The 122,133-nt window shown below is 42.3% G+C and overlaps 2 protein-coding genes across 4 annotated transcripts; both read left to right on the plus strand.

Annotated features, from left to right (window-relative positions):
* Window positions 1-21,444: 21,444 nt before the first annotated feature.
* On the plus strand, window positions 21,445-93,182 carry GFOD1 (Gfo/Idh/MocA-like oxidoreductase domain containing 1). 2 transcript variants are annotated; one of them, XM_071451914.1, is made up of 2 exons: window positions 21,445-22,072; window positions 85,731-93,182. In XM_071451914.1, exons 1-2 carry the CDS (start codon window positions 21,820-21,822, stop codon window positions 86,648-86,650), a joined length of 1,173 nt encoding a protein of 390 aa, XP_071308015.1. In that variant the 5' UTR covers window positions 21,445-21,819; the 3' UTR covers window positions 86,651-93,182. The 2 variants fall into 2 exon arrangements, with proteins under 2 accessions (XP_071308015.1, XP_071308025.1); XM_071451924.1 differs by lacking the exon at window positions 21,445-22,072 and adding an exon at window positions 32,682-32,700.
* Window positions 93,183-103,572: 10,390 nt separating this feature from the next.
* Window positions 103,573-121,367, plus strand: TBC1D7 (TBC1 domain family member 7). 2 transcript variants are annotated; one of them, XM_071452000.1, is made up of 9 exons: window positions 103,573-103,753; window positions 105,057-105,263; window positions 105,745-105,868; window positions 106,538-106,618; window positions 109,413-109,600; window positions 111,213-111,350; window positions 112,965-113,110; window positions 120,188-120,317; window positions 121,109-121,367. In XM_071452000.1, exons 3-9 carry the CDS (start codon window positions 105,757-105,759, stop codon window positions 121,193-121,195), a joined length of 882 nt encoding a protein of 293 aa, XP_071308101.1. In that variant the 5' UTR covers window positions 103,573-103,753; window positions 105,057-105,263; window positions 105,745-105,756; the 3' UTR covers window positions 121,196-121,367. The 2 variants fall into 2 exon arrangements, with proteins under 2 accessions (XP_071308101.1, XP_071308108.1); XM_071452007.1 differs by having other exon boundaries at window positions 105,748-105,868.
* The last annotated feature ends 766 nt before the right edge of the window (window positions 121,368-122,133 follow it).

Consider the following 122,133-nt stretch of genomic DNA (forward strand, 5'->3'; position numbering starts at 1 on the left):
GAGGTAGAGCTGGAAGGAGAGAAGGGTGGGGGGGAAGGTGTTTTTAAGGGCTTGTTTTACTTCTTATTATCCTGATCTGATTTCGTTAATAATAAATTCACTTAATATCTCTAAGCTGAGCCTGTTTTGCCGACGATGGTAATTGATGAGAGCTCTCTCCTGTAGTGGGATAGAATATAAGAAAATAAAGATAGTGTAGAAAGTAATCTTACCCCTAAGGAGTTGCAGCTGGGCCAATTATCAAAGATTAGGAACAGGCCTGACTTTAACAGGCCACAGCTGTAACCAATGAGAAGAGGAGTGCTATACAAGAGTGGGGTGGCTGGCTGAGAACTGGAGTCAGTTGGCTGCTTTGTGAAGAAGAAAGAGTCAGTGCTCCGAGGAGCTGCCCATGAGAAACACCAAGAAGGTATGAAACTCTTGTGATAAGGAGACAACAGTATGGAATCCCTGCAATAAGATGTCAACACTCTCCCAGTCCTTATCTCAACTCATGAACCCTTTGTTAAATTTTCTCTTTACTGCAAAGGGGAGTGAGTGAGGACCTTTGGTGGATGCCTGGCATCTGGCCAGCATCAATCCCCAATGCCAGATTTGATCACATTTTAGATTTCGAGCTGAGTTGCTCTATGTACATTACCAAGACTGTGCCTGACTCCAAATGTTAACCCAGTGCAGCTAAAGTGAAATCTGGCTGGTGGGCAGAACGGGCTGGATTTGGAAATGAAGAGGGCAACTAATTTTTTCCCATTCCTGCTACCCTCCCTTAAGTTATTGCTGCCATTGTTTAGGTGGACAGGCCTCTTTCCCAAAGAAGCAGCAATGTGATAGCTTGCAGAGAACTCTAGTGTTCTCCAAACAGTTGTGTTTCCCTTATGTAGTCTCTCATATCTGTAGTTTGGTGTCTTTGGATGCCCAGACACATAACAAGGACTGCCCATGTGTGTAAGATTGTGCCCAGCTGGAGCCCTGCCAAGTAAAAAGCCAGGTAAAGGCCCCCCTCTCATGGAAACGTGGGAGGGGCCATGTGAGCTTGCACTCAAATGCCTGAGCAGGGCACTGAGTGATGGAGAGGAGGAGCTGCAGAGGCAAAGCTCAGTCCCCAAATGTAAGTCTCGTGGAGCACCCATTGATTCCTGCACACTGTGACTGAAAACCCACAATGGTGGGCAGTTGCTGCTCCAGAGGAAACATCAGCCCTAAAACCATCCCAGGGCAGCAATAGATGGGGGCTTGCTGGGTGAGTACCCCTGGACACCTTCATCGTGCTGCTTGCTGCTTGCCACCAACCCTGGTGTCACCCTGGCCGCTTCAGCCACCCCTGCTCAAGACAATGGATATCTTTGGTCCCTCTTCAGAGCAAACATTGTGGATTTAACCCCTCACAGGGAGGAGGTAGAGCTGACAGCAGCCTGTTCTCTCCAGAGTAATTGACCAAAACGAATTAAATGAATACACATCAATTAGCATTGCCATCTTCCTGAAACCAGCTGTTGTGTGACCTACCCATGGCTGGGATGTTCTCCATTTCCCTTGGGAAAATAGTGCCTTTCTCCTCCAGAGTGACCTGATGTGTTTATTAGGTGAGAGGAAGGGGATTATTTGAAGGAGGCCAGTGCTTAGGTTAAATCGCTCTGGTAGGCTACATAAAGAACTCTAAAGCACCCAGTCCTGAAGCAAAGTGAATTTCCTGCCGTGCTTCTGGCAGCAAACAGGTTGTTAAATGCTCCCGGGTATCACACCTGATTATTTTTGTCATCAGTGTGAATGTGCTTTGCTTGTGCAGTGTCGGAACCCAGGAAATTCCTCTGGCTGCCCTGGAGGACTCAAGCCCCTGCCCTCAGAGCCCAAGACCCCTGCGCCTTTGATTTAGCCCTTGGAAAAAACAATTACCAACCTTTATATGAAGGATTACAAGCCACGGCAGTTTAAGTAGAATGATACTGAATTTGTCACAGAGTCAAAAATAGATTTTTTGGGGTTTTTAGAATGGGGGTTCAGGGGGCAAGATGGAGTAATCTGGGCGTGTCCAGCCTTTCTCCTTCTTCTTGGCTTCCATCTTCTGCTGTGACGGTAGCACTTTTAGATTGGTTTAGAGTAGAAGCCCATAGTTGTTATAAATTATCAGATCGAGAGGCAAATTTATAGGAAAATTTAGCAATGATTTATTAAATTGTCAGCGAAATAGAATTTCGATTGGCAAAAGCACCCACCACAGCCAAGGGCAGCGTCAGACCCGGGATCGGTGCTGGGTGAACACACGGGTCTGACACCCGAATGTCGGAGTCTCCCCCTGTTCACCCCGGCTGCTTTGCGCAGCGAGTTCTTATATAATTTATTCCGCCTGAGGCAGAGATGACCGAAAGTTCCTTTGTGTCCCTTCACATGCAGAACCGGGGCCACACGTGTGCAGGGATAGAAAAAGTCCAGTCCAGGTGTCTAGATGTTGTCAGAGCACTCCGGAGAAGTCGGCATTCACATGTAACAGGGTGGCGCCGGTGATCACCGTAGTAGATGCAATCTTCGAGGTGCGAAATCATTCTTGAGTGGTCCTGGCATTCCAGGGAAGTCAGTGCTCAGGAAGGTTCCATTCTTACGTTAAAAGACCTGATATTATCTTAACGTAGTCTGGGAACTGGTTGAATAAGAATAAGACTCTGCTCCCGGCTGGGGTAGTCAAAAGACATAGCTTGGATCTTACAATATTTTATACATTAATAGCATGAATTATCTCTACCATATACTACACTGTCTAACATAGGTGATAGGTATTGGAAAGTAATTGTAAATATTGTACACCTAGTGTTTAGTATAAAAGGGTAACACCGCCCCGGGGGCAGGCAGAGTGCCTCTGTCTGTCCTACTGAGTGGATCTCGGCAGGATAGGAGAAAGAATTTTATAGATAAGATACAATAAACCTTGAGACCGAGAAATGAAGAGCTCTGACTCCTCCTTCGACCACCAGGCTGAGAAAAGAGACTTTCTAACGCATTTCGGGGTCACTCTGACCAGAGAGAGACCCCGAGAGTGCAGGGCAAGGATTTGTCCATCACCTGTGCAGTTGAAGGCAGCACAGGGGTGAGGCAGGGGAGAGCTGTGCACAGCCAGGAGGGGCTGATGGCTGGCTCCAGGCTGGGGCTGGCTGTGTCACACCCTCCAGGCTGGTGAGGGTGGCTGCCATGGGACACCTGACCCACGAGGGAGCAGCAGGTGGACCTCAGTGACTGCAGAGTGTGGCACCTGCTTGTGGTGCAGGTGGCTTCCTGTCCTGCCTGTGGGCTGGTCGCTGCCAGCTCCACTTGTGGCCTTGAAGTGTTTTGCCACTGTTCCTCGCAGGCAGCAAACCCACAATTTCATAAAAATGGCAGGAAGGGAGATAAGGGACAAAACCCACCCTGGCTGGTTCTCGGTAGAGACCTGCCCTGAAAAAGGAACCAGCTAAACCCAGCCAATCAAAATTGTGAAATTCTAAGTCCAGGCTAAGTTGCTTTTCAGTGTTTGCTGGGATGCTAGAGGGGAGGGGAACAAAGAGAGATCCTGGAGCTACCGCTGTCTGGCTCTCAGAGGAAAATACTGATCTAAGCTTATTCAATGTAGTTTGTATTTTCCCTAATGTGACTGTATTATATACACTATATTTTAAGAAAACATATCTCTGAGGAGAATTTAAAAAGCATTTACTTAACAAATCATGTTTGTTTCTCAAGTAAGTCTCTGATCTAAGGCAAGGAACCATACATATTTAAACTTGGAAGCTGTTTTTCTATGTATGATTAACATTGATTTCTAATGTATACGGTGTCACTTCTCCAGCTTGCTGCAATCTGCTTCATAACTTACAAGGGAAATTTCAGTGCTCTCTACTGGGCTGTGACAGAGACAAAGGAAATTTTAGAGGACAAATGAAGGATGCTTTTGAAAACCAGGGCTGTTAATTGGTACTCTGCTCTGTATTGATCTCATTCCTCTGCTCCTGAATTTGACTGAGATTCTGTAACCCCAGCTCAGGCAGATTGCCATTAAAGAGTTTTTTCCAGCAATATTAAACCCTCAGAGGTTCTCATATCCACCTTCTGAAACACCAGAGATGTCCATCCAACAGACTTGCTTTCATTCCATTCCCTGCCATAAAAACTTAGGAATTTGCCCATCCAGCTGATCTATTAAAAATTAGCCAGCATTCCCTGAAAAAACCCACCCATATGGCTTGCAAAGCATCACTTAGTCTTTTTGCACTGTTGTGCTTCATTCTGCAGAATTGCTGATGGTGTTGTAGCTTCAAGTTTCTCCACATTAATTGCAATGATATTTTTCAGTCTTTTCCTGCCAACTAAGCTGCTGGCTTTTTATCACACGTGTTCCAGAAAGAAGCAGAGGATTGCTGTCAGCTGGCTCCCATCTGTTTTGCCATGGAGGGAAGGGTGAGGTGCACAACACAGGACTTCTGCAACTGAAGAGAGAAAAAGTATGAGATACATGGGTTACATAAAAGTAAGGGGTATGTAGGAGCTTAAAACCCCACTAACCAAACCCAGGAGCCTCTTTTTATACAATATTGAATGGAGTAGAAATTGTTTCTATCCCTGGATTCACAGCTGGGCTGAGACTGACTCTAGACTTCCACCTTCCTGTGCCTCAAAGGTGAATCAGAGATAAAAATGCCGGACTCCTATATAAAGTGCTTTGGAACCTGCTGGTGAAAAACATCCTTTGTGGTGATGTGCCCTATGGGTACACAAAAATTATTTCTGTGGAATGAAAAGGCACTAATATATACGTAAGAAATAGGTGAAGTTGCAGTCAGAGATAAGTAAAGATCAACAGAGCTCCCCCTGTCTTGGCTGAAAAGAGGTACCACAGGCAGCCTGTTGGAGCCCAGCCTGTACACAGATGAGTTATGGATGCAGGGGGGTCTTTCGACAGGGACAGAGAAGCCTCTTGATATCCGCAGATAAAGGAAGATCCACGTTGACATCTGCAGATAAACATCTGCATGTCACATTTCTCCCTAGGAGATTCTGGGTATGCAAATGCCCACATGTGTGACAAAATGCCTCCTTGGGAGCCCCCCAGTTTCTGGAAGGCCATGGTTTTGTGTGCTGGGCACGTGCAGGGCACCAGCAAATTCTGAACCTGTGGTGATGCTGTGCCCACACGTGAAAGGCTGTGTTTACTGGGCATCCAGTGGATGCCTGGTCTGCCAGACAACCAAGAAGATTATCCTGGATAAAAGTAAAAGCCTAAAAATCAGATGTTGACTTGGCATAGTGTCCATGCAAAGGCAACAGAAGATACCTAGGCACCTTATCTGTGGTTCCTCTTCTCCTGCACTTGGCTCTTGGTGCCTTCTGGGCTCACTTCTCCCCAAAGAAAGTTTTGTTATGCGTGTATGAGTTGCCCACCTGAAAAAAACCCCACACTATTTTGTACTTCACAGTCAAGGGAAGAGCTGCATGGCTAAACCTCTGCTGGGGGTTTGGAAGACTTCTGGGCTTCATGAGCTGCTCCTCACATGGGTGGGCAGAAAGCATGGGCCATGGCTGTGTGGGCTCACAGCTGCCCCCAGGCAGGTAACCCAGCTCTCTCACAGCCCTTTGGCACCACTGCCAGGCCATCACCACTGCCACTCAACCTGCTCTTGAAGGGCATGAACCCTGGTCCCCCCTTTGCCTCTCAGGAGCCTCTGTCATGGCAGAGTTGGGTTTTGATTTTGGGGGTAAGGGAGGAGAGCAATTATGAAGTGTGAGGTTATCTCCATCTCCTTTGCATGGAAGTGCTGTGGGGAGCTCCTTGCAGATCAAAGGAAGAGGGGGGCTCACCAAAATACTCTGCAGTCCAGCTCACTGGCAGCAAACATTGAACAAGCCTCTTTCCAGGAGAGTTGCAGGGAGTCCAGCTTTGTTTGGAAGGAAGGTTTGACAAGACTTGTGTGATGGATAGTGTGGAAAGTTCCCAGGGAGCAATTAAAAAGGGGTAAGGCAGAGTCTTCTAGCATTTTTCCATTGCTATTTGGGTAACTGGAAGATCTACTTTTGAAACTCTGAAGCAACCATAAATTCCTGGAGAGAGACAAGATGCTCCAAACATTTTGTTCCTGACAAAAACTGTTCTAAGTTTTGCTCCCTGCAAACAAAAAGTGAGCAAATGCCAAACCAGTCATCCAAGTAACTGTACAGTTCAGTGCTTGTTTTGTGCTGTCTCTTTTGGGCACCTCTTCTAAGCAGAGGGGGTTTTTTTCAAATCCTGTTCTTTCCCTGTCTAGCTTGACATTTCTTTATAATATCTTCATATTCGCTTTGTAAGGCAACAAATTCTGCCTCTCTGTTCTATTTTGTCTCTCTCCTTCCCTTGTGTCTTCTGTGAAGAGCACAGAGAAATTTCTTCCACACATTAAGCAGATATTCCTGCACCAGTAATTTCTGTTTTGTCTCAGGCAATCCATCAATCCTGTGTGATTAAAAGGTAATGTCTGTATAAGGCTTGTATCTCTTTCTACTAAGATTTTTCTATACCAATATATTGAGCAAGGAAAAGTTCTTTCAGCCATTAATAGGAAATGAAGGTAAAAAATGTATCCATGTAAACCAGACTCCCAGAAGTCAGTTGAAGGAGCACTAAACGGTTACAGGCAGGAACCTGCCAGGATCACTGTTTTGCAATGCAAGCTGAAATTTGATTAATTTGGCAGCTTTTTGACTAGAAATCAGAAGAGAGTTTTGAGAGTCATGAGAAGAAATCAGGGAATTTTTTGCTTTTAAAGCTCTTTAAAACTCAGTGGTGCTTCTCCTCCCCTGGAGGTTTATGAGCATGCAGCAACTTCTGTATTTAATAAAGAAAGCAAGCACAGCAGAAAGACTGAAAATCTTTTCCAGGGGCAGTGGGGCCCAATCTTCATGTGATAACAGACCAGAAAATGTGGTCTCTGGAAATAAAGGCTTCAGCATCTTGGTTTGGAGGGTCCAAATCCACCATCATGTATCTTGCTTTATCCAGTGCTGAGGTCTAATTTAGAAGCACTCCACAATGTCAAGCATTGAACGTGGCCTGACTGACACCTCTGGAGATCTCCTTGACCTCCCTTGAGAGGGATCTCTCTGGAGGTTGGACAGCCTGCCCAGAATGAGTTTAAGTTCCCTCCAGTGGTAGGAAGGTAGCCAATGCATATGAACAATGTGGAAGAGAAGGTTGCATGGTATGAATAATCTACTTCCCCTGGTGGAAACAGGGTGGTTCTAATCAACATGTTACAAAAAAACAGAGAAATGTCTTTCTTGAAAATGATCAACGTATGCCATCTGTGTGACAAGTCTAACTCAAGAGCAGTAAATTGGGAGTCAGTCAGAAGTGTTACGGATGCCTTGGAAGCTTCTTTGTGTTAATGAAGGTTTCACTGGGAATTAAAGTTTTAAAACTGTGCTTTTCTACCAGGTGTGGGAATGCAAAATTAATGCAGATGCAGTAACCATGGCTCAGCGGAGAGGCTGTGGGCTGAAACTCAGAAGATCTGGTTTCTGTTTTGGGATGTGCTGATTGTGACATGGAAAAATACTTTATGCTAGATTTAGGAAAGTTTAATATTTTTGGCAGTCACAAATCCAGTTTTATCCTTCTGTGCTCCCAACCTTTCAGTGCAGTTAGTTTTCCAATTGTTGAATCTCCAGGGTCAAAGCTTTTTACCCTCCAGTCTGGAAGCTACTAACAGTCTGCAAGATATCAGAAGGCAATTTGTGGGAAGTGCCATAGTTTAAAAACAAAATTAAAATATTGCCAAAGGCATCATGAACAGTCAGAATGGGGAAAATACAAATACTGAACATCCTGGGTTGTATTTGGCTGTAAAAGAGAAGCTGCTGTGATAGTGTCTGCACAGAACAGCCTCTTGATTTGTTTCCTAAAAGATGTAAATTGCTCTGGGTTTGAGGAGCATCACTTTCAGAGCATGCCTTTGTCACCATCATGCCCAAACTTGTGTTTCTCAACCTGTTCTGCATTTGGAGTCAAAGTTCATCTCATCTCCTCTGACAGCAAATCTGAAGGTGACAGTGTGTTCCCTTTTATGCATGAACTCTGTAGTTAAGGCATTAGTTACAGTTGTAGAAGAACCAAATTCAAACCCCCCATCTGCCCTGAGGGAATGGGAAATCCCATCTCTGACCTTTTGAAAAGTTGTCCTTGCATTCAGGCTCCCAGCAGCTCTCAGCCTCTCCCTCCCCCTTCCTAGGGAGTATTTCCATCCCTCCTAAGCCAGGTATGACCTTGCAGCTCACAAGAGAAGGACCTTGCTTGTGAGGAGGTGGCCACACCCGAGGCTCAGTGTTTGCTCAAATTAAAAGCTCAGCATTTCAGTACTGTTTGCTAACAAGGCTCTAAAGAAAGGCTGAGCATGGAAATGGGGAGCCAAGGCATGAAGTGAACTGGGACAACCACTTATGGAGGTGATAAAGAAACATTCTTCACTCGGAGCCTTTATTGCAAGTGGAGAAAGCATATTTCCTCTATTTCAGTTTCTTCATTTCAGCTTGGTCAACAACTTGTTTATTAGAACTGAGGAATTAATTATAGTTTAAAAGATCTGTGAATTTATTTTTCCTACCCACCAGTCTCAACTGAGACATCAGGACTACTAGAGACCTACTCATTCCAGGCTGTTTAAGCACTAGTCAGCAGTTATTTCATAAGCATCAGTTTTCCTTGTATGATAATACAGTCAATTTTAAATACAAAACATGTTTTGACATTTTCTTCTTTCATATTCAAATCATTTGATATGGCTTTATTTGATAATGGAAAGCAATGCTGCCTTTTGGTATGTTATTACAGCCTAATTTCTATCCAAAGGCAATTCAGCATAACTATTAAGAAAAAAAACTTGAATTGCCTAGTAAGTACAAAATATAATTTACCCTATTCTAATACAATAAAAGGTAAACATGAAACATTTTAAATGTAAAAACATAAGCATTTGAATAAAAATGTCATTGGTTTCAGTATTTGAACATATATATATATATATCACATTTTGAGTTAGCAAAAAGTATGAAATACAAGAAACAAGAAACAAAGTACAAATAACAAAGAAACAAGTACAAATAACAAGAAAGTATGAAATACAGAAAAAGTCTTCAGGTGCTATGGAAGAAATCTCAGAGGATCACCAACTACTAAGCATCAACTGTTCTTTGGAAAAATGATGAAATACAAATTCAAAACAGGAACAAAACCTGATAACATTAGCTGAGTTCACTTGCTTTCTCCTTTAAGTGACAGTTAAAATAGATTGTTTAAGTCCCACACGCATGAATCACTCCACCCAAGCTCATTTTTCACAACAGGAGGCAGTGAGTTTTCGTGCCTCTGCGGTCGGGGAGGAGGAGGAGGAAGGTAGCAGGCTGCTAACCGTGTCACTGCTGGCTGCTGCTTTGCTTCCCCTCCTCTCCCTCCCAGCCCTCCCTCACAAACAGCTTCCAGAAAATGCACTTGTCTCACCTTGCTCTCTATTGCCTTTCCCAGGAGCAAGGCACTTGTGTTTTCCGCCTGGCCTTTCACCTCTCCAAACACAGATCTCCCTGCCCTTGTCCTGTTTATGCTTCCCGCAGATCTCTGGTGATGGAGAGGTACCTCTGGAACCAGCAGACCTGGTTCTGACCACAAATGCTTGAAGGAACCTGAGATTTCCATGGAGAGGTAAGTTGCAACAGGTCAGACTTGGACATGCAGGAAATTGGGACCTACTGCATCTGAAAGGAGAAAACCAGAGAGATGGGGTTTGGCATCCTGGGAAGTGAGGAGATGAAAAGTAAAGCAGCCTTGATACATTGGTTCACCCCAGGACAAGAGGCTGTTTACTATGCTGCTGTTTACCTGGGATTTATCCACCTCTTTCTTCCCTCCCTTCTGTCTGACTCTCAGAGTCACTCCATCATTGCACATCCTGCCCACATTTTGTACTAAACCAGCCCAGCCCAAATGCAGCACAACTCCCCTGGATGCCTGTGGGAGAGTTTCAAAATGCCACCAAACCACTCACTGCAATTATACCTCCTTCCAGGAATAGGAAGTGACCTCTGGGGCATTTCCAAGGGCAGCCACGTCCTTCTGCTGCTATGTTGTTGTGCATGCAGGTTACCAAATTCCCTATGTCAGCTGCTGCCTCTGAATTATTCCAAGGCTGTTTGCCATTCCTTTTGGGTTGTGTTGTTTTGTTTTGGTTTTGTGTTGTTTTTGTTTGTTTTTTAAAAAATAAACATTCTGAGTGTAGTGTGCTGGCAGCCATCAATATTCAGATCAAATACCACTGTGTGATGTGCTGCCTGGGGGATAAAGAGAAACAGGAGATGACATTGGGTGCTGCTAAAACTTGTTATCTACTGCTCAGCTCCACTGCAAGTCTGATGGCAGAGAACTGACTCAAGGCAGGTCTGTCTGCCTTGCCTTGACTGAAAGGCATAACTGCAGGATTCTAAAGCCTTGTGACCATGCATATTTTGGGAGTTTAATGCAGAGAAGAGCAGGATTTGCACCCACGTGAAACTGCTTTGAATCTAGGCTTAGGGCATTTTCTGTGAGAAAAGAGTTGATATTTCCTCCTCCTTAATTGTCATGAAAATGAGTCACAACTTAATTCTGGACCATTTTCTATGCCAGATGAACAGCACAGCGAGTCTTTGTTCAGATATCTGAAATGATAAAAACAATGCAAGGATGAGAACATCAAATTTCAGTGCTTAAATCACAGAGATTCTCCTTCCCTCAGTTGGTATCTGAAATGTCTGCATTTTTTCAAGTGTGAAATTAATGAAAGAAAATGTGAGCATCTCTCCTTTTGAGATAAGCATGATTTCATTGCAAGTGCTTCATGCATATTTTTGACTTGCCTTTGAGCCTTGCCCAATCATAAAGTTCACTACAATGGAAACTATTTCTCTGTGCAATCAAACCTGGTTAGGTCTAAAATCTGAGGGAAAAGGCTCTAACCTGGATTTCTAAAATGATTTGCAAATGTGATTAAAACCAGCCTAGCTTTTCATGGTAAATTATAAAAATTATGCATCTGACAGAGATATTAACCTGAGCTCTGCCAGTGATTGCATTGCTGTATTCAGCACTCTCCTTTGTCTTTTGTCAGAACAATAGGAGCACAGTCACACATTTGACAGTGTCCCACATAGGGTTTATGTGGGACACAGCCCAGTGTGTACTGCACTGGATTTGTGATTCCATACTGTCCTTAATAAAGCTGCCCTACTTTCCTTGTGTCTGTGATTTTCTAATATTAGAAGTGCTGAGTGCTATCATGTAGCCTTATTAATATTAAAAAAAAATATTCTCCTATTACTGAGAGATCTTCATTCATCCACTTTTGGTCATTTGTCCTGCACTGAAAGGTGTTGTGTCCTTAAGCATTAGAAGACATGTACACAGCTGGAACATTATCCTGTGCACTACAGGTGAGACATGGCACAACTGGAAGTTCCCTGCCATAGCCTTCACTTGGATGAGAAATGATGAAGTCCTTTCATGAGGGTTTATTTAATAAACCACAGTTGCTGCACCAGTTTCTAAAATGCTTAGTATCCATTTTATTCCTAATGATTAATGCTTGAAGCATGATGACGATATATATACTTATCTGAGGTATTAAAATACTTTTGAAGAAACATTCTTCTATTAAATAAAGTTCCTTTGAAGGATGTATTTTAATTGCAAGATGAAGATTAAGCCCTGCTTAAATATTAACAGGGAATTCTGGTGTGGAAATTTTATCTGTTTGTCTTGAATTGGGAGTCAGTCTTTAGCAGTTGTGATTTCAAAGACCATCTCAAAAGTATAACCTCATTAAAATAGGTGCCTGGTTGCCTGTCTCAGTTTGCAGATTTCATGAGAGTCACTCTCTCCTATTCATTTTGACGTTGGTGACTCAGGCCTGGATACCAGAAATCATTTAACCATTGTGATCATTTGGGCACACAAGGGCAGGACCTGTTCTGAACGAGACAGACACAGGGCAAGGCAGAAAGAGGAAGAGGAAGCAATTAAGCCTGATTTCAAGAAGGAAGTCTCCAGCTTCGAAAAAGCCAAGAAATACCTTTGGCTCTTACAAGAGAGAGAACAGAAAAGCCATCTGATGGTTTCTTTGTTATCAGGAAACCAGTGCTTCAAGTTTCTGATCCCCTGAAACACTTGACAGCGTGCTGTCCTCACCCCATTGTGGATGGGGACCCGAGGGACCCCAGGAATGGATAGGCTTTCCTCCCCTGACCAGCAGACATTGCTGCTTTCCTGAGAATGACAACACTCAGCTTCTTCACTGCAGACATTGCAAAGGTTCAGTATTTGCCTGGATTGAAGAAAGAACCTCCAGAAATAACACAAAATAATGGATTTACTATTGCAGATAAAGGAGAAATAGCAGAGAGCCAGGAGCCTAGAAACTGGACTAAATTTACCCTTTGTGTAATTAAACAAGACATGATTGACCATTATTGATTTAATGAAGCAAGGTCACAGAGCAGGTAATGCAGCCCAGCTTTCAACACAATAACATCAGTACATTTGGCAAATCTAAGGCCTGAAATTTAACAGTTTTACAGTCTTAAAGAGCATGATTTTAAGGGAGCAATAGCTGTGCAGAGGCACACCAATATCTGAAAATGTCTGAAAGCAAACTGCACTAATCTTGCTTGTGCTACAGTGCTAGCATGAACCTCGCTAATGGATTTTCTCTATTTTATTTTCTCAATGCATAAAAAAGAAAGTTAATGAATTTGCTTTTTTTTTTCAGATAAAAAATAATCCCAGTACCAATCCACAGATCTGATTCCTTGTGCCATAAATTGAAAATTGAAATGGAAACAAATGAGGAAGGCTGCCTAGGATCATACTTCAGGCTGTCAGGGAGCTCAGTAGATAATGCAGTAAATACCACTGCCTCAGTACATTTCCCTTGCTAGCAGGGAAAGAGAAGGCTGGCATTTCATTGTGTCCAGGAAGCCAACAAATCCAGACCTTTGGACAGATTATAGGAAAAATACAAGTTTCAGTACTGAATATCATTTATATATATATATGTAAAGACCAGCAGCAGGACACAAGCTTTCATTAGATGAGACCACTCTCCAGAGGCAATTAGCTGAGTTAATCTGTTTCCAAGAAAGAAATTGGGATTCAGTATCAGCACCTGGGATGTAATATCTTTCTATTAAGCACAGGACATGGGTTTGTTTCAGCAGGTAGACAGACATTCCTTCCTACTCTGCCTGAATAACAGAGCTTTTGTTAAACAGCAGCAGGTTTTCCATTGTGAAATGGAACTGATTTGCAGCACCCTGGAAGGCTGTACAAGTCTGCAGTATTTAGCATACCTGACAATTAAAAATTATTCATGCAACAGTTTAAAACCCATTCCATTGCTCTTTCCATTAAGCTTTCTTGCAAGTCACAATGAAATCCCAACTACTTTCTGAGACAGGACAGTTGAAGAGGGAGGCAACTGATTCCAGCATGGAGAAGTCTTGAGTTACACTCCTTGGTCACTTAGAGCACAAGAGCTCTTTATCCCGGTGTGTAGGAAATTGAGCAAGGCAGGATGGAAAATGGCCTGGCTGAGCACAGATCTGCTTCTCACACTGAGGAGTAAGAAAGAAATGCACAGGCAGTGGAAGCAGTGGCAGGTGACCTGGTGGAACAGTACAGGGATATGGTTTGGATGTGTAGGGATGGGGTCAGGAAAGCCAAGGCAAAGCTGGAACAGGATTTTGCAAGGGATGTGAAGAATAAGGAGAAGGGATTCAATAAGTACTTAGGTCAGAAAATAAAGGCTGAGAAGAGTGTGCCCCCCCCAGGAGCAAGTGGGGTGAGCTGCTGGCAAATGATATGGAGAAAGGTACTCAATGAATTCTTTACTTCAGCATTCACTGGCAGTCAGGCTTCCTGATCCTCTGGGTGGGTGTGGAGGAAGTGGAGTCCCTTCCACTATAAGCAAAGAGCAGATTCAGGATCACTTGATGAAGCTGAATAATCACAAGTCTGTGAGATTGGATGAAATGCATTCCAGGGTCCTGAGGGAACTGATTGCTGTCACTCTCCATCACATCTGAAAGGTCACAGCAGTCAGATGAAGTTCCTGGTAACTGGATAGAGGGAAAGATCACTCCAATTTTTAAAAAGGTGAGAAAGGAGGATCTAGAAAACAACAGAGTGGTGACCCTCACCCCTGTGCATTGGAAGATCAAGGAGTGGATTCTACCAGAAGACGTGCTAAGGCGTATGGTGTGGGTCCAGAGTATATTATAAAGATAATGAGAGGGCTGGAGCACCTCTCCTTGTCTTCAGACAAGACTCAGACAGCTGGAGCACCTCTCCTTGTCTTCAGACAAGACTCAGAGAGCTGGAGTTGATCAGCCTGGAGAAGAGAAGCTCCAGTGAGACCTCTTTGTGGCCTTCTGTTGCATTAAGGGGGTTTATAAAAAAGAGGGAGAGGGACTTTTTGCATGGGTAGATGGTGACAGCAAAAGGAGAAATGGTTTTTAATTTAAAGAGGGCAGGTTTAGATTAGGTATCAGGAAGAAATTCTTTACTATTAGGCTGGTGAAGCACTGGAACAGGAGGTTACCCAGGGAAGCTGTGGCTGCCCCATCCCTGGAAGTGTTTGAGGTTAAGTTGGATGGGGCTTTGAGCAACCTGATCTAGTGGAAGGTGTCTCTGCCCATGGTAGGGGTGTTGGAACTAGATGCCCTTTAAGGTGCCTTCCAAGCCAAACCATTTTATGATTCCATGACTTAAGGATAAAAGAGGGCTTTCTGAGAAACGGAACTCTTTCAAATCCCACCCTGCATGGCCAGTCTTAGACATCTAGAAATCACAACACATGCTTGCTTTCATCCACTCCTGCATAAGTTATAAAGTGATGATTCTCTGCTATTTTCATCCCAAAGTAACATCTCAGATGTCCTGCAAGCAATGTGCAATACAGTATTGCTAAAGTAGTAACCATTTTGGCTGCATATTACAGCTATTTGCACAGCACTTAACAAGTGTGATATGACAAAAACGACTGCTTAGGCTCCAAAGCGCTTTTCAGAATTAAGAATTTCTATATGACTCATTCCCACTGTTGTTTTTTCCCCAGTTAAATACTAATATGACAATCCCCTTCTCTGTGGATCTACTTACATAGTTCAACAACCACAGATTTGCTAAGGTGGCTTAGGCAGCTTTAGCTATTGCTGCCCAGTCCTTGGAATTTATCCAGGGTTTTTGGAGGCCTGCAAGAAGCCCAGGCAGGGCAGTAAACAGACCAGGCACATAAAGTTAAATTTCTTGTGGGCAGGAATCATGCCTCATCTGCAGGCCAGTACCTGGTGCTGTGCTCTAGGTCTGTCTCAGGAGTGGCTGGTTTGCTGAAGGTGTGTCAGGGATTTCATACGCAGCTACAAAGCATGCAACACATCTGATGATGCAGTGCTTGCACCTTTGCTGGCTCCTGCATCTGCCCATGTTTCTGTCAAGAGGGAATGACTGATGTGAGCTTTAAGCACCAATTACACCATCATGGATCCTGGCTCCACCCATGTTCTCACAGTCATATTTTCTGAAAAATCCCTTTGCCCAGGATTTTCTCCTGGGAAGCTGAGAAGCCTCAGAGAAAAAGGAAACTAAATTCTTATTTCATTTGCTTCTCCTGTGTTGTGCTCACATGGTGAATGTGTTTGGAGATTGCTTACCAACAGGTGGTTGTTTCATTGGTCTCGTGAATTGTTTTGACTCACTGGCCAATCAGGGTCAAGCTGTGTTGAGACTCTGGAACGAGTCACGAGTTTTTATTATTATCTATTTAGCCTTCTGTAAGTATCCTTTTGTATAGCTTAGTTTAGTATTATTTAATATAATATAGTATCATAAAATAATAAATTGGCCTTCTGAGAACATGGAGTCAGATTCATCATTCCTTCCTGCCACGGGGCACCCCACAAATATAATACCATGTAGCTGTGTGTCTACTCCCTGCTTTCATCAGGTGATCCCATGTACATCTCTGCCTATAGGTTCTCCACCTGCTTCCTCATGTTATTGAACTGTGATAGACAGGAGCTTAGGAAAGCCAGCCAGGCCAGAACTGTAAATGTGTACCAGCTAAGTGTCCCATTTTGGGTGCTTAGCTGTCCTCAAGCACCCAAAAATACCCAAAAGAGCACAACAGAGAACATTGCACTCATTTTCTCTGAGCCTTAATTTCTCCACGTGTGAAGTGAGAATACACTCTTTTCTTCATAGGATGTCACAGATCATCAAAGAGTTCAAATTATGCTTGTTTAGGTCCTGCTCTGTGTGTGAGGCACTTCCTGCCTTAGTGAACAGAGCAGCAATACATTCACAACTATCTTGTTATAATGATGTGGTTTCTTGAAGCTTTGGTGTCTTCCTCGCAGCCCAACCACACCTGGCATACACATCTTCTAAAGAAAGGCTCTGGAAAGTGGGAAGGAATAAATGTAAAAATCATACTAAAAAGGCTCAGAGACCCCAGGCATGGTCACAATTCTCACTGATCAGAACAGAAGAGGGCTGAATGTATTATGAACCCTTTGCTAGCAATGTGGTCTACTCTAGTTTTTTCTGTTGCATGTTAGACCATTTAATACTACAAATGTTAAAGCAATTTCTGCCTTCAGAACTCAGAGTGGGAACTTCTGTGGATTCTCAGTGGAAATGCATTCAAAGAGACACTAAAACAAACTTGCTCTTCACAAGAACAAACTCCTGTCAGCTTGGGAAACTGCCAGTTGTGTTGCATTAGATGTAAAAGAGGACTTGAGCAACTCATCTCAGACATCCTTTCTCATGTTGCACATTAAAGCTGTGGATGAGTCAGTACAGCTGAGTAGGAGAACCAGACAGGTTTGAATCACCACTTTTCCCCATCTCTGAAGCAATACTGTTTCCATGCAAATAATTTCAACCTCAGAGTAATAAAAGAAGCCCAGTAGTGGTGATCACTAACCTCATACCCCAGAAGGAATTGACTGTTTAATGAAAATTCACAGCTGTTTCATGTTTAAAGACACTGATCTATGTAAAAGGAAATGAGCTAATTAATGTTAAAATCCTGGAAATTGACAAGTATATGAAGAGACAGCAAGCTCTGTTTCAGGGTTTCTCTGAAGCTATGTCTTATTCAGCTCTTCCCTTTCTTGTTCAGATGGATGTATGAGAGGTTTGGGAAACACAGCTGAGAAATCTGACTGGATAAATGTTTAAAAACCTGAAAAAGAACAGATTCTTAAGTATAGAGCAGTAAAAAAGAAGCAGTGTGGGTTCCTGGTACTCCACCAGGTGGATCTTATATTTGTCTTGAGTTAGGCAGACTCTGGAGTTGAAAGCTCTGCAATACTTGGGAAGATATGTTCACACATTTGGAAAGTAAATTGAGAATGTTTATTGACTAAGTGATATCTGTATGTGTGAGTTCACTAACTTTCTGCATTTCACTTATGCTAAAAGATAATACTTATTTAATGCTTGATTGATTTTTATACCTTTTATTTATCCTCTTTCTGCTAGTAGTTTCAACCTTAAAGTACCTTAATAATAAAAAAAAAAACCTAAATACAAAAGCTAAATAAAATATTTGTTTAGGTAGTTAAGCAGAACAGTTTTGAGTTTTTGCAAACAGCTGTAGGAGAATTCTCTAAAAGTGCAATTGAGCTGGGATTTCTCACGAAAAGTTGATAATATACCTATTACAGCCATTGTACAGTATAGTGACCTGGAGCCACAAAACTCAGCTGAAATAAGTAAAAGAAATAGCATTATGACTGCCACATTTTATTAGTTTCCTGCAGGATTCATTACAGAACTTAGAAACAGAAAAAGGATGCATGAGACTTTCACGGTTTTGTTTCTTTTTCTGTGTGGAACTTTCTTCTAATAACTTACTTCTGTTTCCAGAAGAAAAATCAAGAATTGACAAATTCACTGTCTCTGTGTGAGAAATCTCTGGGAGTGTGTTTTCATTGAAGGAAGCTTTAGCAAACTTTAAGAACAAAATGCTGGCACTCTTGCCAAGATTGACATGTTTAGAAGAGTGAAGGTATGATATATGGAATACGAGAGGCTTTGTAGTTCAGTACACTCAACCCAGGGAGCCTTGGTTCTGGTTGGACAGAACCTTCAACGTGAGGCACTTAGTTGTGGTCTTAATCTTTTTTGTTTTGCGCACAAAAAGTCTTGCCCAGATTTCTGATTTCAAGTCAGAAGTAAGTGGCAGCATCAGTGGTGTGGATTTGAGCAAAGATTCTGCTTTCACTCATGTTTGCAGTTGCCTACAGCATAGTGAGGACATGGTCTGTATTCTGAAAGGCCAATTGTCCTTCACTGCCTTCCCTCAGTCCTTCTGGGTGCTCATGAGGACAGGCAAGCGTGGCAATATTTCACACAATTAATTGAGAAAGATTTGACCCTGCTCAATACAATCAGTCTGCAATATGGCCCCAAATGTCCCTGCAAAAAATGAGGGGGAACACGGGGCTGCTGCAGGTGTGATAATTCAGGTTCTCACAGGTTGACTTGGCTGCTGGAGTGCTGAGGGCTAGGTGCCATCTGCATCTACCCAGTTTAACACTTCAAAGTTATGTTAACTTAAATGGAGAAAAGAAATTAAAAATTAAATCAAGGAAAAATTCTTTCTAGGGAAATAGTGTGTGGGTGAGGATCCGTAGTGGTACAGAGTCCCCAGGCAGGTGCAAAGGAGAGCTGCTTTATTGCAAAAACCAGGCCTTTCTAAGCAGTCAGGCCTTTATCAGTTACATAGCTTTAAAGCATAACAAACATAATTCAACCAACCACCATATGATGTGAACACACAATGGTAATACAGCTTGTTTTTCTACCCCTACTTCAGCTGACTTTCTTTCCCATAGTCCTTTTCTACTTAGCCAAAGTAACTGGCCTGAGCCATGATTTTTCAAGGCCTTCCTTTTGTAAAGTTTTACTTATTGCTAACAACAGTGAACATAGCAGAATGTAATAATTTATTTGCCTAATGTAATAATTTCATTGCCTAGTCCTCAATTCCCAGTTTGAATGTGTTACTGAATATTTCCCAAAACAAGACCTTACATAGAACTACATAAAGTGCCTGGTGCCTGCCAAAATAAAAGATATATATTGACTAAATAGGCACATAGCATCTACTTCTCTTCAACCATCACATATTTAGCCTGTTCCTGTAGCCTAGCTACTTTTCCAGATTTTTTTATTATGCACAGACAAGTAATTAAGACAGATATTCCAAATTCTCATCCTGGGAACAATCCCTATCAGCAGGTTTGAATGTTGGATGGAGAGCCCAAAAGCAGTCTTTGTATTTTAAAGAAAGGTAATATCCCTGTCTTTCTCTGACAAATAGATCTGGATTGTATTTCAATTGTCAGAAGCCAAAGAGTATCCACCTCCTTCACTTCAGTGCTAATAGGGCATGGAAAGCAAAACATGTTTAACTTGCATCAAGCCTCTCAGTGTCTGCTTTTTGTAATAAAGAAGTGCTTGCTGTGAGATGGTGGCAGGAAAAAAAACCACCCCACCTCTTTACAGAGTATGAGAGAAGAGTGCTGCCTTCCAAGCCTAGTTTTTTTGAACATGTGTGGATTATATTTCCAACATTGTCCCTGGCACATTTCTAGGAGTCTCATATAGGAAAGATTTTTAATTTCTTTCATCTTACTTTCCTTTTCCCTTTACTTTCTTCTCATTCCTTCCTCCCTTTCCTTCCTTCCCCTTCTCTTCCTTTCTCCTAGGAATGGGTAAAGAAGACAATATGTGGAAAAAAGTCTTTATTCTTATCCTCTAATTGGAAGCAGGATATTCTGTAGTTTTTCTGTTAAAACAGTCAGATAGGCAGCGAGGTAACTGTGTGGCACTCACGGGAGCTGCTCTGCTCTCACCTGGCTGATCTGTGCGCAGAGCAGGGCAGAGATTCACCTCTGAGGGAACGAGGTCTGCACAGACCTGCGTGAGGCCAATGGCCCCACAGTCCTCTCCTGCTCCCAGGCCCACCTGGCAGCCTCCAGGTTGGCAGGAGGGTGGCTCTGGAGGCCCAGCATTCAGCCCAGACAGGGATGAGCAGGAGCTGGCACAGGGCACCATGCCAGTGGTGCTGGAAGCTTTCCTCTTCTGGAAAGAGCGTTTTTACAAGGGCATGTTGTCATAGGACAAGGGGCAATGGTTTTAAATTGAGAGAAGGTGGGTTTAGATTTGACATTAGGAAGAAATTGTGTACTATGGGAGAGATGAGGCACTGGAACAGGTTGCCCAGAGAAGTTGTGGCTGTCCCCTCTCTGGAGGTGTTCAAGGCCAGGTTGGACGGGGCTTTGAGCAACCTGAGGTAGTGGAAGCTATCCCTGCCCATGCCAGGGAGGCTGAACGAGATGCCCTTTAAGGTCTTTTCCAACTGAAGCCATTCTATGATTTTATGATTCTATGATTTGATGTGTTGCAAGCTTTGTACCTGCATATGAAATCCCTGACACACCTTCAGCAAACCTGGCATTCCTGAGACAGACCTAGAGTACAGCACCAAGTATTGGGTCTGCAGATGAGGCATGATTCCTGCCCACAAGAAATTTAACTTTATGTGCCTGGTCTGTTTACTGCCCTGCCTGGGCTTCTTGCAGGCCTCCAGAGACTCTGGACAAATGCTGTGGACTGTGCAACAGAAGCTAAAGCTTCCTAAGCTGCCTTAGCAAATTCATGGTTGTTGAGCTATGTAAGTAGACCCATGGAGAAGGGGATTGTCATATTGATGCTTTGCTAGGGAAAAAAAAAAGGAGAACCGATGCCCCAGTAAAGCTGAAGAGCCTTGATATTTCTAAGGGAAATTAATGAACAACAGTCCAGTGTGGGATGGGTGGTGGAGATATTGGCTGGGCATCCCGGGCGAGTGGATGTGGTGGGATGCACAGGTGATGGAGCTGGAATCCGACCCCGTGCACGGTACTTTTAGGGGTTCAGGGCAGCTCCCCTCGTGCTCTGGGACATCTCCGTTCTGGAGGACCGTCCCAGGAGGAGACAGACCACAGGGCGATGGGCACGACCAGCTCACACCAGTCTGCCGCTGTTGCTCTCCCAGCTCTCCTGTACCTTCACAGGGCCGTGACTCGGACGACTCCCCATCGCCACGACCTCTCAGAGGCTCTCCCGTGGGGGAAGAGGTGGGGGAAGGAGGGAAGTCTCCGGAGATGTCCCGATACCGACCCGCCAGGCGGACGGCAAGCCCCGGTGGTGCCGCGGAGCGCACCTGTGGGCGATGTCTGCACCGCGTCCCCGCAATCTCCGCATCCCGAGCCGCTATGCTCCGTTCCCGCCGCTGCCAGGGCGCGCCCGCGGCGCCCGTGCCGGCAGCGGGGCGGTGCCGGGGCGGGCGGCCGCCAATGGTGCGGCGGGGGCGGTGCGGGCGGTGCAGGAACACCCGGGAGGTGACAGCGACGCACCGCCCTCCCGGCGGCGAGCGGGCGCCGGCGAATATGGCAGAGGAGCGGCGCTGAGCCCGCGCCGCCGCCCGGGGAAGGGTGGTCGCCCCAGCGCGCCCCGCGTCCGCCGAAGGGAGCGCAGCGCCGGCGCCGCCGCGGGGCTCTATGTGATGGTGGGGGCATGGCGGGGCAGCCGGCGGCCGCGGCGCTGCTGAGGCGGGGGGCGGCTGGTCCCGGCCCCGGCGGCGGCAGCAGCAGCAGCAGCAGCGGTATCGAGCGGGGGCTGCCTCCCTCTCCCCGCTGAGAGAAGGAGGGAGCGCCTCGCCTCGCCGTGCCAGCCGCCTCGCCGCCGCCATGCTGCCCGGGGTGGGGGTGTTCGGCACCGGGCTGACGGCGCGGGTGATCGTGCCGCTGCTGAAGGCGGAGGGCTTCGCCGTGAAAGCGCTGTGGGGCCGCACGCCCGAGGAGGCGGAGGAGCTGGCCAAGGAGATGAGCGTCCCCTTTTACACCAGCCGCATCGACGAGGTGTTGCTGCACCAGGACGTCGACCTGGTCTGCGTCAACCTGCCGCCGCCGCTCACCCGGCAGGTCGCCGTCAAGACTCTGGGTGAGTGCGGGCGGCCGGGGGGCGACCCCGCCTCGGGCTCGGGCTCGGGATTCGCGCTCGCCTCGGGCTGAATGGAATTGAACCTCCCCCCTCAGCGCGGAGTTTTGCCTTCGCTTTACTCTTCAGCCCTCCTCCCCATGCCCCGTGTCTCCGGAGAGGGGCTGGCCGAGCCGCGGGTGCAGGCCTAGGACCGGCGGGGCGCGGGGGATGCCGCTGCGGCAGCCCGGTGTGACATCCCGTATCCCGGTCCTCGCCGGCGAGGTCCCTGGGCACCGGGGACCCGCCCCTCCGCGATGCTCGGGCAAGCCTATGCAGGGCCGGGCCTGAAACCTGAGGGTGCGGGAGGAGGGAGCAGGTGTCACCCGTGTCGCGGTAAAAAAGAGAAAGTCGCGGTAAAAGGGAGGAAATAACCATCCCGCCCGCCGGTTCCCATCGGCGCCTGGCCCGGGAGCGGGGATCCGGGATCCGAGCATCCTGCCCGCGCTGCTCGGGGGGCGCGGGTGTCCGCGCTGTCCCCGGGACCCAGCTGCGAGCCAGAGGAGGCAGGAAGCGGTGACAGCAGAGGAAGCGCTTAGCGAAGCTCACGTACAAAGGGAAGGAGGGACTGAAAAAGTAGGCATGCACTGTGATGAGCTGCTCTGGTTTCAGGCGTGCGAAAGCGGGCCGCATCTCGCTTTCTCCTGTGTGAGCGCAAGTCTGGGCTTTACTCTGTCAGCTTCGGGATCTCTGATCCTCGGACACTGGCTTTCCCATGGATTTAAGTGGAAGCACCCTCTGCAGTAAAGGAATTTTACTTTGTCCCCTCAAATATAGGTGACAAAAGGTGAAAATGAGAGGAAAAAGCTCAGAGGTATCGTTGCAGAGAGCATGGAGGTTTATGAGCTAGGGTGATTGCTATCACTCTCAGCCTCATCAATGTGTGTGGTGTGTTGTAGTGTTAAATTGCTACTAGCATACTCATTAGAATTAGTCACCATTCAAATGCTGCTAATATTGCAGCCAGCTAGTGTTTTCAACATTTGAAATTACGCAATTAAGGAAATTAAGTCAGTACCTAAAGAAAAAATCCTGCCTCAAGTACAGCGTAGGCATTTGTCTGGAATCTTTGCTCCGTGTTACTTTCTGTACTTGGAAATGCTTGTTCTTTAAGTCAGAACATTTGCTTTTATTTTATAATACTCTTGACTTTTTCCTGAGGATGCTACACTTGCACCAGAAGCCTGACTTGCTTGCCAGAATGATATGTGATTGAATTTGCAATGGAGAAGTACATATCCCACAAAACACATATAAAGGACAGTATAAAGTAACAAAGTTCCACGTTTGACACACATTAATTTGGAGACAATTGTGTCAGTTTTCCTGTGACACACTCTTCCTGCAGGTGTTGCTCATGGAAGTGTCCAGGCTTGCCTTGTGCTCTTAGAGGTAGAGTCCCATGAGATTTCAGGCAGACACAAGGCACCTGTTAGAAAAACAACATTTCTGAAATAATAAAGAGGCACAATTGGTATGCTTTCTCTCAGAGGGCCGGTCACATACCTAGCATAATAAAGGAATAATGCTTTGTCCTTATCTGAATATTTCCAGATTGAAGAAGAAAAATAAGTCTTTTCTCAAGCATGAGTTGAATTTATGAATGAATTCAATGAATTGATGAATTGATCAATTTTATATATAAAATTGATGAATTTATCAATTTTATTTATATTCTATGAATTGATGTAGCTGAGATGTTAATAGTACCTTGCTGATGCAATCTGCTGGCAACAGACCAGGGCAGGAAAAAAGGTGTTTTCTCCCTGTTTATTAGAACATCACCATTCTTGGTTCCCTTTCACCTCTAGTTAAAGGGGTTCCTCCCTTTCCCCAACAGGCATTATTTGTATGTTGTAGGGGTAATAAAGTTTCTGTAAAAATGCATGGAATGGTCATTAAACAGGAACTAAACAGGTTACAGGATGATAATGTGCAACATCTGATAATTTTTTTAATAGTGTTTTACTTAAAAAGATTATTACAGAAATATGTCTTGGACTACAAGTAACTCCTCTCACAGTTTTCTCAGAGGTAAATTTTCTTAATTTTTTTTAAATACTGACATTGGATCTATAACAATGAAAGTTCTTGTATGTTCTTATAGGTGTGAACAGGGAGCCAGAGCAGCAGCTCCCAAACTGCTGAGAGGAATATCTCTCTGCTGGCAGCTCTGTCTCCTGGTTCTGCTTGCCCTTCATGGCTTGGGAACTGCTGTGCCCTGGAGTGATTATTTTGCTTTAATCAATGGATTTTCTGGTTTGTGGGAGAGACTGCAATTAAATGGGAGGTTCAGAAATCTCTGGTAAACAGGGGCAGTGTTGTATAGACTGAGGAAAGCAAACGATGGAAAAACATTCCTTACTCTTGAAATTTCACACAAAAAATATTATGTAGCAGCTAGTGATAGGAATAGATGGGGATACCAGAGGCTTTGCAGATGGAGATTTCAGGAGGTCTAAACATGATGTCCTGCATTGCAGTAGAAGAGGTTGAGAAGTCATGAGTGGCTTTTTAATAACATGCATATCTGGCTTCTCTATTACAGAATGAATGTCTGGCCTGGGAAGAGACAAGGACCAACTTTTCTTTGCTACCCATATTTTATTTTAAATGGTCTTATTTCCCAAAGCTGTGTTCTCATTCAGTGAAGTTTCATTATTAAAAAGTGAAAGCCCAAGCAAGCAGTTGGTGGTGTTTCCATCACCCATCTAGAGCTGAGTTTACTCTGTGAATTTGCAGCACATTAAGTCCTAGCCTATTCCTGATGCAGACTCCAGAGGTGAAGGTGGGGTGAAACAGGTGTCCCCACAGCTGTGTTTAACTCTGGCCACTCAGCAGGAAGGACTCAGTTGTTTTGTTTTCACTGATGAACCTGACATGAAGATGTGTTGCTGCTTGAAATGTGTTTTTGGCACAGTGGCCCAACAACTTCTGTTCAAACAGAAACGTATGAATACATGCCCCAGCTGAGGAAGTCCCTAAAAGCTGGCTTCCTGGCAGCTGTTGAGGGGAGAAAATGGGAGAAATAAAGCTTCAAACTAGCCCTGTTAGCTTTTCCTCTAAACCTCTGCTGCCCATCTGTATTGGAAACAGGCTCCTGAGCTGCATCTGACTCTTATGGTAGTTTTTTAGGAGTAGGATCAGTGTTGGGCAAGTCTTTGGAATCAACTGAGAAATAAAGAGAGAATTGGAAACCAGGCTGGTTTGAAAGGTGACCAAAAGCTCAAATAAAACCCATGGTGTTTTATGTGAAATACACTGATGACCTTTGTCAGTTCTGGACAAAAGGAATCAAATTCCTTGTTTGCTTCTACAAAATGGGCCTGATTGACCCTTTCCCTTTCTTGCCTCTCATCTGTCCTGCTCACTTAGGAGCTCTTTTTATTATTGCTTTATATTTGCTCCTTGGAGCATTATAAAAAACTGATGTCCTGACTGACTTGCTGCTTGGTGGTGAAGAAAGATCAGTGGGTGAATATTAAGGTAAGCATTGAGAATAACGCTGCTGTTGAATAGGGGTGGTTCCTTTCTCACTGAATTGAAACATTCAGTGTGTTTGCTAGAATTGTCCTCTTTTCCCCTCCCTTCAGTAGTACAGTTGTATCCCAAGCCTGATCAGGCAGGGGAGAGGTGTTTGCATAGAGGAATGAAATGTGTCACCTATTGAGTGCCTATTTGTGCCCAGCATCAGAAGAGCTGCTAGTACAGACAGTATGATATGAGCCTCCACCTAGTTCAAAACTGTCAGCACATGACTTTTCCCAGGGTAATCCCTCCTCAGTCAATTAGATATGACATTCTTCAGATCCTGACTGAAACACTTGCTTTGTGAGACTGAGTAGCTGCCACATCAGGTGATTTACTATATGTGGTTCTGAGAAGACCTTGGTGACATTTCATCTTGAAGGCACAGATGTTTCTATGTGCCTGATCCTCTTGGTGTATGCCTCAACTCAGCTTGGATAAAGAGAACTTACTCCTGAGCTCCACATGCAGTGTTTCTGGGGAGCAAATGTTTTGCTTTTGAGAAGACTCAAGTACCAGATGTTTAGCATATCTCTGGAGATGTTATCCTTGATTCTATTTACAGTTGTTTTGCTTACTCTTTCATCCCAAGTTAAGGACAGGAACACTGAGCCATGTGTTGAGTATTTACTGCATGTGTTTGCAGCCATGTCTATGCAGTATTAGTTTTTAAAATGTTTATGTTGTAGTAATGCAGGGTAGGAGTCCATTCTGCCTGGGGACTACACAGAGTATGATTTTCCCAGCCCTCCAGAAGCTGCTCCTCTTAAGGAGCACTTAGAGTTTTTTGCTGATTGGTAGTTCTTCTATACTTGATCGTGGTTATGAGGGAGCATCTTTATTTAGAGAGGAACATAAATAGTACTGCTCAGATCCTTACCTTCCCACCACTTCACAGGAAGCACTGGCACCACACAGGCGTGCAGTATAGGCCTGCTGTCCAAAATGTGTGTGTGAGAACTCCTTGTTAAAGCACTGACAATATTATTGCTGCATCTATCTCTGAGGTATCAAGCTGCAATGAAGTAGTTTACAGATCTGATGCAATCTCTAATGAATTTCTACACTCCTCTGCACCCATGCAAATCAGGCAGAAGTTATGGTTGTAGCAGTGGATAAACTCAGTCCAGAGTTTATAAAGCATTAGGATTCTTGGGGAAGAGATGCCCTATTAAGGGAAAACATTATCATGACTATTTATTATTAATAGCAATGTAATTTCTGTCCCGTAATATTGAGTTTAAATTTGACCTAACAGCAGTGACTTTCAGCAGAACAGCTCCTTTCAGCTCCTGTGCTTGGAAGGCAGATGACTTTGCGGCATATTAAATGTGAATTATGGTCATCTTAGTGCAAAAGAAGTCAGATGAAGTGCTGTCTATGTTTAATCAGCAGAGCCAGCAAAGGCCGTGATGCCTTTTTTTTACATTTATTGTAAAGGCAGTCCAAAGAGCCTGCTGGCAGTCGGCTGGATGTCATCTTTCTACTCAAGTGAGGAAGGTATACCACAGAAAATGGCATCTAACTCTTCCATTGACCTTTTCCTCTCAGTACAGCAGACCTTTAATGCCAATATTATTCTTGTAAAATTCCTTCAGCGATATTCGGCCTCTGAGACCGCTGAGGTAAAAAGATCAGTGTTAAGGTTTAAAAACAAAACTAATAAAAATAATAATAAAAAAACAGAAAACCCCCCACCTCTTGTTTCCTTCATGACCTTCAAATCAAAGGTGTGTTTTCATTTTTTTCCCAATTGCTCTCTTCTGTGTGAAAGTAGCCACCAGTTCTATTATTACCCTGGTAGGTGGGTTGGGAGCCCAGAATGGACCAGACTTGGAATAGTGGGGCACTGAGCTCATGCTGTGATGACACATTCAAATTTGCCTAGCCTAAAAACCAACCAGTTGTGATGGAAGAGGTTGTTTAAAACAGTGCTAGATGTGAAGATCCTATTGTGATCCTGTGTCCAGTCAGGTCAGTGTGTCTTGCTGCATTTTTTCCCTGTTTAAACAGAGTGCTTGGCCCTGGGGATCCCAGGATGCTGTTTCCAGACCAGTGTGGGCAACTGAAGTGGGTTGGGCTGAATCTCCTCAGCTTGCCTGCAGGTGTAGTCTTGTCCCATTCAGCTGGAGGAGGGCAGATGTGAAAAGCAGCATCTCTCAAACCTGTAGGTAGGTTACTGTCTGCTGTCAGATTTCACTGTGCACCGTAGGTGACTTGGTTGAAACAAATGGCAGCCAAGCCCTCAGCAGCCCCACTTCTCCCTGTGATTTAAATGGCAAAATGTGCCAGAGCACAGACACTCTTCTTCCATCTGCTTGACTGCTGGGGGCTTGGACCTTTGGCATGGTGAATGAAGAAATGAGAGCAATGCTGACCTCTGCCTGTGTTTGATTTGATCTGTCATGCTTTGTTAGGCAGAGCCCATAGCAGGGGTGATACTTGGAAGAGAAATCTTCCTTTTAATGCATGTGTCCGGGCTGCTGCTGTCTGTTTTTCTTTTTTTTGGTAAATCTTTATGTAGGCAAGTCCTTATGACCTTTATCATTTCAGTGTGCTTTGAAGACTATTGTGCTACTCTGCTCTTACATTGTGTTAGCAATGCTGGTAAATGCAACTTTTTTTTTTTTCTTTACTGTCACTGGTGCTGGAAAAACTCATCTGTTCAAAGACTGGTACACATCAGGCCTATGTCCAGCACAGGTCCTCCAGGGCACTCTTGGCAGTGCTAACAATGACAAACCAGCATTAGCAGCACAATAATATCTTGATTTGGTGTTACAAACAGGTAAGAGGTAAGTATCTCTGTGGGGTGTGGCTTCTAGCATGGCTGAGGAAGACTTGACTAGTGTGAGTTAGGTAAAAAAGGGCTGGAAGTAGTAAAACATCTCCCATGAATGAAGCAGGTGTTGGTGCTGAAGGTGTAGACTGCATGTCTAGCCTTGTGGCTGTGCTTGTGAGGATCTCTCTGTTTTTCACTTGATGGCACAGTTTGTACAGTGAATGTCACGTAGACAATATCTTGTGCAGCTGTTTTTTTAAATTTTTGTTAAGTGGCACATCTGTGCTGTTGCACAAACAGAAATGTGCTGCATAGCTTGATGCTATGAGAAGATGTGAGAAGGTATTGATAAAAGGTTTATTTATACTGCTAGAGCTGCCCAGGCTAAATATTGTAATTATTTAAGTTGTAGAGTAAATTATTGCACGCAGCTAACATGGGAAACATCAGAAGACAGATTTTATTATTATTGTTGTTGTTGTTATTCTTTCTTGCATTGCTTTCTGCCTTCCTTCTTGACAGAGAGTGGCCGCTGTGGTAGCCTGCTGTGGTACTGAGCTGTCTGATCCCTCTATCACTTTGTCTTCTTGCTTGGTTTTAGGGACTTGAGTTGCTGAGTGGTGAGTGCTGCAGGTAGATAAAAGGAAGGACTTGCAAGCTACTTCTGTTCCAGATTTTGAAAGAATATTAAATAATAAATAAAGGAAGAATATGTAGGTAAATGCAGAGCAGGGAAAATATGTTGAACAAATAAAATGACTGGATTTTCAAGCTTCCCATAGTTGCCTCTTTTCTCTCTTTTGTTTGTTTTCTTTTTTTACTTAAAGCCCTCTCATGCCTGAGGTGACAGTTTTGCTGTATGCTCCAAACATGGATAGTTAAGCACAACCCCTGATGGAGGCAGAGTAAAAGCTCTGCAAGATACTAAACATGTTGTTCTATCTGCTTTTGTTTGAAAACTAGGTAAATTGTGTTAGAGCATATTGCAGATTACTGTCCTTTTCTTCATATGTGCAGTAGATTTTGCCCATTGTGCTGTAGTGGTGGCAGAGCACCAGGAGTGAAAATGGAGTTAAATTTCCAGGATGGCCAAGATGGGTGTTTTTCACAGGCCACTGCAGTGCAACAACCCCCTCCATTGTTAATATCTATTTGCCACAGCACTATTTCTAGTGGCTATGAATTGTTCTTGTTGCTTCAAACCACTGAAGCAGAAGCGCTTACCCTACTGCTTTTTGTTTATTTTCCATGTAACAAACTCTGAGCTCCTAAGATTGAGCTCAGTGACTTCATTTGCAAGGTCAGCATACATGCAGGTAACAAAACCACACTCCTTAAAAAAAATTATTTCAGGTCTTAAGTCTTGATTTAAACAAATTTATTTAAGTGGCTATATAATTAAAGAGGGACAATCCCTTGTGTAGGTTTCCTAAACTGATTTAAGGCCTGGTCTGCACGTGGATTTTTGTACCAGTGTAATTTTGACTGCGAGGGGTATGATTTCTTTAATGCAGTAATTGCTGGGTGGTCATTAGAAGTCCAGCTAGTGTGACTTGGCATGAGCACTGTTCTGCCAGCACAGTGGCACCTGTCTGTGGTACAGGTTACTCCTGCTCCTGTGCAGTGGTCAGCTGCACACATCTTTTGAGTGTTCAGCTGGCACTGGTGTATCTGTGTTACAGGTATGGTCCAGCTCTAGGTGTGTGGGTATAACTGTGCTCCTCATAAAAATGGGTCATGGGCAGGGTGAGGAATTCAGTTCAGCTTTTGGGTCACAGTGAGTTTGGAGAACAAAAGTCTCCAAAAGGTCTCCAAACTTCTGTGCTTGTTCAGGAGCTGGCTATGCTGAAAATGTGGTGAAGAGCAGAGGAGGCTGAACCTTGCTGCCCTGCACAGCTGGCTGTGACCACCCATGTCAGACAAGGCTCATCCACCTGGCAAGTGTAAGTGTAATTGTCCTTGGGTGCTGTGGGTGCCTGGAATAGCTGCACTTCCAGATGGTGGAACTGGCATCCAAGATATCATAAACACCAGATCTTATTTATACACAGGTTTGACTCACAGAGTAACAGGAGTTATAGGGAATTGTGGAGGCTGAGAGTTTATCCCCTTTCTCCTTTGGAAATAGACTGTAGCATGCTTTGTTTTAGCATAGCCAGGGCTAATGATAAAAGTTTGGTTTTTATCAGGCCTAACTCCTGGATATGAACATGGTGAAGAGCACAGAAAATGAGAATATGGTGTGAGCAACTTGCTTGGTAGTAATGTAAGAGTAAACATAGTGATTTAACACTGGGAGTAAAATTGCTTCTGTCATTTGCTACTGTGCTAGTTTATCTCAGGGTGAAAACTGGTGCCTTCAATTCCATCACAGCAGCAGTCACAGCTTTAGTGAAGCAGATGGAAGTGAAAAAAAAGGCAGCACCTTTGTTTTGCATTCTGATGTTTCCATGGCTTTTATCAGCAATAAAGACCCTTGTTTTGGCACTTCCTTGCAGTGAATGTTTGGCTGTCTTCAGCTATTCCAACTGGCAATTTTTTGCCAGGAAATGCCCAGAAGGGAGGGCATGGTTGAATTAAATACTGTTTCTAGGGTACTGGGCTTCACATGGCTAATGAGAAGCTTTAATATAGAGAGCTTTTCAAAATCCAAATGGAGTCAAGCAAAGAGAGAGAACTATAAAACAGTAATTACCCTTGCTGTGCTGGAGTGATGTTGCTTAAAAATGTGAAACCAAGGGCTGGGCTCAGTACTCCAAATTCTTTCTCGTGGTGTCTGTACATATAGTTTCACATATGTATAAAAATCTAAAAAAACCTGTTAAAGTGAAAAATATATATATTAAAAATTCCTGGAAGTCCCTCCCCTTCCTTCACTTCCTCAGCCCATAAAAGACAATGCAACTGTTAGTGTTTCATGTGGGGATAGGAAAGGGGAAAGAAAATAGCTGGGAGAACATCTGAAACAATTGCAGCTAAGCTTGTGTGCATCAAAATAAATTCCAGAAATGTGCCTGAAAGTTGTATGTAAAACCTGTGATTCTGATCGTGCTTGCTCCACTGTAAATGTAATTAAAGCTCTACTGGATCAAAGGAAATAGTTGAAATTTATGATGACATTATTGAGAGCACATTGTGGCCCAAAAGAAAAACCAAGTGTGCCTCAGGGAGAGGGGCCTCGCCTTGCAGATCTGTGTCCTCTCAGCAAAGACATCTCTGTCAATTTAGGAAATGATTGGTGGGAGTCTTGGGACACAGTTCTGCAAACCTTTGATTACAAGTAGTCTTCTTGAAGATAAAAATCACTGATTCCTTCTAGAGAATATTTGTAAGGCACAGTAATTTATGTAGGTAGGAATTTGCTTGCAAACAGCTTTTGTACCAGTTTATCAAAAAAATCTGAAGATATAGCTACATCTCTGCAGTTCTATAACTCTATGTAGTTGTGTTTCTATAGCATATTATGGCAGCATGTCTGCAGAAATGAAAAATAAGATGGAAAATATGTGGAGCAGAGGTGCATAAATACCTTAGCCATAGCCTACAAAAATCTATCACTAGATTAGTGTGACAGAGCCTGCAGAACTCTTTTGTGACTTGCTGCTTGCCTTGAAGGAACTTGACAGTTTAGTGCTGGGAAGGATGCTTTGTGGTTAAACAGTATGAGATGCTTTGATAAAGACTTTCTTCTCAGGCAGAGTGCTAAGCAACACTCCCTGAGACTAGTTTGTGGATACAGTGTTATCCGAATGCATGAGAGGGTGTCCTGAATTTTAAATTCATGTTACTGAAGAATTCTGTTTAAAAATCTGTGTCATGAGATGCTTGTTTTGTAGGGGTGACATCTTTGCTAAACTAGCCAAAGTATGTGTGGACATGGCCTGTGACTATTGGTGTAGCTTGGGAGAACCATGGACCTGAAATGTAATTCTGAATATACTTTTTACTCTGCCACGTAGCCATTAGGAAAAAATACTTTGATGCACTGTGTGCCTGAAATGAGGAAATTCACAAGCCATCTTGCTTCTGTCTCATGAATGCTGTTCTGTTTGCTTGTGAGAGTTGATGCTGCCTAGCAGACTTATTTATGCCTTTGATTATAGTGCTGTCTCTCAGCTTGTCATACGAATTTAATTGTGATGGTACTGTGGTTGTTGTTGTTTGAAATTACAGACTTGTTCATGTAGGCGAAGGTGATCCTTCTCAAGGCCTGATGATGTATATGCTGAGACCACACCTGCTTCCACCTGTGTGCAGAGGGACCTGACCCTTTACATGTCAGGTGGGGATAAAACTGTTCCACGATACCCTTGTTGTGTGTTTGGTGAGACTCCTGTTTGCTCTGAGCAAGAGTGGTCTGATGAGAATTAAGCCTCAGAATTGCTGTCCTGAGCTTCCATTCTCTGTAACACAGGTTTTGTGTTTGAATTAGATCACACTTACCTGCCTTCCTGAAGGTGGTTTCATCCTCCAGGATGCCCAAAACTACAGACCAGGGATGAGGGGGCATAGGGAAATGAAGAGACTGGCTGAAGGTTGTGTGGAAGCAGGTGGAAGGTGAGGCCTCTGAGGTCTGCTCTTCTCTTTCACTGTGGGACCCACTGCAGCTGAATGCTGTTGAGAGGATGATCATCACAGGAAGCACATCTGAGCTCCTGGAGGAGGACCAGTCACTGTCACTCTGGCTGGGGCTGTTCCCTGGATGGTTGTGCAGGGACTTTAAAATCAGGGTGGGAAGAGAGGATTGGGGAGAGTGCAGAGTGACCTGGTTCACAGTGCAGATTAACCTCTACTGCTATTCTTGTTGGTGTCCATTTTTAATGTATACAGGGCAGCTTGTCAAGGAATTGCAAGGACTGTTTGAGGCACTGACTATTCTGTGGGTATTAATATCAGTAATCAGCTTTCTAGTGTTGGAGCTTTATGTAACAGGTGCTACAAAAAACCCAAATCTTAATAAGACGGCTTACTATGAGCAGTGATGGCTCAGCAGCTGGGAGACTTGTGTATTTATTTTTAATGAAGCATGGAATTTCTCTTTAGTATTAGTTATGTCTCTCTTCACACTGGGAAACTCCTTTCTTTAGCAAATAGGCAGGGCCTTTTTGGGTTGACTGGAACAACTGTTGTTTTGGAAGATAGAAGCATACCCATCTGTAATGTAGGTTGCAAATAGGTTCCAACCTGGAGCATCAGCTCAAGCTGATATGAGCAAGTTCAGATTTGCAGCTGCTGTTAGGAGTGCTTGAATGAAATATCAAAAAATATCTGTAATTTTATGTCTGGGGCATTTTTTCACAAGAGGCCTTGTGTATGGCCTCTTGCATTGTGCAGAATCATTTGATAGTGCTGGGTGAAAGTGAGTAGGGTATTGGTAGTTGCTGGAGCTGCATGTACTATTGCCTATGCTTACAGGGCATTTGCACTAGATGGAATTGCACTGTACAGAATCATGAATGATGTCTTTCTAGTAGATATGAGTGTTAGTGCTTTTCAACAAGGCAGTAAATAAATAAATGAATAGGCATTAGAAAACATTTCCCTTCCTTGGTGCCTGACAGAAAACTGTGGGATGATGCTCTAACTGCTAAATCGGGTTTTGGCAAATAATTTAAGGCTTTCTTGAAGAGTCTTAAATGTAGTGCAACAAGTGAGTTATTAACTGGCCTTGTGTTCTCTTTGGGTTAATGATAAAGCACTGGATTTTGAGGCTTTTGCTTACTTTAGGGAGGAATTACTTTTACATTTCTTTATTGAAAAGGATGCATCAAAGAATTAACAGCAGAGAAGTACAGAAAACTGTTTTTTTACTCCTAGAGGATGCTAGTTTTACTTGCACTGCAGCTCTGGACCAGGATGATGGACACATCTAGGTTTTTATAATTGTCTTTCTGGTCTTAGTACATCAGTCTGCATTCCATGTGCGTTATGTGGTGCTTGCAGCTAGAAGTCTGTAGGAAACAAGCAGATCATAGGGACTATACTCTCATGATTGTAATGAGATATATTCTTTGTCCCTGTAAGAAAAATCTCTAGAACAAACTTCAGATGGGATTGTGCTGTAGCAATAGGCTTGTGAAATTGCTGCAACTGTTGCTGCAGGAAAAAATGAGTGTGTCACATTCTTCCAGTCCTGCCAGCAAATAAAATATATTAATTTGTAAACTAGTATTGTTCCTGGAATACATATCTGTAGTAATAAGATCACCTTGGTGGCCTGTCTTTTTCTCAGTATCTGTTCTTTTATTCCCAGGCCGGTCTGGCACCATAAAGCCTGTCAGGGCCCGAAACTAGTTTTAGGGAAATTAGTGTGGGTAATTTTGCTGCTTCAGTTTTCTGGTAACAAACAGTGGGGGTAGTTTCTTCATTGGGAAAAAAAATTTTAAAATCTGGCCAGAGAGGAAGAGAAGTCAGAAAATTAGTCTTGGACTGGGACAAACTCTCTAACTCTGGTAGGAGAATTGTGTAGCATGAGCCTCTGTTCTGTTTTAATGCAGCTGTACTGTCCCAGTCTCTAAACCTGTCATTTACAAGACTTTGAGAGATTAATTGATGTGGACAATAGTTAGGATATTAATTAAAATGCTGTGGAAGATGTGAGGAACATCTAGCCTTATGTGCTTTAAATAGAGAAACTGGCAAATATATAATCCAAAATGCCTGTAATTTTCAGTCATTGATCTTGTTTCTTCTTCTTTTGGATGCTCAAGTAGCTGTAAATTGCTTCACAGGGCACAAGATAGTGAAAATTCAGGTATTTATGGTCAAATGTTCATTTTGGTAGGATTGAAGTGATTTCAACTGGCATGTTGCTTTTCAGACATGGTAACCAGAAAAAAAAGGCTGTGTGGAGCAATCTGAGATTTACCTCTACATTTCCGAGGGGAATTTCATCTTTTTTTTCATGCTGATATCCCCCTGTGCTCATGTAACTCCAATTCTTCCCCACAAAAATATGGATGCATTCTTTATTCCTCCTTGGGATTAGAGGTGGAGCAGGTGAAGAGCACTGAGCAGTTGGGGATGGGACTCCTGTGTGTCTCTGGTTCTCAGTTTTGCAAATCCTATAGCCTTTAACACATCTGTGGCATTCCTTTTTTCCTGTTCTTATTACATCTCCCATGAGAAGTGTTACAATGATGGGAAAACTCTCACCTCTGTTGGTAGCTGCAGGTGTTGGAGCCCATTCATCTGAAGCACACCAACAGCAGTGAGTGATCACAGGCAGAATAAGCTTGCAGAGCTCTTGTTCCAGACTGCCTCACTACAGCAGTGGGTGTTTTGGGTTAAAGTGGGAGAAGGGGGTTATTCACCTGGGTTGGACCCCGGGCAGCTTGTCCCTCTCTCTGTTTTTGTAAAGCAGTGGAATAGATGCTGTTGTCCTCTAGGCAGTGGGTTTGTTAGGCATCAGTGCGGAGGTGGCTGTCACTCGTTGGGAGGCTAACTGTGAAAACTCAAGCAGGATTGCATTCAAGGTCAAATGCTAAAAGATTCATAGCCCTGAAGATCTCACTGTCTCTGAAATCTTTGGCAATTCAAAATCTTTCAGACTTCGCCCCTGGGAGCTTGATCAGGAGTGCATCAGGCATGACGCTAATGGAACTTCCACATGCCTGAAGCCCAAAGACTTGAAAGCCTTCTGATCTGCTATTGGCAAAAAGTCATCTGTTTGAAGTCACTTTCTGTTTAGCAGTTGTTGTTTTGTCCAAAATTCCAAAGAAACTGGTCTTCTCCTGAAAGCAGCATTACAAGAGATGGAAAGCCAAACCCAGTTGCTTGCATTGTTTCAGCATTTCCGTGAGATTGAAAGTAGTGGCCAGACCAAGTTGTTTTTCTTTACAAACAAACACTTTTTTTTTCTGCTGCAGAGCTTGTTTTATGGCTGATGCTTTTTTGATGGATTTTATCTCAGAGAGTAAAAAGCTGTAAATACTGGGAGTGGGATAAAGAGAATGGAATTTGTGATGAAAATGTGCAGTGGGCCATAACTGGGCCATGCTGCCACTGCTATCTGCACAGCAGCAAATTTTAGTCAGATCAGAGAATATTGTATTTCTTTCTGCATGGCTGACTTTCTTACATTTGGTGGCCTGTGTTTGGCTGTTACCTTTGTTTGGAAACAGTGCCAAAAAAAGAAGAGACTTTCGAGGGGTGGGGAGTAGCATGGGCTGTTGAGGTTAAAGTCCTGTATTAGGAATAGAAACCACCCAAGTTTTCCTTCTGCCCCCTTTGCAGGAGACAGGCACTTGCTGCAGGTTCCCTGAATGTCACAGCAATGTGGCAAGCCGTGCCCACCCTTGTGAGAAGTGGTGAAAAGGCTTAGCAGTGTTCTTTGGCATTTCTTGTCTTTGAAAACGCACTGCTTGAAAACTTCAGATAACATTTGCCTGGAAGAGGAGGATGTGTTTCAGTCAAATGATAAGAGGGGAGGGGCTGCTCTCAGGGCAGAGTGTGAGACACCTCCCTTGTTAGAAACGGGAAAAATAGATGAAAACACAAAATGGAAAGGCACCCCGTCATGCTGACAAATTTGGCCTGAGGAAGCCAGCTGAATAAAGGCCAGCAAGGGAGGGGATGGGAGAGTCTTGGAGCAGGAGTGAACAAGTGTCAATGCAGCAAGCTGTGCTTCTGGGACTAGGCTTGCAAAAAATGGAAGGGGAAAGAGGGTGTAGCTCTTGTTACTTTCAAATTCCCTTGTCTGCCCTCCCTCTTGGCTGGGAGCTGTTCCCTGTCTCCCTCCCTCCCACTACACTGTGGGCGGCTTGCCTGGGAAGGGCTGTGCACCAGCTGCCCCTAGCATGTGCTGCCGGGGCTCAGGTGGTGGTGGTGCCCTGACAGTGAGATGCAGCTGGGAGGAGAGGGCTGGAGCAGGACCTGAAGTGAGGTCTGCATTCCTCTGGGAAAAGGTAAACTGAGAGGGAGGAAGACATCATTGACTTCAATGAGAACTGTCACACATCTCTAACACGAAGGTGCGATGAATTAATGAACCTTCCCTGGAAGTGAAAATGCTAGCCATATGCTTTGGTGGTGAAAGAGGTTAAACAAAGTGTGTTACCTTTAGTTTCTTTTCTTCAAATGTCTTGAACTTTCCAGGGAAAGACTCTGTAAAGGCTCTCTCCCTGTGGAGATGAACTTCAAAGATCAAGACTGCTGAGTGGAGGAATAAAGCAACCCATCTGGCACTGAAAACTCCCCACTGAGGTACCAAGAACTATTCTGGTCAGGCAGAAAATGCTTTGAGCACCAAGTGCAGCAGGTTACTGATAACATCATTGTGATGGTGAAGAATGGAAAGTTAGTCTTCCTTTAGAAGATTAGGAAGGCAAAGAGAAGTCAGGCACAGTTGGAAATTCTTGTTTATTAAACAGAGGTGATGAATAGGTATTTCAGCATCAATAAGCCATGAGACATTCGATAAGAACTTGTTGAGTAACTCCAGAAGTTTTTGCCAAACACTGTAAGGTCTGTTTCAAGCGACCTGGCATGTGTCTGTGTGTGCCACAGCCTCCCATACTTTCAGGTATACAAGCTGTCCTCCCAAGATGATTGCTGAAATATGCTGTGGGCAGATGGCCAGTGTCACCTAGCCTGAATTCAGCCTGTGTGTAGAAAATGGGTTAAAAAGTCTGTAAAAATTTCAACTTTGATTTTTTTTTTTTTTTTTTTGAGGAGGGCCTCCAGATCAATACTTTTCTTCATGTTCTGGAAAGGGAGCAGCACTGGTCCAAGCTCCATCAGAGCTTGCTCTTGGTTGCTACTTTTAGCTCTGTGTCACAACCCTGCCATCTGCCTTGTTTTGTTGAAGCCACCCAGCTCCTCATATTGAGGGCCTATAAAGATCTGTGTGTTAGCCTGGCCTGTGCTATGATGCTGCTGATTTGGCAGTGGTTCCCATGCAGTGTATTTCAGGTGTGCAGCAAGCATTGCAGTTAGGTGGGCTCAAGCTTACTTGCTGTTGTTTGAATAGAGTTAAATGCCCCAATGATGCTGTTACCCCTGCAGCCTTCTTCACTGAGACACTTTCCTAGTGCATTCAGTACTTGAGTATTCTCCAGGCAGCTCCAACCAGTGGCTTGTAGGCAAGAAATTGCTTGTGGGTGTCTGCAGACTGATCAGTGACTCAGTCACGCCCAGTGAAGAGGGAGAGCAAACAAAGTGTTGTCCCTTTCTCACTAGGTTCACAGCCTGTAGTGGCACATTTTTAAACACAGGGCTTGGAAGGGGAAGCTAAAGGAACTGTTACTGTGACTTGGTTGATTTGGCCCTGTGAACAACTCAGCATTTTCCTAACATGGGTATGTCTACAGTATGCATGACTTTGTATAGTTGAGCTATGTTTTTCTCCTCCTGGTCCTCTTTATGCAAGTTTTTCTCATGTGAAATATTTTGGATTAGATGAGGTTTACAAGGAGGAGTTGACATTACATTTCAAGGTTTGCCTCTGCTATTGCACTGGCACACTGACATCATATCCCCTGGGGTCAGACCTCTGGGATGGGAGCCAGTATTTAAAAAGATTTTTTTGCAGGGTGGAGGAATATCTTGTAGTTTCACCCCCTATGAGTTCAACCTCTCCCTCTTATGCTGCTTGTTCATTATTTCAGATTCCACCTCTACAACAAGTAAGAAAAGGGTTTGTTAGCCCTTTCTGTGATAATTCATGCTTAACCATCTGCTTAGGAGGCACTGATGATACTGCATGCAGCTTGATCTCCTCCTGACTCGTGTCTGAATTGCTGGTACATCCCTGTATGCTGTTAAGCCATCTTTGAAGCTTGCTGTGTCACAGCAGCATACATGAGGGGTAAATCTACTGAAGTCAGCCAAGTGGTACCAGCGTGAAACTGGAGTGACTAGAAAATCATGTCTCCTTTCTTCTGGATTATGTATAGCAGAGAGGGGTGAAAGCTTCAAGTGAGCAGAGAAAATTTTGAAAGCAGCTTTTTGATTTCCCTACCAAAGAGTCTGGCCAAGTATGCTGAAAGTAATTCTGGAGACTACAGGCTGATTTGAAGTGGATCCCTGGAGCTGCATAAACAGACAGTGCATTATTCATGAGGTAACTGAGCCTTTGCCCTGCTCCAGCAGCCTGGGACAAGCAGAAATGTGCTTGCTTCCTTCACCTGGTTGACTGGCCCTCTGGGAAGGCTCTTTGCAGAGCGGAGTGGAGAGCAGAGAAGGCTGCTGATACAATTAGGCTGATTTGCACTGTGACTTAGGAGCAGTTATGGGAAACCCATATGAATTCACTTCCTACTTGTTAGTACTGTGTTTGTCAGACAGCAGTCAGTGGGGATCCGAAGTCTGGGGTGCACAAAATGATGCAAGAGGGAAAGATTGCCTAGGTACCAGTGTACCTGTGTGCTAGCCCCATGAGCTCAAGCACATCCCATCTTTGTTCCTCCTGCACTCATTTGCAGAAAGCAAAAATAACAGTAACGTTCATTAGAAGCTGTTGAACGCGGCCTCCTTCAGTGTATTTCGGAATCATAATCTTGTAGAAAGCATACCTCACCCAGCAGGAATTCAGCAAATCCAATAACAGGCTTATGATGCTGGATCTGGTATGAGAGGTTTTGGCACAGCTGACCATAAACTGACTGGAGAACAGAAAGGGCTGCCCTTGTTTGTGCCCATAGCTATAATGTTCATATGGGACGTGTTTGTGGGAGAACTGAGTGTTGTGTGTGGTTTCTCCTTGAAGCATCTTGTCTTAGGGAAGCTAAGGAGACATAGAAACATGGACTTGGAGCAGTTGAAGTGGCCACAGAAAAAGGATCAGTGGCTATTGCCCTTTTCCTTCATGCTATGTTTGTCAGTCTTGCAAGTTCCACATCTGACTACTAAGATAGTAGCTTCTCTCCTGTCTGATTTTATTCTAGGAACAATGCTAAAATGACATTTTGGTCCTCTCCCATCCTCTGCTGCTTACTTTGCCATCTAAGCACTGGTCTCCAAGAGTTGTAACGTTAATGTGCCATGAGCAAAACCTGCTAAAATACTGTGATCTGACAGGGAGCAGATGAATGTTGTCATTTGAATGTATTCTGCCAAGTTTTACTTAGTGTTATGTGTGTAGAGGTGGATATTTTAGCTGGTACAGATGTACAATAATGTTCTTAGTCCCAGGACTGCCCTGTTGTGTTATAGTCACAGGTCATTGGAAGAAACAGGTGTTCAGAGAGAGGGCTGGCATAATCGTGCCATTCCATAATCATACTGGAAGAACAGGTCTTATGTTTTTGGAATAAGCTGCTGTGGATTCATTATGAAAACAACCACTTAGGTTTGGGTTTGTCTCTGACAGACCAGCTCTCTTACTGTTCATATATAAACATATATACTGCTCATATATATACATACTGTATGTTCATAGCCATTTGACACAGGAAAAACTGTTGAGGTCACCTAACTAATCTCCTGGACAGAGAAGAATTTTCTCTACATGAGAAAATATATCTGTGATATATCTGATCTTAAATATTTTTCTTCATGGAGATTCCATCACAGCGATCTCTCCGCTGAAAGAGGTACTTTGTAGTCAGGCTATACTGTCCTTTATTAATTCAATCACATTATTTCCATGTGACTCAGTTTTTAATACCTTAATGAGTTCTCTTCAATCCTTGTTGTTCCATTCTTTGAATTCACATGTACCTGTACTTCTACATTGATGTTGTATTGTGTGTTGGTGTGATTGAGGAAATTAACTCAGTTAACTAATGTCTCACATAATCTACAGAACTGCATTCAGATGCCATTAAAATGGGTTGGGGGTTAGACCACTGTGACAGAAAAGGTTGGAACTAAATAATCCCCCAGATCGGTTTCCAGATGAAACCATATCCCAGTGGTGTAGTAAAAAGCAAAAATAATGCTGTGGTCACAGTCCATCTTCTGGTGTGTGGTCAGATGACCCCTGAGAGCATCTAAACTATTTAAGGCCTGCAGAATCAATGCTGAATGTGTAAGCAGTCACTACTGCAGAGCTGTCTGGATCAGAGAAGCATGCGCAAGAAAAGCATGCACTTGTGTTTTCCCAGACCTTTTGCAATGGCTGTTACCATGGCTTGTGTTTTGCCTCTGTACCCCTACGAGTGGTGTGCAGGATGTGGTTGGTGTGCTTTCACTGCTCTGCTCTCTGTGAAGGCAGGCTGCACAAGGGTGTTGGGTCTGATGTGCCTGTCGATCATGGCTGAGTCAGATAGGTGGGTAGACAGTGACTGTGATTTTTCTTTTTCAGCTCTTCAGTGAGCAGCTCAGGCTATTCATTGCAAGCCTGCCAGCAGCTCTTGCCATTCAAGTGGGTGATGTTCTAGCAGCATCTCAGAGCTGGCAGAAAAGAGTGATGATCAGATGCAGCCAGTTAAAAAAACTAAGCATATGCTTTACAGGAACATTTGTTCTGTATGTCTGAGCTGAAGATGGAATTTCACAGCGTCAAGGCAGGACAGTCTCACAGAGGAAATAGTGGCCTTTTGGGAAGCTTACTTAAATATTAGATGGACTGAGATGACATGTCAGCTCTGCATTAAGAAGGTCAAGGATTTTGCTGCATCAGGAAACCCAGAGGTGGACACAGCCTGCTGAGCACAGAGGTCTTGTTAGTGCTGTGGGTGTTACAGAAGAATAGCTAGAATGGATGGGATTACATTAAACATTAATATGGTAGTATTAGACCCTGGGGATTTGTAGGTTTACTCCCCAGATTGTATCAACACATTATAAAATATATGTAAAGTTGTAGCTGCGGTGATACCTCGTGATGGGAGAGGTGACCTGAAACAAGTTCCTCCTTGCATGCTGAGTTTTGAGGGACAGTTTCTTCTGTCTCTTTCAGGTGCTATGGGAGACCAGTCTCATAACATCATGAAGTTAGGTTACCCACCCCAACTCAATGCCCTCAGTCATCTTCTCAGAAGAATGGCTGAGAGCTGCATGATGATGGAAGCTGAAACCCCCATTCTCTTGGGCATTTGGCCCTTCTAGGTTGGATGCACTGGTATGAAAGCTGTGGAAGAAATCATAGTTGCTCTTCTGTTCAGGAGCACATACAAGTCTCTGGAGATGTCAGTCTCATGCTTCCACCAGCTTTAAATTTAAGAGACCCAGCTGTAATACATGAAGAATGTGTGGCACATTAAACCTGTCTGGTTCATACAGAACTCATGTATAATTCACAGTTTTTGTAAATATGTCAGTTTAATGCTTCTCTGCACCTGTCAGCAAAGCTCTGTCTCCCATGGGTTAGTCAGACCTGACAGCTTCTGAAACTGGACCCTGAATTGTGTAACAAATGGTGCTGAACTCTGAATATTGCTGAATAACAACTAATTTCAAATTCAGAAAAAAAGAATCCTACAGTCAAACCCATTTATTGAAGTTCCTCATTGTCTCCTTAGGGCAATTTTAAGACTTCATCCTTCTTATGATGGAGGAACCCTTTACTCTCTTAGTAGAGCAAGATTGTACCAGCACTAATCAAGCTTTGATTATTCTTTCCTGGACACATTCCACCAGCATCAAGAAATGTAACATAATGCAGTTGTTGGTCATCTTAGAGTTCTTCCAGATACTTATTTGTAGTTTAATTCATACAATATTTTCTTGTAGACTGTAGCTCCTGAATAAGAGTCAGTTCTGTCACACCTGTGACAGAAATGTGCCAAGTCACAAGGCTCTTGGTGACTGTTGTGGTGTGTGCCTACTTCTTATTAACTGAATTGCCTGTATTCCATGGATAGATTCAGTTGTGCTTTTGTAAAGTCTGTGAGAATGCATGATTTTTTGTGTTTGGTGCTTGCAAGCCTTCCTTGTAAGTGACAGCAGTGGTCTCTTAGGTAGTCCATAGTAGGTAACAGCTTGGTTTAGTGTCTGCTCCTCGGAAAACAATCCGAAATGCACTGTATGCACTATGAAAATAATGTTAAATAACAATGTGTTGTATTGTGGCTCAGTCAGAGATGCTGAGAATTATAAGAGCTGTTGCATGGTAAATTGTTAAAACACATTGCTCTGCAGGATGCTAATGTAGCCTGGGCTGAAGCCAAAGTCTGTACAAATCTAAATGAGTTAGTTGTCCAGGGAATTAGCCTGCTTTGGACTGGGTCCTTTGGATGGGATCTTCAGAAGCAGTCAGCAGTGCTCAACTCCATGACCTTAACTTCAGTGGGAGTGGAGAGCCCAGTGCTGAGTTTTCCTGCTGTTAAATCCTACTGGATTTAACATCATCTTTGAGTGAGTCAAAGGCACTGAAGGGAGGAAAAATAATCTGCATTTTCAAGTCAGATACAGTATAAATTCTCTCAAGAGCTGGTTTTACAAGTGACTGTACAAGTTACAAAGTTCGCTTTACCACATGGTCAATATGGATTATTTTCCTGCACACAGATGAGTCAAACCTGGGGCAGTGAAAGGTGTGAGTCTGCATTGCTAAACAGCTTTTTGGTGGGAACTGGGACCCCTCTTTGGGAAATTGAATGTGTATCCATGTGAAGGGAGCTAGAGCAAGAGGCTTTGACATCTGGAAGCCCTCCCAGGGCACAAAGTTATGTTTTCATGAGCTCTGGTTTCTTATCCAGTTTCATGCTGTCAGTTATCACATTCTAACAGCTAGTGGAAATTGTGTGGCTACCTTCCTACTCTGCTGAAGGGTGTCATGGTAATTCTTTATTCTTTCTTGAATTACTGTAATCCCTCTCTTTGGGAAACAAAACAAAACCTATCTATAATAAAAACAAGAGCAAGTCTTCCTGCAAATACAACAGCACAAAAGCTGGCTGCTCTTTCCCACTGAGGCTATCTGACCCAAGCAGCCTTTCCCCTATCACTTTCAAAGCCCTTCATTTAAGGGAAGGGAGTGATTACTGAGTCATTAAGGATAATGGCTATTTACTTTTGGAAACAATGGACTTGATGAACCACAAAAAATAGCCTGATTTTTAGAAGTGCGTTTGTCTTGGAGAAAACTAGTTGGGTTTTGGGGTGGAAGTACGTACATTTTAATGAGGAGGTGGTAAAAAGTGACCTTTTGTTCTGAGGTAAACCAGTTTTTTTTTTTTTTTTTTTTTTAAATCTTGAGGACTGACATTCTCAACCACGGACCTAAGCTCGGAAATGTCAGGCTGAAAAACAATGCTAACATTTAAAGTAAAGAGAACAGAATTTAGAACTTTATGGTGAGTACAAGTTGTCAGAGTTACCTGACACCTTGCTAGGAGTTCTGGTTTTACCTTGTATGTTTTTACCTCTGCATGTTAACATACAAATTTGCTCTTTCTGCAGTAGGATTTTGCCATGTAATCATCAACATGTGGAAAACTGTTCCTATTTGGTAGAATCACAGAATTCTATGGGTTGGAATGGACATTTAAATCTCAGCTAGTCCAACCTTCCTGCCATGGCAGGGACACATTCCACTATATCAGTTCACTCAAAACACCTACCTGGCCTCAAACACTTCCACTGATGGCATACCCACATTTAGGTATTTAGTCACGTCTGCTTAGGTTACAGTGTAATGAAAATGTGCTGAGGCAAGGGTAATAGAGAGGGTATTACTGGGTTAATTAGCATATTACTGTAAAATAAGGGATACTGCTGGATTTGCTTTGTGAGCTGGGTTGAATTACAAACTGGAGGTAGTGGTGGTGGGATAGCAGAATTATTTTCCTTCCAATTTTTCTCATAGTCCTTCCAGTTCATGTGACTCTGGAGCTTGAAAGATGTGTGTGTTACCTACAGCCTGGGCTGAAACAGTGACTCCTGCTCTGTTGTAAGTAATTTTGGCATTTATATAGATTTATTTCTCAGGGTGTGTAGTCTTAGATTCACTCCTGACTTGAAGAGTGGGAATAAATGCTGCTGCAGACACAGCTGAAGAAAGTCTTCGGCCTTTCAGAAGAGATCCTGACAGGGTACTTGACAGTGGTACAGATGTGCATGGTAGAGACTTTTAGTGCAGGATCCTGCTGCTGTTTATGATGATTGCTGTAAAATAATCACTAACATCTGCATGTTAACCTAATGTAACTAATAACAGACTGCCCACTGGTAAGGAGATAAATAACACAGGAAGATCAAAACTGGGAGAAAAAACCTAACAGAGTTTTTGAGCTTATGTAGATGGTTCTTCATAGACAAGTGAATTGGGAGAAGTCTTGGGTGAAGGTGCCTTGAAAGTGTAAGTAATCAGAGCAACCCAGGTCATATGTGCATTTGATAAATGGTATTGCTTGTATACCTTTGACTTTGGCAACTGAGGTTTGCAGGTCTAAACCCTTTGCATTTTATGAAACCCTAAGCAACCTTTTGATGCCCATGCTTGCTTTCTTCCTGTGGAGAGCTCCAGGAGCATTTCTTGTCGGGGACAGACAGATGTGCTACGTTTCCTTCTGCTGAGCCTCTACTGGGGTACACAAGCCCTAGAAAATGATGAAGTGTGAAATTTGTGATCAGTGTTGAAGACAAAGTCTCCACCAGTCCCAGTACTCTGTAGGGCAGCTTGTAATTTGATTTTTTATTATTAGACTCCTTGCTTATTCAAAGTTTTTGCATAAAATACCCAATGATTTCACTGGTAGAATATAAGGATATGAATCTTATTTATGCTACTGCATTTCCTCCTATGGTAAAAATACTTTGAAATCCTCCTGTAATAAGTATATAAATATTTTAAAGTGGTTTTAAACTTAAGGGAATGTAGTGAAGTGACCCCTGTGCTCTTAAGAATCAGACTCTGTTATGTCTGACGGGGATTGTTCTACTGGCATCTGATAATATGCTCCAATTTATAGGGAATCTGTTTTTCAGTGAGCATTGCAGGCTTAACTCTGTCAGCTGGCTGAACTTTTGGTATAGGGACAAGGTCATCATTCAGTGCTTGTAGCCAGAACAAGTAAAGCTTCCTCACTTCTGCTGCTGTCTTTGCCCTCCAGGAGACACATGAAAGACTTTGGCAGAGCCTCTTTTTAATTTTTTTTTCAGTTCAATTTTAGATCATTTCAGCATTTATTGCCCTTTCTGCTATTGCTTAGATCAAGTGGCATTATGTGATCCAGCTTGTCTTTGTACAGTGGGTGAACTTCTGTCACATGTGTGGTGTCTCCCACATTCTAATGACCTTCAGCAAATAAATGCTTATTATTTCCTGGTTAAACACAAGAATTAGATGCTTAATAACATATATATTGGCAGTTTCATTTTGCACATAGGTTCCTAAGGGCTTCATGCTAAACCAAAGGAGTGATTCTAAAGTACATAATGGCTAATTTGTCTCACAAAAAAAGCATTTTTATAACGAAGTAGTAACTTCGTGATCTTTCTTTAAAAAGTACAGATAAGTATGTGTATATAAAAAGGAGGAGCATCACCCTTTAAGAATTGCTTGCAGCTTTTGGGTAAATTTTAAGCTGTTTTACTGCAAATGCTTTGTTTTATTGGCAGTGTGCAGCCATGGTGCTTAAAGGTGATTTAAGGTATATAGAAAGGTACAATATCTTTTATCTGATGGACTGATGAAGTTTGGGAAAAACTCCAAGCTTTCAAAAAACATTTGCATTGTGGGTTGAGATTTTTGTTGTTGTTTTTGTGTTTTGTAGAGTTTTGAGTGTTACAGGAGCCTTAGTGAGTGAGACAGACATGCTAAACTTCAGCAGACTTTCTGTTCTTTAGTTTAATTTTGCGTTCTGGCAGTGAACCGTGCTAAAGCTCTTTCCACTTCACTGGTGCACACCACAAAAGTGTAACTAAGAGCTTATGTAGTTTTGAGCAGACACTGCAGTAAAATTCCCTTCTGACCCTTTTTGCCTTTCAGGCTTTTGCCAATCCTGCCAAGTCACCTAAAATGCTGGATTAAAAATATTCCGCGCAGTCAGAGCTGGTTAATCTGTGCTTGGTTTGTATGTCTGGACAAGCAAAAGGTTCTCATTGGTGATTTGGATTTTTGCCATTGCCTCATTTTAGGGCCTTCTTGTACCATAGATTGAGCCCATATGAGTGTGGTTCCATCCCTTCAACACACACAGAAGACAAGATTTTTTTCAGGCAGGAGACATGGCTTTCCATCTCAAGCATTCCAGACCACAGCACCTGAGGGTGCAGGCTTTCAAGTAAGGAACATGGAAGCACAACAAGAACATGAACAAAACCAGGGTGAGAGTTGTATTTTCCTGCCCTGACAACTCAAAAATGTCCCAGATACAAAGATGTCTAGTTGGTGCCCTGCATGCATGCCCTGACCAAGCCAGGCTGATGATTGAAGCTGCAGTAGCACAGACATCAGCGCACCCTGTGCAAAGTCACCAGGCATCCTGTGGTCTGTGAAACTCCCTGCTGCTGTGGTTTCACTGCTTTAGCTGCTAAAGAAAAACTCACTCCAGTGTGTCAGCACGTGCAGCAGTCATACTGTGCTGGCAGTGTAGACATGAGCTCGGAGAGCAGTGTCTGATGCTGTCTCCACTGGTGGAAGGGAAACACCAAGCATGACTCCCATGACTTGGAGGGGGACTTTTTACATGGGCATGTAGTGACAGAACAAGGGGTAGTGCTTTAAACTGAAAGAGGATGTGTTATTATTAAAAGGAAATTCTTTACTCTGAGGGTGATGAGGTACTGGAACAGGTTACCCAGAGAAGTTGTGGATTCCCCATCCCTTGGAGTGTTCAAGGGCCAGACTGGATGGAGCTTTGAGCAACCTGATGTAGTGGAAGGTGTCCCTGCCCATGGCAGAGAGGTTGGAACTAGATGGTCTTTAAGGACCTCTGCAACCCAAATTGTTCTATGGTTCTATGACTCCAGAATGTGTTACAACAGCAGACCTTCAAAATGGGGATATAACTTATAATAAGGTAGATTAAAGGTAGGAATATCCATGTAGGCTTTCTTGATTGTTCTCATTCAGGATAGTGATTCCATATGACGATATTGTATAGGAGTTTGACTGACTGAATGGGCTAAACTCAGGCTTGGCGTTCACTTGTTAAGCTATGCTGAAATAGTTACAGGAACAGAAAGCTGTTTAGTTATAAGGGTGATACAGCAGTGTAGTTTCTTCCTTTAAGAAGAGTGGAATAAGCTATCCTAAAATAAAGCATGATGCAGATAATACTGTTTCTACAACAGACAACCTAGAGAATCTGTGAGTACTTGGGAAACATTTTAAGAATTAGTTAAGGATTTAGACCAATTGTTTCCCAATTCTGTGGGTGGCTGCTAAACTAAAATAGTACTTCTCCTCTAAAATATTTATCTTACTTTAAAATTCCAGATTTACATTTAAATAGCAAAAGTAGTGGTGTGTTTTGTTCACTCACTTCTATCACTTGACTGTTTTGGTACACAGAGTACTTGTATCCAGAACAAGTGAAGATGCATGTGGCCATATATAAGATTTGCACATGGAACATACATACAAGGTATTGTCATTTTACATGTTATAAAAGCATAGGCCATATTTGGCAGATGAGCAAGACTGTACTGTGCTAGGCATTGTATCAACACAGAGCAGAAAGCTGATTCTGTCTGATGTGCTTTCCATCTTTACAGAAATCAATATAGATGGTACATAGGGGAGTGCGGAGAAGGCAAGGGCATGATATTTTTCTGAAGCCAGATTTTTTCTGTCAGTTCTGACACAGAAAAGTTAACACAGAAAATAAAATGCAGGAGAGAAGCAGTAGCAATGGGAAAGGCAGGATGAAGGAAAGCATGAAAAGATTTGTTGGAAAACCAGATATTTGGGTGATAGCAGAAGCCTTCAGAGAGTGATCGAAAGCAGGAATCAAAGGCTCAGCAGTGGGAATGAAAGAAAGGATGAGGGTAAGAGATGGGAAGGTTTGAAACCAAACATAAATTTGATGCAAGAATGCATTCTGAGAGAGAGTTGATGATAGTGACAGATTTGGGCTGTTATATTTGCCAAAGCCATTTGAGTGGAAGAGAGCAAGCTTCTCCTTATCAGGACTGGAGGAGATGATGTTGGAGTTGCTGAGATGTTCGGTACCGGGTGCTGAGAAAGGAAGAACTGTACAAACACTGTGTAAAAATACATTCAGGAGGTGCTGTCTACCCCTCTGTGTCAATACTGGCGAAAATAATATGTGAATTTAAAGTGAGTTTTCTGTTACTAACTACTCTGCTTGCAGGTAGCTCTGTTTGGGAACAACAGATCTATTTTTCTATTTAGTTTAACCCTTTTCAAGTGAAACTGCAGAGAGTCATGTTTTTGGTCTGGAAGAAAAGTATCCTCCTGCAGAGAACTGAGGAAATCAGGAGAGGCTATTAGGATAAGCTCTGTCTCAGCAAGAGCTTCAGCATAATCCAGATCTGTAGACATAAATGCAGTGCATATCCGACCTGACAGCTAATGGTACAGGGATGAGCTGTGTTGTCCTTAGGCAAGAGGAGGCAAAATAAGCATTCCCTTTTACTATGTTGTACTTGAGCTGAAGGCTAGATATTGTGGATGTGCTGTCCAAAAGGCAGGCCAAGCATTTACTGAGTGCTTAAAGGAAGTAGCCTGGAAGTAGTCATACATTAGTGTGTCATCAGTTTGGATACAGTTGAAACTGTAGATAAAATTTTCCAGGGATAAGATGCAGAGATAGAAAAGAAAATCCAGTCAGAGCATTGTATGTAACAGAACCACAGAACATGGGAGAGAGTGTTGAGGAGAGCATGAGTAAAGCAGGAGAAATAAGGTTTGGACAGAGTCATAAAATTATGGCTTTTACATGTTCTGAGAGACAACATGAGCAATTGTATTAGTACTGTTGCAGTATTGTAAGGTCACATTAATGATGCTGAATGCTATATTGTTAATACTGCTATAATGTTTGTGTGATAAGGAATATCAGCAATCAGTAGTTATATTAGCAGTCTAATCTTGGCAAACAATTGAATTAACATCGTGTGTGAGAGTAATGAGACAAGAACCTTAAGCAGTGATTGATTGCTCAGTGCCTGTAGTACTGCTCAGTTAGGGAAAAGTGCAGGGTTTTTTTTCTGATTCTGTGAAAGATTTCAGCTGTAATCAATGGGAATTTCTGCCCTCAAGAACCAAGCAATTTAGCACTCTTTTGTTATGCTATGATTGCATTAAATATTAAACTTTCCAAGAAATGAACAATCTGTTAGTCAAATATAAACTATAAACATGGCATGAATTCACTATCCTGTTGGTCTCTTTCATTTGAAGCAGGTGTAAAGCTCCTGCCATTTTGGTGGGATAGCAGTTTGTGCTCTGCTTCATCTCTGTGTTGGTACACACAGCAGCTCAGTGTTTGGTGTAATCCAGGTTGTTACAGATATGGTTGAGTTGCAGAAGAAAAGGCTGGAGCAGAAACAGAGGATCGTGACCAAGGAGATTCTCATCTTAGATGAACCTGTGTTTTCTACTGGTTTTGCCTTGATTTTGCAAGAGTGATCAAGATCTGTAGAATACCCAGTGAGGAATGCTAGTGCCAGGCCTTACTGCTGTTTCTCATGGGCTTGGTGTGATCCAGTGCAATCACTGGCACTTGGAAGGTATGACAATTTCATTCTTATTTTCCTTCCTATTTTAATAACTTTTGCCCTGTTCTTCCTCAGCCTGCTATGTCAGATTGGTTGTAGTCATAGGGCTTCTGGCTATGTTCTCCCACCAAGCTGTGTTCTAGTTCAGTTTTTAAAGGTAAAAAGAAAGACATTCAACCACTTCCCTTTCTCTTTAATGGAGAAGTGTTCTCATTTCTGAGCAGAAAGGTTTGTGGTGCTTTCTGGAAACATTCAGACTGAGTTTACAAGACTTGCTTCTGGGAACTTCTTCAGCAGCTGGATCTCCTGTGCCTTTGTAAATCTTACAGAAAATATTTCTAATCAACTGCTTATCACAGAAATTCCTGAGCTGTCAAGAAGCAGAAGCAATTGGCTTTGGGAAAGCAGTTATTGATCCAGAAAAGCACAATAATTGCAACAAGCAGTAATTAGCAAAATCAGATTTCACTCTACATTAACTGTCCTTGCATATTTTTACACTGAAGTTGTTGGCTCTTTCCCACATATTTATGTCACTCATCTCCCATTAATAAAGAAGTTTTAAATCCATTGGTAACAAACTGGTCAAGTCATTAAATTTCAGTATCCATTCCTCAGTCTTGCTTTGCAGAGCTGTGGTAACTCACTGTTAGTTTGTTTTGCCAAAGCTTTTGCAAAACTTTGGCAGTGGTTCCCACAGACCATGGCAGTGGCACCGTGCTACATCCCAAGATTTTCTGAGTCATGTTAAGATTCAGGAAACAACCATATAAATAGAGCTCTCCAAATAGTACCTTTACATCATCATCATGTGTTTCCAGTCGGAGGATAAATACTTCCTCATTCCAGTGGTGATATCACTTTTCCAGACCCTCTCTAAAACTAAATATAGTCATAGAAAGTGTCTCTGCACTTACCAACTTAAGTGGTTGAGTCATTTAGGACCCTGGAGAATCAGAGAGGATGTGCTGTGTCATATATTACTGACAGTAATACAGGGTGGCTTCAGTGTCATTAGTGAAAAAGGGAGGTGTGGTCTTGATTCCAAAATCTAAGTCTGAAGGTCAGTGGTTCATTATGTAGAGACTGGCTTTGCACAGTGATTCTGTTTGTCCATCCACTTGATCTTAAACTTACTAAATGCTGCCCATCAATGGGACATCTGGGTACCTGACACCTGGAGAAAGTTGCAGATCCCCAGGCAGCTTCTTGGCACTTCTGGTAATCCAAAAAAAGATAAGGTTACATGCTAAGCTCCTCTGTCAGTAGCATTGCCTTTGAAGGGACTAGTGAGGAAGAAGAGGCATCCTTTGGGACTGATTTTGAGGATGGTGAGCCCCTGTAGTCATTTCATCACTCAAAACTCCTGAAGCAACTGTGCTGCAGGCTGCTGTGGTCAACTCTCAAAATCAGAATCATCAAAATTGGTGGCCAGTCCTGAAAGTGTTGACTTCAGATGTTCTTTCACTTAAAAAGAGACATTGGGTAAACGGTATTACAGACAGAATGAAATAAAATCTGATCAGAATTTAGGCCCTATGCAAAATCAGTAGCTTTAATTAGGTCAAAAGAACTAATGAAGAGTCATGTCAATGAGCAAATCTCCTAACACCTAACTCTTCCAGGGTTATAACTGCTCATTCCCCTGCCTTACATCTTCTTGTCTTACTGACTATGGCTACAAGCTGTTCTTGTAGTGCAGTTCAACATCAGAAGGCAAGCAGTAATCACTCTACATAGACATCACTTCAGACCGAAGGCATGGTTCCCTTCCAATTTTTGGATGTAGAAATACAGAAAGAACAGGATTGTTCAGGCCTGCCATTTGCCAGATGGCCAAGAGAGCTGATAATCTGGAGAGATCAGAGCCCTGCAAGACTGACAGCACTGCCACCAAAGCCTGGGGAGGAAGGCCATGCTCTGCACTGGACTTTTAATTGAGAAACAGTGTGAGGACAGTTTTTTCACTCTGAACAGGAGGAGAGGGTTAAAAAGGACTTAAAATTTGGGCACAAAATCATCAGGCTAAACTAATCAGCATGCTTGGTTTTGTGTTGATATCCGGAATGCTTTTCTGCTCTGCTGCCTTTTCACAAAAATACTGCTGTTGGAGGCACTAGGAAAAGAAAGGCATGCCAGGTGAGCAAAGAGCATGTTTCCTTGTCATATGCTTTCCAAATGGGAATGCCAAGATCTCTCTTTATATCTGCCTTTCCACAGATTTCTAAATGGTACTTAACTGCAATATTTTTGGCTGTTATTTTGAGAGAATTAAATCCTTCCTTAAAAAGGAAGAAGTCGAATGAAGCTTCAAGAAGAGACCTGGGAGAAAAGTACAGTTCTAAACCCACCTGTAAGCCTCAAAAGGAGCACCTTTTCACACTAGCATGCCTTGCAGTCCTTTGAGACAGTGGATTCCAAATGAAGGCAGAGGCCCCAGATGTGTCTGGGAGGAGTGGTTATCTGGGAGTCTAGCTGACATTTGGGACAGTGAGCTCGGCAGAGTGTGATATAGTATCAAATATAAGTCTTCTAATCAGAAGAATTGGAGAAACCCACTGTCCTGAGGCTTTCTTTTAATGTCAAGGGCTTGTATTCTTTTAATCATATGGTCATATAATCTGAATGTACAGAAATGGAAGGCTGCTTGTGTAGTTTTGCACCTTAGCTTGCAAGGACAAATACTTGTGGGACAGACAACTTGCAGGTGCTGCTTAAGTCTTCAGAATCATGGAATAGTTTCGTTTGGAAAAGATGTTTCAAGATCGTTGAGCCCAACCATTAACTAAGCACTGCCAATTCCACCACTAAACTGTGTCCCTAAGTGCCATGTCTACAGTTCTTAAAAACCTCCAGGGATGGTGACTCAACCACATCTGTGGGCAGCCTGTCCCAGTGCTTGAAACCCTTTTGGTGAAGAAATTTTGTCCTAATTTCCAATCTAAACCTACCCTGAGGCAATTTGAGGCCATTTCCTCATGTCCTTTCTAGCAAGAACCAAATGCATCCTGCAGTTACAGTTTGTTCTTTGGTGATTTCCATCCAGTTTGAATCCCTGTCATAATTCATTTGGATCTGGCAAATACATGTAAGGTAAAGCATATGTTCTGATTTATTATGGCATTTCTGATCTCTGATTATTTTTTTTCGACACACAGTGGGGGCTCAATCACCAATTTTCTAAATGTTTTGGCTTTTCAGTGCTGAAAGGTGCCTCTTTGTCAAGCAGCACAAAGGAGTGCTGCCCGTGCTAGATGAGTCAAGGGAGGGAGTTGTACTCTTGCTGTCATTATGAGGAAGTTTGTAGGTGGTAATTTTCCAAACCAGAATTTGGCACCATAAAACTAATATATTTTTTCTCTGGAACAAAAAGACTATAGCTGTTGCTGGGCATAGTGATTTGCTCTCTCTGAGACCCAGCAGGAAGCAAGTTGGGGAAAAGCAAACAGCAATGTCTGCCTATAGTTTGCTCTTGCTTACAGAAGCCTCACCAGTGTTTGTGTGTTATCTTGGTATTGCAGGGAGAGTGTTCTTCTCCCCAGCCTTCAGGTTACTCTCCCTCTATCAGTAACCAGCCAGTCCTTGTGCTGCATGAAGAGATTGCTGTGTGTGAGGCATCAGCTCAACACTTCAGGCACAGAGAGGCTGGAAAAGCTTCTTGTGAATTGCCAAGAAATACTCTGCTATAGGAACAACAGAGGGAAGTTAATGTTAGTGTAAATTCAGCATTGATGTGTTCAGCTCAGTCTCTCAGGGAAGAAATGTTTATTGTTTCCTTGCTGTGCCCTTGCCCTCTGACCCAGGGAACGCTGTAACTGAGGGATGCTCTGCGTTGATGACTGATCTGTGTGCAGAAGGGATTCAAGGAGGATGGCATTAATTTCTTCTATCTCATTAAGCTAAATCAGGCTGTGCCTACAGCTTTTGCATTTCAGCACGTGGCATTCCCCTGGTATGTACCTTCTCTGTTTCCAAGACACCCCTTATAAAAGGAGACAGCATCTGGCATGAGCTCAGGGAACATGAATATATAAGATTCTTATAGTTTGCCCTGTTTCTTTTGGTGTTCTTTGGAGGCTTTTGTAGGATACAGGGACTGGCAGGATGTGGAAGCATATGATGTGGTCAGCCCTGGATTATGCTATCTTTTGTAAAGTGTTTTAGCCTTGAGTGACATTAATTCTCTTGCCTCTACTGGCTGTAAGGAGCAGGGAGTTTTGCCACAGACCAGACCAGATTCAGATCAATGATCTAAAAAGAGTGTTACTTATTTTTCTGTAGCATCCAGGTGCACATTTCAAGGCCAAAACAAGGATATTTGAAGGGTGTAGACACACACAAACTCACACACACACATGTGTATATGCCTCTGAGAGTTTATGACTGTATTGGGCACAGAGACAGGCCAGGAGGAAATTGTGAGTTAAACAAAATTGCTTAAATTTTAACAAGGAAACACATATCCTGATGCTGGAAGAAGGAAATATCAGGAAACTTCCCAGCCATTTTTGTGGCAGAGTTTTCTTACGGGAGCATTTTTGGGGCAGCACATTTGAGAGGGTCTATGGAGTGGAGCAGTACTAAACTGCTTACCACCTGATATCCATGCAAACAGTTTGTGCTAAATCATCAGGAAATATCTTCTTCCTGTATTTCCAACTGGAGCAGTGTCAGCATGAGCCCTGCATGCTTCCAGCAAGAGACTGCTGCAAGCAAACCACAGAAGAAAGCATCTAGAGAGCCCCTTTCTTCTTGCAGTTTTTGGGGAAAATCTTTGTTTAGACAAAGGGAACAGCCATTAGTGCCTGGAAGGATTAAGGCTTCCTGCTGAGATTTGATTCTGTTTGGAATCTGTTTGGAAGATACATTCTGGGAACAGAAATAAAGACCGAAGAAGCTGTAGGATGGGAAGAGTAATTGGTGACAGCCTTTACCTGGTATAGGAGAGTAGTAGTCTGAAGGGAAGCAGTTTCTTGTCCTGTTTCTGAAGGGGTGTGATCTCATTGCACTTAAGTTGGAAAAAAAAAGGAAAAGCCTTGCCCTTGGCTGGCATTTTTGGGTTGCCAACTATTACACATGCACTGTGTTAGCACATAGGAGTCCAGTGTGAACTCGGTGTACCCTGTAAATATGGAACAAGAGAGTAGCTCCCTTGTCAGCTGGTTCACAGCCTTATTTGTCATGTTTCTGTGTTGTTTTTAAAATTACTTTCTTGCCAGTGGTGTTGTATGAAAATCCTGTGCAAGCGTTGGGGAGACACGCGTGCAGTGGGCTGAGATGCAGAAACAGCAAATGGGAGGAGCAATGAGGGGGTAAAATTTTCTAGTTTTTCTTGCTTTCTTTTCCTCCTATCTCAAGCAGAGCACAGAATATTTCAGCTATGGATGATGATGACAGTAGTGAGTCACCACTTCTTCAGGCAGTTGTGGGAACTTCCCATATGGAATTTCTAAAAGGAGCTGTCCTGCCAGGGGTCCGTTGGTGGCAGAAGCTGCCACTTGGGACAGGGTATTTTTGGTAAGCACGAGCACGTGTGGTGCTGGTTCCCTGGACGGGCTGGGCTGATGCTGCATGGCTGGTGGGTACCTCCCTCTCGGGTTTCTGTGGTTCAGATGACCCCCAAGGTATTAGAAAGCCTTTTTTTTTTTTCCCAGCCCAGTGACTGAAGAAGTCGAGATTCATCGGTTCTGCTTTTCAAAGTTGTTTATTTTTTCTTATCTATTACATTCTTTCTCTGACCTGCTGAGATCTGTCCAGCAGGTTGGGTTGTGGCACAGCATCCACCCTTGAGGTGGTGTTAACTTTTTATACTAAGAACAATGTGTACTTTATTTACAATAATTTTCCAATACCTATCACCTATGTAAGGCAGTCTGTCTCTACTCTAAACCAATCAAAAAGTGTCACCATCCCAGCAGAAGATGGAGGACAAGAAGAAGAAGGACAGGACACGCCCAGATTCCTCCATCTTGCTTCTTGAACCCCCATTATAAAACCCCAAAATTCTACTTTTTCACCCTGTGACAAATTAACTGTCATTCTATTTAAACTCCTGTGGCTTGTAAATCTTGACACAAAGTTGGCAGTTTTTTCCACGGACTAAAATCGAAGGCACAGGTGGTTTTGATTCCGTGCCAAGGTCTCTGAGCCCGTTGCCAGGGTCTGGAATCACACAGGGCAGCCAGAGGAATGCAGGACATTCCTCTGGCTGCCCTGGGTCCTGACACCTCCCTAATCCTTAATGTAGTCAGTGCAGGTGGTGACATCAGTAAAGTCAGGGTAGCGAGGGTTTATTCCTATATTTTGGAAACCCTAATGTTTTTCTGCCTAGAGCAGAGTAAAAAAGCCTTTGAAATGTAAACATATGCCTTGTCCCTGCTTTTCACTTTATTCTCTTGTAAATCAGGAGTAATCCCAAGGAAGTTGGTGGCAGTTTCCTGGTGTCTAAGGATTCTAAGGGTGTTTGTATATTAAATTGCTCTTGAAGGGAATGGCCTAATTTTTGTCACCTTTTGCCAGGGAAGGTGCAGTTGTGTGACCAAGGAGACAGTAAAGGAAGGGGACTAGATCTTGGATTTGTACTGTGAGTGCCAGACTTCTTGAAACATCAGTGCTTTACAAAAAAATCTTACTGTCTTTAGAAGTGGAATTGAGCTGCCTGAGGGATGTTTTAGCTATGTAGCAAGTTACAAACTTTCCGAACTTCAGGGCAGGACTCTTGTCCTGGTTTTAGGAATGTTCCCACACAACAGCTGCTGTTTAAATAACCACTTTAAATAACCTTCTCTATTCCCTAAAATGAGATGTTCCTTTATTCATTTTTATCACAATCCATGAAGAAAGCTGCAAGCCAGTAAACCGCGGAGGTTTAAGACGCTTCAGACTAGGGATGAATCAGAATTTTCAAGTTTTGTAGATCATGCTCTTTCCACTGACTCAGAAGTCTGTCTCATCCTTTCCTGAGGCTCAGGCTCTTGCTGGATTTGGCAGTAAAGTTTGTCATTGTGATCAGTGTTTCACATGAATGTTCATGTGACCAAATGATGTGGAGCTGAAGTTTCAAGATCAAAACCAAAGAAGACTCAAAGTAATTTCCCCCTCCCCCCAATATTTAACTTGACTTGGTCTTTTGCAGTCAACTGGAGTCTTGCTGACCTATTTCTGTGCCCCTAACAGTGTGCTAAAAGATTAGATGCAGGAGAAAGAATAAGAGAAGAGCCAATTAAATTCTTTCTGCCACTGGTGTCAGTCATCACTAGATAACCACTAAACATAAAGTAGTTCCTTTAAAGGATGGAAAATGCTGGGTTCTTACAGTGCATGTACAGAGGCCTTGCATGACAGATAATCATTACAATAGAAAAGCAACAGTGATGGAGCAAGGGAGCTATCCCTCCCCATCCTCTGACATCTGCTGAAGTCCCATCTCAGTGCCCTTCTGCTCTTTTTGTTCAGAGCATGTGAGCTCCAGGCCTGGCAGGCATGTTTGTAATTAATGTTTCCAGCATCACCCTGATGCTGCTTGCTGTGCCATGGAGAATGTGTGCTCCCATGGAGCTGGGCTGCCATGTGGGCTGCTCAAGGGTAGTGCTGGACTTTCACCAGGCTCCTGCATTATAAGCTGGTCTCTGTGCAGAGTAATGAAACCAAGCCTTGCTAGAGAAATGGATGAGCTGGAATTTCCAAGGTAAAAGCAGGTTTGAAGAGGGAAGGGCACCGGCCTGCTAGGTTGATCCATGAAGGGAGTTACCAGGATTCTTAATACTGTGAAAAGTGAAATAACTGCAAATATATGGTTCTATAAAATAGTGCTTATGTGCCAGAGAAGTAATTCCCCTGGGACAGGGTAAAGGAAGAAAATGTGTACAGCCTTCCTATTTAGTAGGCTTCATGAATTTTGGCTGCTGCCTCTTTTGGACGCCCATTCATTACCAGAGCCTGTTAGAGCACTCAGAGCTTCAAGTGAGGCAATGGACTCTGTGGGAAACAATCCCAAGTCCCTGAAACTAGCAGTCACCTAGAAATCAGGCATAAAAGGATGAGGGACATACCCATTGGGTCACACCAATTTTCATATCTGGCCCTGGATTCTTCTTCATCAGTACCCAGAAGATGTGCTGATCAGGTAGAGCATGGGAGCCTGGCCCATGTCTGCAGTCTGCTCCCTTGCACATTCCTGCATCCACCATTCTTGTATTGGGGATGTTAGGAGAAGCATTATTGCCTGTTCCCTGTACTGTTTGTTTATGGACCTATTGTCCCTGGATTTGTCTAATCCCTTTTTGAACCTGCTGATACTGTCTGCCTGTGGCAGATGTTCCAGGTCATTGCTGTGGCAACAAATTCCAGAAATTCACTACTGTCTCACTAAAAACGTATCTTCTTTTGTTAATTTTAAATTATTTCCTGCTCATTTCAGTGAGTGCCTCCCACAGCTAATAATACTGAATTTAGTTTAAAACAGTTCTATAAGTACCTTGCCCACAGACTTAATAATTTTGTAAATGTTGATCATATTTCCCATCAGACTTTTTAAGCTAAAGACTCATGGACTTTCCAGTCCCTCTCGGTAAAGCAGCTCCTCTGTCCCGTTAAGCATTGCAGTTGCTTGTGTATGTACCTTTTCCATGTGCACTTTGTCCTTTAAATGCAGAAACCAGAAATGCCCCCAGTGCTCAGGATGCCTTTGTGCAGATTGAACTTGGGAGATGGAGCCATAGACCTGCAGCATTCACTGCACACAAGAACTATTACAGATGTCAGTTTGAAAATTCACTGTGCATAGAGATGGGAAATATGTTTGTAAAACGCCATTACAAACTACTGTTATTATTTTATTTTTGGTGTTAAGTACTGTGAATATTCATGGCACTTCTCAGGAAGACAGAGGTAGGGTGGGTCAGAATAACACAGCACTACACCATGCTTTGTGAACAGAATGGTTTTCCACATGGTCCCAGCCCTGCACACATTTCCAGCTGTAGTGCTGCCAAGAACAATCACATGAATTTGCAGGAACTGTTCATGGCAGCAAGCAGCACTGTGGCCTCTGAACCCATGGTGCCTAGGTGTGTAGGTACATACATATGTGCATGTATAGGCAAGGGCCTTTTTTAAGCCTTGTTTTATTTTTCCAATATAAATGTCAGTGCCTTTAAAAACACAGAATGAAGGTTGGCAGAATTGTATAGAATGACTACAGGAATTTCCCCTTTGTCTACATAACTGATAGCTGACTGAGGTAATATTTTACACAGTCTAAGCTTAGTAATGGATCTGAAGGTCCCTAAAAATCCTTTCCTGTGACAGTGTTCACAGGGGTTTTCAGGATGAGGGAAGAGAGGAGGATTTGATTCTATATTTCAGAAGGCTTGATTTATTATTTTATGATACATATATTACATTATAACTATACTAAAGAATAGAAGGAAAAGTCTCATCTCAGAAGGCTAGCTAAGCTAAGAACAGAATAGAAAAGAGTGCTAACAAAGGCAGCTGGCTGGGACAGAGAGAGAGCCAGCTCTGCTGTGACTGGTCACTAAATCCAAACATCCACACGAGACCAATCATGGATCCACCTGTTGCATTCCACAGCAGCAGACAACCATTGTTTACATTTTGTTCCTGGAGCCTCTCAGCTTCTCAGGAAGAAAAAATCCTAAGAAAGGATTTTCATAAAAAGATGTCTGAGACACTTTCCCATATGGTCAAGCTTAAATCTGGTGATCTGTTTTGTAGTGAGATTTTTTTTTTTGCCAAGCTTTGTTGTGTGGTTGTTGTCTGCAGATGGAGGGTTAACCCTGAGGAGGTGACTGTTTAGTAAGAACGAGTGCATTTCTTGGCATTGCCCACTGCAACAGTGAAGGAATATCCCATGTTCTTGCTATGTTTTCAGCTTCATGTGATTTTTAACCACTTTATACTCTAAATGTCGTTTTTATGCTTTCAGCCTGGTTAGTTGTGTCTTGATGTTGGTAGATGCTTTTTTAAAAGCCTTAAGGACTACTGCTCTTGTCAGAGATCAGCTGAGAAGTTTTACCTTATTGGTCCATGCTCCAAGGATATTCATGGGTATATTAGGTTTGATTTACTAATGGGCAGGGAGAAAATTGAGAGAAGCATTACTTGTTGGCTTTCACAGTCCTTTGTGCATAAGGTGAAATGACAATATATGTAAGTTTGAATTTCATTTTCTGTGATGGTAACAGGAAAACTAATTTACAGGCAGCATTTTGTCCAAAAGCTTTGTCTTATGAATCTGATTTCCAGTGTTTTAAAAAAAAACCCAAACATTTTCTAGTATAAATATGGTTTACTTTGGCATCTCTTTCCTTCATGCCTTTTCCCATTTCATTATGAATTATAATCCATCCAAAAAGCTAGAATGGCTTTATGGTACAGCTGTACTTTGCATATAAGCAGTTTGGCTGCCTTCCCAAAATGGCACATTTCAACCATGAGTGCCATAAAAGCTGCTACCAAGGATTCTAACCATACTGATGTGTTTCAGTCAGCTTCATTATATTTTTAAGTCTGGTCACATTCAAGAATATTCCTGGCCCTTGGCTACACAGTACAGTAACACTTTGAAATTTCATCTCTTGGGACATCAGCTGTCATTTTCGAGTCATTGAGAAATGTGTTTGATGGTACCTACCCAGTCCTTGGTGAAACATTTGCTCCTAGGACCATCTGCCCCTTTAATAGAGTTGTTATTTCAGCATCGCTTCAATCTCTGCAGCAGCTGCCCACTGATAATAAGTCAGATGTGGGGATGTCACAGAGGAGAACAGCAGAGCCTGACTGCAGTGCTGTTGTTGCCTTCAGCTCACTCTGTCAGAATATCATTTCTCCAATTAATGAAATCCCCATTGCATGTTCTGCCTGATCATCCTTCAGGTTCTTTCTTGATCAGTCTCTAGGCAGAGAGGCAAGTGATGTGGTAGCTCACACCAGATGCCTTTTTCATGGCCTCCACTTGCAGTGAGCATCTTTCTGTGCCTGCTGAGTTGTGTTTTTAGCTTGGCTCGGCTAACTCAAATTAAAACATTGGCAAAGATACGGGAATTTGCTGTTTCACATGGATTAGCATTTTTAAGTTCTTTTTTTAGGCTTGAGCTTGAACTGATAATCTCTATTTATTCTTAGACTTGCCAGACATCTGCTTTCCAGCTGTCCAAATGAGCATTTTACTGAAGCCCTGCAAATCTGATCTGTCCAGTTTGTGGCACCCCAACACTACGGGGCCCTGCAGTGGCTCCCAGAGGGCATGAGGGACTGGCACTAATGCTGTGTGCTTTCTGACACAGGCATCTTGTTCAGCCTGAGTGAAAAACCTGTGCTTTTAAAAACAGGCCCAGTGTGAGTGACTTTCCAAAAGTGTTTCTCTTACAAGTGTCCTCTGTTAGCAGGGACAAATGTGCCAAATGAGCTGTTAGGAAATAATGCGGTGTAAGAAGGGTCATTCCAATAGTTTGCCCATTACTCTGAGATCTGGGAGAAGCAAATTAACTTTTCTGTTTTGCTACTGATTTTCTGCCTCCTTTTTTAGTGGAGGCCTGTCTTAATTGATTAACTTTAGACAGTCTCTGTTTAGATGTCTGGTCTAAAAGTTACTTACCTAGTGTTGGCTGGTTACCAAGATGCTCTGTAAATGGTAGAAAGACAGGCACCATCTTAAAATATGTGCCTAAGTTAGTTAAGTAAATATAGCCTTGTGGTGATGTGTATTTATGTCTGTTTGTAAGTCCCAGATTATATTTTAGACTAGATGCTTGATTTTGTGATGATACAAAGGAGCAGAAATGAATCCAGTGCTTGTAGTCTCTCTGTACCTCTTTTCACAGGCTGTAGAAGTCATTAATGATTATCTGGTGTTTCACAGGATGTTGTGGTTGGAAAGATGAAAGTGCCCAGAGATTTTGTAAGTAACGAAGTTACGCAAAAGGGAAACGTGCCCCTGTGTAGGCAGAGGTGACCTAAATGAAGTGACAGTGGCTTCTTTTGAATGGGAAATAAAAAAAGAAGACTTTTATCCTCTTCCTAAATTGCTAGCCTTATGAAATTTATAAAGCCAAAAGCATAAGCAGCTTTTGTGGCAATCTTGGATCCATTTTCTGCTCCTCTATACTTGAAGTCTTTCATAGATGTACATATTTCTGTACATACACTGTTCACAAATCCTCTGCCTTCACTCAGGTGTTGGGAGCGAATGAATTCCTTCTTTTTTCTTTCTTTTTTCTTCTTCTGTTTTTTCCCTCCTCTGATGTGAGTGCTGGTTTTGCTGACTAAGAGGATAAATTTCAACAGCAGAGTCTCTTGATTCTCTGATGGGTGATTTAGTTGCAGACAGACTCCAGATACCACTTTCTTTGATTTCTCTCTTTATTTCTATTCTTCTGTACAGGCATGTGGAAGGCTCTGAGGAGCCCTGTGCACATTGTTGGGTTGCTTTACCCAGGACTTCTGTCTGCTCTTTCGGCCTTTGGCTCATCTTCCAGGCAGAAAAAGGTTAGCAATTGCTTTTATGGTTGGACAAGTCATTGTGTATCAATAGAATAGACTGCCAGGCAGAAGTGCCACATTCTTCCGACCCTTTTGGCATTGCAATAACCCTTCCTGTGAGAGAATCCCACAACCTGGTCCTCTGGAGTTTGTGAAAAAGACACTGTTGTCTGTCTTTCTTGTGGGAGCATGGTCAAGTTCATTGTGCCCAGCTGTCAGGGGAGTCTCCCTGGCTGGAGCTGGCCACATGAGCAGAAGATGAGTTGCCCCATGGAGCACTTGGTGCATTCTGCACAGTGGTGGGAGTTGTGAGGCTCTCAGGCTTTGTGTTTGGTGTCCCTCAGCCCACCAGGTGGGCAATGAAGATACCTCAGGTGGTTTAGCTCAGAACCCACCACTGAAAGGAGTACAAGGCATTACAGCACTGCCTCATGGGTTTTGGCTATGTGTTTCATGCCACCTGGAAAGGCTTCAAGGTAGTTGCAGTCCATGATGACTCACATGCCAGGTAAGACCTGCTTGGTTACAATGACTTGGTGTTTCCTTCTAGATCAGATTCAAGTTGGTTTAGCACAAACTGACCCCCTAGAGCCAGATGCTGTATTCATTAACACCTCTGAGGGACTGTTTGAAAAGAAATTCACCAGTCTGTTTCTTTTAGTGTGAGATACAGTGTGTAAATGATGAATGGGTTTTTGCTCACATAATTCACTTTCATCACAAAAATTATTTTGTTAAAAATTTTCTGGTTGGCTGTAGAAGCCGCCAAACACTTTGGAAGACACACAAAGGCTTGTGTATTTGCACAGCTCTAACCCCAGCAAGACATGATTCATGGCTAATAGGAACTGCTGAAAAAATTTTCCCACTCCTTTGTGCCTGCACTTAGTGAGGAAATTGGGGAATGGAGTAAAGACTTAAATACTTTTCCCTAGAAACCTGCTCTGCTGGCTTTCAGTTGTGATACAAGTACATCACTTCCCACCAGGCAGCAGCTTGCACATGGTGCTGTCCTTGATCCCCTCAGCAGTACTGCCTTTCTCATGGTGAGCAGGAGATGTAGCACTCCTGGTGGCACATTCCCACCATGTGCTGTGTGTTGGGAAGAGCCTTTTGAAGAGCCTTTTCCCTTGTAGGTGCACATTGTGCTGGTGTTGTAAGAGCTGCCTTCAGGGAGGATGGCAGATGTTGTGGCACTCGCACAGCTAGGGTTGTTTTGAAGCTGTGAGCAGTGCATGTGAGACCTTTGTGGGTGTCTGGCTGTTCGGTGTTTTGAACTTTGTCTTCCTCTAGGGAGCTGCCCCTTGCTAAACAAAGCCCTGTGGCATGCCTGGTGAGTTGACAGTCTGGTGTGAGTTGAAAAAAGCCCAATATTTTTTAACTTGTTCCCCTTTGCATCTCGCTCAGACCCACACACAAATGTACATTAAGGCACACTTTGAGCTCCTTTTGTCATTAAAGTTGCAGATTATGACCTGGTCTGATCTGAGACTGTGTGCCTGCACCTCCAGAATGTTTACCCGTTTTGCTCCATTTCCTTACAGCAGGGCTGAGTCTTTATCTGGGGCATGGAACTGGTGAATGTGGACTCTGAGCCCTGAGATATGCTCCCATTTCTCTGACTGAATGCTCACAGATCTCACATTTTGGCATCTGTCCACAGATTGAAACCCTGTCTGGCCTGCTGTCACCCTGTAATTGCATAAATCAGCCCTAGCATTTGGCTTCTGATCGTTAATTTTTGTGTTATTATGTGTTGTATTCCTAAAACTGTGATGTGTAAGGAGACAGAGTTCCTGAAAGAGGATTTAGTCCAAGGCCAAGCTGAAAAAAATGGATGTTAAATAACGTGGGGTTTTTTTGTTTGTGTGGTTTTTTTTTTTTTTTTAAGGACTCTTTTTGAAGTCCTTCTTTAAATATGTAGTGACACTTTTTCTTTAGCTCAAGGGTCAGTGTCTCATGTCAGATGATGGTGTGGGTTCCCTTGCCAGCCTACAGAGGTTGCTAATTGTTTCTTTTCATCCTGCTAGGGTTGACTTTCAACTGTGTCTGTAAGCAGGGCTTGACTATTGTATCCAGATGATGGTCGAGCTCCCTGCAGCTAGACACTGCTCACTGACTTCCTCTAACAAGCTCTGCTGGCTGGGATACTCTTAAGCCCTTCTTGCATTACTCAGGATGGGTCAGGGAAAGGCCATATGTTGGCACAGTTTTTGGGTTCCTGCTTATATATCTTCTCTGCTCATTACCTTGTGTATTGCTCAGCTTCTCTGCAATCTGAATTTAAATCCCTTCCTGGTCAGAATAACTGCATTTTCTAAAAAAGAGTGTCTTAGGGGGAAAAAAATACAGAGAATTGAACCTCTGAAGCTTTCTCCTGCTGAAACTAGTTGTTCACAAACTGTTATGAAATGGGAGCTTTATCACCCCTCCTGTGCTATTCTGTTAGTTTCTTTAGTCCCTGATTCATGTTTTCAATGGCTAAACCTTAGAGATTTGAATTAATGAAACTTTACTAAAAACTCTACCATATAACTCAATAGTAGACTCAGAAATGTTTCATCCTAAATATTCTCAATAGGATTGGCCAAAAACCCAAAACAACAAAAATCAACAAAACACTCCAAAATAAACAAACCTACCTTCCCCACCACCCCCCCCAAAAAAAATTAGGAAAAAACCACTCCAAAATCTTATATGAGATACTGTAAACTTATTTAATTGTAAGTTGAAATTATTTTTAGGATCTATGCTTTCAAGATGTTTTGTTCTGTCTCCAGTGTCAGTCACAGAAGTGGAATACAGCTTTTGCTGTAGACACCAGCCTCACTGGTTTTAAGGGTCCAACATGAAAAATGGCCCAGTGTAATGATTTATTATGAGATTTGGGTTCCATGTAGTTAAAACCCAGCATGATATCAGTGGTAATTTATTGCATGCCAAGACAGGATTTAATTGCATGCATTGACAGGATCTGGCTTCCAAGACAAACCAGTATTCGAAGCACCTTCTCAAGGCGGGCCAGGCACACTTGGGTGCTCCTCGGGAGTCTCCCTCACCTGTCTCCTCTGGGATTCTTAGACATTCAGGTAGCAGAGAGTCAAGCTGCCCTTTCTCAGTGCTTTGCTCACTAATGCAGGGGAAAAGCTTTGTCCCCTTTCTACAGCCACTTCCATTTGCATGCACTGAAGTGGTCAGTGAAGGCTTTAGCCCGTCTCGACTGGCTGCACAGGAGCTGTGCACAGCCAAAATTCACATTTGTATGCGTCGGGTTTCTCCTTACTGTCACTTCTTTTGATCCCACTGTGAAGTGACAGTAGAGAGGGGCAAATGGGGACAAGCAGTTCTTGCAGAGGGAAGTGAAGAAGCTGGGAGTGATTTTGTGTGGAAAATTAAATTAAGCCCTAGTGAGGCAAGTGGAGCAGGGTCTTTTCCAAGGTGGAGGAAGGCATCCCCTCCTGCTCCCCCTGCTTCTGTGACACTTGGGAATCATGTTCTTTCCCAAGGACATTTTGAGCATGTTATGCAGGGGTGATCTTCCTTGTGAGCTTCAGTGGAAATGTCAGATGAGTTGCAGTGGGAAATGAATGGCCACAGAGGAGAGAGGGGCTGCCCAGCTCCCTTTGCTAAAACTGCCTGATCCTATTGAAATATTTTATAGGGAGACAAAGCCCAGCCTGACAGACAGGACATAATTGCATAATTCCTTTGGGGAAAACAAGAAGTGCTTCCAGTGCAGGTCCACTCCCCTGAAGGGACTGCAGATTAATGGCTGAGAAGCCTTAGCTGAACTCAGCCAGTGGGAAGTCATCTCTGGTTGTTCAGGGGGGCAGTCAAAGTCATTTCAGTTTTAATTGGATATGGCAATTCCTCTTCCTTTCCTAGGCAGCAGCAGGGGCTCCTGCTCTTGCAGCCTGGCTGTGTTGGTGTTTTATGGTTGACACAGATACCTGGCACTCAGACCCAGTGTCATCATCAGTGTGTGTGGAAGCATTCCTGCAGCAAAGCCCTGCCAGGCTGCCTGTGCCTGCCTTACTAATGTGGTCACCCTTTTGTAATCCAGGTGTACCCCATGCTCCTCCTGCTGCTCTCTGGTGAGGTCTTTTCCAGCCAGTCACAGCAACTGGAGGTGAATTTCTGTCCTGCATAGGCCCTTCACAAAAGAGTTGGAGGTTTGTTTGCTGCCTTTGCTGTTTTGGCTCAGGAGACAGTGGAGTTCAGACTCTTGCCGGTGTCACCAGCTGTGACGTCCCCCTGCACACTTCCACACCTGAGCGAACGGGGTTTTCTTGGCAGAGGGGGAGAGGTCTGGGATGAAGAGTGCTGGCAGTATGCAGTGGAGGTACCTGCAGCCGCCCCCTTGGACAGTCGAAGGCATGCTCTGCACTCTGGAGTTCTGACATCCTCCTGGGAGTAGTGGGGTGTGCTGGACTCACACCTATTAGATACCTGACCAGGAAAGCTTGTCCTGTTGTACTTCTGGAGAGGAAGGATAGCAGTGCCTTCACCTGTGCACAAGAGCATCTCTGTAAAAAGCTGGCTGGAGATGGGGAGGACACAGTCCTTGCAGAAACCTTTTCTGTAATCACAATCAATAAAATTAAATTTTTTTTTAGGCAGAAACCACCAACATACATTCTTAAATATTCATTGTAGAGAAAGCAGTAACATTCTGATCTACTATTTTAGCTGGAGGGAATAAACCAGTCTGTCTAGCAATTAGAAAAGAAAGCTGAAAGATTCTGTGTTTTCATACTGGTACAGGGGAGCATTGGACAGCAGAGCTCTGTGCTTTTCATTCCTGCAGCCACTCTCTGTCCTCTGTATGGGATTTCCTCCAAAAACCCTGCGCTTGGCAGGACAGCACAAACAAGTAGATTAAAAAATCACATAACTTTAAAATTTTGCCAAGCTAAGGTAGCATCAACTTGGCTGTTTACATATCTGCATGGGAGTAGTCACTAATCACAGTGTGCATGAGGTTCATTTGTTTCCTCCTAGGGAGGGCTGTTTTCACACTAATAATTGCTTCCATATGTGAGCTGGAGGTGTGTTGCTCTGCTCTTGTCACTGCCAAAGGATGTGCTGGAAAGCTGAGCCTGTGGTGGATACTTGCTGTGAATTACTTGGGTAGATCTTGCTTGCATCCTTTTAGCTTTTTTCAGTGACTAGTGAAAATGTCCAAGGCTTTCTGGGAGAAAAAAAAATCCTTTTAGGTTATAGGTGTTAATAAACTTCTACTTCTCTCTAGTCAATCCTTTCTTCACTTTCTCTATTCTTTGTAGTATTGTCACTTTTTTTCCTAGCTTCATACAATAATGCCAGAAATCAGAAAGCCAACTTCTTTCTTGCCTTCTTCCCTTCTCTGAAAGGAATGTTTCATTGCCTACCCTCAGATGTTCTGGGCAGCTGACTCAACTAAGGATCAGATGTGGATGAATGAAGGCATGTTGCAGCCCGATACTTTGTGTGGATGTGTTCACTGTTTGTGGTGCCCTACAGGGTTATCTGCATGGCAGTGAGAACTCCTCAGTAACACAGGGAAGATGCACACTGGGAATGTTGGCTTTCTGGAAATGAAGGGGTGCACTAGAGTATTTTCTGACATAGAAGCAGAAGAGCTAGAGATGAGCTGGGATATGGCATTGCTTCCCCTCAGCACAATATTGTGAACAGGTGACCAGATTTCTGTGTTTTGTCAATTCTCTCTGTGCAAATGACAATTTTAGATGAGCTAAACCAAAGATGACAACAACAGAAGCGATGAACCATACAGTTGGAGAACAAAATACACTCTGTAGACTTAGAAGGGCTAGTTTTTGCAAACAAACACCACAAATTTTTTCAAAAGGATAATCCAACTGGATGTGACTCAGAAGGGAGCCATCCAAATTTCTGTGAAGCCCAGTTCCTTTCTGGTGTCACTGAGCCAACTGAAAACCTGTATTGTGAAAACACTGGCATCAGCATAAGTGTGTGCTTTGTTCACCCTTGAATAGTGTAGCATTAAAAATAATTTTTTAAAGGAAAGCCACACCTATAGCATAACAGTATTGTTAAGGCTTGTCCAAGGTAAAACACTTTGTATTGCTGTGATGACATTCCCTACAACTGGAAAACTCTGTCAAATGTGCTGCTGTAGTGCAAAACAGCTTGCAAGCAGAGAGGCTGTTCCAGCATGTTGCCACATTTTATGTCCTGTCAAGCCTCAAGGACAAATACAAGCTGCACAGTTTAAAAAAAGCATTTTTGAAGCTAAACACATTTGCAGTGAACAAAAACCTCACTTAAGGAATCTAAATATGCAGGCAGCTTACAAAATTCATGCAGGATTTTTGCAGCACATACAAGAAATCTTTAAAGACTGAGCAATATGTTGTCTCCTGGTACTCTGGAGTTTCTGGAGATGTGAGCAGTTTGCTACAGCCTCTGCTGCAGCACTCCCCAGCCCTGGCAGCAGGACACTCTCAGATCCAGTAAGTCATGTCTCTCCCAAGGTAGCAGTGCTGTGCCAAGGTATGTCAGCTGTATTTCCCTGTGGCAAAGACTCGTCCAGCTACAGATAGACCACAAGGTCTGTCTGACCTTGCCCATACATTCATCCTTAAGAAAATAGGAGGCATGTGTGCAGATGCTTCCTCAAAGAAAGGGAAGGGGTACGTTCATTCTGTGTACATCTTGTGCCGACATGCCCTTGGAAGGTAAGGATGTGTTCAGTAAAACAGCTGAGGTGTCCATGCCATGGGAAACTTAACTTTGACTTGTTTGGGCACTTCCCTTGCCTTTTGCCTCAGGGCAAATCCAGCTGTTGTAATGTCCCTGACAGAAACACATGGAGTGTGGGACAATGCAGCGTTTGGAAGGACATGCTTAATGCTGCAATAGGAACACCTCTTCAGCACATGCTGCTACTTGTAAAAAGCTTATAGGCTGAATAAACCTGGGAAACTAAAATACTCGTGATGAAGACAGCCTCTGGTGCAGGGTATGGTGATGTGAGCATCCAGCATGTGCCTGGAGTTTGAGGCTGGCTGCTGGCCTCTGCTTTTGCCCCGGCCATCCTGCTGGAAGGGCCCTGAGGGGACTCAGTGGTCTTGTCAAGAATGGTTCTGGTGACAGTGACGCTTCATGACTGGCATCTGGAGGCAAGGTGAGCCTCTCATTTCACCCAGGCCACCACCTTTTTGTCAGGCCTAACACATGCAGTTGGCCATTACTGAGATGAATTTGGGCTTGGAGGAGGAGCACATTACTGCAGCAGTTCCTCTGAGCCACCGAGTGCCCTGTGGTACTGCAGTCAGACCAGGCTTTCCTCCCAAGAAATCACAAATAGTTGTTTTGGCATCCCCCTCTTGCTGCGCTGACTCATGGGGTGAGTCTCTGCAGGCAGTGAGTTGTCTATGGAGAAATGATCCTTTCCCAGATTTGGCACTCTGTTCATTTCTAGTTAGGTGGGGTAAATATTAACCCTTAGCTTAGCTCTCTGAGGGGCTTGTATGACTGAATGGCATCTTTCCATGTGGGCCTATTGCTGCTGATGGGTATAACCACAGCCAGGTGCTGTTCCTGCCATAGTTTTAGGGAGTGCTTTTGTCTTATCACCCTTCTCGTTTTTCTCTATGTGTTGGAAAATCCCCAGGGGTGAATCTAGCCTAAAGCTGGTATTTTGCCCTGCCTGCAAGGTACCCATTGTCAAGTGTGTGAAAGCAGGAAAACAAGAGCCTGGCAGTTTTGCTACACAAAAAACCTCTACCCTGAGATAGTCCAACCAACACTCCTACAGCTGAGGTTTGGTCTTTTCACTTTCAGCTGAAGTTGAGATATTCCAACAATCTTCGAAGAGCAGATATGCTGCTTTATTTAAAGAAAAGAGTAAATCATGACAAAATTGGATGGAAAAGCTAAAAGGATGGTGTAATTTCTGCAGATGCAGAAAGGATACTAGTGAGGAAGGGGTTAGGTAGATAGATAAGATTACTTCTTTGGCCACTTTGGTAATATCTGTACCAGGAGAAATCATCAAGCTTCTTGACTTCCCTTTCCTCTGTCTTTGCAGTGTGAGGGTAATACCTGCTTGGCTTTGTTGAGTGCTTTGAGATCTGTGAGTGAACCACAAGTGACCGGTGGCAACTTTCAATAATACTGTGATTACCTGTTAGTTATCCTTGTTCCTTCAAAGGGATAATCTGACTCTCAGTGTTTTCTGTGCTGGGTGCAGGTACAAACTCACAGTTTAGTTGAAAGGAGGTAATGACACTGAAGCGTCAAAAAGCTTATCTTCCAAATTCTTCCTAGGGAGTGGTTTTTCTTGGGATGTGGGGATTCCCAGTTCAAGTTTAAATAGACTGGTGTCATAAATGAAAGGGAAAATAAGAGAGTGGTTTTAATAAATTTCCCCCCCCCATCATTCCTAAGCAGCAACAAGCACATGGATTTGGAATCAACCCCCAGACATGCGTGGCACCCTTCTGAGGCTGTCCAGGAGGATACTCTCCTGTGGCCCATGAGTGTGTGATCCTTGGCCAGAGTCCAGAGCAAGGCTCTTGTCCAAATCCACCCACACACACTCGTGTTCAGGTTTCTGACTGGAAACTTCATCCAGACTGAAGCACATGACAAATAATGCAGAGCTCCCAATGAACTGTCTGTCCTGCCTGGAAATTAGCCCTGGTGTAAGATGTGGGACATGATATTTTAAATAGAGAGTTGTAGTAGTGTGGCTTCCCATGTGGCTGGTTATACTGGAATAATGATGACCTATTGAAATGAACCAAAAAAACCTGTAACATGCTTTTAATCAGGAAAACCACATGTGTACTTGGGGGTGGGGATGGTAAATTTCTTAATGAATGGTTATGAAATAATAATGAACTCTGTGTAGATGGGGCATAAAAACCCAGAGAATTCCAGGATAACTTTTGGTCTGTACTTACTGAAGTGTCTTTTGGGCTATTAAAACCCTGGGCTATATTAAATGATTTTAAATATACAAGCTTGTTACCGTGAAGCCGCTTGAGATATTGTACAATGTGACTGCAGATATATGCAAATTAGCATAATTTCCATTTGACATATGCACTGTAATTATTGAAAGCTTTTTTCCAAATTTATTTTTCATGTCTGCTGTAGTTAATTCACTATCTCCTTTTAACACTGGCAATTATAATTATTTGCCAAGAGCAAATCCTTGCTAACAAAACTCCAGTTTTCTTTAGCCTGCAGCTTTTCCTTTGAATTCATTATGAGATACTGTTAATCAGAAGAACCAGTGCTGGCCTCTGAGTATCCAGCAGGGCAAGAAAACACTGCAGTCAGAAAAAGAAATGCAATTAATTAGCCTAAGCTTCTTTCTGGCATCCCAACCCAGCACCTCCTGGGTTGCCATGTTTGAGTGAAGAGGTGCTCTGTGAGATCAGAGTTAGCATCTCAATAGAACTTAAATTGAAAACTGTCTGTGCCTACTGTGAGATTTCTCCTCACAAGTTCTTGCTCATTCTTCTCTTGTAGGGGCTACAGGTAGAAAATAACATATATTTGGGGAAAACAGTGTTATTGGGTTGAAAACTAAGCTTTCTAGGGTTGTTTTGCATTGGAATCTGAGCCAAATCTGTGACTGAAAAATGGAGCAGTTGAAGAGCTTTGGGATTCTAGCTGCATACTGCTGTTCAGAAATAAAGTAATTCTTATTCCCTTGAAAATGCCTCATCCTTTGTGCCCTCCTTTCCCTTGGAGATCAGTGTGTTATGCAGCTTCTGAAAGGAAGCACAAGTGCAAGTGCTGTCTAAGAATTGCTGACCTACTTTACAGGTGTTTTATTCTTCATGGAATCAGATATGTACCCGCAACAGTATAGGTGGATAAAAATTACATTTCTTTCACCCACTGCAGCACAGGTCAAGTGCAGGAGAGCTCTACCCTTGAAATTTCTACCCCTGGAATATTACTTTAGGTTCTCCTGGGGCTTCAAAGGGATGAGGTCCGAACACAGCTTTGCAGTGAGCTCAGACCAGCATAAGGTAAGGCAGCCTGGGCTGCACTTCTGCCACAGCAGTAGGTGGGCACAGTGAGAGGAACTGCCCATGTTGACCCGTCTTTCCAGCCCAGGTATCCAGGATGCAGATGATAAAACAAAGCCTGCTGTGAATAGGGGCTCGTTTTCCATTGCACGCTTGTGGAACACCTGGCACAAGAGAGTCCTGGGATTACAATATAAATGCAACAAAATCAGGCATTGGGGCTGATGAAGAACACAGCAGATTGGGCTGCCATAATTAACTATATCCAGCCTGATGAGCATAATGGGGAAATGTTTCAGTGTTGATCTCTTTTCCAGCAGTTTTTCAGTGGTGGGGAAAGATTCCCAGTGTCCTTCAGAGCAAGTGGAAAAGCATAATAAAATATGACTTCAGCTGCTACTGTACCCTAGCTGTGCCTTGTCTGGTGCACACTTAGCCAGTGTGAGTGTGAATGGCATTTTCCAAAAACCATTTTGGGAGGGTTAGTTTGCAGATTGACTGCAGGCAGGACAATCTGGCATCCAGGCAGATCGCACCCGATGAGTTACTGCTCTCTTGAGTCAGCTGGTTGGGCTGCTGCTGAGTCCTTGGCTCTTGTGTGAGCTCTGCAGCCTGGGGAGTAATTAATCAGACCTCCATCGTTCTTATGGACCCAGGGTTGGAGCCAGGGAAGCATGATGTCAGCGTCTCACATAGTCAGAATTGCTGATTCATTTGATTCATTCTTGCTGCTGCTTTTCAGAATGGGTTTATGGCTCCTCTTTAGCGGCACTTAGCGCTCACTGACAGGAATATAAAATACTACCCAAGAAAGTACACCAATTCTAAGATGACTACCTTGAGGGGAGCACTTAATAATTTATTTAGAAGTTTCTCTAAGGACCTGAGAATCATAAAATACTGTTGGATGAGAAGTTAACAAAAGTACAGTTAGTTTAAATCCTCATTTGCTTGTCATCTGTTCACTGTTCTATTCACCATGTTGCTTGAAGAGCCAGACCAATGGCCAGTGTGACTGGTTTAATTCATGGGATTACAGCTGAAGTTGGCAAAGGCCTGATGCCAGCTCTCTGGAAAACTCTGTTACCAGAATTCTCACTTCAAAATGGGAGTGGGGCTGGACTGAAGGAACCCAGTTTGGTTATGGGAAGGGTAGAACTGCACTACTCAACACCGACTCAGAGAAGTGGCGGTCCTCTGTAAGAATGCCTTTTATTTTGAAAGGATCCCAACAAAGGGATTTCATTTTGATCAGGATTTTCATTTAGCTGGCTTGATTTTTCTTGCATAGGCAAAGCTACTTTATTTTCTTAGCCTGTGTGTTCTGTGGTCCTGATCTTTGATGTTGTTGGCAAGACAGAAAAACCATCTCTGGTTTGGGCAGAGGACTAAGACTGTGAAGAAGAAATGAGAAGCCATGAAGAATCCATGCCATGGGCTCACCAATGAATAAGCTTAGGCACACTCTAATGAGCTAGGCAGGTGGGGGAATATTTGTCCTGCAGATCCACAGTTTTGTGTATGGTTTTGTAGTCTCTCGGTTGTGGGGTAGGGGCACACCAGAAATGTACAGATGGGAAAGGCAGCCTTGAGCCCTCTGGGGGAGGTTGGACCAACTGCCTGGTTTCATCGTGACACCTTTTGTGGCACAGCTTTTCCTCTCTGCAGCCTTTCCTGAGGGCTCAGTCATGCCAGCCTCTCCAGCTCTGCTGCTGCCGCCCCTCAGTGAGCAGAGAGGGGACCTGCTGACACAAGGAGTAGGAAATCACTGACAGAACATTCTCTCCAAGATGCATTGTGAAGCCAGAGTTTGTCCATTCCTGCCTTACATGCTGGAAAATCCAATTCCACTGCCTTACGGGCTCTAGTAGGGTTTGCCTAGTGATTATAAATAGATGTTTTCAACTTTTGCAGCTGTGTATGTGAAAGAGAAAATGTGACCACAGGGTGCACACAGGGACACACAGGGTGTTTGTGCACTCACTACTAAATGAAAGGAATGGCACTGCTCACCTCCACCTGCCATGTACTTGTCTGTGTGTGAGTGTGTGAAAGGGACTCTCCTGCTCCTTGGCACGTGTCTGTGTCTATGTGCTTCTGTACTGAAGTCAAAATTTTGTTTGTGGGCACAGTCTTCAAATGAGCCCAGTTTTGTTAGTGTGTCCCTGTGCATAGCTGGGTGCTTTGGCATCTGTAGTCAATTCAGTATTTGGGAACATGAGTAATGATCTTAGAATTTATTTTAACCACTCATATCAGAAAATTAGGTCAAGTGCATGCTCCATTCATCCAGCACTGCAGGGGTGACACACATTTTCTTCAGCACAGCAGTCCTTCAGACTTCACTGGGCAGGAAAAGAAGTAGAAATACCCCAGCTGAAAATATTGCAGAGAGATAAGATTAGGAAAAACATTTGCAGTAGGGTCTGGGCTAAGTGGGTAGTGAAGCTGATGCTTCATACAGTCATCACATAGAAGGGATCATACTGGAAACTTCAGTGCTTCTCCTGCAAAGAGATTGTGTGGCTGGATGTTTATTGAAGAAAATCCTGAAGTATAAAGTGCAGAGGGAGTACTGGTGCTGCTCTGCATAGTAGTGATGACATGGGAGATGCAGATAGGGATCTGACACTGCTACTTGTAGGGCCAGTGTTTGTTTTTTTTTTTTCCACTGTCCCTGTCACTTGGCTGGTGAGATGTAATTTTTCAGTGTTTGTAAAGCTTCATGAATCCTGTACAAATGAGTGCATTACCTACTCACCAGCTGTAGTCTGATGTTTATCTTTTGTCAGTTTTTTATTTAGTACCAGATTACAGCTTGCTAGTTTTAATGGGGTAGAAAGGGTAGGCAAGAGAAATATAAAGAAAATTAACTCTAATTAACAGTCATAAATTTCTCTGACTCAGGAAGCGTAAACAATTCTGTGATGGAAAAGCAAGCTGAAAGAAAATTGAGCTGCCTGATTTCCTAATCCTCCCAAAGCCTTTACAACAGCTGGGCATTTAGTTGTCAGCCAACACAAAAAGAAACATATTTAAATACAGATAACAATTCCTCAGGAGAATAGAGATTGATCATAGACTGTGATTGCTCTGTGACTTCTTTTCTGAGGAAGAGAAAGGTATTATAATATACTGGACTGATGACATGCATTTTGCACTAGAAGTTGAATAAAGGAAATGAGAGTAGTTGGGAGAAATAAATGACCAAACACAGAGATTGACACTGAGTCCTAAATTCAATTTAGTCCTAAAACAATTAAAATTCCCTTGAAATCAATGAGTGTTTGCTTGAATAAGGTCTAAGTAGATTGTCTGGGGGATTTTTTTTTCTCAGCCTATCTGAATACTTAGTGCAGGTCTTTTTCCTGTATGGGGAAGTACTCAGCAGGGATATGATCATGCTGTTTTGATGGGGATTCAAAGATAAAAAAATCAAATAGAAATTTGGGAAAGCCAGCATGGTTTGTCCCATATACTTTTTCCCAAGCACATATGAGAGCGTGGAAAGCATCCAACTCGGGCTCAGGGAATGTAAGTCTGAGCATGTTTCAGATGCTTGAGCAGATAATCTCAAGCTGAGACCCCTGAAGCATTTCCCTGTGGTGTGCACAAGTAGCTGGTTTGTCAAGGTGTATTTGCACCTTCTCGAGATTTCCCAGCAGTTAAAGGTTTCAAGTAGTTAAAAAATTACTAAGTGCTTCATTTATTTCAGGCTCCAGTGCTGTTATTTGCATAAGGGCCTACATAGAAGAGATGAGAATGACATGCCAGGTGGGCTATGAACAAGGAATCAAGCTCTACCCTGTGTTAGGAAAGGGTTAGAGAATTTTTCTTTGCCTTGCAAAGTGTGCTGGCATCCACAGGAATGCAGGTCTTGCTTGCTTGGCTTGCTCTTAAGCACATTGCCCATGGATTGAGTGATGCAGAAACTTTATAGTGCCAAATCAAAGGCCCCAACTGGCCAAAGTAACAGAATAAACACTCAGAAATTTATAAGGACGTACTAGGAAAGTTACTTTCAAGTCAGCACATGTGGTCTTTGCAGAAGAGGTTCTATATCATGGAATCTTAGAATATCTCTAAGTTGAAAGGGACTTAAGGAACATTGAGTTCAAATCCCTGCTCCTTGCAGGACTACCTGAAGCTTTTCTATGAAGCAAATGTGAATCCAGTGTCAAGCATGGAAGAAATGCATCTATTTCAAATGTCATGAACAGTGCTACAGCAACATTTATGTCTGCTGTAATATATGCACAGACATGGCCCCAGTCCATAAACCCTAATGACTACCTCTGTGCAAATAAAATTAATATTAGTACATAATGAAAATTGATATCATCATTACAGTCTTCTCACATTCTGATGAACTGTCCTGGTTCTGCTTAGGTGGCACTTGCTTACCTGCAGGCATCATTATAATCCTTTTGGAGTCAGCAGGGCTGTTGTCCCTGCCTAGGCACCATACCTCAGGAGCTCTGTACAAAAGAGCCCAGCATTGCTTTTTTTTCTTTTTTCTTTTTTTTCCAAGACAAAGCAGTTCCTTGTTTTTCTGTTTGTTGGAAGGTGTTACAGATCACTAGCCCTGCTGCAGTCACTGGTGTGAGCTCCCAGCTCATGGTAACCCTCTTACCTCTTGAGCCTGATTGCAGCTGTGGCCCTGCACGTGTGAGCTGCGTGTGTCTCCTTAGTGAGTGACACCTAAACTGTCGCTGGAGATGATGCTCATGTGTCACCAGCAGCAAGGTGCCTTGCAGGTTTTTGTCTCATCATGCATACAGTTGCTTAAGTGAAGTTTGGTTTAGCCTATGACTACAGGGCAGCCAAGGCAGAGACCCCCTAAACTGCTTTTCTTCCCCAGTGTGTTTGAATGTTTAAGTTTTGTTTTCAAAGGAATTGTGTGAAAAATAAGTTCTATCAGTAAGGATACACCAACCTAAAAACTGGAATCAGTGTGATGGACCAGAGCCATAAATGAACTGAGGCCCTGGCTTTAGGAGTGTACAGTTCAGGTATGTGTGTTTTTACTGTAGAGATATTTCCCATCTAATAGTTGTGAAGTGCAATTTGTCCCAGTTGACTGTAGAATTTAACAGTGCATATGTTCTTTACCTTGATAGTATTTTGATCCAAAGGAAGAGGTGTAGTAGGGTTTGTAAAATCTCTGTAAGCCATTGGTTTGCTGGGGCCAAATGAGCTGTTGCTCATCAGCAGGGCAGTGTATCACTGCCTGTGTGCATTTGCTGTCTGTTCCAGTCACAAAGGAAAACACATTCCTCCAGTCACTGTTATTTTCCTTCACACTTAGAGCTGACTAGGAATACACACATGGCCTGTTAATACAAATCAGATCATGAGCTGTGACTCACTATGTTGTAGTAACTTGATTTTTTGCAACAGATATGCATATCTGTGATTAACAAAGATTGTCTTGGCCAATGTTAGAGCGGTGACTAAAGCCAATCTTGTTAGGCATTCATCATCCTGATTTATTTCCTTGTCAAAAGGTTTCTTAAATAAGGTTTCTTCGAAGAAACATTGTCATGCTATCAATTTTCCCTGGCAGATGTACTGATTGAAATAAATGTATTTTTTCATGCCACTCAAGAACTGAATGACAGATCATGCACCAAATACAATAAATGTAACTATTATTTTATTGTTACTGTGATCATTACTATATCATAAGATGGATGGCAGCAGCATCTCATAAGAGCAGAGACATATCTACATACTAATAAAAATCCTACTCCCATGTGAAAAGGTTTTCAAATCACCTGAGTGATTGTTTTTTTGAGATGGCCCAGACATCATTCCTCATTTCCCAGAACAGAGCAGCCTTCTATCCAGTGTTCCACTCTTCCTGCGTATCTATTATTTTGTGAGGGATTCAAAAGCTTTTAGCCACTGTGCAGTATATATGATATGTGATTCACATATCTCCACATTTTGCATCACAAAATAGTATCGACCCCATAGAATAGCCTGTCCCAGTATTGCATTGCTCTAGGCTAATGTACTGTTGGGCAACATCTTAATTCTTACACATATCAAACTTTAACACAGATACTTTTTCTTAATTGTCCCTTCTTCCTGTCCAGTCTTTGGGTAGAGAAGGGTGCTAATTTTCTCTGAAATCTATTTCTTTCTCCTCCATTATTTCTTTCTTTTGCAGAAAAGATGCTAGCAGGGCATACAAAAAATTGGACTCAAGGTGATCCTTTCAGGATGAGCCTCCAAACAGTGGGGATGTTACCCTTAGGGCTGGCTGTGCAGCTCCTGGAGTGGCAGGAGCCACCTTTGGGTTTTTGCACCAGCCCCTTGCAGTGCCTTTCTTTCCACCTTGGTGGTGTTTTTACTTCCATCTCCCTCTCCTTTCCCTTCATTTACTCAGCCACCTTCCTGCTTTTCTCTGCTGGATTTCTGCTGATGCTCGCTCATCTGGAGTGAATCCAGTGGCTGCCTTGGATTCCCTAGGGAGCCCCAGGAGGGAAGAAGGACTATGGACTTCACCTGGGTCCTCCTGATGCTCATTGTGCCAGTCCCTTTCCAACGCTCCAACATGCAGATGAGCTCTCTATCAATGAGCACAATATCCCTCCTGTCCTTACAGCAGTTCTGTGTCAACAGAGCCAAATGAAGACACTTTTGAAACAGAAGAAATAATATCACTTTCTTTTAGGTCTGCGTGTCTCCTTTGTAATCAATGGTTTAGTATGGTTGCAGCTCAGATCTCTTAAATAGTCTTCTGGGTTTTCCAGGGAGTGATGAACTTGGAAAGAAAAGAGAACTGTATTACCAGCCTCTGATTTTCTTCAGACTGTTTAAATATTGGACTGAGTTGATAAGATAATTGAGAAAGTTTTTTACAGGTCCTGGCAAAATTAAGCCTCCAAATGTTGTATTTTTTGCAAATGGTTCAAATAACTGTGAGGATTTCCAAGATCATTGTTAGGTAAAATACTCAGCCCTCTCTACTGATACACAGTTTGTGTCAAAGATCAGTTTAGCTGTAGGGAACCACAGACTGGCTCCAGGTGCCTTACTTAATTTCTAAGATGGTTTCTGTGCACAGCCCCAGAGTTGACAATGTGTGTACATGTGTGCAGAAGAACAAACTGCTGGGTATCTATTATTTAAATGAGAAGTAGTGTATTTTGATTTAGACCATTTATTTTGACCATGGTTTTTGATAAACTCCCAGGGAAAGGTCTTCCTCTGATTGTGCATAGGATCCAAAGGCAGCAGGAGCAGCTGCAATGGTGAAAATCTGAGAAGAAAAACTTGCCTGTATTTCTTTATTGTATGCTTATTAATGATAATGTGGATTGTTACCATTTGGAATATAGTTTTGTATTAGTTTCTTTTTTTAAAAAAATTGTTTTAAAAACATACTATAATAAGTTTAAGTCATCCTTTTGAAATAACCTGGTAAGCGTGCTCTTTTCACCACTCCAGTATTTTCTGAAACCCTCAGACTCTCCTTTGAAAGTTGACAGTTCCTCTTTGATTTTAGAAAGATTTTATCTTTTTTTTTTCTGGTGACAAATTTAGCTCAGTTCACCAAAACCTTATTTTTTATTTCTCTCTCTCTCACTCCCCCATCCTGACAAAGAGCAATAGGTAGCAATTGCTAACTAATGAATCTTTCTGGTGCCAGTGAAGGATTTGATTATATGCTCAGACTCCAAATAGAGCCCTTTTTTATTTCCTTGTGAATAGGAAGAAGAGAAATATTGTATTGGGGCCTCATGTTTTAAGCAGAACATATAGAGGACTAGTCTTACTTCAGTTCAGAGACAGACACTTGTTTTTTAAATTAGTTGGAGTTTTTTAATGTGAAAATATTTGTCTCCTTGTTTGAAACAATCAGAGCAGATGGGGAGAAAAAGCTGACGTTGAAGGTTTCAGAATTGATGACGCCTGAGCTGGTTGCAGCCATTCTACCTTTCCTGTGCTGTGAGTTCTGCTCATTTTCAGCTGTGCAGCACAGGGATGATACAGGGACAAAGAAACTTGGGCTGCTGGTAGCCAAGGAGCTTGAAAGGAGCTTCATCTGTAAAATGAAGAGATGCAAATTCCAGGAACTGCAGAGTCAGTAGTTAAATTCTTACTGTAGCTCCTCACTCTTTCCCTGCACTTACATGGAAAAAAATGTAAATACGACTACCCTGGACTGTATCTACTTGCCACTCACTTCTGGGCTTATCTCCAATTCACAAGGACTTCCCTTTTTTAAAATGAAGACTGAGCATTGCAAATAACTCACATGGCTTCCTGACAGAATTAAATACTCTTAGGTGGGTGACAAGCCATTAGAGCATGGTTATGATTTGACTTTCCAACATAAAGATCTCTAGAGAGATCTTCACTTGAATGGTAGCACAGACAATTTTTTTCTAATTGCTCAGCTGCTTCTATAGAGTTGGTTAGACATCTGCTTCTTCAGAGAAGATCAGTGTTCTTCAATAACCTTGTTAAAAAAAGGCAGACTGGTACCAAAGTTGTTAAGGTTTGGCTTGGGGGATGCACCTTATGAGCCTTGCTAGGAGATGTGTTCCCCACCTTCAGCTTTGGACTTGGGCTGGCCAGGAGTGAGCCTTCCCCAATGCTGGCACCACTCTCTAGAGAAGAGCCAAGCTGGGAGGCCGGAGTGAAAACTGTGTGGAGCCCTCAAAAGATTGACATGTATTTAAAATGTTTGTCATTTTACCTGAGAAGTCAAGAAATCAATGCTCATTAGTTGCCTGGTTAAGAATTGTATACTGTATACCTAAAAGAAAGTGATATTATTTCTTCTGTTTCAAAAGTGTCTTCATTTGGCTCTGTTGACACAGAACTGCTGTAAGGACAGGAGGGATATTGTGCTCATTGATAGAGAGCTCATCTGCATGTTGGAGCATTGGAAAGGGACTGGCAAAATGAGCATCAGGAGGACCCAGGTGAAGTCCATAGTCCTTCTTCCCTCCTGGGGCTCCCTAGGGAATCCAAGGCAGCCACTTGATGCAGGTGGAAGGGGTGTGTATTCTTTCATAGGATGAGATGTATCCAACTGTGTTGCTTATCAGCATGGACAGATATATTTCACTTTTTTGCTGAAGCAAGCTGGCTGCATTTCCCTGCTTTTATGTAATTAATGATGTTTTTGCTGTCTGTTGTGGTGCGATTTTCAAAGACATGTGAAACAGCAAAACAAGCTGGTAGAATGACAAACAGTAACAATTCATCCTTTCTTAGAGTCTTGTCCAAAAGTGGAGAGGATTAGACCACAGCCCCAGACTAGAGAAGAAGGAGGTCAGTTCCCAGAGAAGCCCCCCGCAGCACCTGCAGTCAGAGCACGCCATTCCATGAGATTTAGTGTTGGGAAGGGAGACTTTCCTTGCACTCTGCTCTCTATTCTGCCTGATCCTGCTATAGAGAATGGCTCAAAGGGAAGGTCCCTTTTCTTCCTTCTCCTTTTGAGAAGGGAGCGGAGGGAAGAGAGCAGAAAAATGGTGTTTTGATCTGCCTTTTTCTCATTCTGGTGGCATAAACACACCAGAGTATTTCTCTAAATTAAATTAAGCAAACCTTTTATATTCTCTCCCTACTTCCAGAAAGCTAATGTGGCTGCTTGCAGATTTGCAGCTACGGAGGAGACAAAGATCTGTAGTGCACACAGACTCAAGTGCTGAGCAGTGTTATGCTGAAAGAACTGCACAAGCTTTAATAGCATATAAAAGCTTTCTGGGCATCAAGCAAAAAGCTGTTTAAATCCCTGACAGGGATGAGAGAATAGCACGTATTATCAGCATATGCACAGAGACAGAAAGTCTCTCATCACACTTCCATTTTGGATTTGCTGAAATTACGAGGTTTCAACCTTTCCACAACGGTTGAAATGGTGGAAGAAGTAATTTTAAGGCTTCAATTTCTCCCTGTCCCCTTATAAATATTTAGGGCTCTTCCCTTTCCTCTTCACATGTGCCTGAGTTACACTGATCCCACTGGCAAATTTTCTCAAATGTATGGAATGTAAAAATCCATAGGCTTCTCTTTCATATCAATAATCATAATTTCCTACTCAGATGTTGACAATCCCAAGTATTCCTTGCCCCACATGGCGGAGGACTAACCCCCACCATGCATGGCATGGAACACTCAGCAAAAAGATTGTCCCCAGGCTGCCATTCCTCATGAACACAGATCCTTTTCCTAGCAAGCACCTGTGTGAATATCTTGAGACACAGTGCCTGGACAGACCTCAGATAAAATGTGGCAGGTGTCTGTGAGGCAGAATGATGCAAGCTGAACTGGAGCAGAACGTGATGCTTTTGTGGTTTAGTGGTGAGCAGGTCAGATAATGAGTAATATATATTGGTTCTTTGGGGAAAAATTGCTATATCAGGAAGGTTTGACTCTAGGGATGTTTTGTCTGAGATTTCCCTTATTTTGCTAACTAATTTGCCAGACTGAAATCTCTCTGCAAAGAGTCTGTGTAACTCAAGGATTATTACATTTGTGATTTGTATCAAGTGGCATAGCTGGAGCTACCAGTTAGAGGATATAGGGCAGGTGGATGAATGCTTTCTCCAATATCAAACAGATGCAGCAAAAAATTATTCAGGGGCAGGAAAAGAGGTGCTATTAGTTGACATTATTGAAAATGTCAACTTGGTCACCAATAGCCATCTGTAAAGATGAGAGAGAAAAGTAAGAAGAGAAGAAGACCATGGGCACTGAATAGAAGATTCTTGGCTAATTTAAGAGGAAAAATGAGTATGTCTCTACTTATCTGATTAAGGAGAAGGTAAATAGTAGTAGCAAGTTGAAGAAAGATCTTTCCCTTCTTGTCTGTTAACTGGATGTGACTGCCACTTCAGTAATGACAGCCCTCCCTCCCTCCAGTTTCAGCTACTCAAATAGCAGCAGACAAAGACTGGGAATAGGCAGTGTGGATAAGCTGGTTTTTGAATGTTTGGACTGTGACCCCCTTCTTCCTCCAGTCAGGCTGTTAAATATTCATGTAAGTGGGTTCAGATACATTCCTGCCATCTGTCTATACTTATATGACTTCATCCAAAGAGCTCTAAAACATGTAAAATTTTATACTCTGAACAGCTCTTAAAAGAAAAAGAGATTTTTTTTAATTACCTGAAGGGAACAGGAATGAAAATACAATGTGATTTAGCAAGTAAATTTATTCATCTGGACTCCATCGGCAAGGACCCAAATTCAGCTCTTTTTAAGTGCCAGGCCCAGCCGTAGCCCAAGGCTCTCCAGGTAAAGGTCATTTTTAGTGTCATAGTTTATATCCAAAGTGTTCCACAGCTTACCTAATATTGATCATTAAGCATAATAAGTCTCTGTATGCAACTAAGAAGGAAACTGGAGATTCTGTCACTGTATGTGTGTGTGAGTACAGAATGGAAGTATTTGAGGAGGAGAAATCAGTAATAAGCCCATTATTTAGCCTTCACTGCATTCAGTTGCACACCTTGATGACCAGATAAAAGGGGACTGTCATGCAAGCTTCAGTAAACAGTGTGCCATATGGACAATTCCACGAGGAAACAGATTGTCACAGCTACATTTGACCTGTTTTAAAGCAATCCTTACTCTCCCTTGGCACCATGGATGCACTGCTGACATTTCAGCAGAACTGCTTCAAAAAACACTTGAGTGCCATTGTCAGAATAGTGGGGCATTTTATGAGTGAGAAGCAATTTCTTCATTTTAAATTAAGCAGCAATCCCAGTACTTCTCAGAGCCTCTTAAAACAGTCTGAGCAGGAAAGAGGGAGAGACAAGAGTACTGAGAAGACAAAGCCGGGCTTTTCAGTGTACCTGTGTTAAGTTACTGAATACATGCACTTGTGTCATTCATACCCTTCAGGGATTTGAGTCTGAACCTCAGATTCAGCTCACAGAAACTCCTGCATGGGCAGGTTGTCACAGAAGAGATGTCTCTGAGATGGCTGAGGGGGGTGATTGGTTTTATACCTGCTCCCAGAAGGGAGCTTACTTTTTTCTGTTCAGGCCCTCATCTTTGAGCTCTTTTTAGACAGGAAGGCTTTTTGAAAATAAAAAGGATCACATTTTCACTGTGGTGCTTAAAAAATTCTTACATGTATTTTGGAAGCATGCCAGAGTGGGTCTTTATGCCTTGAAAACATTTCAATATGGTGTTATTCTTTTAAGGTCTTTCTCCTTGGCTTAGTCTTTAGGAATAGCCTTGAGGCTTTCAGCTTACTGTATTGATAAAACTTTATTGATGATTTTTTTTCTCACCATTTCAGGCATTGGGAAGAACGTCATCTGTGACCGAACGGCAACTCCCCTGGATGCCTTTAGGATGATGACTGCGGCTCATTACTATCCAAAGCTCATGAGCATCATGGGGAACGTTCTGCGCTTCCTGCCTGCTTTCGTGAAGATGAAGCAGCTGATCCAGGAGGGTTACGTGGGGGAGCTGCTGGTGTGTGAGGTGCAGGTGCACAGTGGGAGCCTGCTGGGCAAGAAGTACAACTGGAGCTGCGATGACCTGATGGGAGGCGGGGGCTTGCACTCGGTGGGCACCTACATCATCGACCTGCTGACCTTCCTCACCAGCCAGAAGGCCGTGAAGGTGCATGGGTTGCTCAAGACCTTTGTGAAGCAGACAGACCACATCAAGGGCATCCGGCAGATCACCAGCGATGACTTCTGCACCTTTCAGATGGTCCTGGAAGGGGGTGTGTGCTGCACTGTGACGCTCAACTTCAACATCCCAGGGGAGTTCAAACAGGACATCATTGTGGTGGGCTCGGCGGGACGGCTCACTGTGATAGGCACCGACCTCTATGGACAGAGCAACAGCTCTCCTCAGCGGGAGCTCCTGCTGAAGGACTCCACACCAGTCAGCAACTCCTTGCTTCCGGAGAAAGCCTTCAGTGACATCCCATCCCCCTACCTGCGGGGCACCATTAAGATGGTCCAGGCTGTCCGGCAGGCCTTTGAGGACCAGGACGACAGGAGGACCTGGGACGGGAGGCCCCTTACGATGGCTGCCACTTTTGACGACTGTCTCTACGCTCTGTGTGTGGTGGACACCATTAAAAAGTCAAACCAGCTGGGAGAGTGGCAGAACATTTCAATCATGACTGAGGAGCCAGAACTGAGCCCAGCATACTTGATCAGCGAAGCCATGCGGAAGAGCAGGATGTCTCTGTACTGCTAGCTCCTCTGAGCTCTTAGGAATGAATAGGAACCAGACAGCTCTTGAAGGAGATGGTAATTCAGCCCCTGTGAAGGGCTTGGGTGTCTTAGCTGAGGATTGCAGGAGAAGGAAATACAGTGTTTGGATCAATTAATCTGTTGGCAGCTAAATGCCAAATTGATGTGGTCCTTCGAAATGCCCAGGACAGACAGGAGACGTAAGAGCTGATAAACTTAACTGTTTTAATAACAGTATTGGCTGGCTGATTGCAATGATATATCATGGACTCATCCCCTGCTTGCAGGTGCTTTAGATTATCCAATTGTGTTTACTGTGAAAGGTTGGGAAGATCCTTTTAGATTTTCCTCACCTACCAGAGGGCTGTGAAGGTACTGTCATGTCGTTAAATTTTCTGTAGTGTCTGACATGAATGTTTCCTACCATGACAGCTGACACCACAATGTTGTATTACTACACCTCCAGCCAACACACAGAATAACAGGACTTGATGTGAAAGTGTTGCAGGATTCAGAAAATCTTGGCAGTTCACTTTTCATACAGTCTGTTAGGAGCTTCTCTGTGTTGGTTTAGTAGTTGTTTTTTGCTTTGTTTGGTTTTGATTTTTTGTTTTGTTGGGGTTTTTTTTAAAGCACAATTAAATAGGAAAATGTGAGGCTTTTAAAACAAAGCAGTCCTCAACCACAGTGCATATGCCCGGGTATTTGGTGAGAGAGGCTCTTCTGTGAGCTCCTGGTAAGAGTCAGTGTTATGGGTTTTCCGATTAAAATGGGTGATGGAAAACCTTCATGGATGGCAGGTGGCACGACCCAGTAATGATAATGGGGTTTATTATGCAGCTGAACTCAGGCTAGTCTTACAAAGATTTGCACAAAATTTCCTGTGTTTGGGACTGACTTTTGAGTGAATTCATCGTGCATTTTGGTTTTAGGTGGGAAACAGTAGGAATATAACCCAAAACCATACGATGTTTGGTTGCATACACAAGCGGTGTTCTTTCAAACCACTGTGAACTCACACTTGAAAGATGCACACCAACAAGTAATTTCACATCCCTCAACCCAGAAGTGCTCATCTCCACCAAGTTCTAAGTGTGGGTGAAAAACAAAAGGGATGAGAAAATTTCCCATCTATTTACGAGGAAAATAAATTACATAGGATCCCCAGCCTTCTCACTTCCTTAAAGTGGCCAGCTACTGGTACTGTATTAATCATTCCCTGTCACGAGTGCAGGGGTGGACAAACTCTTTTGCTATGTTTGTCCTGTTCTTCTTTGTAATATTTTAAGATTGCAGTTTTGAAATAATTATTCTTTTGAGAATATCTTCTTGAAAGAATATAGTGAAAGGCACATGTTTTATCCCAGTAAATAGGGATACTGTTTTTCTGAGTAAAGCTGCTCCAGTGCTGATGTGTTTACAGCTCTAGGTCTTGAGATAGTAAAAAAGTAGAACAGAAGCATATAGCACTAAATCGTTTTAAACTTGAGAAAAACCTTTTCAGGGTTTTTTGTTAATTTTGACTAGGGGAAGTAAGAGAACACTGGGGTGAGCAGTAAATATAAAGAGAAAATATGTTTTTGGAGGAGGGCATCAATAGTGTTGTTCATCTTACCTGGCTATAGTCAGCTCAATTGGATGTCTTGTCCTGATCAGCAAGAACACTGCAGTCAATACAGAGAGAGCTCTCCAAAGGCTGACTCAGTTCACCCTAGAATTAATATAGAAAGAGGTGCCCACTGGAAATGCCTGTCTTCCTCCTTTGCAGAGAATTTTGGCTTCTAAATTTTGGTGTGGCTGAAGTTAGGAAACTTGACTCCCGGCCCAAAATTGATTCATATGTGCTTAATATTTCAAGAGCATATATATGACCTTTTGTTAAATAGTCCCCAATGTGTGGTAGTGTGACTGATGAAGGAATAATGTAATACTGCAAAACCACACCCAAGGGGAGAATTGTTTCTATCCATGCTGTTCTGCCAGTTCTAGCAACTCTCTCTGGGGCTGTTTCAGCTAAAACCTCGGGCAAGGCTTCATCATTCCTTCTTGGAAGCAGCCCTTGACAAGTTTGGTTGTTTTCTTTTTTAAATGGGTTTCTCTGAGAATTCCAGAGGTAGTATCTGTGCCAATAGGAATCTCCCAGTGCAACTGTCATGGTATATACCATGCTATCCACTTCCTGCCCTGAAAAGTAAATAATACAGAAGAGAGGATTTGATCAAGAAATCACCTGTCACCTGAAAAATAGAATTACCCCCAAGGGGATCAAGAGAGTTTTCATACAGTGAAGCAAAACCCATTTACTGAAAAGAGTGGCTAGTTCAAGTCATGAATGCAAGCCTGGTGGATAATTAACCATGTCTAGTTAAACATCATCCAAAAGTGGAACCAAACATGGACCAAAATGTTTGTGAATCTTGCTTCTCAGTTTGGCGATTGTGTTGGAGTTGCTGTTCATGTCTTTGCCCTTCTTTATGGTTCACAAATGTTGGCTGTGTTTCCTCTGTGTGTTTTCTTCTTTTCCCTGTCTTTCTGGGTTTTGTGATGCCAGTTAGAATCCTTTCCCCTGCCCCTGCAGTGAACAGGCGAGACACAGTGAGTAAGGATAGTACTACTGAGCTCAAACTTTCTGCCCCAGACACAAAGGTTTGGGTGACAGGCATCATCCATCCTCTGTGCAGACCTACTGTTGATGCAGCAGAAAGAAAATCCAATGCTTTGGTTACACAGACATCTGATGCTGCTGTCTGTACTGGCTTGCAAATGGGTCAAATCTTGCACAGCTCCTTGTGCTGACCCAGAGAGAGCAGGGCAGGGTGGGACCTCTTCTTCTAATGGTAGCAGAGATGCTACATTTATGTTACCTAACTGGGATTGCAGCAGGAGCTGCATACATTCAGGATTGTATGGCAGTTTTTCCATTCTCTGGGAGGTGAAGGTGCTGCAGTGTCAAGTGTAAACATACTAAACTTCCACCTGGCTTGGAGGAGGAAAGAATTAGTGTATTTATTGAATGCGTATTGTTATTCTGACGAATAGTTTATTTATAGTCTGGAATTTTTTCTTGGCAGCATCCAGCCCTCTGTTCCTTTGGTGCAGTTGAAAGTACATTGAATTTGCCCTAAGTAGCCTCTGGAGTTCAAGTTGGGTTTAGGAATTTGGGGAGCAGATAGCAGAGATGTATTTGATTGAACTCAGATGCAGTACCATCCCAGGAAACATGTATTTGGAATTGCACTTTTAATGCTGTGCCACAAGGTTTGAGATGAATGCTGCTAAATTGGTGCAGGCCTAGGAGCCAAACTGCAGCTACTGCTGGAATTTACAGTAGCCCCCAAACGAACTTGTTCATACACTAGGTAAGAAATTTCATTCCTCTTTCCCAGGGCTGCTATTGGAGAGGGTCTTTCCTTTGCCATCAGCCTGTGCACATAGGATACTGATCCTTATGGTCTGTTGCCAAAGACAGAAAGAGCCAAAGGGTGAGCTTTGCTGCTCTGCAGGGCTCTGTTCCAGTGCTGGGACAGTCAGCTGGGAGAGGGTGTCTTATTTCCCATTAGAATTGCATTGGGATTCACACCAGGGGTAGGGCAGCCCTGCACTGACAGCAGGGCACAACTGAACTCCTTAAATGTGCCCAGAGAGAGGGTGATGATTGCAGCAGGGAGCAGCAGGAAGGTGTCTGCAGGCTGGTACCTCTGTGCCTGCCCTGCAGGGAGGATATGCTGCTGCTGTGGAGGCTGAGGGCTGCACTTCCTGAGGGTGACAGCAGCAGCCTTGCTCCACCTCTGTGTGTGGGAGCCCAGGAAGGGACCCTGCCCTTGGGGAAGCAGAATCTGTCCTATACTCCTGCTGGATAGGCACATCCTCATTGCTGATCTCAGTGGAGTCCTACATGGAAGTGTAAGAACTCTGCAGGAGCTTGGGCTTTCCTACGTCCAGTACCATGCATGTGGTAAATCCGTAGTACTTCAGCTGTAAAGTGAGCAAATACCCAGTAGAGACGTGGGGAGACATGGGGACCTTACCCATGCAGCCAACACGGCAGAGAATTGGGCCATGCCTTGATGGGTTTTGGCTCAGGAAGGGCTGCTCTGGAGCTCATCCTTTGCTTTGGCTGAAGCAAATCAGCCAAATTTGATTGAAATCCCTGCCCAGCCAGCATTGGGCAATCAGAGGCACTATCCACTTTGTACTAAGTTTTCCCTTCTTTTCCATAACTTTCCAAAAAGTGACTGAACAAGCGAACAGCTGTTCTGGAAGTTCAGCCATTCTAAAAAAGGAGGCTTTTCTGCTGCATGTGGTCACAGCACAATGACAATTCAATTTCTTTTTTAGTTTTGTGTCCATACAGATCTGGAATAGACCCAGACAATTTAAAATTACTCACTGTTCTACCAAGAAAAGGCATATTTTATTTAGATAAAGGTAAACATAGTATCTTGATGTTTTTGCAGAGAATCAGAAAGGAGTGATGACAAAACTTCTTGTTGCTGGGAATTTTTGTATTTGACTTTTATTTATGTCCTTCAGCATAAAATATCACTCATTATGAAGTCTGTTCACTAATAGTTGCTAAGTTCTGTATTTACAAGCCAGAGTTGTGGCTTTGTGCAGATACTCCACACTGGTTTGGTGTTCCAGTGGCCCAGTGATGTACCCTTAGTATGTATGAAATGCAACACTGGACTTTTGACCTGTGCAGTGATCTCTGGGTATCTGGAGCTAATTGTGAAATGGCAGGATTAATCAGGACAGCAGTTTGTTTTTGTTGTTATTGAAGTTGTTACTTGTGGGGAGCAAAGTTTGTAAATTTTAGAGATGAAGTGTGACTGAATAATATTTGGCGGTCTTATCTGCTTTAAAATTTCCTCTTTTTTGAGCTGCTGGGTGAAGTCTGTCCAATAAAAATAATTTCCCCTTAACTGCCCACTCCCATTTGCTCATGAAAAGAAGAAATTTTAAAGTAAATGGGACTACACATAATGCTGCATTCATGAACTGATGTCAAAACCTCATGACTTAATGAGTGTATGAAGCCACAGTCCAAACAAGTAATGTCTTTTTTGAAGCTGCCAGATCGAGGCCTTGGGGTTGCGGAAAGAAGGGTATCAGCACAGGTCAAACTGAAACAGCTTCTATTCAGCATTTTGAATAAATTGAATAAACAGAATGGCTATGGTCAATCCAAAACTGAACACATGTTTGTATAAGGGTATTTTTTTACATTTTTTAAATTTTGGGATTAAGTTCCATTTTTGCAGAATGCTGTTTTGAAATTAAAGGTTTATGTTTTGGCATGTGTGAAATAAATTGTTTGGGGCTGGCTTATGCGGGGGGGGTTGTTTTTTGTTTTTTGGGGTTTTTTTAATCCGTACTTTAAAAATCTCATCCATTTGGTTTAAGGATGTTCAGTGAATTCAGCTGCCCTTGGGCAGGTTCAGCTCTGAACCTGGACCCTCACAGTATCTTACAGTGACCCCATTTTTAACATCTGAATTTGGGCTTCTGAGTTTCCTTTGTGTCTTGTGGCAGTAGGAAAACTGATTCATTCCATGGAGTTGGCAACAGATCATCAAGACAATTTTTGCAGCAATGCCAGCCATTGTCTTTAAAAGCACTTAACTCTATTGACTTGTTTACCTTGGTTATTTATGACCTTCCAGCCATCCAGTCCATTATTTGTTTTCCTTTTTTTTTTATATCAGCCTTTGGACTCACTTCCCTGCCCTCTCCGTTTCTCATTCCATTGCAAACCTGGAGGCGAGCCTCCCTTGTTACCCCCTGAGCTCCTGCTCAGTCTATGTTACACATGGCATACAGGGTGGCTAACTACAACTTGAAGTGACTTTTAATGCAGTACAGGATAGGTGAGCACCACAACTGCTCAAGTATGGGGCATTCCGAGTGCCCAGCCAGGGCAGGAATCAAAGCTCCCTGCTGTGCTGTGCTTGACGAGCAACACTCACTGTTTCTCTTCCACTGGTTTGCTTTTATTTGATTTTGAAAATGAGAAAATGTTCAGTTTGTTGCTGTGTCAATATTAAGTATATATTTATTGTTTTTCAGACATACATACATATATATAAATGCTATATATATATATAATGTCAACGCATGGACATATGTACAGTAGATATTTTAAAGAGCTATTTATCAAGAAAAGTAAGTGTTATAAGTAAACAGAGTTTATATTTTCTATATTATGTAGATAGCAAAAAAAAAAGTGGTTAAATTATACTAGGACTTTTGGGGGTGGGGTTGGAGAAATGGGCAAGGACTGGTTCTAGCATTTTAACAGCCAAACTACTTTGTACGGAAGCTGCCTGCTGTGCCTCTCGGCTGCAACATCTGTTTGTTTCTTCTTTTAGAAGATGATGTGCATTGTTACTTTTACATTGCTTGGGGAATGTAGTTAGTTTATTCTCAGCCAACTGGTATGTGCTGCTTAAAACATGGTTTCCTGCTGTTCTGCATACTTGCATTGATGGAATAAAAGGATCTTAACTGGCAAATAAAGATGTAAAAGGTTGTGATCCCAGCTGTCTCTGGTCTTTCCCCCACACTTGTATTTTGGGGGGTATGTGTGTGTGTAATAACCATCACCTCTGCCTGGTTTCTTGCCTGTTAAGTTCAACAAACAGAGTAAAATACATGGGCTTTGTGCTTGGAGGTGAGGATTTTGATGGAGGGAGAGGAAGAATGAAGTTTAACACTCATTTAACATTCATTGAAGATTTTATGTATTGGCAAAGAATGAGCTAGTGCCTAGGGGGTGGTTGTGTCTAAAGGGGACAGCTGCTTTTGTTGTCAAAGGATGCAAGTAAGTCCAATGTCACTGCAAAATTGGGATATCCCCTCCCTGCCACCTGGAGATCCTTCCTCCTGGATTTTCTTTCTTCTGGATCCTTTAATTCCTTCTTTTTCCACCACAGCCTGGAGATCCTCTTCTTACCTGACCACTGGTACTGTGGAATGTTTTTGCCTTCCCAGTCCCCAGCTGCCTCCAGTGACTTGCCCATGCTTACCTCCATCCTTGCTCCCATCTGCCAGGAGCTGTCTGCTTGTCTGGTGCTCCTTTTCTCCCCTCTATGTGGAAATATCTGAAGTCTCATAAGGATCTTCTTATTCCAGCCCCTCTGTTGCTGAATAAAACCTCACTTGGGTATGAAGGAGAAGAAATTCTGAGGTCTGAGGGAAGATTTAGTGCCTCTGTGACTGATGTGTAAAAAGGATAGAGGATTTCCTGCATTGCCTTTTAGAGCAGAGCACACAGAAAGATGCTGAATTCTACTTATATCAGTGCACACTCCATTCCCAAGCACTATGAGAGTGTGTAAATCCGAGGCACAAATCTGTGAAGGGATGGGAAATCATCATCACTTAGAATGCACACTACCCTCAGACCACATAATCTTGTAAACTGTATATTTCTCATCTATTAAAAAAAATTACAGAGTTGGTATATTTTTTGTAAAATTTACAGTGTGGTTTCATCACAGAAATGTAACATGTTAGCAACTTCTGTTACTACCACTGCAATTATCAATACTGTAAAGATGTACTGATATTTATATGCACATAAAATACTATTTTATCAGTTTTAATACACATCATTTTCTTAGTCTGAAGAGAAGAAAAGCACAAGACAAGGCAGCATCAGTGCCTAGGTCTTCAGGAATTACAGTTTAATGTTTGCCTTGTCCTCATGAGTAAATGCAGTGTAACCTTGCTCAGGTTTGCAGATCACCGTCCCCAACAATCAGACACTGAATTAGAATACAGCCAAATTTCACAGTATATCCTTTCCCATCAACTTCAGAGTAAAACAAGGCCTACTTGTCTTTAAAAGGCTAAAACGTAGAAATCTCTAGGAAACAGCACCTGGGGGAGCAATTACTGTGAAACAGTGTTGGAGGTACAGTGGGGTTATTAGTACAGCGTTCCAGTGCACAGTATATAACTGTACAGGTAAGTGAAAATGCAAGAGCAAGTATAAACATTCCACACTAATGAGGCTGCACAAGTGCTAAGATAAACATTTCCAAACCTGTGTCAGCACACTGAGACACTTAAGTGCAGATTTATGAACCCAAGTGAAACTTCCGCTTTTAAAACAAACTGCAAAACTGTAGGTGAGGGGGAAGACCTCTTGCCATTTTCCCTAGTTTTTGAAGAACCACAGTTTACCCTGGCTTGTCCTGCTGTTTTCTGGAGCCTCTATTGATTACCAGCTATGCAGTAAAAACAATGGGTGGCTTGTAGCCATAAATATTAATCAGAAGAATGTTAAATGCATTGCATTGTTCTCTTTGGCAATGAAGAGTTTGCTGGGGCAGGGGTTATTAAAACATGCTGCTGTGCCAAAGAGAAGACGCACTTAATGCTTTTGCTATTTATTCCTCTTGGGCAGTGGAAAGCTGTGGAAGTCTTATGTGAGGCCAGTGGAAAGCCTGTGTTTCAGAGCTGACACAGGTGATACCCAGCACAACAGGGCTTTACCCCACCACAGCTCCAACGGGTTGACACAGCACAGCTCTTCCTAGGACAGCCTTTCCTGGTTTGGAGGCTGGGAGAAGGTGCCTCTCTGCTCAGTCTGCTGGGGCCCATATGACTGTGCTGGTCACAGCTGCAGTTGCCATGTTCAACATGGAAGGAGGAAATTTCCACCAGGCATCCCCAGCAGGCTGCCCTTGGAGTCAGCAGACTTTCACCTGTCCCACAGCACTGGCCTAGTCCAAGCCAAAACTCATGTCCTGCACATAATGCCTTTTCTAATATATTTTCCCCTCGGGAGTGCTCCAACTACTGCATTTAGCACCACAAACCTTGGTGTGCACTACATCTTTGCTTTAAAATTAATCATTGCAGCTCCACAAACAGTTCCTGAGGGATGAGCCAGGGCTGCTGCCAAGCCCAGGGCACCAGTCCTGCTTGTTCCTGCCTTCCCTGGGTACAGGCACTGGGGAAAATGTGTGCGGCCACCTGGTTAACACAGTCATGGATTTAGCTGAAAACTAACATTGTGAGGTTTTTATTAGGTTAGTTTTCAGGCAGAACAATTCCCTGGGCTGAGTCATTGTCAACAGAAATTTATGCCAAATCACTCTAACAGAAGAATGCAAATAGAAACCAGTTTTGCTGACTGCCAGAAATGTGCTTTTTTCATCAGATCAAAGAGTTGGTAGAGTAACTACAGAATAATAAACATGTCCAAAAGAAAAGCTAATAGAGGAAAACAATTTTAAGTTCTACATGTCCCTACAAAAGGATTTACATACAAGCAAGTGTTTCTGCAGTGGCCCCTCCTCCAGACATGGAAGTGGTGTGTATACAGATTCTAGAGAAATGTTTCACATCCTTCTCCAGTCTGTTTTAATAACTCTGTCTTTCACAGTTAATCACATCTTGCAGACTAAAGGCTTTTGCAGATTATCAGATCCCATCAGGCAATGACAACAGCCTCTGAATGCAACCAGTGTTGTCACTTGTGAAAGTAAAGTTTTACATGCTGTTGCAGCCAAACCTGGAAAAGCTGGGACCCACTTTTCAGACTTTGAGAAGGCAAAGATAGTTGGAAATGGAAATGGTGCTTGACAGGCTTCTTTACTTTCCCAATGCTATCCCTAAATTGCTAGATTTTATATTTTAACACTCCTTTTCAGTGGTGCTAGCTATGCATCTTATGGAAGTACCTGTGATGAAAAATGCCTTCCATTACTAGTTGTGACAAGCTCTCCAGCTCAAGAAGGAAGGTAGTCAGAATGTCAGATAAGGTAATCAGGATCAGGGTAAAAAGCAGATGCAGAAGAAACCAGAACTTTCCTGGGTTCTGATGATTGACTCTATTCTGTTAATTATTAGAAACATCCCAAGCATGATTTCTGGCTTAGATCAACTTATATTTGTCTAGATCCTTTCCTGGCACTTTTAGGAAGTTAGCACACAGCAGACATGATTCCCACTAAGCAAACTGCTTGAAACCACCGTCTTTTTTTGGTGATTATGAAATTAATAATGGGCATTCTGTGCCAAGAGGCCTTAGTGGCACAGGGTGGGCCTCGGTGCTTCCTCTGCTGCTATGGGTGCAGCTGAGTGTTTAGGATTGATTGGCAGAATGGAAGGATGTTGGGATTACAAAACTTGTGTGTTAAGAAATTGCTCTTGTCTCTGCACTGTGTTGCAGTGTGAGGAAATGCAGGTATAAACTGTGCTCTTTCAGCACAACATTTTTTGTTAAAATTGATTATTTTTTCCATTCACTTTTCTATGCCTTTTGCATGCAGTTGCATAACTGGACAGCATAAACAACTTTCTGGGAGATGTCCTGCCCTTTTGGCTTACAGACCTTGATACCTGGAATTAATTCCTGTGTAGGCCTACTGTGGAACCAGGGCCTCTTGGGAGAAGAAAGGGCTAAGTCACTTGCTGAATTGACAAAGCTCCCAGCTATCCACTCATGTTTGGCAAATTTTGTCTGTACTGCTTCACACATATGAAGTGTCTTATTAACAAATCCCCTTAAAACGAGCTGTTGTGATTATTCCCATTTTGCAGCTGGCAAAGTGAAGACAGAATTGAAATTGGTGAGATCACTCTCTAATGAATTTCTTTTTCTTTTTTTTTTTTTTTTTTGACTTGTAGCTTCTAATCTGTTTTTAAGGCAGATTTTGGTAGAATTTTCCTCCTTTTATGGATGAAGTGGTCAGAACTATTTAGCTCTATAAAATAATTTTTATATTCTTTTTCTTTACTGTGATGCTGGTGAGACACTGGCACAGGTTGCCCAGAGAAGTTGTGGATGCCCCATCCCTGTCACTATGCAAGGCTAGGTTGGATGGGATATGGAGCAACCTGTTCTAGTGTAAGGTGTCCTTGCCCATGGCAGGGAGCTGGAATTAGATGATCTTTAAGGTCCCTTCCAACCCAAACCATTCTATGATTCTATGATTTTAACACTAGTACTGGAAGATTTGAAATTACAGTTAATATTTCTATTTATAACAGGATCTCATTGGCTTCACAAAGAAGATAGATACCATTACCCTCATCTTGTCTTTTGAAAATTAGAGATGAATGGCAACCCATGTTGCTCAAGGCCATGCAGAACAAGTCTATGACAGCCAGATCCACATCCTGCTGCTTTAATTTCTAGTTCCCTTTAAATAGTTCTCAACCTTAATATAATTCTAATTCATTATAATTAATATAATAAGTAATATATAATTAATGCCTAATATGCTGTTGCAGTTTGTGAATACCAAATAAGCTGGGGTTGGCTGCACAGTCTGTGTTCAAATTACTCTATTTAGAACAGTGCTAGCAGCACCAAAGCCTACACCAGCAGCTTCACAGCTATGTGAATACACGTTGTGTAGTTCCATCTATGGAGAGGAAGGTGAGATTGCACTCTCCATGAATTGATTTTAAAACCAAACTGATAAAATCAGCCAGCACCAGATCCATCTGCTGATGAGAAAACCACTAAAATTACTGATCAGGTAGCACAAAGCTGCACTTTCTATTGTGAGTTTTGAGGAAGGATGTTAGAGGGGTGTATCTGCCTGCACCCTAAAGCTCACAATGCTCAGCTTGACAAGGATTTCTGGCCTCAAATGCTTCAGGGAACATTGCTTTCAGTTCCAAACAGAAAGTTCTCAATGATAATGGCTGCAAATCATTGTTTGTAGAGGCAGATGACAATCATCCTGGTGTAATTCAGAAATTGGTGGGGTTAATTGTCCTGTGATTTTTACAACTTTGCATTAAAGCCGGACACTGACAGTACCTCTAAAAAGCACAGGAATGCAGGCCTAGAAGGCTGACAGAAAATCACCATCAGCAGAGACGGAGAGACATCTTTGTTCTGTCACAAAAAAAACAGCCGTTCACCATTCCAGCTTTACAGCTTGTCTTCATATATTAAAACAAGCCTGCAAACCATGACTGATAAAATTTCGAGTCATTAATTAGTTGCTGCTCAATCCTTTATGAATGGTCTAGCAAAGCTCTCTGAGCTCCACTGAGATCAAAAGCCAGCTTGTGCACAGGGCTGCCCTCCCCCTGGGCAGGCAGGCCTCCTGAAAGAGAACGATTAAGTGACAAATTATTCTTTGGAGGTACAAGTGCTGTGTCTGCTGGGTTGGATTTGGTTGGATCCAATCTTTTCACCCTTCCATCAGTGGTCCCAGTGAAACTGCTGTGTTGGGCTCCTGCCTTTGAGCCAAGGCAGCAGAGTGGAGCTAGGAATTCGTTTCCGTGGCCAAACGTGCCGGCAGCTACTTGGGTGCTGTTCTCGGCACAGGTTGTGGCCAGGGAGGGTAGGAATGGGGTGTAAAGCTTAATCATAAAATAGTTCGGGTTGGAAGGGCTGTAAAGCTCATCTAGACCAATTCTCCCACAAAGAGCAGGGACACCTCCAACTAGATCAGCTAATTCAGTGCCCCATCCAACCTGACAATCAGTGTTTTCAGGGATGGGGCATCCACTGTAATCAGGGATACTTGGTTAAGTGAGGAAAACGGAGTCTAATTACCACATGCAGCTTGTGACCTTGAATTGGCTTCTGGGCACATTTGTGGCTTTGGTACAAAGAGAAAAACTGCAAAGACTGAAACCCATTCCTATTGGTTTTGCATTTTGCCTTGCCTCTAATAATATATAGGGATCATAATAACTATACCTCATCCAAACACCACAACTCTTGATTAGGCTGCTCAAGATGTCTTATTTAGTTTTCCCACTGTCCTTAAACTGACCAACCTTTGTCTCATTGTCACCTACTTCATTGTCCGTTCTCAATGAAAGAGTAACAAACCCAAGATGATGTTATTTGAAACTGTTTATTAGTTACTGTGTAGTGCCCCAAATGTGCCATGCTCAGTGACAGCACAAAGCATGTGTTCGGTGCTATTTAAAAACTTGCAAGCCTTTTTCAGACAAAAATGTCAATCTTAACACAGCTACTAATCAGGTTGGTAGAAAAATAATTAGGACACAGCTGATGTTACATAACAAATCAAAGTTATGACTAGAATCCAGAAGACATCATCCTAAAAAAAAATCTCTAACATAATCCTAAAAAAACCCTTTATGTTTGGAGCAAGCAACAGCAGTTGGTTATTTCCTTCCTAATTGTCTTGCAGTTTCTGCATATCTTTGCAGACAAAACCATGTCACCTCTGAAGAACACTCTTTTTTTAGCAGGATGAGAAAACACAGAAGTAGGACACATTTGAACTCAGATTTCCAAGTTCAGCCACTCCTCTTGCTATTTTCAGCCCTGTAAGCCTTTTCCTTGCTGTCATGTGGGGATGCCTGCTCATGATTACAGGGACAGTGTTTGGTCTGCTCAGAGACAGACTTGCCTGTTGTGCCTCCATGCCAAAATGAAAGCCTGAATTCCCCATTGATGCTAAACAGCTTTATATTTTTTTTACCTTGGAGTGTTATATTTTTTCCATCTGACTTCAAAAAGGAATTAAGTTGTGAACATTAATAGAGCCAACATTTGCATTCTTCTCTCAGGTAGAATGTAAACAGCAGGGTGATGCTGTTTTGGCCAGGAAATGGGGCCAAGCTTTTTCACATCTGCTGATCTTCATAATGAAAAGGTTATGTGATTGTATAAGTAAATTGTCCTTTCCATTAACACAGCCCCACTCTCCATCTGGAAATATTCATGCTTCTGAAAAAACATGAGATGATATCTTAAAAAGCTGATATGACCCAACTTGTTACTTCTTTCCTGAGCATCAATCATTTCCTATTACGACAGGAACAAGGGATGGTGCATTAGCAAGCTGGAATCACTGAATCTGATACACTGTGAAGATATTATTAGACAAGTGTCTTTTTTTTTTTTTTAAGTACATCTTCCATCAGTTTAGAGCAAATGAAACCCACATGAAAACTTCACTTATTCTCTGTACGTTGCATCCTTGTGTCATAATGCCATACAAATATGGACCTCCATGCTGTGTGAAATTGACATTTCATTGCTTTGCATTTTCCCCTTTTTTTGAGAAATTCACATAACGAGGTGTGCTTCTGATTTGTAATTCTGATCCACTAATAGGCCAGTCACACAGGACAGACTGAACTGACTTTCCAAGAGCAGCACATGGTTCACAGAAAATTAGTGCAGCTTTAACAGCAAAAGCATTCATGAAGAAACACAGGCACAACACAGTTCATATTTTGCAATAAAATACGTTAACAATGCCTGTTTGGCTTCCTTCTCCTGTGACCCTTTATGTCAGTGAGTAATTCACTTGAGCAATATAAAGATATCAGTACAAAATGCAAGCACAGTGATACTCATAGTCACAGATAAAAGCAAGAGATGCAGTATGCTAACAGGGTACTAATTCATTCGGCTCTGCTATCTCAGATAATCCCAAGCCAGTTCCAAACCTGCTTCCCTTTTATCTGTTATGTGTGCTACCTTTTCTGATGTTATTACAGTTTAAAAGAATTAAATGTTTAGGTTATCATGGTTTGGATAAATGCCTAGTTATGTATTATTGATTAATGATGTATTAATCAATTTTATTATAGGCACAGTCCTCCACTTGGCTGACTGACACTAGCAGCTATAAATGATTAAATTCTGCTTGCATTTTCAGTGGCAAGAAAGAGATTCTGTCAATAGGACTGAAGATACTTTATGTCCCTAGACAAGGGAAAATAAGGTTATTATTCAGTTTATGAAAATATAAAATGTTTTAAATTAAATATTTAAGTAATGAGTCACTTGTGTGTTTTACAACACTGAGTTACAGCATATAGAGTCACTTGGCAAGTGCAGGTGGATGTAGAAGGGCAGTTAAAAGATAAAAAGGCTGTTAGAGTAGGAAAGTCCAAGTAAAAAAATGGGTTAGTCATCTTTGGTTTGCTGTTTCACCACATAATAATTGTTGTAGTCAACCTACTCTTGCTCAACCTATGCTTTTAATTTCATTTGCATTTTGAAAAATCTCAAATTAAATTATTTAATTTGTTTCCCACTGACCTAAATATTTATGTAGTATTTACAACTGATCTCACTATAACCTATTATGTTAGAAACAAGCACCATTAAGAAAATCTCTGTGTATAAGAAGCTTTCTATATATGGGGTTTAGAAACTTTACTAGGGGAAGAACATTCATTTTATTGTTTTTCAGAATAGGTGTTGATTTTATGCTGTATTTTTATGCAGCTAAATCTTTCAGAACCTAATTTTGTTTAGGCACTTTTAGCAATGGCATACCATTCTGTTAACATTCTGTATCTCCTGTACTATAAATTGGTGCTAAAATAAATTGTGTTAGCTTCAGGCTTCTTCAGAGCACCACTATAGCTATGTAATAAGTCTTGACAAGGGCACGAATGCATGATTGAAAATTACACGAGATTTAATTTCGGTAGCTGTTTCCTGAACCGTGTGATACTGGTCAGCTCCCAACACTACCGAACAGCTCTCATCCCGAGACAGGTGCCATCTATCGATAAAAGATGCATTTGAGTTGAGGCAGCCACGAGTCACCAAAAATGGAACCATCCTGCCACCTGCTGCTGAGAGGAATTATTCCAAGATTTGCTAGGATTTGTACACACCCAACAAAAAACATACTCCTTCGTGAGCTGGGTTTGACAAAAGCCTTGCCCATTCTGCAAGAGCGTGCTTTCTCCATGGCTACTTTGAAAGTGTGGGGCAAGATTAAAATAATGGGATATCCTGTGCATTTGGAAATAGGCCCCATAACCTCAGCAGCTGCCTTGTCTTCTCTCTCTGGCACTGGGGAGGCCACAGCTCTTGTGCTGTGCCCAGTCCTGGGATCTCAATTCAAGAATGATGCTGAGGTGCTGGAACAGGTCCAGAGAAGGCAACGAAGCTGGGGAAGGCACAAGTCCTGTCAGGAGCAGCTGAGAGATCTGGGGGTGTTGAGCCTGGAGAAATGGAGGCTCAGGAGCGACCTGATTGCTCTCTACAACTGCCTGCAAGGAGGCTGTGGCCTCTAGAAGGGGAGTCAGCCTCCTCTCCCGAGTTTCAGGTTGGACGTAAAGAAGAATTTCTTCACCGAAAGGGTGTCTAAACATTGGAATGGGCTGCCCAGAGAGGTGGTGGAGTCACTGTCCCTGGAAGTGTTTAAGGAAAGGCTGAACTTGGCACTCTGATAAGCTGACAAGTGGTGTTTGGTCAAAGGTTGGACTTGACGATCTCAAAGGTCTTTTCCAACCTAATTGACTCTGTGATTCTAGCACTTCAAAATCTTGCTGCAGCTAACTCATGCACTCAATGGCCTCCTTCAAATTTCTGCTCATGGAAAGGGGCTCCGAGCTGGAAACTCCATTCCTGGGGCGAGCAGCTGTCCAGTGTTTGCAATAGCACAGAGGGGGCTGGCAAGGTCCCACACATAAACATCACCAACAACTACAGAAGCACCCTAACCCCGAATCAAAATCACACTACTAGTTTGATGTCCCCTAGTTTTGGCTACACAAAAATTTTTGAGACTGATTTTTGAGACTTTCAGCAGCGAGACGTAGGTCCTTTATCTGTTCTGAGGGGCGGGATATTTAGCACCCAGTACTTTGATCACAAGCGCTTAGTAAATCTCGGTTTTGCGAAATGCACTTCGCTTGCCAGAGGTGTCTCTAAGTAACGCGTCCTTGGAGTCACCGCGGATGGGGCAAAAACCATCATTACAGCAAACAACGCGGTGCAGCCCTCAGCGCACCCGCGCCAGGCGGGCAGCCGGCTCTGAGGGACGGATGCCCTCTGAGGGCAGACGGACGGAGCTGAGGGGTGGCGGGGACCACAGGCGGGGTACAGGATGAACCGAGTGACCCCGAGAGGCTGCGGGACGCCCACAGCAGAAACCGCGACCCCGGAGCGTCCGCATCGCGGCAGCCCCAGCGCTCCGCCCGCCGCTGGGGCGGGACGGGCCCGCGCATGCGCCACAGCCGTGCCGCGCTCGGGCCGCGCCCGCCTGCCCGAGGTGCCGGGGGGCGGCGGGGGGAGGCCGGCGCGGCCCGAATTCCCGGGCGCATTGATCCCGTGCCCAAATGTGCCCTTGTTTTCCTCTGGGACTGTGACGGAGGCCGGGAATTGAGCCCCGAGGTACGGCCGGGTGGGGGGAGCCTCCGGCAGGGCCTGCGAGGGAAGAGTGCTCGGTTGGGGGCAGAGCGCGGTGGCTCCGCAGCCCGGGCCTGTGCGGCGCTGCTGCCCCCCAGGAGTGACACTTAATGATACCGGGAAAGCCACTGTTGAGCTCGAAAATGCTGTAATTGAGGATAGGACGAGTTAATTGCACACTTCTGTATAGCACACTTCTAATGAGCTGGCTAAGGATTTGTTTTCCCCCTTTCTTTTCCCAGTTTATTGAAGACAGGTGTAAAGATTGGAATACTGGTCATTTGTAGAACATGGAATTACAAATCCTAAGTTGTGAGGGAGGAAACAAACTATCTTCCTCCTTTTACCACTGAATAAATAAAATGTACTGCTGTTATAGTGCTAGTTTAAAATTATTAAAATGGTATTTCTGGCTAATAGGTCCTGCCGTTATTTATCAAAGTTCTGTGTCTTTCTTTTCATTTTTCCACGAGTGGTATGGGCTAGATGTGTTTTGTTTTTGTTTTCGGTGGTTTTTTTTTATAGCTATTTCTCTAAATAACACTATAATAAATTCAGCTTTTAAGAATTTGAAAATGCAAATGAAAATCTGAAAATTTTCAAAAGTAGTTGACTGTCTGTCATATCTGAAGTCTGCTTTTAGACACGGCTGTAATGTAAACAGTGGGCACTCTGATCAGCGGACCCTTAAATGCACCATACATGAATATCACAGGCATTTTCTTAAGGATAGTGCAGGACTGGAATGTGTTGCAAGTAATATTTATTTCTTTTTTCTCTGATTTTAAAATAATATTTGGCCTATCTCAGCACTAATTCAGTCATTTGCTAGTTTGTATTTTGCTGTTTGGTCTTGGCCCTGATCCTGCAAAGCACTAAAACCAGGCATAATTTGAAACATAAATAGGCCTTCTGGATATACAAATTTAAATGTGTGCACTCTCTATAAAACTGTGGCCTTTGTTTATATCTGTAAGTGCTTTGCTCCTGATGTGTACTTTGGTTCTGCAAGGAAAAGAAGAATTTAACTACAAAAGCTTCTCAATACATCATTCACTGCTCTTTAGTCAAAATAAATTATTTTTCTTGAAGTATTGCTGCTGTCACTGGATGTAAATGTTAAGATTGTTCTTAGTCCTTGGAGTTAGGAGGCAGAACTTTCTCATGTTTGCAAGCCTGCAGAGGAGAGAGAATTGATAGTTAGAGGGTTGAGCTGAATTGAAATGTCATTTACAGTTGTTCTGATACACGGAACATTCACTGAAATTTACCTTTGTTTCCACTACAGGGGAAACAAATGAGACATTTGTTTGATTTTAGTGCTGGAATAACAAGCTCAAGGCTGTGGCTGTTACAGCAGCTGGTAACAACATGAGCATTTAATTCGTATCTGCAACTTAAGAAGAAACTTACACACCCAGCCTTATTCTTCCCTGTCCCCTCTGTGCCACTGAGGCCAACTCTGGCTTGTCCTTGCTTCTGATTACCTTGGCTGGTGAGTAAGAAACCTAATAATTTTACTTACGTGGGCAATAGTTCTATTTGAGTAGGGGTTTTGTATTCAAAATTTTGTCAGACTTGTAACTGTACTTTTTAATGTTGGTTTTGAAGTACAGGGCATGGCATAAAATATTTTAAGTCTTTCTCCAGCAGTTTTTTAAAAAACTTTTTGGAATTTAGCATAATACACTATGCGGATAATTTTAAAAAATCCCTTAATTTTGTTTGTAAAGTTGGCATCTTTAGATCTTGTTTAGAATAAATTACGTTTATAATTGTTTATGTAAATATGTGTAAGTATGTGACATATGTAAGTATGTGACAAAAAGCATCTTGGAAGATTTAATATTCTGTAGGGTTTATTAATACTATAGAGATGTAGGCAGTAAATTTATATCAGTGTGCAAAATTACTTGACCTTCAAGCAATGGGAATGTATGTTTGTAAGTCTTCAGTGGAATTCATTGTTTCTTCAGGAGGAATCAGCCATGGCTGATGACTCTCAGAGAAACTTCCGCTCAGTGTATTATGAAAAGGTGGGATTTCGTGGAGTTGAAGAAAAGAAGTCGCTGGAAATTCTGCTGAAGGATGATCGTTTGGGCAAGTTGATTTCACTGTTTGCTCTATTTCTTGGTGATTAGGGGCTGGGGAGGGAGTAATAGATAATGCCTACCTGCTGTGCTTAATACTTTTTTCAGTTTTGCATCTTTCACCAATAATTCCTCAGTCAGTGCTAGCTGACCTTTGATTTTCAAAGACCTGAAAATCTGATTTTTAAAACTTTTAAAGATTTGTGACCTTGTTTGTTTCTTCTTTTTTCCTTCTTTCATTCTCTGTGCCCAAGAAACTTAAAGATTTTTAGGGAAAGCAATTTTAATCTGAGAATGCATCATCTCATGCTGTCAATTCCATCTAACTTCAAAGCAATGAAGATGTTATTGCTGTTGGTCCCAGAGATGCCACATCTCTGGCAGAACAGAAAGATAAATGTTGTCCCTTTAAAAAAGGCCTTAATTATTTTGACAGTGACATGCTTTACAAAATGCCTATAAAAATGGTCCAGTCTCCTCCTTATGAAACCTGGAGTAGTTTTACTGTAAGTTAGGCCAATGTGAAAGCAGTGAAAGCATTTGTTGATAATATGTGGTCAAATAGGGAATTTCAATCTGCAACTAAAGTTTGTCATACTTAGCTGGGTCAGAGATGCAAACCTATTTATAACCATATTTAAATTTGTCCTGAAATTTTTTTCTTTTAATTTCTTTACAGATATTGAGAAGCTTTGCACATTTAGTCAAAGGTTTCCTCTTCCATCCATGTATCGTATACTGGTGTGGAAAGTGCTTCTAGGTATGAATGGAATATAGAATGTATATTCTATATGTATCTGTATAACATGGAATATAGAATGTAGGAAGATCAATGTTTTCTTTTTTTTTTTTGTCTTTGAAGAAGTAATGACAGGATTATTCTGTATTACCTTGCCTACTGATGCATATTTAGCCTACTTTTGTATCCACCTTGGATGCCCAATGGCAATTATAAAGCAAGTTTTTGAGAACTTTGCTGAAATGTGCCTAGGAGAGTATGTTTCTGTATTTAACTTTGTAACACTATCCAAGTACATTTATGAAATGAATTTGAAATGTGGATTATAAGAAGTTACCTATATCTGATAAGATATTCAGTTGTGCTCCTGAAATAACAGACAATGAAGTTAAAGTAAAATTGTGATTCATTTTAAATGGGTGAAGCTTGGAATACATGTTTATTCTAAAGAGAAGTTCATGTTCTGCAGAATATTGGTTTCTTATGGTTTTGCTGCTGGCTTTGAATTATATTTGCCATTGAAGAAGATACAAGGCTGAAGACAAGTTAATGGTATCCCCAGAAACTGTAAAAACCATAGATAGATTATATTTTTCTAGAAGTGCACTAGTCAGGTGACTAATTCAGAAGTACTAATGGCTTTTCACTGGTCAAGTACATTCATTGACTAGATGTGAGATAATGTCCACTTGGAGACAGGAGTGGTTTAAAAACATCTTGATTTTTAAATTCATTTTTTCCCCTTCTAGTTTTTTACATTTTGAAAGGTTTCGCTTCATATTCCTGATTATGTGGAATATAATTTTTATTCCTGTTTTTTTTTGGCAAAAGTAGTAAATGAACAGTCCACAGAGGGGCAAGATCTAACTACAAAGCTTGAAGTTCTTGGTGTTGAACTTACAGAGTAGTCCTACTTGATAAAAGGCTCTGCCATTAACAATATTATTGTATTCTGGGCAGTAGTCAGCATCCTTTAAAATATTAGTAGTGGGAAATACAGCATAGGAGTTTTGGACAAGCAACTCAGTACAGAATCCTTCAGCCAGCATTATAATAGCAAAATACGTCTCTTTGCAAAATTGTGGCTCACTGCAGAGCCAGGTCTTGGGCTGTTTTAGATAAAAGATCTGTGAATCATATGATAACACAAAACACCTTCTGAATCAACTGCATGGAGAATTGTACTGGTTCTAAAAAGTATTTTGTATTTTAAACCCAGAGTGATTCATTTCACAGCATGAAGTTGTTTCAGGGGAGGTTTGGGTTGGATATCAGAATAAGGGGCGGTTTGGCACTGGAGCAGGCTCCCCAGGAAGTGGTCACTGCACCAAGCCTGACAGAGTTCAAGAAGTGAGCTCTGCTCTCAGGCAGTGTGATTTTTTGGAGTAGTCTTGTGAAAGGCCAGGAGAGGGACTCAGTGGTCTTTGTGGGTCCCTTCAAACTCGCGATATTCTGATTTCAAGTATTTGTACTGTCATTCTGTGACATGCTTTGGGTGAACAGGTTCAGGGACTTTCCTGCATTTCAGTGTTAGCAGTAGTTAGAAAAGCTGGTATTGAGAAGGACAGTGCAAAATATCTCCCCCTAAATGGCTGGAACCACAGCCCAGTCCATTTCTGGTGGGAGATGTTATGTGACTTCTAAATAATGTTAATAATTTAAGAAAAGGGAGTGTGTCCTGTCAACAAAACCCTCTCAGACATGTGCCAAGGCTTGTTGATGTCCCAGGTGACATGGTGTGTCAGCAGTGCCTCTGTTACCTTCCTGTTCGAGGATGACTCACGATGGTTTCCAGGCACCCCTCTGTTGTGTCAGTTTTGCCTGCCTAAGGTTGTCCTCTGTGTTTGAGGAGAGCAGTTGGCAGTATGTACATACAGTTATGATGTTGACTCTTTGGCATATTGTGAAAAATGTCTTGCTTTCTTCCAGCTTTTGAAATGCAGACAGGTTTGCAGCTGGAAAAGAAAAGATAATTTTCTGTCTGATGTGCTTGTTCCTCAACCCAGCCATTTCATGGTGTAACACTTGGCAGGAATATTTCTTTTCTTTAAATGAGAGGTAAAAGGAGCAGGTAGCTTGTTTCAGAACTGACTTTAGAAGAATACTTTGTTCTCATGGGTTTCTACACTGGGAAAAATTCTGCTCCACTAGTGATAGGGAAATGGCATTTTTTGCCTAGGTGTATGTATGTTTTTATTTCTGTTGAAGACTGACAGTTTTGTTGTGAACATCAGTGCATAGCAAGACTTAGTAGGGGGAAGGACTGAGTGAACTGGTAAGTATCTCTGCTGGAGATGCTGTGTAATTTTCTTTGCCTTTTTACTTAGATACTTCTTAAAATTTTTTTTTCTCCCAGAAAACTAGAAAAGATATTTGTGTTCTGCTAAGAAAATAACAAATAGTACTTTACAAGTGATTATGTGGCATTTTAAGTTCTAATCTTTAATTGATTCAACTGATTGATTTTGGTTTTTGAATGTCATTTTAGGGAGAATTAATCTCTGGTACAATGAGTAAAGACTTTTTTGTCAGTAAAGTAATTATTGCTGCAGTGAACAGTATCTTTGCATTAGTTAGTTGCATGTATATATTCACTGTCATATCAGACAAAGTGTAGAATTTGAGAAAATGAACAGCTAATGTATATAAAAATCATTCTACAGTGACTTTGTTTTCAAAATAAATGGAAGCTGGGCACAAATATACAACTAATACTGTACTGAAAACTAGATATATAAAAAGTAGGATTCCTCCTTATAATTGCTTATATTTTTTTTCTTTTAATTTTTAAAATTTAATTTAATTTTTTTTTTAGGAATTATTCCTCCTCACCACGAATCTCATGCTTTGGTGATGAAGTACCGGAAGGAGCAGTACTGGGATATTCACCATGCTCTCCGTGTGATTCGCTTTATTAATGATTCTACCCCACAGGTTGATGTTTTCCTCCGCATACATCAACTGGAATCAGGAAAACTGCCTCGAAATGTAGCTTTTCCCTTGGTCAGTGGTGATTTTAACAGTCTTTTAAATACAGTACTTTATTGAACTTGAAACTATAAACCAGTGAGAAACTGAACTGCAGGTCACCCCAGAAATGCTTGTAGATAGACCAAGTAAGGTGAATGGAAAACAGAGAAGTACTGGTATAAAATAAAGAATTTTAGTAAAAGTGCTTTTCTCTTTTCCTTCACCTAAGTACTTATGTAAGATTTTATGCCTTAAAATCTCTTTTGTGCATTTTTCCTGCTAGGTTTCAAGCCTTTTGTACTCCAGGGCACTTCAGTTTCTTTATAGCACTGAAATGAAAATGACATCACCTCATTGTAGCTCATAGGTTCTTACGTTCCTGAAACAAGGGTAATTCAGAGCCTGTACAAACAGTGATTTAATACAAGTTGCAACAAATACTTAAATTATTTGTTTTTAAATCTAGACTTCAGTGTATGGTCCTCCTTTTTTTTCTTAGTCTGAACTGACCTGGGCTTCTGTCAGGTAATGCACATACTCTGCTGTTCACAGTGTACACCCATATGGTTAAACAAGGCTGTGTTGTGATGGTGAATTACTAATGTGATGATAAAAACAATGTGTGGTTCTTTCTTTTCTCCATGAAATAGGAGATGAGGAAAGGAGCCACAGAGCTTTCTAAGTGGATTTCGTAGTTAATTTATCTGTATTCACTCTAGCCCAGCTTAATTTGTAATTTTTCATCTGTAATCACAAATTTTGACATAAGTACTTAAAGAAAAGTTCAAAATGAAAAAAAGGTTCAAGTTAATATGGAAAATTCAGTAATATTTAAAACTGGGAGGATTACCTGCAGCATCCTCTTGTCTGAGGAGGGAATGTTTTCATACCCTTACTATTTCCTAGGAATTTGGCCATCCTATCCTGCAAATTTCCAGTAAAGAAATTTCCTTGATTTTGGCATGTGATGCAGTGGGCTGAAAATTGCTCCCTTCTAGAGCAGTATTGTCTTCTGAGGAAGCGTTTTGTCAGTGCATCCCAGAGTTGCTGTCAGGACTGTGGTGAGGTTTCATAGTGATGATGTTTAGCAGAGCCTCAGTCATTAGTGCTGTAACTCAGGTTTGTTTTGCTGCTGCAGAAAGCATTTGTTCTCTTTTCAGTGCAGTCACTGTCCCCTTAAACTTATGAGAGGTTGCTCTTGATGGTAATGCAGGTGTTTTATTGTAGAGGCAGAGGGAGATAAAGAGATGTCAGATTGATCTAAATATTTTGAAATGTTTGAGTAACAAACGGAAGTCTGCTGAGTGTTTTGTGCTTTTGAATGCAGAGAGTTCAAGTAAGGATGTGTGTGTATTGGAGCAGTCTGTGTGGCAGAGACATAAACCCAGTAGTATTTAGGACTATACACTGAAGCGTGTTTTGATTTTAAAAGCAAGACAAGTCTTTCTTGCTCTGTTTTAATAGATACCTGTCATCATCGTGCAGCTGCTGCCCAATGTCTTGTTTAGGAACATCAGAACAGCTTTTTGTGTATGTTGATTTCTGGTTTTTTCCCTGAATAGCAGAGAAAAGGAATATAAGAATAATTTAAATCAGAATAGTCCAGTGTTTCTCTGTAGATCACTTTTTTTGCTTTGTTTTTCAGGAACCTGAAGATGAAGTGTTTCTTGCTATTGCTAAAGCAATGGAGGAAATGGTAGAGGATCCTATAGAATGCTATTGGCTTGTCAGTTGTTTTGTGAATCAGCTGAACAGCAAGCACAAAGATTCATTACAACAGCTGGTGAGGAAAAAGGATTTTTTTTTTGCTTTTTGCAAGGAGAAGCAGTCATACAAAGCATTAACACAGGGAGACAACTGGAGAATCAGAACTGACACCCTTGGATTCTGTTCCACCAGCTACTTTGAAAATAGGGGACGAGTGCTTTTTGCATTGTGATTGTGCTGCCCTGATTAATGTAACATTAGAAATAGGTTTTGTTTGGTATGTGGTAATTGTCAATTAACTTTTTTCTCTAAAGGTTACATTGTATCCAGTTGAATTATATTTCTCACAAATTGGTCACTTAAAATTTTTCTTTGAACAATTAAAATGTCAAAAGTGAAGAACATCTTGATGTATGTCTGCTACTTTTTAGGCTGCATCTCTGGCATTCACATGCTGCTCATTGGATGATAGACAAAGCACAGTTTTGCTTTATAAATGGAGCAGAGTACTCCATCTTCAGAAAAACAGTATGTTGTAGATCAAGTTATATAAAAAGTGGAGTAGATTTTTGTAGCACTGACAATTTAAACACTATCACAGAATATTAATTTTGAATTTCTGTCTTCCTGATGTATAAAATGAAAATTTGATTTTAATGTGTACTTACCAAAATGATGAAAGTTCTTGTAATTCATCAAAAAGCCATAACAGATAAGGAGCTTTTAGTTAACAATATTCTAAAAAGTAAAAATATCGAGTACATGTGCACCAGCAATTGCTGAATAGAAATTTTCTGTGGAAAATTATGCCTGCCCTTGTTAGTTCTTTTGGATCTAAGAAATAATTTTTAAACCTACCTCCTGTTTCTGTGTGTGATGCATTCAACTATACCAGTTCAAAGAAGAAAAGAATATTTTCAAAGTGTGTGTTCATACAATGTGACGTAAAGCGTGCAAAGTGTCTCCCTCCCTAATTTTTTTTTTGTAACACAGTCAATGTGCCAAGACTCAGTAGGTGAGAATATTGGCAAAGGAAGTGTTTTCTGCCTTTGACAGTTGAAGTCCTTAGCAGTTTGCCTAACTATGACAAAACATAAAGGTAGTCAAGAATTTATGAAAGTGTGTATTGTGTTACATTAAAATTTAAACAAGCTGAAAAAATTTTCCACATGTTTATGCCTTAAATACTTAGGGTTTTTAAACAATAAATCAATGTCCAGCTTTTAATGGGTTGCACAGGGATTTGCTCTCAAAATTGATTTTTTGGGTTTTGCTGCATTGTGCGTAGATATTTTTGATGTGTGCTAAGGCAATTAGGTTTGAGGTGAATGAAACTTGATTTTACTTGTGAAGGTAGCAGTAATTAGTGCACATTTAATCTCTGCATTGCTCGAAGCTCTGAAGCACATCCTTGCACTAGGGAATACTGCATATCTTGGAAGTTCTGCTAGTGGTCAGCAATTTCAGGAAGCTGAGGTTGTTTTTTGGTTAAGTACATAATTAGTTGATTGCAAAAGTTGGTAACATCTGTATTTTGTAACAACTAAAACAATGAAAGTACATTATTTTAATGTGTTACATTGATCCATTACATTAATTGAATTGTTAAGACAGTGCTTGTCTTACAGTGTGCATTAACTATTAAGGTATTCTGATGTGAGTTACCTAAAATTTTCTAATCATTTCGCAGCCAAAAATTCTGGAGCAGTATTTGAACATTGAAGATAACAGACTACTGATGCATCTGAAGGCATGTTCTGCAATGAGCAAACTCCCCTATGATCTTTGGTTTAAAAAGTGTTTTGCAGGATGTTTACCTGAGTCCAGTTTACAGAGGCAAGTTCTTTTTCTTTCTGTGTGTAACTGCATAGTCATTTCAGCTTTCTGTCATCACTAGCAGGCAAAGAACTTTCCATACTTTATTTGTAAGATTATGGTGTTAGCTTTATTGCTAACTTGGAAATGATAAAATTGGATTTAATTCCCCTTGTTATTGATGCAAGATAATCAATATCTGTGTGATTGTTTCACCTACTGAAAATAAAAAGAATGGAGCTAAGTATACCAGCTGATTCTGTTGGACAATTAGTGCCTTCTAGGATGCAGAACTCCAAACCCTCTGTCAGTGTTACACAGCTGAATTGTAGTCAGTTTTTGGGCTTTTTGACAAAAGTCTTTGCTTAGGGAGTGATTGTAATATTGCATTAGTGTTAGATGAAAAAGATTTTGGGAATGTGTACGAGTTTTGGCTGGGATAGAGTTTAGTTCCTGCAGAGCAGTGCTTACACAGCATCATTCTGCTCCTCATGAGCAAGGAGGCTGGGGGTGCACAAGAACATGGCTGGGAGGGGACACAGCCAGGGCAGCTGACTCCAGCTGACCCAAGGAATATCCCTTTCCATGTGGAGTCATGCTCAGCAGTTAAGCTGAGGAGGAGCTTGGCAGGTGGGAGCATTTGCCTGGGGACTCACTGGCCATCAGTCAGGGTGGTGGGCAACTGTTCTCAGTGGCATCACTTATCTCAGGTTTTATTTTTCGTTCTTTGTTATGCTTTTCTTCTATTCCTTACAGTTTTTTTGGAAATTATTACTTCTTTTTAATTATGAAACTTTTTTCTCCACCCACAAATTTGTTTCTTACTTCTACCCTTCCAATTTTTCCCCCATCCCACTGGTGGAGGTAGTAAATGAGTGGCTGTCTGCTGCTCAGTTGCTGGCTGGGGTTAAACCATGACAGAATTTTATTTTAAAAAGTACTAGGGCAAGTTGAATATTACAAAGTTAATGAAATTGTGGATTATATCAGGATTCTGCAGTTACAAATAGGTTTTTGAGCTTTTAAAAGGGAAAAATTCTAGTGTGTGACACTTCACTGAAGGGCTTTTGAAATGAAGCTTGTATGATTTCCCTAATTCTGCTGCCTGAGAACTCTTGGAAAGCAGGAAATTCAAGCTCAATGTAGAGAAACATCTTTCTGCATTAACAAGAGTTGCTGATAGCTGAACAGGATGTGGCACAGAGAAAACAATGGTGTCATTTGCATCTGTCTAAAAACTTTGTGAAGTAACCATGTTCAAGAGAAACTTTACTTCGAGGTAATCGCAGGACTTCAGTGGCTAGAATAGGAACCTAGCATGGAAACAGTGCTTTGTAAATTGCTTTGTAGAAAATGCTTTTATGGTGGTAAAGTTGGTAATAATCTGAATAGTGGATGCAGTGTTTGTTTATCTGGTACTTCATGTTCTGTGGAGGAAAGTGGAAAATGGCTGTTCTTAACAATGTTTTATTTACCCTTATAAGAATAAGAAGATTTTAGGGAACAAGCTGTAAGATTTGAAATCACGCTTTCTGCTCTTGTTGGACCATGGTCTTTGGGGTTCTGTAGGTTTTATTATTCTCAAGGATAATATTGGAGGAGGAGGGAAAAAACCATTTTGTGAAGGATTGCGACCTTTAGGTGCAACACAGTTATTGTTACATGGCAAGTTCTTCTCATCGAGCACCTATAAGTCTCCAAAATAGTCTTGTCTCCTTAGTGATTGTGTGATGTGGTGATGGAAAGCTTTTACTACTTCTGTGACTGCAGAAATTATGTAAGCATGCATAGTATAGGATGTTTCTTAAGTTTAGAGCTCATGTGATTCAGTGTTGCTACTGGATCTTATGGCTGTGGACAAGAGCTGAGGGAGGAATTTTATCAGAGCAGATTTGCTCTCGCAAGATGAAGGGTTTTTGTTTACATTTCTGTTGAAAATTGAAGCTTTGATGGAGCTTTGTCATCCTGATGGTGTAAAAGGAGAAATCTAGATGAAGAATTTTGATTTTGTATTTCATCTAGCAAGAATATTTGGCTTCAAATGTCTATCATTTTGAATTAGTTTTATTTACATGAAATATTTTGTCTAATCAGTATGCATCTTCAACATTTCCATATGCTGTTTTACCTTACTGAAATAGAATATTTTGATTACCTGAAAATTTTTAATGCTTTTTTTCCCCCTGGAAAAGGTTAAAGTACTGGCTTTTTCTATCACTCTGGAATAAAAACATATTTCAGTGTTGGTATTTCTGACGCAGAACAATCCCTCATCCCTACAGTTCTTGTGGGAACATGATGAAAGTGCACTTTTTTTTGGCACCTTAGGTTTGTGAATTATTCAGTTGTAATCATAATGGCCTTATTCGCTGAGGAAATAACATACTTCATGGGTAGTGTGTGACAGATGAACTTAATTAATGCTTGGAGATTCAGTTTGGATTAGGATCTAGAAGCCCCAGTGCTTATCTGAAATGCATCCAGATGTCAGTGTTGAAACTGCTGAGGTTTGAAGGTCTCCAGTTCTCCTGTGAATTTTACGTACTTTCTTGTCAAGGGAGAGATTATCTGAGCACAGTCTTTTATGATTTATTTTCACTTATGATTTAGCACTGCATTTCTTGAGTGGCTGCTTACTTTCTATGAACTGTAGTCTTCTCTGTCAAGCAGATAAATCTAAAATTCATTGGTTTTTTTGTTTGTTTGGTTTTCTCTAAGGTGTACAAAACTTGTACATGCCGTGCATACCTGGTAATGGTGAGGTGAAGTTGCACAATACCAGTACCTGACAGGCACTGCCACTCAGTATAAATACTGTTTTATAGCACACTTCAAGTTATACCATAGGTAAAATTTATGTATCAGTTTAATTTAAGTGGGCTTGGACAATACATAGAGACAGCTTTCACGTGGAAACTCTTGCTTTGAGCTTATGCAGTGTCTAATACACTTGGCATATTACGTGATGAGCTTCTTAACAAACTTCTTAAAGGTGTCACATTGGTGAAAGGGAGGAGCAGACCATTCCAAAGACTCTGTATCCCACCTGGAATATAGACAGGGTGCTTTCTGGAATATGAACCAGCCTGTAGCAGATGTTTGAGAGACACAGAAAGGTCTTTTTCTTTCTGAGACAGAGAACTGGATCGCATCTTTGTTTTCATACTCATCATTGCCCTGTTTGTTTGATTTGTGCAGCAGCATATTTGCTCATCTGTTTGGTAAGCCCATGTGTGGAAAGCTTTCCAGTGGTGCCATGAGGGCCCTCAGCTGGAGATCCCTGCTCTTAAACCTTGGGGTCCTGTTTGTGGCTTCATCTCAACAGGAAAGATGTCACTTTGACTCCCAGTTTAATCTGGCACTGTCAGCCGAGATGATCCAGCACAAGCAGTGCAGCTTTGCAGTTGTAATTGTGATTGAGGCATTTTTTATGGCCTAATGTTGCCACTCATGTATCAGGCCCCTGCCTAATGTTGTTTGTACTCTGCACTGAAGGCTTGGCATTGGCTAGCTATTAGTCTATGGCAACTTGCTAGTGGCAAAGTATTTCTTTCTGACACATTCTCCTGAAATCTCATGACTTTCAAACTGGCACTACCTCATGTAACATAATTCTGTAGTTTTACATCTGTGATCTCCATGCCCAGCATAAATTACATTTAGTTGTAAAAATGTAAGTAATTTGTTAATAGAAACAACAGAAATATGGAAAATGCCTTAAATTTACTGTGGAGCAGGAGGGCATAAGAATGTGCACGTGGGCTGCTACTACAGAGAAACTTAATTCAGTTTGCCTTTGTCTCACTGAGCTGCTTCCCAGGTTTGCAAATGGGCGCAAGATCATGATAGATCAGGGTGAGATTTGTGTGAGCCTCATCATGTCCCTCCATGCGCAGTTACCTCTGGAAGGACACCCAGAAGTGCAGGCAGAGGAGAAAGCATTTGTTCTTTTTAGATGTCTCTTGTTTGGATGGCTGGAGGAGCAGAACCAGGAAGTAAGGTTGCCTGTGTTTACCCTGCATTGTAGGGAAAAACTGTGAGGCTCATGGTAATGTATCAGAAAAAGAGAGAGCAGCAGTGCTGTGATGCCTCCTGTGTATTGCTGCATTGTAGTGCTGCAGGAACCTCAGAGAGTGCCTGGGGAATGGTATCCCTTCACACACAGGTGCACACAGAGTGTCCTATCTTGTCTATAGAAGAGGCTCAGTTAAAGTAAATGGTTTCATTTGCATAATCCTTGGCATGCTCTTTGCCTTTATAGCTTCCCATTTCTTTTTATTTTCGCTTGTGGTTGTCAATACTGTTCAAGAAACACCTGCAAGAGTGTTGTGGTTAATTGAACAGTTGTATTTTACAGAGGATGATAGTCACACGAAACATAGTGAATTTCATTCAGAATATATATTTCTTTTTCTGCATTCCTGTGTAGGGCTGTAGGCACAGTTGCATGATGCTTCCCTTATACTTTCCCCCTCTCCAGGAGTATCAAAGAACAGGTAAAAAGTTGCAGTAAAGTTGACCTTAAATGATTGCTACTAAAAAAGTGAAAGCAGGACACCTGTATATACACAATGTATAAAGACTGCTGTATTAGAATGCGATCATCAGAAAATATATTTCCTTGAAACTGGTGTGGTTTTTTCCCACTTGTGACAGTTAATGTTGTTGTTCCTGGCTCTGCTGGTACAGACAAGGTGCTGACTGTTGATCAGAGTCTTGCACAATCATTCCCAATTACTGTTACTGGTGGAGTTGTACTGAGTGTAACAATAGTTGGAAATGTTAAGGAAAAATACTGCAGCAGACACAGCTGGTTAGCGCTGACGTCTCACTCACTTTGCTGTGCATCATCTTCCAAAATTTGTAAAGACACTGGTGATTTAGATACTGCATCTGTTTTGTCATTGTTAAAACATTTGTTCTGGAATCAGACTAAATAATGCAGGAAAACAATAGAGTGTTTTCTGAGCATAGCATGTAACCTAATGTAATTATGGAGACTGAAGTCAGAAGAATTGGAAGCAAAATAATGAAAGAAGACTGGATATTTTATAATAGGATTAGTAAGTTTGTTTTCAAATTAGCATGAGCTTTGATATGAACTTTAAAAATTATTTTCTGTTTTTGAGATCTGCTAGTCCCTGTAATTGTCACTCGTAATTACAGTTCTGATGCACATGGAACACATGGGGAAGTTTTTCTTGTGTTCTAAACAGATGTGTTTGTGAAGGGGAATGCTGTAGAAGTAAATAGGAGTGACCTGTACAGTGTGGAACAGAGCTGTTGTCTCAGTTTTCTCATGGTGACCTTGCTTAAAGCTTCCAAGACCTGACTTCAACAGCAAAGTAATATTTGCAGTGATCATTTGTCCTGGGATGCTTCACCCACAAATGAAGCAGTAAGATTTTGATCTTGGATTGTGTGTTGTTCCTGTACCTGTGGGGATTATACTAATTGTTAAATCATAGCAAAACAGGGAATTAAAACTAAATGGCAAAGGGGAAAGAAATTGGCTGTGCTTTTCACGCACCCCCATCTGTCCTTGTGGGGTTTTTTGTTTCCTTCTACTTTGAGAATAGTCCTGAGGATCTACACATTTGTTTTTCTCCCTTCTTTGTTATAAGTTAAAATCTAGTCCTGTGTTTGAGTTTGTGCCTGTTGCCTCAGATCCCTTCACTGGGCATGATTGGAAAGTGCCTGGCTCCACCCTTTTTGTGCTCTCTCTTCCAGTTTACATTGATGAGATTCCCCAGATCCCTCTCTTCTACAAGATGAGCAGTCCAAGCTCTCTCACCTTTCCTCTCCCTTCATCACCTTAATTGCTCTTGACTGGGCTCTCCCCTCTTAATTCCTTGTGTAAAATTATGATCCTACACTTCAGTTCAGCTGTCAGAGTTCATGTCATGCCTGTGTTGTGCTCTCCTGGCACTCTGGGCTGAAGGGCAAATTCTTCTAAGAGAGGTCATACAAAAATGGAGTTGTCCCTGGAAGGAGCACACTCATAGATCCAAATCTGTGGATGGGCTGCAGAACATGTTTTTCAGTTGGTGTTACTATATTCAGAAATTACGGAGGAGAGTGTGTGGTCTTTGTTCCCCCATGTTTTTATTTGGAAGGAGAAATACTTTGAACAAGTGCCCAGAAGGAGCAAGAACTGTAATCCTCAGAAACTCTTTCTGACACAGCTCTTAAAATTGAAGAACTAAAAATAATGTGAGCCCATAAAAGCTGCCATCTGACAGATGGTTTCACACTGTTTTGTGTAATCTTTTATCCTGAGACTCTTGAGCTGGGCCTGAGAGAGAGCTGCTGGATGAAGGATGATTTCAAATTGTTGCAGGCTAATAGTAGGTTTTGGTAGTGATGATCCATTTTAATATTCATCCAAGTTCTGTTGCTGAAGCCTTTGGACACCTGCCCAAGGAGGTCCAGGTATGATTTCACACGAGAGGTTGGAGTGCCTAGGTATTTCTGAGAGTGTCTGTGTGCAGTGGGATGGATTAGAAGATTTAATAGTTGTTCCTTGTGCCTAATTTAAACATCATGGACTATATCCTGCTGATAGATCATATTTGTATCTCATACAGCAATGACCTGCTTGAGATGTAGTAGTTTGCTATTACACCTCTTTGAATTTTTAGCAACGTAGCTGATTGAAAAGTAGCATTATTAGGCATGCTAATGAAGTCAATTTCTTTTTTTTTGTTTTTTTTTTTTTTTTGCACTAGGAAAAATTCTCATCTTTACCACACACTCTGGTAGCTCTGTAGTCCAGTAGAGAAGTTAGAGAAGTTGTTACAGTCCAGGCTATTAAGCCAAGGTTTACTTTTTGTACTTGAGCATGTAAACACTTCAATCTCTAAACAGCAACACACTATATCAGTGCATTCCAATTACTGCTTGCCATCCCTCTGCTCTGTACAGATTGAGGAGTTGATAAAATGTCTTCTATTTATCCTGACCCAAATAATTTAGTACATTGCTGTTGTTCAGAAAAATATTCTAGATAGAGATGGTTGTACAAAGGCTGTTCTAGAAGAGAAATAGGCAGATAAACACTGCAATAATGTTTAGTTATTCCTTTTCACTTTCTTGTAGAGTCTGGGACAAAGTTATAAGTGGATCCTGCAAGATTCTTGTGTTTGTTGCTGTGGAGATATTATTAACCTTTAAAATGAAGATAATAGCACTGAATTCTGCAGAAAAGATCACACAGTTTTTGGAAAATGTAAGTACTCTAATTATGCTTTGCATTACCTTTTATAGCTTATAACTGTTTCAGCCTGAATTGCTTGCCTGGTGCAGATGTACCAAAAGTTATTATTACATTACTGAGAACAGTGTAGCAGCACCAAGGTGAAGGGAGAATGCTCAGCAATGAGAATAATACCTTTTTCGATCAGGAGTTAAGGCTTCCATAGAATTAAGTGATTTTTAGGCTTGGGGTATGTATTGTCTCTGTACAGAATTAACAATTCTTGTGATACTAAAGGGTTTTTCTGTGAAAGTAAGAGCAGGTCAGGTTAGGTTAATTTTTCTGGAAGCTTCTTAGAAGGGCTGGTTTCTGGCACCTTTTTTTTATGTCTTACCTGAGTGCAAATCTGTAGAATCAATGTGTGTTTTCTGTTGATGTGAGGATGGGATCATGAACCTGACCCTGAATAGTAATGAGGCATCTCAGCAGGGCTGTAGGATCCCAGTGTAACCCAGGTGAGTTATGTGAGACAGTTTGTGGTCATGGATAGGCAGTGTGAGCCATGCCGGTGTTAGGGATGTGCGAGGTGCCTCCCTGCTTGTCAGCATTTTGGAAATACAAGCTGTTCGTCCAAAACCTGGATGTAATATGGTTTCTGCAGGACAGAGGGATGGTGGGATGCGAGAACAGGGAGATGGGATTCTAGTTTTGTTTTCTTTTTAATAAAGAGAGAAAATCTGAACTGGAAATTCAAAGTCTTTATTTTAAACAAAGCAGTCTGAATGGAGTGCTCTGAGCAGGCACCTTGCCCTGGTCTTTTGCAGATTCCTCAGGACAACACGGATGCCATTGTCAGCAAAGCTGTGGATCTGTGGCGCACTCACTGCGGCACTCCAGCACACTCAGTCTGAGAACTCTCGTGGCTTGTGACAGCTTGGGAAAAAACCTGACTTTCCAAAAGACGTTTTACCACCCTTCCCCCATCCTAGTGTGATGTTCTTCATTAACCCTTTTGTGTAAAGATGCTGTTAAAGCATGGTGACCAATATGTAAATATTTTTCAATAAATACAGATGGAATGAAGATACTTAGTGGTGGAGTGATGACATCTGAAGTGTTATGTGTTCATCCAGCTACAGCATTTTGATTGCACAGTGTGCTCTCTTGCTTTTGCAGAAGTAAAACTAACTCCTGAAGCAAGGTAAATAGATTTACTTGTAATTTAAAAATGTTTCAGTATGCCATCTTAGACTTGATGTAACTAGTTACTACTTGGAGGTATTTGTACAGTGAATTTACTGAATGTCAGCCTGCTGGGTGGTGAACAAGCATGCTTTTGCTCAGAATGTAATTGTACTCTTTTAACACTGTAAATTTTCAGATAAATGTAACTTCCCAAATCTGAGGTACAGGACATCACAATGACCAGGGGTGAAATCCTTTTCTGAAGTATTTTAAAATACTCTTTAAATGTCAGAAGCTCTCTATGGCTGTATCTCCTTTGTTCTTCATGGAAGATGTTCTAGAGAAGTGGATCTGTGCAGGTATGGAGAAAATCAGTGGGATGAGCCAATATAATTCAGAATTACAGCCCAGTAATAACCTATGCCTCTGCTGGGTGCTTGGCTCGAAGCTATTGTAATTTGATTCTTCTTGGTTTAGATTTCAGAATAAATTCAATGCAGAAATGTAATTCATGGTGTGAGTAAAAATGGAGTGATTAGCCATAGGTAGAGATTTACTGGAGAACTGATATTTTTCTTGTAAAAGTGTAAAATTCTATTTCTACCTCTTGCATAGACCAGGGAATTGTACATAAGAATGTGTTGCTTAGCTGTTATTTAACTCA

The sequence above is a fragment of the Agelaius tricolor genome, unplaced genomic scaffold, assembly GCF_023055355.1.
Source record: "Agelaius tricolor isolate 1412-34295 unplaced genomic scaffold, bAgeTri1.0.p SCAF_2, whole genome shotgun sequence".
Lineage (NCBI taxonomy): Eukaryota > Metazoa > Chordata > Aves > Passeriformes > Icteridae > Agelaius > Agelaius tricolor.

Bases quoted from the DNA above. Each gene is read 5' to 3' on its own strand.
- GFOD1 (XM_071451914.1), top strand. From the start codon at position 21,820: ATGCTGCCCGGGGTGGGGGTGTTCGGCACCGGGCTGACGGCGCGGGTG. The intron at 22,073-85,730 runs GTGAGTGCGGGC...TCACCATTTCAG, and splicing joins GGTCGCCGTCAAGACTCTGG to GCATTGGGAAGAACGTCATC.
- TBC1D7 (XM_071452000.1), top strand. From the start codon at position 105,757: ATGGCTGATGACTCTCAGAGAAACTTCCGCTCAGTGTATTATGAAAAG. The intron at 105,869-106,537 runs GCAAGTTGATTT...ATTTCTTTACAG, and splicing joins GCTGAAGGATGATCGTTTGG to ATATTGAGAAGCTTTGCACA. The intron at 113,111-120,187 runs GCAAGTTCTTTT...ACTTTCTTGTAG, and splicing joins CCTGAGTCCAGTTTACAGAG to AGTCTGGGACAAAGTTATAA.